Source organism: Cottoperca gobio, chromosome 24 (assembly GCF_900634415.1).
Source record: "Cottoperca gobio chromosome 24, fCotGob3.1, whole genome shotgun sequence".
Lineage (NCBI taxonomy): Eukaryota > Metazoa > Chordata > Actinopteri > Perciformes > Bovichtidae > Cottoperca > Cottoperca gobio.
In genome coordinates this window covers 4,615,409-4,759,587 of record NC_041378.1, presented here as the reverse complement: position 1 = coordinate 4,759,587, position 144,179 = coordinate 4,615,409, and the positions used below count along the sequence as shown (strand labels likewise).

Here is a 144,179-nt window from a genome sequence, read left to right as displayed (position 1 = left end):
CAAACAAAACTGATGAATTATTAAACTACTGTGCTCACCACCGTCACATTGACTTTACACAGTCACACGTGAGGTATCTGGTACGAGTGAGCTCTGATGAATCAGGTCCATACAAACAATTGCATTCGTGACAGGCTGATTTATTATTTATGGTAAGCAGAGAGGATTTTGGGAGGGTGGGGGTTGCTTGGTTAGTTGGTAGGTAGGTAGAGGGATTTTCCCTGCAGGCTGATGATAGTGACTATGTTAACTCGCAATTCAAACTGTCACGCTCCTGCTTATTTAAACATCTTTGAGCTTTTCATGTTTGAGATGTCGCTTTTTATTTTTTGCCATCAACACATTTACATGCATGTCCTCAAGGTGCCTCCTTCCACATGTGTGCTGCACTGGTTGAATAGAGCGTAAAGTGTTTTACTGACCGGATGTATGACAGACATGTTCCAACAGGTGACTCTCTCATCTAAATGACATTAATAGTTTTGGCATTGCTCAGCAGCCCTGATTTTATAGTACAAGGATTTTACAGGTGGCTGCTAAATGGACATAAGTTTAAATAATTCCTGTGGCACAAAAACAGTTCAGGCATGAAAAACGTCCTTTCCAAAAACATTTGTCCTCATTGAAATGTGAGGTTTACATCACTGGTTGGATTTTGTCAAAGACTGGATGGTGACACACTTTTATGTAATATTCTGGCCTACGTGATGCTATAATTGGCCTGACTGGAGTGGTATTAAGGTCAAACTGAACATTGAAAAGTCACCACTGCTGCTCAACTAGTCTAATTTAAAAGAAGCTCCCGGCGTGACGCGTGTCATTACTAACCGTGCCTGCTTCTTGGTGTCTGCCGCTTACTTTTCTGAGGACAAAATGTTTTATACGTTTTTTAGAAAATGTGGTGTTAAACTGAGGTTGCTGTTTGTTTGGATTATCTGTATGCGGTGCTCTTATTTTCTGCCTGTTAGGGCATGCTGGCCATCATTGCTCTGGCTACAGACCGTCTTTAAATGTACTGTTGCTTTAATGAACTGCCTACAATACAGATCACTACTGTTAACGATCAGTGATCAGGAGTGATGGCAGGACACAACACTAACTTTTTGAAAATATGGTTGCAATTTTTGATCACCTTATATTTTGAGTAATTAAGATACTATGCATATTATATGTTAAAATAATAAAACCTTTATGCAGCAAACAAACAAAACGCCACAGTCAATCTATTTTAATTTGCTTTGCCTTTATCTCTAAAACAGATGCACGTGCGCATGTCAGTAAACGTACCGGTACATGCATTGTCTGCTTTAGGTTCAGACTGCATCATATTTTCAAATATCACTAATGCAACCAATACTAAAATATTTGTTAAATGTTAAAAGGTGGCTGCCACTGATGGCAACCAAAGGCCAAGAATTGGCAACCAATTTCTAAAAAATGGTTGCCAATGGCCACCTGGCAATCGTTAATGTCGAGGCCTGGAAAGATATTTAAATATAAAGATATCACTGTTTATTACAATAGCTTGAACTGCGATACCTAAACCCAACCAACCCAACCCAATCCACCCAACAGGGACACAGTAGTAGTAGCCAAAGGCTGATAGCCTTACAATGCAGAGATTAAAATGACTTTTTCTAAGATTATTCTGACAAGCCAGCGTTCCTTATTCTGAAACACCTCAGCACTTTCTGACACTTACTGCCAAACGCATGCCGTCACACCTTGTTCACTCTTGGGTGACAATAAATAAGTAAACAGTGGAGAACACACACATGCACTCAGACTGAACAAAGGTCCTATCTGAGAGGTTCCAATCCATTTACCATAGCTCTTCTGGGCCTAAAAATAAGCAACTGAAACTAACCGAGCTGCAGGCACCATGTTGGAGGGATACTGTTTAGGCTCCTCAGACTTAGAGGGATTTGGCAGTAGCACCCCAGTGTGTGTGTGTGTGTGTGTGTGTGTGTGTGTGTGTGTGTGTGTGTGTGTGTGTGTGTGTGTGTGTGTGTGTGTTGCACGTTTACTCTGTGTTAGTATCAGTGTGATACTAGCTAAAAATATATCTGCCGTACAATTTAATAAAGATGTGTATTTTTGGCAGCATATACACTATACTTTTTATAAGTAGTTAATTCAACTAGTTTAAAAAGAAAATCAGCAAAATGGCTTATGCTTATTGAACTCACGTTCATCCAGTAAATCTTTTTCCACAAAGTATATAAAAGTAGCCGGTCAGACAGAAGAAAGAAGTCAACTTTTAAGATGGCAGCTGACATACCAAGAGCCTTGAAGAATACTCTGAATGCTGAACGGTTTAACAGATCGTTGCATTGCCCTGGTCAGGGCTGTTGTATCGGTCTGTAGGCTGGTCTGACCTCATCAATGTCTGCTGGCATTGGTAAAAATAAAACCATTAAATCAGGTTGGCTTCATATGAACGCTCAAACACATTAATCTGTCTTCATCCATTCAATTAGATTTAATAGAGCAAAATGTCATTGAAATAGTAAAAATGCATTCTAGGCAGATGGCAGCGGTGCTCAGACAGCAGCAATGAAGCCACTTGGTCCTCTGCAAGAGCCGCCTCCGCACAACCACCAAGAGCCCTCTAATCTGTGCCAATCAGATGACGCCAAACAGCCATTTGTTGTTGAATTGGCCACCAGCATACGCCCCCTCCTCAATCTAACAGCCAGTGCAGACCCTAGCAAAATGCTGGCGCCGTATCAAAAGCGGGCGAATCAGCGAGGGTGACAGAAATAGCAGAGTAGTGAATAATAGAGAAAAAGAACTGTGGTGTAATTAACATTGTGGCTCGAGGCTGGTGTACTGTAGAGAAATAGAGAAAGGTAGTGAATAGAGGGCGTTGAGAGAGAGGATGGAGAAAATATATGCAAGAATTGAAAGGAATTAAAGAGTGGGGAGTTTAAAAAAAGGAACATTTTGGGGGGGGAAAAGGGTAACAAAGAAGCAAACACAACTGAGAGGAACAAACTAAGTGAGGGAGAAAACCAAAGCACAGCTCTATCATTAAAATATCTAAAGAGTATATAAATTCATGGTAACAGGCAGCATCTCATTCGCTCGGTTTCAATTCTTTAATGTAAAGTTCACTTTTAAGTGGTGACAAGGTACATTTTCATTCTTATGAAACAAGTCCACAGAGTATATGAGGATGTCTTGTTATCCATAGCTATTCTAGCAGAGGTGACTTCTTTAGCCACAGAGACAAAGCCATGGATTACAGGCATCAGAAAAGAGCTGCAGATTTCCAAAATGGCGCTGCTCTGCGTGGGCAGGAACAGCACTGCAGTAAGGAGAGGAGTGAGTAGGAGAACTGAAAGCAGCTCACTCTTCTATACTTGTGTACGTGTGGCTTCTATGCAAGAAGACGGAGGATATATAGACGTACAGAAGCATGGCCAGCAGTGGAGAATAGACATGCATGAAAAATGAGGAGGGGAAATATGAATGAAGCCACAGGGGAATCTCAATCTTGCTTTATGTAACTTTTTGGAGTATATGTCGACCAACAAGATATTCTGTTATTTGGGGATTTGATGGCGGCTTATACGACATGCAAACCACGTGTCATTCACAAGCTGCTGTGTTGCAGTGCTGATAAAATCATTACTTTATGATTGCGGTGTTATGATCGGCTATATTGACATTTAAAATAAGTGATCACAGTGAAGGTTAGAGGCGAGAGAAAGATCCTCTTTACTTAGCTCTAACTCACTGGGGAGGCTTGCACCATTGTTAGTGCAAAAGCTCTGTTTCTCTGCTCATACACACCAAGCCAGTGTTTTAAGAAGGCTAAAATCAAGAGAAAACAATGCACTTCTTGATTTAATCTGCCTGATGTGATAAGCATATATATATATATGCACATTAAGCAGATTAAATCAAGAAGTGCATTGTTTCTATAATGGAAACTATATGGCTTTTGTATCAGTGGATCATAATCAGTCCTGTGCTGCACAATAGAAGCAAGTCGAGCCCTTTGTCTTGAGTTACAAGATGTGACGGCAAGTGGATGCTTTTCTGTTAGAGGTGAAAAGACAAGAAACTTGAGTTTGACTAAAAAATAAAGTGGCTTTTTATACCTTGCAATAAGGAGTGTATAAAGTAAAAGTGTAATACACGTGGCTGTAATGTGCAGTGAATACATAGTAAGGAAACCCTGTTCCTTCCCGTTTCTTTCCGACACAGGGCTGTGAAAGCCTCTGCTTTAGCCAAGGAAGCGGTCTCACATTCCAACAGGAAACACATCTCTGCCACTTCCTGCTTCCCGTGAGGAAGTGACAGGTCAGACAGGGAGTGGGTGAGCAAGGCAAACTCATGACCAAAGTCTGGGTGAGAGTGACTTTCAAGAAAAAATAAAGCCCACTTACAAACTGGTTCTACAATAGCTCAACAAACAGCAGATGATCAGCGCTACAGCGATAACACTACTCTCTGAGTTGCTACCGGAGTTTAGTTTAACTTTAAGATTTGAAAAGGAGGTTTCTTTACGTTGCCCAGTTGTCTCGGACGTCACACACCACGCTTTAACAAACGCTTTTCCTACTGTATCTATATTTTGTTGTAATGCTTCTGCCTTCTGTTGTGAAGCACTTAGTGACACCTGTCTGTGACATCTTTAGAAATAAACAAAAGGCCATTTCAGGATAAACCATACTTGCCACAAACGTTAAGCCTGGATTTTATGTGCTACGCAGGTTTTACTGCCACACAAACCAGTTATATTGTACAAACACAAGCTCTGCCAACAGCACGAAATGAAACCAAAACAACGTGTCTGTTGAGACGGTTATTTAGTCTCAACATTTCCTCAATTTCTTCTTTTTCTTCATTGATTACTAAAATAATGATGTCTTGCACCAAAGCAGGGTTTTATTGCACAAATGTGAAACCCAATTTGGCACAAAACATAGCACTTGTCTTAATTTACTAAAGAGGACATTTGAACAGGAGCAAATAATAGTATTAAGAGTCCTTTCCTTCAGAATTCTGTTTCAGAATGAATGAATCTGAAACAAATTAAAGGGATTTTTAAGAGTACTGGTAATGTTGTATTTATTGTATTTATTTGTCCATGTAAATGATTATCCGCATTGTGCCTATTAATTCATAACAGTCCCAAAATATTCTGGAGAAAGCCCTGCACAAGATCATCTGTTAAGCCACCCCAAACAAGCAACCCACGTCTTTAACATTAGTCATGATGGGAAAAAACATGGCAATAATGAGCCTCGAAATCTTCTAGTTCGACCTAGAAACCCTGGAAAGAAACAATGTACGTCATGTTTCTCTTTTTTGGTTTGCACTGCAGCTATTATTCATGATGTAGCAGAGGTGAATAATATCTGACTCCACAGGATATACCCATTTACTAAAATTGTCATTGGACAGCAGTGACCCACGGTTACTCTGAGGCCATTGTGAAAACCTACACACTGCTAATAAACCCTTGTGGCCGTTCGGAATAAAATGCAGTATTTGTATTGGTGCTCCTGCTGACAGTTAGGCAGAGGTTTTTTCACAATTATAGGGGGAAGGGGTAAAGCAAGATAAGGCGGGCCACTAAAATAGACCTAATGAGGACATGGTATGATTGCTGTGGGACTGGAGAGACACGCGCTCATTTGTAACCACAGCAAGCGTATTCGATTGGTAGAGAATGGCCAGAATGAAGTGGCAGAGAGGGGTAGAGATAGAGAGGGAGAGATAATGGAAGTGAGAAGGATTGATTCCTCACTCAATGTGAGAGCATGTGGGAGGAGATGAGATGCTGAGACTGAAAGTGGGAAAGAGAGAGATGGATACAGAAAGTAAGTGAGTAGTCAGTCCATCGAGTCAACTACCCTCTCACTCTCTTTCCATCCATCCAACTCATCAAAACACAGCTGGCAGAGGCAGCGCTGGGGGAACCACCCATAATGATATAAGTCCTCGAAGTACAGTCTCAATGCATGCAACACATTAAAGCCTGTAATACAACCACCGACACTTTGTCAAGGCCGTGCACTGAAGCATCAACTAGAAGCAGAACAAAACCTGAAAAACCACAGCAAACATACGACGGGAAGGGGAGCACTCTCCTCAAAGAGAGTCCATTTCCATTCAGACAACATTTAATGGGTCTGTGTGGACATAGCTGTCCAGTTTACCAAACTCAATAGAGATGTAGCTATTGTGCGTCCTTAACGTCCACATATAAGATTACATCCTTACAAAATCAGTGTTCCACTTTGGTGAGAGGTTGTTCAGAGAATCCCAGAGAGCCAACGCACAATCGATGCAATGGATACCACTGTACTCAAACTAAAAAATGTTATCCTAGCAAAGGTGTTACACTCTTTCTTGAACATGTTGAACATGGAAGTACAATTCAACCACTTTCCTTCCTGTTAGGCAAATGACTAAATGGTAATTCAACAATCACTGTCCAGTGCTGGTTTCTGAGTGAGAGTGATTGTAACTGCTTTAAAAGCACATCAAATATTTTAGTGGGCATGTTCAGCCTGAAGATACAGGGCACATTGTTGTGTCTTTCCACAGCTTGAAGGCTTCAAGATAAAAATTAATGAGCTTGACTCTGTTGACTTTGCATGTAGTGTCACGAATATGCTTTGGAAGCACCGAGGCTTAAAAACATATATTAAGATGTGTCATTATTATCACAATACATTTTCTCAAACGTACTCATTTGGAACTGGGTGACTTTATTGACCACTGGTGTTACTTTTGGACCCTGGTAGCTTTTAATAAAAAGCACTCAAGCACTTAGTTTCTTTTCTTCCCGTTTGATCTCTCATTATAGTCCTTTCTTACACTTTCTATTATCATTTCTGTTCTTCTTCCGTGGTGTGTGTTTCTTTCACTATCCTTGTCTTTCTCCCCCTCCCTCCTTCATACTCGTGTGAACATAGTAGTGTCTGTATCTATGCGTCTGTGTGTGTGTGTGTGTGTGTGTGAGGAGAGGGGAGCAGCATTGCTGGCTGGAGGAGGTGAGAGAGAAAGAAAAAGAAGCGAGAGAGAGAGAGACAGAGACAGAGACAGAGAGAGACAGAGAGACAGAGACAGAGACATAGAGAGAGACAGAGAGAGGTAGAGAGAGGTAGAGAGAGACAGAGGTAGAGAGAGACAGAGACAGAGAGAGGTAGAGAGAGACAGAGACAGAGAGAGGTAGAGAGAGACAGAGACAGAGAGAGACAGAGACAGAGTAGAGAGAGACAGAGACAGAGACATAGAGAGACAGAGAGAGACAGAGACAGAGAGAGACAGAGACAGAGGTAGAGAGAGAGACAGAGACAGAGACATAGAGAGAGACAGAGAGAGACAGAGAGAGACAGAGAGAGACAGAGACAGAGACATAGAGAGAGACAGAGACAGAGAGAGACAGAGAGAGACAGAGAGAGACAGAGAGAGACAGAGACAGAGACATAGACAGAGACATAGAGAGAGACAGAGACAGAGAGAGACAGAGAGAGACAGAGAACAGAGACATAGAGAAGACGAGAGAGACAGAGACAGAGACAGAGAACAGAGACAGAGAGAGAGAGAGCGAGAGAAGGAGACAGAGAGAGACCAGAGAGAGACAGAAGAGAGAGTAGGAGAGAGAGAGAGAGAGAGAGAGAGAGAGCTAGAGAGAGAGCAGAGATAGAGCGAGAGAGAGAGAGGAGAGAGAGAGAGATAGACAGAGAGGAGAGAGAGAGAGAGAGAGGAGAGAGAGAGAGGAGCGAGAGAGGAGAGAAGAGAAGATAGAGAGAAGAGAGAGAGAGAGAGAGAGAGAGAGAGAGAGAGAGGGAGACAGAGAGAGAGAGAGGGAGACAGAGAGAGGTAGAGAGAGACAGAGACAGAGACAGAGAGAGAGAGGGAGACAGAGAGAGAGAGAGGGAGACAGAGAGAGGTAGAGAGAGACAGAGACAGAGACAGAGAGAGAGAGAGAGAGCGAGAGAGAGAGCGAGAGAGAGAGAGAGAGAGAGAGAGAGAGGAGCACAGCATTTACTGGGAAAAAAAACATGGTGTTTCACTCTCATAGATAAGAGCCGCCTACTCACCATGTTTTATCTCAAAGCAGATTACTCCTCATTTTAACAATTTATTATATCATATTATAATTCCTAAGTCTATCACATTATTTATAACCTAGGACAACCAGAACATTATGCTTTGGCATTTTTTTTCCACCTAAAGGAACATTAGGATACATTAGAGCTGCTATACCTACCATCTGCCAAGTGTCTATATAGTTTAACTCCATATCTCAAGTAGTTGGCATTAACTTGTTCGTGCTGGGAAAGACCTATTAACTTGATTGTGGACAATAGGAATAATCGGTTTACAATAAATTAGTTGGTTGGCTTTTCCAACACAATCCCAGTGATAATGGGATATAACAAATCCACCATATGGGGGAGAGCAGCAGCATTTAATCCTTGGGGGGGGGTCACTTTTGAAATATACTATTACTTCATATGCCTAGCCACAGGTGGTTTGATGAAATAATTGTCATGTAAATCAAATTAAAGCCAAGAAATAAATGTTTAGAGAATAAAAATGGCATGGAAATAATAAAGAATGGCTTGTCATTTGTCCAAGAGAGGATGTAAAAGGGGAAGTCTGTCGCTAAATACAACAATGACACAGACTAACATCGGTGTTCTTTCTCCTGTAACAACCCTGTAATACAGGCTCATACACGTCAAGAGTGCAGTGGACTTTAGTGGAAAGAATAAGTGCAACAGAAGAAAAGTTACCTCGACAACACGTCTATAAAGTGCTACCTGATTCATTTAACCCAAACTGAACAAAACCAGCTGATGGACAGCAGACCCTCAAACCCAACTGAGAAAGTTGGATACTCACTGATGATCCCGGGATCTTGTCGAGGCCAGTGAGCTGCAGGTGACACAGTCTGAAGGATCTCAGGTGACCCTGAAAGAGATACAAGTAGTTTCAAAAATTTTAAAAAGAATGGTGTACATAGTAGAGATGTCACAAATGCTTGCACAAGGATCCTTATCTCGGCTGATCCAGTCATATTGCAGGATCATTATCAGCTCAAATAAAGCCAAACAAATTCCGATCCTTTCTTTGCTGAACTCGACACTCAGGAGTGACTGCGTTCTGACACAGAGAGTCTTTGTTATTTGCAAAACATTCAGTTAGTAGCGTCTCATTTTTTTGCCCGCACTGATCGTCACTTTCTCATATTAAAATGACTAATTTCTCCCCAGGTCATAGACGTAGACTGAGTGTTTTTGTAGTTCCCACAACTCCAACAGAGTGATCTCAAGCTGATCACGTCACTTCAACTTCAGGAGTCACTTTCTCCCAGGTTAATCTTTCATTCATATATCAAGAACTTACGTTTATAAATGTAACTGGATAGAATGATGTGTGAAAAATACGGTTGTGCCAAATTTAGCAGGCTTGCTAATGATTATTTTCTCTTGATTAACCGTAACTTGAGTAGTTGTTGAACCTTTGTTGTCAATTGACTTTCTGTTAATTGATTTGAGTAACAGTTTCAGCTCTACACGAAGCAGAAACCTGACAAGACACTTTATATCTGGACTAAGTGTGTTTCCTGAAGTACAAAATCCAGCTGAGATGTACTATAGTGCTACAGAACAGATTCTCATATTCATCAAGACTAAACCTTTCCTAAAATCACTGGAAAGTCAGGATTTGGTTTTGGTTTCAGTGATACGTCCTCCTTTAGAGACTGGTTTTATTTGATACCCTTATCTAAAAGGCTAAATCCCCCCGAGAACAAAGACCTGTTTCATAGCAGAGCCCTGATGGAAAAAAGAGAACGGAGACAGAGACAAGAACAAGAGCCTTGGCTTTCCCTTTTAGAATGCAAATTCTGAACTATGACCCAGGAGAAAGTGTGCATGACATAATGACTGGGTGCATTTTATTCCAGAAGGGGATATCCAAAAGATGGGCCACACTCCCAATCTTTTGCAGGATGACACAACATCTCTCAGCTTGTTAAAAATCAGCTTTAAAAGCCTCTGGGAAAACATATCAGCGCCGACTTTAATGGAGTATCCTAAAATAGTAGTGGTAATCCAAGTTCAATGACCATTAGAAGCCCACTAACAAGACTCTAAAAATCCTCATGACTATAATGATGCACAGACCTCAATTTACACAGTCTAATGAATGTCATCCATTAGAGAAGATACAGAAGTGATCTACATTTATGATGCTGATTGCCAGCTTGTGTGGACGGCACTCAAGAAGAGAGTGCAAAGTAAAAACCACAAAAGCTCCTTAAAACGTCAATGCTAACAAGTACAGTTGGTGACAAAGTTAACAAGAGTGCCGCGTCCAGTGTATTCACAGCAAACAAAGTCATAAATCAGTTATTTTTAAACACACACACACACACACACACACACACACACACACACACACACACACACACACACACACACACACACACACACACACACACACACACACACACACACACACACACACACACACACACACACACACACACACACACACACTTTTCATTTCCTCTCTGTGGAGGTTGGCTGGATTTCCTGGAGAACTCGGGCACTCGACTCTGCAGACTTGATATAAGTTCCATCTGTGTGGTCCAGTGAATCCATTTGATTTCACTTGCGATTTGTACTCATGACAACCAACTTTAACATTCTGCTTCCCACCAGATATCACCAATCCCGTAATTGTCTTGTTAGCCCCAATGCAGGGCAAACATGATTTGACAGATCCGACAAACACAATCTGTATGGCCTTGACTTGATGTGATTGAGAGCTTAATTGAACCAGCTCCATACTAACTGACCAATTGTAGTATTAGCATAAACTGGGCTGGCATAATATATAATTAAATAAATAAGGGATCGTTTCATGCAAGGTCAAGTCTCTTGTAAGACCAACCTGAAAGGTCTAAAATTCCAAGATGCCATCAGCCGTATTGTCTTCATTGTCTCATAACTGAGATTAGATCACACTTGAGTTACATATTTAGTTTCACGGATTTAATCTCACAAACCAACGGGTCTAACAGCTATTTTCAGTCGTAAATCAACACCTGGTAATGATTCTGAATATTGTTGAGCAGAGGTTGTGACATAAACATATGAACGATCCCTTACTATCATCTGCTCAAATTACTCAGACAGTGACTGACAAATCTCATCAGTTTAGTCACTGGAGGTGGCGTAAACAGTTTTCTCAATCATTAAATGCATTGCCTTTACTGTGTGATCTAGTGTATCTGCCCTATAACCCGGAAGGTTAATGTTATGTTTTATAAAAGTCTAATATTCTGACTATCGCGAGGACAGCACATCCCCAAATACAATAGGAAATAAGTCAAATGCTTATACTAATAAACTATTCTCCACTCAATAATAGTCAGATTTACTGTCCCGCTCCATTTGTATCTTCTGAGCCTAAACAGTCGGCTTCATTACTTTCTCTCCATATGCCAAGCTATTAGTACAGACTCCTAACCTGGACCTCGGACCTCTCCGTAGTCTGTTTCTGCAGGCTGGCATTCAGCCTAATGAGGCTTGCTAATGGTCCACCCATGTCAATCTGGGGAAAACATTGTACTATGCAAACTGGAACACATGTACACAGTTACTCCGTACACACACTCTCACTTTCTACCACTATCCACATTTGCTTAGTTGATGTAAGGACACACAAAACCCAAGTATGAGTCAATTGTACACCAAACCTCTTATCTTATCATACTGTATCTCACCCTCTCTATTCGTCTTTCCCACATTAATTTCTTACAACACTGGACCTTTTATTCTTGTATTACCTTGTTTTAGATGTCTATTCTATTGGCTCTTTAATGGCTGTTTTCTAGGTGTGTTTGAATGTCTTTTTGTGTTGTACTTTTGCACTTTGTCTCAATGCTTTTGATGTTAAATGCAAAGCACTTTGAATTGCCTTGTTGCTAAAAATGTGCTATATAAATAAACTTTCCTTGCCTTTCCCTGCTTGACAGATCAGCGGATGTTAACTCGGGCTTGAATATCCTGCTTTAGCCCCGTTACAGAACTTCCCTTTTTGGTTTTCTGGCTGAGAAATTTGGCGACTGATTAATGATCAGAAAGTGGCAGACAGTTTACACATTAATGACCCACATTTGTAGGAGATAATAGGAAAATGGTCATGATCATACAAACTGTGATGAGACTTGCAGTACAGTAACTAAGTAGACGGCCCTTTGTTCCACCCCACCACTTCTCCACTGGGACACTGGTGACACACTAGTGCTGCATGGCCTAACTTTGATTGGCTTTGCAAGGCCACATGCTCACAGGAACATGTCAATTAGTCATGCTCTGTTAATGTTACTAGTTAATGATTGTGAGCCCTGTTTCAACACATGTATTAAGTGTGACCTCAGTGTGGGTACACGTTGCACAGTTAAATACGAAACCAAAGAGTTCAGAAGAAAATGTGTATAAAAAGACTGTGTGTGATTCTGAAGAGCTCGGTTGCTCGGCTAGCTAGACCTTGAAAACAATTCAACATAATCACATTGTTTTATTAAAAAAAAAAAACTAGTAGTATGCAATCATATATTGTTAGGAATGCAATGAAATTAGAGCTTTAGAAAGTAACTGCATTATTCAATCAAGCTTGTCCAAGGAAGTACAGGGAGCTGCAGACCAATACTGTGACTGCCATGTAGGAGAAATCAAAAGAGTTTCAGAGAGAGGGCAGACAGATGACACAGAAATGAGAAGGAGATGTGGGTTTTGGAGAGCAGAGAGAAAAGGAGGAAGGCAGTAAAAGAGGAGGGCAAAACAGGTCAGAGCTGGTAAAGCCATCGTGTGGGCTGGCAGGATAGTTTGTTTTGGGCCTTTTACAGCAGCCCCTGGAGCTACGCATAGGGCAGTTTACTGTAACTTTGAAAGAAAAGAAAATCAAGAAAGATAGACAGACAGGTTTGAATTCTTTTGAAAGGCTCCTCGAGAAGTCAGTTGTAAGTTGCTTGTAAGATATTATCAAACACATTCTGGCCTCTCAGCTGCACATTACATTGGATTAAGAAATTATGTCCACTTGATAAAATAAAGTATCAAATGTCAAATTCAATCCGCAAAACATTCCATAAGTGTGAAGTTTACAAGAGCAACTGTTGACTTCCCCCCCTAAAATACATTCTTATTGTATATTTGAAGCATGTTTGTTCCATTAGCCATAAAACTAAATCCAATATGACCAAAGAAAACGCTGCGATTAAGAAGAATGTTTCTTTGGCGAGGTTTTTTAGGAGACAGCTTGACAATACAAATCATGCTGTGGTATACTGGATTCAGAGAGAGCATTAGCTCAAGTTGCAGGTCGTAAAAGAGACAACGTCCAGATGTCTGGCAGGATGCACAAGAATGCAGAAGGAGATTTAAGGAGCTAGTTCTATTCCAAGGCAGCTACTGATGGTCGTTGTTCCTCCTGGTTGAGGATCAAATCCTTTTTGGGAACCACAATGGAAACACCAAAGCATTCAAAAGGGATCTGATCCTATTTTCTTTCTAAATTTGTTTTTAAAGGATCAGTTGTTGAATATCTTTCTTGATGCCAACAAAACCCAAGTTATTTTCTAAACCCGCTGGGCATTGTAGTTTTTTGGTAAAGAATTATGCAAATAGGAGTAAGTAGTAAAAATGATGGGACTGCTCTTAACTGCCAATTAACAGTAGTATTTATGGAACCTGGACAATGTGCATTGGATGTGGGATTGACTCCAAATTCACAACAGAGAACATGAACATGCCACCCAGTGCAATGGTTTGGGTTATTTGTGTGTTTTTTAAATAGTTTCGGACAACAATGGCACAAAATGATAAGCTGTCTCAGGCTATTAGTATAAATTCATCATTTGTTGGCTTTAAAGCTCCCCACCAGACACGTTTTAAAGTATGTAAAATATTCTGCAATGATTAATATTTTTGGTTTTCCCACATAAAAAGTAAAAAGATAAAATTGCACATTTACTCTGTCTCCCAAAAACGGCACACTCTACCATGTCAAAACTTTCGCTACACTAATGCAAACTCTTGCCGTCTGTACCAACAAGTAACAAATGTTATGCGCTGAAGGTTTCAGGTTTCTTTGCCGGTGTTGTTGCAAAAACTGTTGATATGTGTCAGCATTTGCATATTAGACAGCGATTGGCTTTTAAATCTGTAACGTACAAACCGGTTTGAATCTCAGGTTTAATGAAAGTGCAGAGACATCGCCTCTTTCTCAGGGGGAGATGAAAACACCTCTCTAGTGGCAAACTTTGCACAGTTACATGTCAAGTATAGTCAAGGTCAGACATTTTAGAGGACATTAAAATGTAAGACACAATAGTTGGAGGGAAAGAATCCATGTTTATATGGCTGGAGTTGAATTCCTTCATCCAGACATCAAGATTTGACTGAATTCTTGCACTTTAGGATCCTTCTATATGGTTGCTATGCATGTCATAATTTCACGATAGTCTTTTCAAAAGCATGCTGTCAGGGGCTCCAAAGAACAAAAGATAGATGACATGAGAGACTAGAAATAACCTTCCCACAATGAGACATCTTTTCCTATTCTGGTCCAATCATGAACACTGATGAAAGTCTGTGCCTCTTGCAATACAGACATGGGAGAATTAATGATCCTGACTATTGGCTTTTGTATTCCTTCACAAAGAATTCCATTGATATGAATTAGGCTCCAACAAAAATTCTATTCTAACCCATTACTTGAGACACAAATTCAAGTGGTGCCACGTGTCCGATTAGGTTCTCACTTCCCTGTCTAGTTGACGAGAAGCATTTAACCTGAAAGAATAATTAGCACCTTTTAAGTACTTCTTTATGTAACCCACTCTACCTAAGCCCGAGCTCTAATCCTCAAATGGCAATTCTTTACAAATGTCAAGACAGGTGAAAAGAAAAACTGCATTGATATACAATCAACACTGTTTATCTAAATGGTACATAAAAATACCAACATCACACCGAATACTAAGAGAATGCCCTACATTATAGGAGTATGTCATCAAAGTATGGAGGGAGTGAAGTAGTGTACTCTCAAAAGCCCCATGAACGTGTATAGGGAAGATCAGAGAACTTGCAGAGACTCAAAATCTCTGTGGACTCCATTTCAAAGCTCTTTCAAAGCCACCACGAGCCAGCATAAGCAGCTTTGTTCCTCTGCCACCTATACTCACTTGCTGCTCATTCTAAACCTATCTACATTGGTTTGGCCACACCTCTCTATCAAAACTCAGCTGCCTACTTTTCACATTCCTCAGTCATGGAGACATAAGCTTTAGTGTTCCTCTCCCACACTCTTCAGCTCTTCAGAAAACAGGGATATAGGCTGGAGGAGCTGCTGTATCAAATCTATTTGTCAGTTAAACCTTCTTCAAACTGGAGCCTGGATTAGGCCTGCTGCTGCTGCTGAGCGAAATCTGCTATTTGTGAAATTCTTGATTTGCCAGGAGGAGTTCACCCAACAGCCACATAAGCCTCCGATGTACTATCATCATGGTTATAGTTCATGAGAAGTGTGTGCTTGTAAATGCTGCTTACATGTCAGTGGTTATGCAACTTTGTGTACATTTCAGTCAACATGAGAGCGTATTGAGAGAAATAATGTTAATCACAAGCGTATAGAAGAGATGACGTTTAAGGGCCGTGGCGGCGATGTGGTTGCTTTTTTAGCCAAGTACCAAGCCAGGAAGATGAGGAGAACTGAGGACATAGGAGAAAAAAGAAAAGGGAGTAATATAAAAGAAAAAGGAGAAAGTCTGTGTGTCTGAAGAAGCCTGGGAATCATCTGTGCACAGAAGGAAATTGACAAAATATGGCAAGGAAGCATGGCCAAAGTAGCAGAGGATCTGCTACAACTGTAAATCACACCAGAGCTGAAGTCCACAAGCATGATATAAGGAGAGTTTTTCTGGATTACACCGAGTAAAAAAGAGGGGTTGAGGATCAAACAAAGTGCTACAGATAAAAATATAAAAAGATAAAGTGAGACAGAAGAGAAGATGTTAAAGGAGAGAGAGAAGTATAGAGTCCCAACAAGAGTTCACAAGTTCAACTGGAAAAACCTTTCCGTTCTCTCCACTTCTCCCTCGTCTGCACTTCAGTGAGCACAGGAAAATCACAAATATCAAAGTTTCAGGTAGCCAAGGGGGGGTGGGGGTATGTGTGTGTGTGTGTGTGTGTGTGTGTGTGTGTGTGTGTGTGTGTGTGTTCTCTAAAAGCCACCTGCACCTCACCCCCTGATACAGACCTGGAGCAGCGTAAATATTTAATCCTTGTGGTCAAACCCTTGAGAACTCTAACTGTTCAGCACCTCTGTCTTACCGCAGTCTGGCAAGATACAAGCCACCACACACAGTTATCTCAAGTGTGTGTGTGTGTGTGTGTGTAGGTCTGTGTGGTGTCTATTGGGAACAAACAATGTGGTAAAACCTTGATAATGAAAGCTATAAATCACCACTACCACATCCCCCAGCCTCAAAGCTCATAAAACTGCAGCCCACAATAGCCTGACAACAAAAAACATGCCGTTTTCCTTTTTCTTTTTTTAAAGTTTCTTCTCTTTACTAGCATTCACACAATAAACAACAACAGTGGCAGGAGTAGCCATGGCACAGCTAAGTCCCCATAAAGACTCTAGCCTCTTGTTTCGCCCCACTACATTTCTCTTGACACTTTGAGGAGTATCTTGGTAAACTTGTTACCATCTACTGAGTGAGATGCAAAGGCAAGATTCAGAGGAAAAAGTCTAAATTTGCGACCGTGACCCGTACACGCTAAAGCCTGTCGGATTATATTGAGGATTTAGATTCATTACCGCCGATTGAATATCCGGATATTGTGAACTACCTTGTGCTACAAACGTCGTGGGCAACCAACGCACAAATGAAGGCATACAAGCGCTTAGATGCTTATAATGTCTTTGTTTCTGGCTGGGTTGGTAGTCTTCTTACCAAACCACTGAAAGATGACAGGGTGCTCGTCCATGCCCGTGTAAATCACTCTCAAAGAGCTGGAGATACATCGCTCAAGCCGTGGTTTGTGAGTGAGAAGAGCGGCGATGTTATCCTCGCACACTGTGATTGTATGGCTGGAGTAAGCAAAGCATATTCTCACATTGGTGCTTTGCTTTTCGCAAGTGAAGTAGTCTCAAGAATACGCAAAACAAAAACATACACAGAAGAAAAGAGCAAATGGCTGCCATCACATGTAAAGAAAGTGCCTTATTTACCAGTCAGCGATGTGGAGAAGTAAGGTCTTACAGTGTTCGGGTATATCATAAGCACAAATGTTTAACGTAAAGATTGAAAACATAGCTTTAACATGAGCTCTTACCGGATATAAAGTGGACGCCACACACGATTGGCATTTTCTTTCGATCTTAGACGTTTAAATACAAAGAAAATTACGAAGAGTTGCAGCAACTCACACGTGAACGGGCGCAGTCTTGGTTGTGTATATATTGATTTCTATCCTACAATTTTATGACTATTAACTTAATTTATGTTATTTCACAGAACAGATTTTTAATAATGCATTTAATCCTGTCATCTGAAGACACAAGCATAGTATTCACAGCAATTTATTGAGCTGACAGTGTAAACAATCTCAAAGCATCAGACATTAGTCGCAGGCATCATAATTAACAAGCAGAGACAAGAACAACAAAAATGTCTGAGTTCTGTGGGCAGACAGCTTAAGATAACCGATCAACATGGGAGATTGGTCAACTGTAAATAAAAGGCATAAAGAAACTTCATACATGACGAACAAAAAGATAGCTCTCTGATTGGCTGTGTAGTTCTTTGAAATCTTGGTAGTAAGTAGCTAAACATGATAACAGCAGCAGTCCACTTGATGTAGTTCAAGCCAAACCCATCATGTACAGCACAATACATAACTTATCGTGTTATGCGCTTAACTAAAGGTGTTTTGTTTAAGTGGCTCTTCACAACCATGGCTCACATCAGTTTTGAGTCTTTACATTCTTAACTATAGATACAGATGTAGAAACAAATAATAAATAATGTATCTAGCTATTTGCTGAACCATGCATGCACCATGAGACTAAATAGCAGTGATCCCAAACCTCTTAATGAGTATAGGGTTGGGCAATTTGTTAAAACATTTTCGACCTGTGATTGCTGATATATTCACATAGGTTTGTGAGAGTGTCTATGCGCCACAAATATTGACAATTAAAAAACAACCAGCTATGTACTGCCAATTGTTAATAGCCGATACATTCATCCAATCGCCCAACCCAATAAGAGAGCCATATGTAGCTGTTTACGTTTTAATTCCAAGCAAACTTAAAATGGCAACTGATTTAAAAGGACAATTAATCACTAATCAGTAGAAATACGTCTCTCAAAAGACACAGGGTTGGAGACCACTGAGGTAGAAAATCTGCGCTTATATCGATTAGGCCTAAACCAGCTGAGAGGCAAACGGCTGTGAGGCCATCGGTCACACGATGAGGGGAAGATTGACAAGTGCATGTTTAATTGCCGTGAGAAACAGTGTGCAGGGGTTCCTGGGTAATCGCTGTTACAAGGCGAAGGGAGTAGGATAGGGCTGCAGACAGCAAGCCCTGTGACACTTTGACCAATGTGAGGCTTTGCATCTCCCAAAGGGGGAAAACAGAGAAAGGTCTTTGAATAAAAGGCCTACTGCTAAGCTTTCTCTGCAGTGCCCTCAGCCCTGCAGCTCACAACTAAAGAAAGGGTCAAGCCGTTGCTTGACTACAGGCATCTGGGGCTTTTCCTGGCAAAACAAAACAATTAAATGCGGGGGCAGGATTCACTTGGAGGTCCATCTTCCCCTCACTTGCGCTCATCACTTTAAAAATCCTATTTATGTATACCCTCTGCCTTTTCCCCCAGTACAGATCAAATTCTTCATTTATTCTTCTCTACTTTTACCTAAACTCAACTTTTTGTTTTCCATTGCTCTTCCTTCCCCTGCTTATATCTACTCCTTTGCCTCATCTTTACCGTCTTGTAGCCATCTGTGTATCTCTATGTTATTTTTGTGTACAAGGACGTCTTTGGGTGCAGACATGCAGTGCCGCAGGCTTCACCGTGGTCCCTTCAGATGCTGTCAAAAGGGGCCAAAAATGGCTGAGGTCCGGAGAGGCTGTGCGGGGGACAGCCAGCAGAAGTTCCAGCCGAGTGTGTTCAGGCAGCACTTAACAGATTGTTGGTACACTGTTTTATCCATCCATCAATCACATGAGACATGTCTGTGTGGTCCAATTTCTTCTCTTACATGGAGTAAAATGATATATGGTGTGTTCATCTCAAATTCCAGTGTGTTGCATTGCCATAACAGAAATGTGACATGTTCATCAATACAACAGATACACCAGAAATAGACACATAAACTAAAGCATTTCCCTGAATGTCCACCAAACATAAAGAGGTAAACCGCATGTCCTTTTAGTTTGGACATTTCCTTTGGCTAGAACACAGCACAAGTTGCTAAACAACACAGATAGATCACCACCAACGGTGCTGCTGACATTTCTTTCAATTTGTTATAGTCCTAAATGGCTGACGTTTACGGAGGAGTTTGCGTTTTCATCTTGTGTTTTTAAACTTCTATTAAATGGAAAATGTGAGTTTTTCTGTTTGTCTAGCTGTAATAAAGTATCAAAGACACAAAGTTCAAGATAAAACACAGACGCCTCTTCCTTTAATTACAGAGGACTGGGAGGGCAACATGATGAGCTTTTAATGATAGTTACTCTGATATGGGCTTTTTAAATAGAGTAGGGTGATAGGCTCCTTCCTGGAAGACACCTGCAGTATATTATTCAGTCTATATTCAAGGTTTACGCTACTTGCACAGTCTGCCAAAAGAAACACACCAGCCAGCTGTGGGACTGAATAGTAACAGAGTCTTCACAGAAGTTCCTGTCCACAATCACCGCTTAACACATTGCCAACACGAGCGGAAAAGATAGTACTAACTAGTGTAAGCTGCCTTTTTCTACACTCATGATGAAAGGATATTTCTTCTTGGTGCATTGCTCCACGGAAGAGTGGCTGTACGTAGCTTGTTTTTTTTTTTCTTTTATAGAAAAAAATGGATTCTAATTACGGTTGTTAGAAGCCTGCGTTATCAAGGTTGTCTGACAACACAACAACGGTGCTGCCATGGCAACACAGTGCCGGAAGAGAGGAGGTTGGTCCCGGCGACATTTCACCCATTTCAATGTGCCTCTGATCCACACTGACTACATGTGATCAGTCTGTTTAGTATCCGTTTATTGAACCATACCCCAATTTCAGAGCGCAGGTGGACTCCTCAGTCAGCTTGGCTGGCACCACTTTAGCCATGGGCTAAACAACACAGCACAGCTGGGTTCATCTGATATTATGTAACGCAGCAGCACCACCCCCGCAGGCCCTGTTCACACTACACTACCCCTCTCCTCCTACTCCGCCTCCCACTGGTGCATCACTGGCCATTTGCAGGCAGCAGCGGTGCATTGTGAGACAAGAGTGCTCCAGCTCTGACACAACATGTGGGGCTATTTGTGGAAGATTCAGCTTAGAAAAACTACAAAGAATATTAAGATAAAGCCCATGCATAGAGGTGCATTGACTAGTAGCGTAGTGTTCTCATGTTTTATCCAAACAACCTTTGCTTTTCAAATTCATTCAACAAGAGGAGGTGTAGTGCCATTTGTTAAATAACCCAAGCACACCTACAGTTAAGTTGTGGGTCGCTTTGAAGATTATGTAACCACCATTAATTAACACTCTCCACCCAAAATTGGTTCAGAAAATAACATTCAGTGTGGTTGTAGCAGGAAAGTCAGTAAATTAGTCAGCATTGATCTATGAATGAATGTGGGTGGTTCGTACAGTATCTGCTGTACACAGTTGCATTATAGTATGAAAAGCTACTCCTTCAGTTCATGAAATCCCTGCAGCATCTGAAGGCAGCAGGACACATATGTTGATAAATCTGTACAGTACAGAAGTACAAGAGCGCAGTGTCGTTACGCACTGCCGTTCACTGCATTTAGATTCCTTAAAATCGGCTGAAAACGACACCAGACTGCTGCAGTATAACCATCTGGACCTCTACACATCAGACTGGTTGGTTATAACTAGACATTCTGCCTTTCTGTTAAGAAGAGGTCCGGTTACCAAGGGGCATCATGCTCTTATCCAACTTTCTTTCTAACTGCGATTGGCACAGCTTTTTGAGAGCTATGAGACCGATGATGTTACTAGTTGAGAGAGCATTATCCCTGCTGATCCATATTCAACTTCTATATATTGTCTCTTTTGCTACTTTCCTCACTTTTGAGAAAAGAAAAGTGGTGTAGCGTCGTTCCGGTGCACTGCAGCAGCACTAGACCTATGCATTCAACTGAATAGATCATATGGTAGTCTGTGTGGGGCATATTCTCTCTTCAGTTGTGGTTTTACAGTTAAATTCCTCAAATGGGTGATTAGATTGCAGGGTTTTTATTCATCATCGTTGTCATGATTCCCCCAGTGATTCTGCCTTTACTTCTTGGACACACATTTTGTTACTAAGCAATACTTGCCAGAAGTAGAACTGCACTCGTTGCCTGGCAACATTAGCTTATTGAATCTAGTATCAGGAAGCAAGGAGAACCCAGTGGTGCTTTGAGCTACTGTACAACCCTCTAGATACTCTATTCATCTCGGGTACAGGCTGTGATGTCCAACTACAATCATACCATTCAAGTCATCTGATAACCCATTAAATCTCTACACCTCACCTCACCTCTCACAATCATTGATATAATTCTACACACAGGCGCAAACCTGATGCATATAAATTCATCAAGCATTAGTATCCCCAGTCCACTGTTCGCTAACTCACTGACTGCACAGTATAATGGCACCAAAAAAATGCCATTTCTTTCTGACCAGTATGCAAGTTATGATATGAAATACAGAAAACAAGAGAAGCAGGCTAAAGTGAGCACCTTCATTTGAACCTCTCCTTAACCGTGACCATTTTCCCCAAGTGCTTTATGAGATGTTAAAGGCAGTCTCTTCATTAAAAACAACCCTGTGGGCCCATATTGAAGGCACTTTACTTATAAACGGGCCTGCTATCATTAGAAAAAAACGCTAGGCCAGTCAACTCTCTTTCCATGCGCCAGTAGCTTCTTAATGAAAAACAGCAGCTTCCTTAAGCTCATACGTCTCACATCCATAAACCACTGATCGAGTTTTCCTCCTCGCAGCTGGAGAGAACCAGCGGAGGCCTTAGCTGGAAGTTGTCAGAGCGCCACTGGAATGGATCAAAGCTCTGTGTGGTAAATCGCCTCCAATGACCATTCAAAGCACTCTAACGCCATAGAACGGCCTGATCAATTTGTGTAACAAGGCAGCAACAGTGTGTGCTATGGGAGAGATGCAGAGGAACAGGTGGGAGACGAGGAGAGCAGGGAGGTTTTCTGACAGACAAGGTCACCATAGCTTGTTCCATGAGTCAAGAGCTTTTCTCAGCAAGATTGAGGAATGACAGCAGGTTACTGGCAGGTGACAATTGGAACATTTGGAAATAAATAAAATAAAAAAGATCTTTAAAATAAAACAACACTTAAGGGCTGCAACTAACTATTATTTTCATTATCAATTACCAATTATTTTTTCGATTAAGCGCTTGGTCTATGAAATCACAATTTCTCCGAACCCAAGATGACATCTTCAAATAGCTTGTTTTGTCCAACAACAGTCCAAAACTCTAGGATATTCAGTTTACCATCATATTATAAAAGCAGCTAAATCTCACATTTAAGGAGACAGAGAATCTTTGACATTTTTATTTATCAGTCATCAAAATAGTTGTGAGTTATCTGTCGATCAACTAATAAACTAATCGTTTCAACTGACCATTTTCATCTACATCAATATAATATATCATATATCAATAAAAATTAAAAATAGTCTAAAATCCCAACACTAATACGGGTCATCTTCACTCAGTGACGCTTTTTGTTTGGAAATTAAAGCATAAATTAGATTTTCGCTCAGTTTACAGGCATCCGAGCAAAAGTTCATGAGGGTCGGCGAGGTTAGGACTGCATTCACTAAATGACACTGGGAACAAAGCCCAGTGGAGCCGGCTTCTCTGCAACAATACACCCCAGTGTGTGTAGCCCAACACTTCCAATCCTGCTTGTCCAAATAATCATTAACCAGTTCAGCCGAGAGTAAATATTTTAAGAACCTCTGTAAACTAGAAGGTAAATACGCACCTCAGAGACGGGGACGTAAACACACATAATGAAGGGGGGGGGTTTGGTAGTGTGAACGCAGATTTCATTGTTCTTCAGCGTGTAGAGTTTAGATAAAGTTGAAAAGAATGAGGTCATCCCTATTGTGTACACACAGCACTCTCACACAATCTGCTGCATGCCATTGTACATGCCGGGATGAACAAAGTGAAAGGCTGATGCACTTTCACCTAATATTTGGTCTTTGCATAACCATGAACCTGAAATCTATTAAAGCCGAGAGTGGAAACTCGTTTCTGGCTCTCAAGTTCATCACCTCAAATGCCAAAACACTCCCCTTCTTGGATGAGCACAGTGATCAGAGAGGTTGCAGTGAGCACTACAGATCATGACAGGCCATTTTCCTGTTTTGGTTTCTGCTTCCACCACCTGCCAGCCAGATGTTGTATGCCTGGGCATTGTGACCCCATTTTCTGGTTTAAAAGAAAATCGTCTGCAGGTTATGAGCCGGTCAGAACTTCTAGCCTAGTTTGTGTCAATGGAATAATCAGTGGAATAAATGTGTTGATTAACAGCAAATTTATGGCGATCTTCGATGATAAATGTATCTTTTAAATGATTCATCAAAAACAATGCCAACATTAGGCCTGGCCAAGTTTCTAAAACGTTATTATCTGCTTTTTGGTTTATATCATTGGGAATTACATGCCCTTGAGTGTTTAACTATTGGTCAGACAAACAAGCATCATGAAGCCTGAACTGTGAAGGGTAAGATATTTCATAGATTAAAATTATAAATCCAGTGAATCAATTGAAAATAAATAAAAAATATAGTCCAGTCCTAAACATAATTGCTTCTAAATGAGCATCATATCCAGCTCCTAACAAGTGTCAGTGAGGAATTCACTGCCATCAGCATTATGTCTGGCTTTGTGTCAGTACATGGATCTGCAAAGCAGGATGACTGTTGAGGGTTCAGCCAAAAGCTGCTGCTGCTGCATCAAGATGGATTTATGTGTTTAGCTCCCCTGGCACAATTCTAGGACCTCCTTGGAAACCATAAACCCAAGAAAATGACTTTCAGTACGAGGATCCACCAAAGCTCTTTTCACAGTGCAAGAATGCTGGAGTCTTATTCAATGCGTGTTAGTGAAAATATATAAATTAAAATGCACAGAAAATGACTGTTTACCAAATACAATTTCTATTACAGCACTCTTAAATGCAGATCCATGCTGTTTTGTACAAGACTTTTAAACCAGTGTGATCAGCTGAATGGTAGGCTCTCTCTCTCTCTCTCTCTCTCTTTCTCTGTGGTATTGAATATCAATATTTTTCAAGGTATTGTAACCAAGTTAGAAATTCCAGTATTGTGACAACACAAATGCTTATACTGAACTAGATTTACTACACAAACAGTACACACACATACATGAAACCACTGCCATTCCTCATATAGAAAAGCAGCTGGTAGACAACATGCACAAGTTAGCAAGCATACAGTATTTCCATTTTCTGCTTACTCTATTCGAGGCTGGAGTGTTTACTACGCACTCCACAAATATTCAGTGCATGCTGTGGTAAGTTAAGTCAAAAAAATCCTCTTTCATGACATTTTAAAAAGCATCGGGAGACGTAAACCTCATCTCTGCTTGAAATGTGCGTTCCAGTATCTTAAAATATCCCCTTCCAGGCAGCCGCATTACCAGAAACATCAACATGGCCACAAGATTATCTGTTTAGTTTGCTGTGGCTCAGTGGGGCATTATAGCCCCATGAACAGAACTCGAACAGAACTCAAACTGACAGTGAAATCACAGAGACTATCAATTATAGCTCACTTAATGAATCAATTCCAAGGACAGGAAACAACTTAAAAGCCTGTTAACTTTCAAGCCTTTTTTTCCTCGCTCCGAACAACTTCTTCACACTGTGGCGGATCTGTAATGTGTGGTATGACCCAGAAGAAGACAACCCTTATATCTTCTTTTGAATCACATAAAAGGGCAGCTGCTTCAAAACTTGCTAGCATTTGATCAAAAAATAAAACTTGTTGCCAATAGATGACAGCATTCCCAACTTCAAGAAGTAACTGTTTCCTTTACATCAGAGAAGCGACTCCATTCAGCGGTGATGAACAATATGTTTTCCTTTAATCCAGTGTCTACTTGTGTGACTGTCGTCAGAGGAGGTTTCCCTACAGCAGCATATGAGAAAAGCAGGATTCTGTTGACTCATATTTTCCAAACTACAGACACAGCCTTTTAAACCTCTAATAATTCAGAATTCAGGAACGTAACTATTAATTGACTGAAAGTAAAACCTCAAGACTGAATTGCAATTGCCTGATTATACTAATCCTGTATGAATGCATGTATATATTTCAAGTATTTCAAGTATTTCAAGAGGATGATCTTATTTTTGGAGCTCTCTCCTCCATTGTCATTGATATGAAGACAGTAGCGCAGACTATCTGGCCAGCTTGGACCCACGAAAAGAGAGATCACAGGTTACAACAGCATCATAAAGGTTCTGTGGTATTCATCAATCATAAACATAGTTAGAGTCTACAGTACATGCAGAAGACATGAACTGTGTGCATTATGTAATACAATTGACCATGCTCTTATTTTGCAGTTTTTTATTTTGCAGTTCATTCATGCATCAAATTAAGTGTCTAATGCCATTTGAATGCTTGGATGCCAGCACAGTCCCATGACGATGGGTCAAATGTTCCAGGGGCATATGGGTGATAACAATTATCTTTGCTCCTTGGTAACTGGATTGTTCTGGACAGTTAGTCAGTGCAAAAATGATAGTAAGTGTTTGAAACACCACTCTGCCAGGATATTCTGTGTAAGTGCATCACCAGTAGGCTTGTTGAATATAAGTAATTTACAGCCAAGACATAATGCTGAAAAGCAGCTGAAACTACAACAGTCTATTGGATGAGCCGACAGGGTGTGCCTCTCCAAATATTTTTTGTAAATAGGTTTCTATTCACTTTAACAAAATAATCACGAGAAGCTTTCATTGCACCCCACAGAACTCAGTTTACATACAGAGCTGATATAACATAATATATTGCAAAGAACAAGACGAGTTGGCCTCGACTTAAATTATCTTAGTTAAAGTTCAACTAATCATTTAAAAAACGCTGTTTCACAGAAGCCATTTAGGGCTCCACGTAACACAGAGATGGGTGGGAAGAAAAATCTTCTGTGCTTCGGACAGGAATAAAATCACAGTACATCTCTGTGAAAATAACTAATCCTGTGTGAACAGGGCTTTAATGGCTATAATTTCCAATTACAGAGCCTCCTCGGGTAAAACCTACCACATGATAAAAGTGCTTTAATCTCTTAATAGATTGTCCCTTGCAAATTGCAAAACATGCTTCATTATCTTTGATCGCTCACATTATTCTTCACTCAATATCTTACAAAGCAAAAATGTTTGCCCATCTGGCTGATTCTGGCTGGCCGAAGCTTCGCCCACGGGACGACACTGCTGTTAATTTTAGATTGTTTGGTTGCAGATTGTGCTCCTAGTTCCAATTCGGTTAAATGTTGAATTTTCTAAAACTAATATTAAACCTTTGCAAAGATATTGAAGTTAACACTGATGAGATCCTGGTTTGTTTTTTTATGCAGGGCAGTGGGTACACGCTTGCTTGTGTCAAAGCATGATGAGCAATCCAGAATGTTTGGTAATGGGTAAAGGATCCTTTGTGTATTAATATTGATGGTGCATTGTCACACTACATGCATGCCTTTCAGATTGGTGCTTCACTGTAAACATAAAAAGGGACAAAATGGTTTATGTCATGGAGATACTGTGTAAGATTTGCCCGTGCCCTCATATAGCGTACCACAATAACAAAGTATTGCAAAAATCTGAAACCAAACACAAAGGTCGTACAAATAAAAATATAAGTAACAATCCTGCTAAGCCCGTTTTAAGAATTTGCAAAAAATAATGTAATATATTACAATTAATTCTAGGATGGAGAATAAACTCAAGTTACAAAATATTAATTTATACGTGAGCCAATAACCCCAACTCAGGCTGACAACAATCAAATCATCACATCTCATTAAGCGTTGAAATAGCTATGTAATTTCCACAAATAGCTGGCATACATTTCATGCTGCCGCTCCACACTCACACTCACAATAATTTCCCCAAAATGGCACAGTAGAGGCAACAACCATTAACAAATCCAACAAGGTCAGAAAATCACTTTCATCAGTAATATCAGCCCAGGCAGCCAACAGTAGAAACATCCTTTTAAATCATCCAGCAAGACAGAAATGTGAGAGCTCTATCTGCTTGGAAACAGATGGCAAGGCAGTTGGTGGGAATTTCGGCAATGCTCCCATACATGTTTGGGGATAAGATTTATAGTTTTCGAAGCACAGTCGCATTTTTGCAATGTCATCACTGTGTCGAAGAGAGGAAAATATCCTCAGACAATCATCCATCACACACAAATGCATTGTTGATGCAGCTTAATGAACATAGGTTCCACCTGCACTTGGCTTTTCAAACCAGACAGTTGTCACGTTGTGCAAACAATTTAAACAGATCACAACTAAATCACAAAAATGCCACTCAACATTGTATGAAAATATATGACAGTTGTCATTTTTACTTGATATTCACTGCAGTGATGGTGCAGGCATTTAGTTTTTCATTTGTGTACACTTTACAAGTATGTTTGAGTATCTCAGTGATTAAGAGAAGCAGCATTTATGGCGTAGAGGGCTGGAAGAACTAGGTAACAAAATATTTTATTTTTTATATTCCAATATTTATTATATGCATTTACCCTGGCCACAAGCAGAATTACTATGCCAGATGGAATATGTGTTAAACCATTGACATCTGGATCAATGCATTATCCTTAAAGGAGTTAACATTAAATATGTAATAGGTAATGCAACTTCAAAGGTTCAGCTTTATCAACCTGCTGTGTTTGAGCAAAGGGTTGGCAATGTTGTTATGTCCTTAATGAACTAGAGGGAGTATTTATGTATTTAATACAAGCCAAAATCTACTTGCATCACCAGTATCTGTATTCAGAGTTACGTGTGGGAATAGGCATCAGAAAGAGTTGGGCCGTTGCATCCCTAATAGGCTAATAATTTGGCTTGTCCAAAATAGAGTAGTGTGCATAGTCTTTCCATCTTTGTGTAAAGGTTTAGGTTTTAACTGGTGTTAACTGCCCATCCTGGCTTGTGCTGTTGTAAAAAGTATGACTCCTGTTAATGTTGACAGTATTTAAGCATGGTTCTCATAATATCCAGGCTGTTCTCTTTCTCTCTCAGGGCTCTCCATCTGTACAGTATGTTCCTTCTGTTTACTTCTGCATGGATTAGCCTGCCTAGTCATTGTTTCATGATGTGTTTATAGATTTTTTTTGCTCATCTGTCATAACTGAAATCTAGGCTTTTTTTTAATACATAATCTACACTGCTTTCATGCGCTATAATCCACTCTTACAGTCCTAATTAAGAAGTTATTTCACCAGACAGAGAGGAGAAAATGGAGAAGGAGAAAGGATCTGATTCAGGGAGAATTTAGCTTTTAAGTCCCTTCACCTGAGGTGGAACTGCTAAAATTAACTGCTTCTTCTTGTGCCCTCTCTTTCCTTTTCTGGTTGCTATTAAAGGCCCTGACACAGCCGACTGAAAGCCTCAACCGGGTTCCCAAATTATCCTCTGCAAAAGAGCATGGATCAAAAGAGATATGCAATTTCAAATATCAGAGAATACACCGCAAGGGCTGTTAGTTAAGTGAAAACAATATGCTGGCTTGCACTTCAAATGTGTCAGAGCACACAGACCTAGGCTTTTTAACAACGCTGTAATCAAGTCTTCAGGGATTTAATATTTTTAAATATTCTGGATTTCGCAAAAGTTTGCCAGACATGCCCAACTATCTGTTGAATTAATAGAATAGTTCAAGTTCATCTGGCTGTATTATCATTCAAGAGTCAAGAAAGGGGGCTGTATGAAATCTATACGCACTGCCAAATGAGAATCTGTTTAGTATTGAAATAGACTTTGTTAGTAGCTTTAACTATTTTGTATGATGGTCTGAAGTTGCATTTGCTGGCTTTGTTTGCACATTCATAGTGCAACTTAATATTTTCACTCAAGTGAAAGACTCCAAAAAAGGTATATATTAAATGTTAATGAGGAAAGTTGGAAGTCCTTATAGATGGACCTTAAAAGTTGAATTCATGCATCACAGTTGAGTGTGCAGCTTTCCATTCTTTCTTTTACGAAAGTCGGCCTGCGAGCAAGAACTTTACTAGAGAAGGTTTGCATTTCTATCTACCGGTTTCCAACATCAGCATTCATTTGTGTACAGGAAAGTCACCACTTGAGAGGGACACCAGTTGATCCATAACAGCAGTACTCTGACTCTCCCTGCATTAGACCCTTTCTTCCTGTTTTGTGTCTACTGTCAGACTAGAAAGAAATACCATGTATGTATGTTTGTAATGTGAATTATGCTAACACTGGTCAGTGCTAATTAGCTGGCATAGCATCCTAGAGTGATTTTGCTGTTGCAATTGCAGTTGGCAGTGATGTATTTAACATAACACTCTTGAAATAGATGTTATTAAGTTCAGGTTATAGGCTAAAAATCTGCACAGTATTTAGGCGAGAAGACCACCTCTAAATTCTCTATGCGGGAAAAACCCTGATTTACCGGGGCCGAGCAGTTTTATTAAATCTTTCTGCCCTGCAGTGTGATCTATTCACTGTTAACGAGTATTTCTTGCTCTGCTATTTCTCAAGAGACAGCCCACCCCAAGACCTTAAACAGAGGGAACTCACATTCCAATCTCCAGCATGCAGAGAGACAGAAAAGAAGGGGAGGGAGACAGAAACCCAAAGAAAAGGGGAAGAAGAAATGTAAACCAGAGAGAAGGAGGGGGAATGTGAAGAAGAAAAAAAGGGAAGGATAGATAAGGTGAGGGATGTAGACAGAAATTATGAAAATGTCAGTCCTGACATGCTTTCCACAACAGGAAGGAAGCAAGACGAGAGGAAAAGGCACTGTTGGTGATGGAAGAAGGGAGGAGGGAATCGTGGGAGGTGTAGAGTAAAGAAGTAGCGACAGAAGTGAGACAGAAGGGGAGGACAAGGCAGAGATGATAGAAGTAGACGGGCAAGGGAGGGGGGCATAGTGAGGCAAGTTTGGGACATTGTAAACAGCTAAGACCCCATTTTCAGCTTCTGCAATGCATTGCATGCAGACGAAAGTGCACGCTGGCCAGCTATGAGATTGAAATGTCCTCTTTTTCCTGACTTTGCATTTGCCAGATTTCTCTCTGTGCGCGCTGCCAAAAGCCTTGCCTGTTCCAGATAGGCCTAGGCTACACATTAGAGGATTTTTGAATGAGTATCCACATCCAGATCACAGTGCATCTGATACAAATTTAAAGCAAAATATTTTGCGTGCAAGCATTAACTAAGGCGGTGGAAAAAATATTAATTTGAAACTCCCAATAAGAGCCCCTACTGTGCCAACTCCAGCAACACCTAGAAAGATGTTTCAGCTGCTCTACATCCCAAAAGCCCTTTGATAATCTTTTAGCTGCCCAACAGCAACCCGGACATTTATCTTTTCCCTATGCGTTTTTCTTTTCTCCCACCTCCCCTTTAATTCACCAGCTACATGTGTTACAGAACGTGTGCGCCTCCACCTACACACTCAATTTCAATAGCCTACTTAATATTTCAAATGCAACACAGCCTCCAGATCTGCTCAGCCTTAGCATTCACACACGGTGACAAGGAAGGGCTGATGGCATGGGATGTTCGACTGCTAACACATGAGAGTTTTTGGGGGGTTTCGACACCGCGGCAGCAGTGGCCAAAGCAAAGAGGACAAAGCAGTTGAAATGCTGTCTCGTAGAGAATATATCTCTAATGCCGCTGTTGTGTTTCAAGTTGAGAATCTGACCCACCCCGGCCACCCGATGAATAGAGATGAGATCTCTTTGACATGGCCATTTAGGACTTGTCAAAGGGGGAAGCAGAGTGTGTGTGTGTGTGTGTGTGTGAGTGTGAGTGTGTGTGTGCCCCCTAGGAGGCTGAAGCTGGTAGCCTGAGGACAGACTCCACAGGTTGAGATGGCAGCAATAACAGGAGACAGAGCTGCTTCAGGGGGGGGGGGGGGGACACTTACATTAAGAATCCCTCTCAGGGTGTCATTAGAACAGCGGAGAGCTAAGGCACATGGTCGAACAAACTTGCATATAAGAAAACTTAAGTGAGTGTTAGGACTTGTTTTAATTAGCCTAAAGCATTATTGGATTTTACTCAAATAATGTAGGTTGTTCATTCTGTGGTCAAAGTCTTTGTGGCACCTTCTTCACTTAAATGAAGCACTGTTACATCACTATTAAAATCTGACTAGACTACACAGACGGCCATTTTGATTAATGAGACTGGTTTTGACAGAGCACTGGGTAGAAGTAATGCTTAAAATTTATATTCCCTTCGCTACAAGTTCCTAGACAAATGCATTGTTTTCTTCTATAACAGATTATGCATAATTAATAACAATTGAATAACCTAGAAGTCTGGTTTGCAGAGAAACAGTTCATAAACTTTCCCTGCAAAAAAAAACCAACACTCGGTCGCACCTCACTGAAGGATTTCTATGTGCATCAACACTTTGGTAAAACACTGCAAATGTCCAAACACACTCATGCAAACGACAGCAATGCATGACAACATATTGCACTATTCATGCCTTTGCACGAAGAACTTCGGAGAAAAGAGCTGCAAGACAACATGTCTCTGGTGGCTACGGTTGTGTCGTCGTTCACAAGTAAATAGATGGACAGCAAGGTTGATATGGACTGGAAACCCACAAGAGCGACTGCAGCTAGCCATCCCAATTACACAGCAGTCACGCAGGGACTTAAATAAACAACAGTTACCTTTATCTGATGGTCATCTTGCTGGGTTTCCTGTTTCTTTGAGAGACACGGTGTCTCAATGTTAAACTGTGGTTTTGTCTCATGGCATTGATAACTGAACGATGGCTGAAAATCTAAATGGTTCGCTAACGACATGATGAAAGAGCTAGTTAAAATAGAGATATTAGCTAGAAAATAAGCGTTGCATGAGCCGTTACAACCCACACAGTAACGTTAGTAACATTTCCTAGTCAGGTAGTGTTACGAACATTACTGCTAGCTAACTTTTTTGCGTTACCTGACATCCTTGTATGGATCACATGAACGTTTTACTCAAATACTTGAATGGACAGATATCGAATTAAGCATTAAAAACTTGACTGTTAACCCAAAAATAACGGTGTTTTGATATCGCTCGTGTGTCAGTGGGAAGACAAACGGAGGAAAGAGCGCACTCACCTTTATAAATTTCCACCTTGTCGGCGTTTTCGAGAGGAAAAATAACGCTCTCGCGGGTCAGTCATCGGCATACACCAACCGCCACGGCCGGTAAAGATAAAACGAACCGGCTGTAAAGACTTCGTAGCAGAAAACCTCTAAATCTCTTCACCTTTTTGTGTCTGTTGTTGTCCGTACACTCTGCCGACCGCCTCTCGGTTTGTTCAAATTAGAAGTTCATCCAAAAGTTGCAGCGATTCGCTCCGCCTCGCGACGACGATGAGGTAACCGCCTCTCTCTCAAACTCCTCCGGGCTCTACTCTCGCGATACGAATCAAAGCGGTGGGATGAGTGGACTCTGAAAATCTCGCGAGAGTTTGGACAAAATAAACGGACGAGCAGATTGCTGGTAAAGAAAAAAAGGATGGGAGGGAGAGAGAGCGTTGCTCTGGCAACAGAATCGGATGGACTTTTCAGCGACAGCTTTTCTCCTCAAGCAACTGGTGTTTGTGTGTCGGGTGTTGATGAACACGGCACATGATGAAACATCGGAAGGTGGTATTGCATCATCTATTGCAGTTTGCTTCCAGGTATAACAAAATATGATGACATCTGTCAGAAGTTATGTTATTAGGAATTCTGGGTCCCCTTGACAAGATGACTGATTTATGACACTATAATAAGCCACAGTTATAGTGTTGCACCCTATGGAACAGTAAGCTGCAGAGTATTAAAGAACAGTCCAAGGTTGAGCTTAAAGGCTCAATCTGCATCCAACAAAATGTTGTTTGTGTTATGATAGTAGAGCTAATCTAGCCTCGAGACGCTAACAGAGATGAGGAGTAACAGAGTCTGATAAGATTTTTTTTTTTTCAAACTCCACACCTCCAGATTTTTCTTGTATTTTCAAACTTGTTCGTCGGACCCAACTAGTGAAATCCCTTGAGGTAATGTGTCAGACTTCACACAGCTCCCTCTAGAGCCACAAAAGGCTTTATACAACTGTTTTCACATCTGAAATGTAGTAGGCTAATCCTCAAGAACTGAAAATAGATGTATACAGTACTTGCATAAATGTACTTACTTTTTCCCCTCTTATTATTATTTAGTGACTTATGGAAAATGTGATCTATGAGCATCCCTGAGATCACCATACTCCTGTAAAGATGAACCTATGTTGTAATATTGCCGTCGTTGTTTATGCCACCCAACAAACAGCTTTTGCATCGTGGCCTAAATAATAAAACACATCCCATCCTCCTCTATGTGCAAGGTAATTTTGAAAGACCCACAAGACAATAACTGTCACAAACAGCTCATTTAAAAGTCTTAATGAAATGAATATTGGTTAGGGATAAACAACGATGACACATTTAGTGCATGTATATGAACAAACTGTTATTAACTGCAGTGCTGTAAGCCCAGCTTTGCAAATTCCACCTGCTTGCTTTCCTCACATACATTAATTATTTCAGCATAAAATTTTAATTAGATAAGAGAAAGAACTCTGCCCTAATTAAAGCAGCTCTGCAGGTACCAACATAAGGGGGGGTGAATAGTATAGGAGTACCAGGAATTATTCTCTTTCTCCTACATAATTAGCTGTGAACAGTTACAAGCTTGTTGTCTATATTCTCTGTCCACCAAGTCTGTCCATCTTCTCTTCTCTGTAATTATTAAGTCTGGTCAGAGCGGCTTCATACTCTCATCTTATTCACATTTACATCTATGTGTCCGTTATTCTAAAATGTCATCCAGGATTACATATAAATCTAATAAAGACAACGGAAAATAGATTACTGTCATTAAAAACCTTTTCTATTCGTGTAGCTCTGTGGGTCCTAACACTACCCACCCCATTCTGTCATTGGGCGGATATTTGTGTGGGCGGTTTGAATTGTTCTCTGGTGAAAAACTGCCCCCCCCCCCCCAGGATTAGCTCAAGTAGTCTAATTGGGTTAGCCACAAATGAAATTCAGTATGGATTAAAGCATAGAGAAGACACATCACCAACGAATTTACTGTTTGTTATGCCAATAAAATAATGAGGCATCAGTAACTTGGGAACAAGAAAATAATGAAAACTTGAGAACACTTTATGTGAGTTTTATGGGAAATTATTATTACTACTATTATTTATGAGAACTATGTAATAGGATCTTTCTAAAGACACTAAACTCTAACTTCATTATTAGATTAAAAGATGAATGGCACATTTACCGACCATTCATAAGAAAAGAGGCTCTCAAAATACTGACTTCTGATGCAATGGAACGTCTGTGTGTGTGTGTGTGTGTGTGTGTGTGTGTGTGTGTGTGCGTGTGTGTGTGTGTGTGTGTGTGTGTGTGTGTGTGTGTGTGTGTGTGTGTGTGTGCCAATGATGCAACAAACACTTTACCAGCTGCTGACATTTCTTTCGCTCAAAACTCAGTTTCAAGCTCATTTTCTCTGAGAGTGAAACTGAAATTCACTGTGAAGGGAAGAAACCTTAACCATCTCCCTATTTTATTCAACCATCTAATGTATGTAGTATATTAGTACATACATTATTATAGATATTATATGTACTGATCTTTAGGAATGCATCAATCTATCTTATTGTTTCCCAATATCAATTCTGATTCCTCAACCTAAGGTATTTGCTGATGATGAGAACGGATCCAATACAGATCTGATAATGGAAACTTTGAATTTTATAATAATATTGACAAAAAGAAACTTGTATTTAATGTGCATCAGTCATGTCATGGCCGATACTCCATCAGCTTAATGTCAGTATAAGTGCAGATAATCTTCATAGTATACTTTTATACTTTTTTGGCAATTTATGCACAACAAAGCAACGTGCTGTTTTCTACTACCGGGTAATGATAAGAGATACAACTATGTGAATCAATTCCTCAATTCATACTTGAAAATATAACAATAGAAAATAAAATAGCGTACATTTCCATTTTGCATTGCATTGTGGGACAATAGTGTCCATTCAAACGTCACTTATTCAGTGTGAATGTACAATACTGCACAAACAAAATGCTGTTAGAATTTGAGTTTATCAAGCCCAGAACTGTGTCCCAGTTCCATATTATATATTCATTTTGCACAGTAATAATTATACTCAATCATGTTTGTTCCATGCTACACACTAATTGAATACACTGTTTACTATCACTTACTGTCCTATTACTGTTTTTGCAGTTAGTACACACAAGAAAGCAGAGTACTTCTGTGTGTTGTGCAGGAAATGATGCAGTGTTCTGATACGCATCAATAACACCACAGCTAATCAAACATTAACAAAGAGAAATGAAAATGTTTCCCCAACGGTGTGATATATATTTCTTCTTTATTTCTTTGTTTTGTTTTCCAAAATCTTCCTGGAGCTGTTTAAAAAAAACATGTTTTGGAATGTTGCAACTGTGAACAACTCCTCCATTTCCTTGCATTGCAACACTTGCATGTCCACACTAAACTCAAACATTGTGTTATTTCTACTGATCTTGAATGTACTCTTCCAATATGGACTCGTGCCCAACACTTAGATTTAGTTTTAGTATGAAATGTGTACAAAATAAAAGATAATGTTGCAGTAGAGGCCATTAACTTCACGAGTAATAGGGCCTGTCTTTGCACTTGCGGCATCTTGGCCTATACCTCCACCGTTATCTTTCATGTTCTCTGTTGGTGGTATGACAGACCTGATCTGTTGGGAAAGAAGAAACCTTAATGAGGGACGCTGTTTTTGAAGCTCAGTCTTTGACCCTTACTCTTTTCCAGCATGCCCTTTACATCACAGCATTAAACGTGACGCTATCATATCTAATGGTGACCGTCTGAGAGATATATTAAGATGTCAAGTAGTGAAGTCGGACACGGGGCCACCACCTACGGGATACATGACCGCAGTAACCCAGAGAGGGAGAGTGGTGCATTCCTGCCTCTGTTGCCCCTGGAAGCAGAGGAATGAAAAGAATGAGCCCCATTCACAAAGTTCCACTCAAGCGGCGCTCCTACACTAATAGAGATTGACGTGAAGAAAGGCGACAAGTTGTTTTCACATACACTGGCTCTTTTGTCCCCTTTAAGGGGCATTATGCAGACAGTGGGCTCTTAAAATAGACAGAATTTGATGCGCTTGTTTTTCATAAGTGGAGACCACTGTGTTTTGATTGGAGTGTGTTCGCAATTAGAGCTTTGTTGAACATTGTTATTGTGAGAGTAAACTGGTGGGGTTTATTCACAGGGCTGAATGATTGGCAGAGAAGAGAGGAGGAGCAACTGATGATGTTCACTCCAATCGCTTCTTCAAAAGAAATGTTCAGAGATGAACTTTCTTCTCCGCCCTTACATCTCGTCAAAGACTTGTGGGACACTTTGAGTGGATAGTTTATGCCCCACGCACGCCGGAACAATATGATCATCAAATGCAACGACTGCACAAGAAAAATGATTGATGATGATGATGTCTTTATTTCTCATTCAGATTACCATCAAATTGACATTTGTATCTTTATTACATGAATATAAAGTAATACAACAGCTTTGTTATTTACTAAACTGCATTTTTATTAAGGCTTTTCAAATACAGTAGATACAGTACTGTAGAACATATTAAATATGGATTACTGTAGTTCAAACAGTGTATTGCTGTTTACAAATACAGTAATGTCAGTAGTTCAAATGTGGATAAAGGTCACAGCTTGGCGGTGGTTTCAATGCTACATGTTTTAACAGGCCTGAAAATGAACGGTCAATGACTAATATAGTAAAGAAATACATATACATGGTGTCGTCTTGAGAGGTCGGGAGCTTTCCTCTGGGAGCTCTGGAGGTGTGGGTGCAGGAAATGAAGACAGCCAACACATAGTTGTCAAACTTAAATCCAGTGTATTTAGTTTTCAGGTTAACTTATTTCTCTACAGACAAACAAAACAAAACAAAACAAAATAAAACAGGTATTCAACTCAAAACCTCTAGTTGTCTCCCCACGCTCCACTGTCTCCTCCCCCCTTTTAGCTGCCGTACTAGGGCAATCAGCTGATATGGTACAGCTGGGCAGCCAACCTTGTCCTGACTGCCCTGCTGACTATTAGTTTTGCAGTCTGGTGGCTTGTAATCCCTGCTGCATCCACCAGGAGGGAATGTATCTCCCTCTCATGACATCACAACATATACATGTGATGTATAAAAAAGACCCATAATGAACACTGCAGATGAACATTACTATAAGTGAGTTATTTAAACAGCATGTATATAGGAATGATTCTGTCCCACGTGACCACTATAAGCAGCTAAACATGATACTGCAACAACGCTAACAGCTCTGTGAGGCTCTACATATGTACTGCTGTTCTTTCAGCTAAATGCTAACTTCAGCCTGCTACCTTACGCACATTGACAATGTTAATATGCTAATGTTTAACAGGTAATATGTACCATGTTTACCATCTTAGTTGAGAGCAGTAGCATGCTAACGTCTGCTAACACACACTGAGGCGGATGGAAATGTCGTTACTTTGTCATAAATCAAAGTATTGGACCTGAATTGATCAAGTTAATCGGGGTGAAGACCTTGAACAGGATAAGCACTTTAGAAAATGGATAGATGATTGCTTGATCATGAAAACTATAGGATGTTTTAGTCAAACCCGTGCACATGTCTGAGGCCCCTGGCGTACGGATCAGACGTACTTGGTTTGAAGCAGTTAGAGCTAGACAAATAAACCACTCCATCACAAGCCCTACGCAATCAGCTTTATTTGAACACGCCTTAAAGTCTTGTCCACCCAAGTTGAATGCCAGTTGCTTAAACAAACACAAGACAAGACAAAGGAACGGTAAAGCATCAATTATTTACCATTTGTATATTTTATGGGTGCAGCTTCTACGGCAACGCCAGAAGCATATTGAATTCTATTGAATGGAAGTTAGAAATAAGAGCAAAGAGAGGCAGGCTTTCCTCTCCTCTTGTACCTTTATCCCCTTCTCTCTCAGTCTGGCAGTGGGTAAATAAAAATGAGCAAGGCATGCACATAACATTCTTGGCGTTTGTTTTCTTGGTCATGAAATGTAGCTGGATTATGTTCCATGCAGCTAAAGCAACTCTTTCGCCTGCAGTTCTCCACATGTTCAGATTTTGCTGCAGAGACATGCAGATCTGTCTTATGGGAATTTGAGTTATCATTGTGCATGCTTCATGCAAACTCTATTACCATATATGTATTTCTTAGAGACTTATATATTAAAGAAAGTGCACCGCTAGAGACGAATACAGTATATATATTTTTCTCCATCTCGGCATGTGTTAAAGAGGCAGGTGGCTTCTCAGACAATTGACATCCGAGCTGCCTGTCAAAAGCTGCGCTGCACTATGATCCTCGCAATCACAGCCTTCCTTTGTAGAGTGCAGGAACTTTTAAGATATGTTTGAAAAGGCAGAGGCATAGACAGAATTCAAGTTCAAAATACCCCCCATTTGGCAATGTATGCACACACATACACACACACACACACACACACACACACACACACACACACACACACACACACACACACCTCCCCACGAAGAGAGCTGGAGCTGTGTGACTCACATTGGTGTGAAAACACAGTGGAGAGGTGGGAGGATGACATCACAGCACCCTGCAGAAAAACAAGTGCATTGGCTATGGACCCCGTTCAAGCACGCACATAAGGGCACACACACACACACACACAGACATATCTGTATACTGTACGTATATGTATACACACTCCTCCTCTGCCGCCTCTCAATTGCACCTAGCCGCCCCCGTGCCACGTGCACGCAAACGCTGAACATTTCCTCACCAGAAATAACGTTGGTTGTCCTGAGAAGACATTGGAGTTGTTATGTTTTTGATTTCCAACTTCATATGGGGGGGAAGCGTGGGAAGAGGAGAGCCAATGGTTGGCCAGGATACGGTCACGCTCTGAGTGGATTTGAGGGCCGAGGTAAAAAAAAAGAAAGAAGGTTTTAGAAAGGAGAAGGAAGCATCTAACTCAGATGCTGTGAATCTCCCCCCAATCTGTTGCATGTCTCTGTATATGTGTATGCATTCAGTCTATGTTCACCCTCTGTTGCTTTGGCCCGGCTCCAGTTTCTGTGACGATAGCACAAGTAGAGCGGAAGGGTGTTTAATTGTCAAACCGAAATCCCCCACCATACATAGAGCATTCAAATGCAAGCACACGCACATGCTCAGTGTTTCTAAGGCCATTGAAAGGAAGGAGGCAGGATTAAAGCTTGATCTGTGAGACAAGTTGCTGATGCAGTGATTCACCAACAAAAACACATTTCACCATGCTTCCTACAAGTGCCGTGTCTTCCTTGTCTGATTAAAAATAGATGAATACACGCTCGAGTCATGCAACCGTGGTTGCTTCCGACAATTTTGTAGCTCTTCTGGAACCTTTAATCTTAGGACATCTTCATTAGCTGAGAGAAATTGCTCAGTTATCATGGACATAAAAACAAAACAGTGATTTAGAGGATGCTCAAAAGCTGAGCCGGTGCATCGCTACGAGTGACACATTCAGTTGATCCCTTTAAGACATCGAGCAGAGCAGCTGTGAGGACTTGTTGTTTGTGTCGGAACTTCTTTTAAAGCGTAAAATCCACACGCTCGGAGCTCCGCGTGTTACCTGGGATGTGATGCAATCAGTGCAATCAGGTGTGTCCCTAGAAAGGGACGCTGTTTACTACTTGTTTTGCTATAAACATCAAGCAGCAACAGTTTATTTTGGTGCGGCAGTGGAAGAATCTAAGGGAATGTTTAAAGCAATATTAATTATTGATTTGGTGCCTTTGTGCTCTGGCATATTATCATCTTATAAAGTCGATGTGCCATAAATGTAAACAAACAGTTACAGTATTTACTCAATGAGGAGACGGAGCGTCATTGGCATTATATGGAGTTGTGTTTCTATAGTGCAAGATCTCCTCTTTTATCTTCCCTTTTGGTCTCCACCATCTCCTGAGAAGATGCTTCACTTTGTTCATTAGCTTAGCTTGTTGCTAACTTTGTCTGTGCACTATTTGCGTATAATCATTACGCACAGAACATTTTTTGTCTGCTGCATCTGAAAACAAAGAGGACAAAGTAAAGAGAACAAAAACAATAAAGCTAACGTAAAGCTGAGATAAACTGCAGAATCTGGTGATGACTACGTGTGGGTTTGTTACTATGCCCGACACCTTTAACACAGTCATTTGCTCGAGTGTTAATCTAAAACAAAGAGAAGTGTAGCTTTAAATGACTCAATTTGCAACAACAACAAAAAATAGCTGTATGTGTTAAATCGTGAAAATAGAATATGCAACATTTATTATTCTCAGAGTAACGTCATGAAACATCATTTATACCATCAATGCACTTCTCTAATAAAAGGAATACATATGAGCTGCGTGGATTAGAACAACAAGAGCGTCAGTCAGATCGTTGCTGTCGTCTTTCGGAGGGAGATGTTTCTGCAGCAGACTACCCCTTCCCACTCGGTTTGTTTTTTAGATAGTGTTAGGGGATAGATGGAGGTGGTTCTTGAGAACACAGGTAGCTTTAAAAAGCACAGTGCAACCACAGGTGGCATGAGAAGATGGAGGCCAAAGTGATTCAATGTTAGATCTGGCTGTACAAGAAACCTTCCACCTACACTGCTACATCTGAATGTGTGATTGAGAGTCTATTTTCTCCAGTGTTTTTCTGGCTCGCTGTGAACATGAAGCTACAACGCCATTAAGATCGAAGGCATTGGCGAGGATCCTTGGACGTGCAGAGCGGAGGGAGGGAGGGAGGGAAGTTGTCTGGGTCTGGCTTGGCAGGGTGCTACCGTTCTCTTTATACATCCATGGGAGCTTTAGCAGTTAGTTAAAGATGCCAAGCAGGTATTTCAGGATTAGGAGTGGGTGTGTAGAGAGGGCCTCTGGTGGCCTTCGCGTGAAGTCGTGTCATGTTGTGAGTAATTGTGCCTGTGAACACTTTATTGTCCTGATTGTGACTCTAAATGTACAATGTTGTCATCTCAATAGAATTTATTTGATGATTCTTTTACAACTGGGCACTGAGTATTTTTGCCTTTATAGTAGTGTGTGTGTGTGTGTGTGTGTGTGTGTGTGTGTGTGTGTGTGTGTGTGTGTGTGTGTGTGTGTGTGTGTGTGTGTGTATTTCTCATGTTTCGATTACCCTATGGTCAAAGATAATGTTGTTGTTTTGACACGGGAGGATTATTCGTAAACGATTGCGATGGCAGAATGACACGATGATGAGAAAACAGCCATAAAGACAAGAAAACAAGTCTAAGAAGAAACTGATTTCTCAAGCTCTTTGAAGCAACACTGCATGTGTAATGTGACAGAGTGTTATCTCTGCAGTCCTGCGCAGGTCTACGGAGCCTTTTTAGTCTCTTTTAGCTAATTGTTTTGGCCTGCAAACTCCACTAACCTCAATCCCGTGTCGAGTAGCAGGCAGCAGTTCTCAGCAAAGGAACCCACAGGTAAACTGACTGCACACTGCTGTCCACCAGACAACATTAGCAACTTGCTAATGAAGAAAGTCACATCTCCCCAGATGAACAGTGTATAGAGACCAAAAGCTAAAAAGGAATACAGGAACCGGACGTACCTTCAGGTGGCCCGAAACACAACTCCTGCTAATGTTGCTCCATGTCTGCCTGGTGTGTAAATGAGTGATAACTAACACATTTAGGTAGCTAGTAGAAGTTAGCATCAGTGTAGGATATCGAAAGCTATTCTGTCAAAGGTAAAACTGTCATTTCTGGTGTCAGAAAACCTCTTTTTTTTTTTTAATGGATGGCATTTCCACAATCCTAAAACCATCAAAGGCTAAACGTAACCAGGTTGACAGAAGGGGCCAAGACTAGACCAGATGTGGCTGTAACAAGGACGGCGAGGGACAAAGTTAGTCAACAGAGACGCAAAAAAGCTGGAGAGATGATATAAATAGCATGCAGGGTTCAAATTCTGATAGCAGGTGCTGTTAAGAATATGGACAGTAAACCCAAACACTTCATTGAGTTGCAGAAGCGTGTGGAACAGCCTGGAGTCTACTTTATCACAATGGATTTACAGTCACATTAAATCAGCCTTTCAAAGGTATTTATCATGTTGTATTCTGGGTGCTGCTTGCTAGTGGACCTCCATGTGGACAGAACTGTACACATCAAAGCCTGTATGTTGTTCAGGTCAAGGGAGTTCTGCTCGCTCTCTTGTGTGAACATGAATGAACTCTCCTCTCTCTATTCTGTACCTGTCTTTGTCAGAGAGATTGTCTGTCTTTCTCCTTCTCTCTCACTTTCTCAAGCACAGATACAGTTTTATCATCCCAACTCCCAGTCACACACACACACACACACACACACACACACACACACACACACACACCATATGGCCGAATGTCAGACAGCTGCAAGACCTGGAGTAATGTGGTGGGGGACTGTGTTTGCAGAAAATGAAGATGCTTGATGGTTATGATGATTATGATGATGGACTTTCTGTTCGCAACAGCACTGAGTTCCTTCCTTGTGTACATATATGTGTGTGTGTACATGTGTGTGCGTGGGTGCTACGTGTGAGTGTGCAAGTTGACTTGTTATTCTGTACGTGTGTCCGTGTGTCACTCATCCGCGTGATAGATACTGAGCTGTCGTATCTGTCAACCAGACAACAGTACCGCATGCATATTCATCGTTATGCTAATTCCACCCAAAGAGCTTTTAATGAGTTCACAACATTAACAACTCAGATGAGGTGATGAACAAAAGCTTTGCAGATTTCTTTTCCTGTAATTCTCACTGAGAAAACCCCCGTCACTGACGACTAACGACACATTGTAAGGATTGTAGGATACTAAAACTGAGAGGCTTTAAAGGGTTTACGAGACTATTTCAAGTATTCAAGTTATTTTAATAAAAGCGACCACCAGAAGGCAATTACATGACTCTGTGGTGACTAGTGGCTCTGTTTATTGTTGTAAATATGTCCTATTTAACACCAAAGTATAAGTAACTCTCTCACCACGACACATTTTAAGTGCCTTACACACTCAAAGTGGACTCGAACAAACACAAATGATGGGTAAATCTGTCATCTAGTGGTCAAATTAGGAAGTAACGTACACACCTTTGAAAAGCCCCTTTCTGTTAGTACAGCCATTGTGGCATACGTCTGCCATCATATGACATTTATCCATAGGTTAGGTGATTTTTATTATCTTCATTTTGGAGGTGAGTCTGTCACAGTTGAATAATTGAACTGTATATAGCACTAAATTGTACATAGTACTCTTTCCTTCAAAACATTTTATTCTTGACAGCTGAGCTGACACGCTGTCTCTCTCAGACACATTTCATTGTACCGTTGACCCTGTGCTAACCTACATATGACTACATCATATCTTCACTATTTAGTTTCCTTCCGGCTTGCAACCAAATTGTATCTGTGCTCCTACATGTTACCTGTTGCCTTTACATGCACGGGTCAATGTGCTGTACTTTCCTCAACAGCTGATGGTGCACAAACACGTAACTTTAGGAAGACGTTACTCTTTGAATGTGAAGGATATGGTGTTTGTATTGTATGTAAGATCATGTTCTGCTGAGATATTCAGCTCTCATTACTCCAACACGTTGCTACAGTATCATATCAAGTGATTACCGAGTCTCAATATAACCAAGAAGACAGTCGTATATCTGCAAGTATTTACTCATAAACATCTGACATCTTTTCTCCAAGAATAACATGTTGCATTTTACATGTTGCATGTAATATAGTTCCACAAATACAAGTTGAAGTAGTTTTAAAGAAAGAAAAATAGTTCTTGAAAAAACAACACAGATACATTGTGTATCTAGAGCTTAGTCCAGAACATCATCCAGTACAACATACTGCCATTTCACACAGTGCACAGATTAACATTTTTTTTTTTTTCCATATAGTAGCATTTAGTTATTACTAAGTTGCAAAAAAATGTTTTAGCCAAGTTTTGTCCGATGATGGTCATTCTGTTTAAGTCTCAAACAGGCAACTCTGGTCAAATGCTATACTTGTATTACGGTCAGATGATTATTAACTTCATTGAAGTTGCATTTAAAGACAGGAAGGAAGAGTGGATCGCATGCAAAACTCTCACTTGTCCCTTCATAAGTCATAAGGGGGGGGGGGAGGAAATCTCCACTGGACTCTGTACAAAACAGTGAGGAAAGGACAGAATGACCAAGACATTATTATCTTCACAGAGGGAATATTTCAGACCACCTAGAATATCACTGTCAACTTGTTTATACAGCCCTCTAATGGGAACACATTAAATTAATGGCGTATCCTCATGATTCTACCAATCTACGATGAAAAAACTGTTATGTACAATGCAATAGGCAGTTATCAAACCTTATCTGTACTATAGTACATTATGTTTTCTCTTATAAACAAAGAAAAATATCTTCAATTTTGCTACAATGTTTCCCTAAGTTAATGAATTCTACTGGAGTACTTGATCGCAAATGATCAGAAAGTATGTGTGGATGATATTACAAGCTGCAAAACCTCCTCTGTTGCCAATATTTGCACGAAGAAAAGAAAAGAAAAACAATAAAATGGCTGCATATATTTCAAATCCTTTCATCGCATTTAAAGGCAGTCATTGCACGTGCAATTACGACCCAAACCAACACGTGAGAAAATACAGTGAAGTAGCATAATTTAACACTGAACGCCTCTCCAGTGTGTGTGTGTGTGTGTGTGTGTGTGTGTGTGTGTGTGTGCTGTTTTCACAATGCATGTAGCGCCCTCTTGTGGTCAACTACTCACTTTACATCTAATGCAATCAACGATAGAAAGGCTATGTGTGCAGGAGTGCTAATACCCACACATAAAGGAAAACACTGAAGGGGTGGATGAAGGTCTAATGTAATCAATCCCCATGTTGATTTTCAAGGCACCCAGCCCTATGATCGATATCTGAGACAGCGCTTGGACAATAATGTGAAATACAACATTGTGAAAAGCTTCAAGTCAGTTGTGGACAATTCCATGTCATTGGACAGCCTCTACATCAGGACTCTGTACAAAGTCTGTAAGAAAAGATGATCAAATCTTCGTTTTCAGCTCCGCTGGAAGTTTTGTGTTTAGTCTTTTCAACTGTATGTCAATCGCAGAATTCGTAGTGGACAGGGGTTTGCATTTGGTTACATCAAAGACACACTGAACTGAGCAGGGATTTGGTGCTTTTTAGACAATGAACATTCTGTCCCACTGAGGGAAATCTTGACATTTGGACCTGTTGGTTAACCCACCGCACACTTGGCACCGTGTGGCAAAATATTTCCACCTTTGTCCTTGAAACGGCTCTCATTTCTGGCATTGGAACACGGTTGGACTTCAGCTGGATGTTCCTCTTTATTTCAACTAACGACAAAAGCAGACACATTTTGCCAAGAGTGTGCAAAGTGTCTGGGGATTGCAGAGTATCTGACTTCAATTGTTTTCTTTAACACCAGCAGCCTTTGCCTTGGTCGCCCGCCGCGCTGTCACAGATTCCTTCCTCTTCCTCCAGAGCAGCAAGATTAATCTCGTCATTAACAGACATCCGGAGAAGATCCAGGTCCTTTTTATTGGCTGCCAGCACCTGTTCAGCCAATCGTGTGAAAGTCTTGGAAGCAAAGAGAGATACATAATATGATGAGTCAACAAAAGGGAGAGGCTTCATAGCTCAGTGGTTAGAGCACTGGTCTTGTAAACCAGGGGTCGTGAGTTCAATTCTCACTGAGGCCTGAAATGTAATCTTTAATTACTGAATGTGATGAAGTCATATCCTCCCATATTATATATATAACCATATTACTATTCTGTACAACGTCATGAACTCACCTCTGTTATGTTTTGGTTGGTGAAGGCACTTGTCTCAAAGAAGTCCATTCCATAAACCTTGGCCAGCTGCAAGACAGAAGAAGAAAAAGTCTCGCTTTGGTCTTTTTGATTTAGGAGACGAAGACAAATGACTCATTATTTCCTTTCAAACAGGTGCAGTTTGATCTGTTGGCTGTCAGCTTTTAAAGGACCATGTGTGGAGTAATGTGAAGCGACAGGAGACGAAGCATTAGTTAGTCTGGTGCGTCGCAGACACAAACGCCTGACTGGAATTACGCCCTATGTTTTCTATACCAAGAAGGAATATGAACCTTTGCTGAACTCAATATTTCTTTAGAGGACTGGAAATTAATCAAAGGATTACAAGCTTTTGAGGAACCGGGGTAAGTACTTCTGTAAAGAGACGGCTCAACGTTTTGGGAAGCAAGCTTATTAACATTCCCGCCAAGGGCAGATCGATACCACTCTCATGTGCAATAATTATGGAGTAAGAGCCGGGAGGTAATTAGCCTAACTTAGCATAAAGACTTGAAGCAGGGGGGGAAAAAAAGCCTAACAACAATTATAAAGCTCAGTCGTTAACTCGTTGTATCTTGAACACCCCGCTTCAGTGATTTGCTAGAGTTTCGCAGTTGCATTTTTACATTTATATGGCAATAAGTGAGCTTTACAGGTGATGGAAGGTATAATTTATACTTTGGATGGAGCTAGGGAAGCGGTTTCCTCCTGCTTATGTGGTATCCATCTTTCTTTATCTAAAAACCCAGAACTTACAGAACCCAAACTGAGCCTATCGGCTACAAACCGAGCCTTCAGGTTTAATAATCTGTTCCGACACGGAGCCAGTGTTTGACCCACCTTGACACCCTGCTCTGTGGCCACCTGCCTCTTGTCCACCTCATCTGCTTTGTTCCCCACGAGGATCTTCCGGACCTTCTCGGGAGCGTACTGACGTGGTTTGTGAACATGAAAAGGAACAAGGTATATTTTACAGATAAGGAGAAAGAGAGAGACTTCAAATGTAAAGAGAAAACAGAGCGGAGAGAAAACACAGCGCTCAGGAAATGAGACCTAGATTAAAAGTAAATGGAAAGCGTGATAAAATAAACAGAGTGTATATTCGGTCAGGCCCAAGGAGGAAATTAGGTCCATCATGACTAAATTAATCAAATAAAATCATCTGGGAAATGACAAGGGGAAGCAGGGCGGACGAGGAGATTGCTTTATGAAGACTCAAAGTCGATGACGCAGCAAAAATGAAAATATTTATGACTTCACATTTAAAAAATAAGATCACAGGTATCTGAAAATGAAGATGGAACATAATAAAAGCAGCCATTTGTTTTTTTTACTAAATCATGTCAGACATCTGTTTTTTGTCAACCTGAGGCCTCTGTGGGGGGGGGGGGGAAGATAAATCCCATTTCTCTTGTGACTCACCTCGTCCACATCACTGGCCCACTTCACGATGTGTTGGAAAGATCGCTCACTCGTGATATCATACACCAGGTAGATTCCCTGAACAGACACGCTCAAGGATTAAAAATACAAAGCAGTGCATTGTAAAGCTTCTTGACGCTTAACAGCAGCATTGTTTTTTAAATCAATACATTTGGAAACACTAATAAGATTCCTGTAAAGAATCCAGAGCACCACTTAGAAAGACTGCAGCCTCTACCAATTCATTTTACATGGTAAACATCTGGCTGGAGGAGAAAGAAAACAGGAACAGAACACAATTTCATTGCCAGTTTCTGGTAAACGGACAATAAGATTTCGGCCTGTTTAACCCGGTTTGACCTCTCTAACAATCAAAAGCAAAGGCCAGTTTCACACACAACAATGTCAGAGCGCTGGTGGTTGTGTTTGGCCAACATCCTCCGCACTCACAGCACCACCGCTGCAAGATAACTCAATGGTTCGTCAAAGCACCGGAGGGGTGCCAAGTACGAGGAATGATTATTCGTGTAGCTGTAACAAATTAAATCCGGCGATGAATTTGATTTAAATTCGTTATGCTACCGTGTCTGTAGTAATAATATCACATTAATGTGTGTAAGTCACGCACAGCAGCAGAGTCGATGGAGAGTTAAAGGTCAACTACCTGTGCTCGTCTGTAGTACTGCTTCGTGATGGTCTGGTATCTTTCTTGGCCTGCAGTGTCCCTGCAAAGACAACAAATATATATGAGAACATGAACACACACGGATGCATCTGTGAGATTACATATGACGACATGTCCCGGGGCAGGAGCCACGATCTTGTCGAAAATACTAAAGTCCCATCCCCCAAACCTAAACCCTAAAATGTTTAATTATTTAGATTTTCCTTGTCACTTTCCATGTAAAGACAACTATTGGATGGATTGCTGTGATATGAGCTCCATGTATTCCAGCACCACCATCAGGTCGTCTCCAAAACATTGGTTCATACTTGAGAGAAAAGAAATATTTGCCTTGTTTTTCAGAATTAACAAGATCGTTATCTTGGATTTCTGGGGAAAGTTTTCTTGGGAAAGAAAGTTCTGCTGTGTTTTTCTGAATTAACGAGGCCTCAAAATCCTGCGAGAAGCTCTCCGCTGCACCGAGTAAGTGTTCTGCTGCTAATCAGCATGCCCCTCCAACAGTGCTGTATGAGTTCAAGTATCAAAACAATATTAATAGAAACACCGTCTTACTTAAAGGCACGAGTATCTCCCAATGTCTCAAACCCAAAACTGGACTAAACTAAACAAGCGGGACTTGATAACGTCCATGAGAGTAAATGAGAGCTTTTCTTGGGATTCAGAGCAGATATAGTTGAGTGTGAATGTGTTACGCTTCCGTAGGTTCATGATCGAATACCAAAACTAATGATATTCCTATCGGCCTCTGCTCTACTTTGTGTTTGAGTTGAACCACATTTCAGCATGCTAACATGCTAACATGCTAACTAAGATGGTGAAGCATTAGCATGTTAGCTCCTCCCTGTACTGCGCAGCCTCACAGAGGATCTACACACCAACGCTATCGCCAGACAGAATTGATTGTTACATTGTTACAACTACATTATAATGAAGTTTAGGAAAACATCATGGCTCCAGTTTAAATTACAGGTCTGTGACGAGACACAAACTCCAGCTTCCTGTCCTAAATGTAGTTACGTGTTAACATATGGAGTCTAAAACTACTGGAGTCAGTTTACAAAGTACTAATATAAATAATCACTGTGCAGGTTTGTCATTGTAGATCCTCCAGGTTGCAAAACCTACATATCACATGACCTCAGTGTTGGTAGTCGTAGGTGAACATGACGATGATGGTGCATATTTTCATATATTTTCAGAACTATTGTAGTGTGTTTATTAATCTTGTGCACGAGACCTTCCAGCCACTATCTTACCATATCTGTATCCGCACTTTGATGCCATCTATTTCTAGTGTCTTCATTTTGAAGTCGACTCCTGTAGGAGAGAAAGGACGTGGTTAGTAAATATTCCCTCCACAGAGGAGCTCTGAATGTATGTGCTGTGCTCAGACTAAATCTTCTGAATCTTCTCAGAGGCGTTTTTGCACTCTTCACTCAATAATTGACTGAATCCAACGATCCCAGTGTCTTCTACTGATGGAGGTTCGCCAGTACGTACTGCAGCTTTGTAACATCACAGAGAGCATTAATGCAACGAGAGGCCACGCGTCATCCCCGTGTAATCTGCCTGTTAGAAGATTGGGCTAATGATCCAGCAAGCTCAGTGCTCGTTTAGTTTAGTCCTCTGCATCGATCACACGGGAGGTGAAATGAGGGAGAAGGTAAAAAAAAAAACGATAGCTGAGCGCTGCTTAACACCACAGAGGAAGAGATGAGAGAAAGGAAGCAGGAGGAGCGGAGATGTGGAGGGTACGGGCTCGCTTCAGTGAGCTCTGATCTGTTTCAGTCGGCTAAGTGTGATATTGTTTATAGACAGAGAATCACAGGCGGGGCCAATTCTTTATTTCTAAACGGTCAAAAACCAAGATGGGTGACGTGACGGTGACTACGTCCACTTCTTATATACAGTTTAGGGCCTGAACAGTATAGAGTTAACCATTTAAATACATCAGTTAATCCATTAACTCTGCCTCTACTCAATGATTTATATCTTGTCTCTTTTTCTGCACGACTGTAGCCTCAGACTAATGCATCCAAGTCGATAGAAGGCAAAACCACAGGCTTCCATAGACCACAGTAATCCCTGAGAAATCAATTAACAGTTCATCCCAATTAACCTGACAATCAGCACCCATGTGTCACAGACGGCATCACGCTCCCAGACGGTTAACGTGGCAGGAAGAACTACTGTTTGGGGGTTTTTACAGCTGTATTTCTGCAGGGTTTGTATTCCAAGAGATTGGCAGGAATAAACAGCTGACAGAGCTGGTCTGGCGGATTTTAGTCCGTGTGTGTTTTCTTTTCTAAAAAACAAGCTTGAGTCAAGCGAAAAGACTCCGCGGAGCTCACTGACTTGACAGCATGAGGCCTCATTTAAGTCGTGAGGCGGTCTTTGCCTTTGACTAGAGAGCGTTCAGACTAAGTGAAAGGTCAGCGTAACAATCAGTGGCTTGCCTCGCCTGAGGCTTGAGAGGAGAGAGGAGACTGTGAAAAAGAGGTTTTCTTCCTTCGTTATTGCCCGGCAGTATCAGCTCGAGTCAGAAAGTCGTCCATGCAAAGTGCAAAGATTTAAATATGAAGTGCAGATGTGGACTCGTGGATTCTCCAGCTGTCTCCAGTCTGTCAGCAGAAAGATGTTGGACCAAGAGAAGAACAGATACTTCAGCCCACACTGTCTGCTTCCTGCTGTTAAACCAATGAATCGTATAGGCTCCCTTCTGCGTTGTTTACAGCAGCCGAGCCAAACCAGGCCACTTTACAGAAGCAGGTGCACTCCTAACTATTATAATGCAAATGATAAACGACCCAATGGCCGTCGTGAAGGTATAACTGCCTCTCTTTATTAGACGTTCGATATTCATATTGTTCTGGGAGTTTCCATCTCTACAGCAGAACTCCAAGTTGCTGCACGATTTCTCAATCTGCGTCGGAGGTTGTGCAGAAAGTCCTGAATGTTGAGAGAGATTAGATTAGAGGTGCGTTCGCTCTGCAGCCAAACATGTCGCATTCAAGAGCAGCCTTCAGTATGATTGTGCCAATATCTGGAATCAGTTAGACGGGTCTGGAAGGGAACAAATTGTTTGCAGGTTTTCAAATGTAAACTAAAACTATACTGTGAACTATGTAACTACACACTTATCCTGTCTGAAGGCCCAAACTGTGAAATATGTCCATCCCCGGTCAAAGTAAATGTCTTGTTTTGTTAGTTCAAAACCCATATATATATATATATGATATAAAACAGAGAATACAGGAAATCTCCATATTTGAGTTTCTGAAAATAGCATTTTCTTCCATTTCTGCATGAAAGATTAGTTGAATTAATCGATAATAAATAATAGTCGGCTATTATTCTTCTGTCATCTGTTTTGTAAATGTATTTGTCATTATCTCTGAATGTTTTCCGAGTGTACTTCTTTAAACTTTGGAGGTGTTGTTATTTATAGGTTGTTATGCAATGGTTATACTGGTGGCGGCCCGCTTGAGATCAGATTGGGCAGTATGTGGCCCATGAACTAAAATGAGTTAGACCTGGAGGTTTTATTATAAATTACCAGCTTGAAAAAAACAAAAGTAATTCTACAGATTTCCCTTTGACAATGGAGCACAATGTGTGAGCAGAGACAGCAGTTAATTTAACATGGCAGCCTTCCACAATCAGCAGTGTGAAAGCCTTGTAAGAACCAATGAGTACACACCCAAACATGACTTGACAAATGACCAGGGCGACCGTGTTCGACTAGGCAAGACGGATGAGGCGATGACACGTGTCAGTGTGCTGTAGGTAATGGCGACAGGCTCACTGATGGATGGATGCTGTGGCACTGACACACATCCACTGGGGAATGAGTCTGTCATCCATGACTATCGTTACTAGCAGAGGACAGCCAACAACTGTCAACAGCTGCTGTCTTTAGGGCACAGCCATTGTTTTTCAATTATAAACAATTAGGCTTTGTATTGACCTCCTGTATGAAATGTAAATGTATAATAACTCTCTTCCAAAAGGGTACCAAGTGAAAAAAACAAGACGTTCAAGGAAGACAATTGAGGCTATACTACCTGACTGATAAATCTACCAGAATATAAATCCACAGAGAGCACTGAAAAGTGATTTATCAGCTGTAAAATGTCTCGCTCAGTACATCCTTATGAGGGGAGTATAACTGCATATGTGAAATAAGTTGTATAAAGCCTTTGTGGCTCCCGAGCACACACTGTATATAAGTCTGTCACAGTGACTCGAGCCTCGAGTTTGAAAAATATTTCTTTTAGGCGACCAAAAATGTTACATTTCACTTTCATGAACTGAACACACGCAGTGAACGGGTTAAATTTGTAAGAGGAAAACACGGAGCGCACCCAAACCGGACTGCACCATGGTAGCGACCTGTCAATCACAAGGTAGCATACTAATGTCTATTTTACTCATAATAGGACCATAACTTACTAAATAAACATCAAGATGTATTAAAGAACACTTGAAACTAGTGATTGGGACCATAAACTTATTAGGAAAATGTTTAATGAGGTGAGAAGTGAGGAAATTTTCTCATTGACTTCTATACAATCTGACTTCTTTTTGCAACCAGTGGAGTCGCCCCCTGCAGGCCATTAGGAAGAAGGCAGGAGAAACCCGGAGATTGCCACTTGGTGTTGACATAAAATGTTCACTTTTCAAAGCTGGCTATCAAACACAAAGGACCACATGTTTTATGTTCCTAGAAAGCCAAGTCAAGGCTGTAACAGCGGCCCGGATTTCCTTGGTAACTCTTTATGACACCGGTGGTGGCTGTGACCCCATTCGACTAATGAGCTCGTCAAGCAGAGGCGGGCTGAGTGTTTGACCAGGCCGTGACCGTAACACCACTGGGATCACCACCATGAAGTGAGCTGCTTATTGAGCTGTGATATAGGGCAGGGCCGGGCTCATACTTCATAGGTGTTGTGACAGCCAGGAGCTCTGAGGACGAGTGACGAGACTGGCGAGGTAACGAGGAGGAAGATTAAACTCAACAGTGTGACTGAATGGCATTAATAAATCAAATCTACAGCTGCTCCTTGCCAGAGAAATGTTCACACTTGGGCCCAGACGGAACAGAGACCTGTTAAAAATAAAATACCTGGATGAGGGAAGGTTTATTATCCTTCAAGTAAGATCAGAAATCCTGCCGCAAATGATTCTGGTCTCGTTGAATTTTACTGATATTGAAGGGGAATTAAAGATGGAAGCTTTTATTTTATAGCGAGCTGTAACCAGTGATATCCTTTGTTAAGCCAGGTGTGCTATTTATTGTTATCTATACTTCTGAGTGTGCCATGTAATGTGAAAAAGACTTGAATGAGCAATGACGGATTTTAAGGAAGGTCTCGCTCGGCGGTTTCTACTCCGCCTCGTGTGGGAAGTTCTTTGACAGTCTGAATACGAGCCCACACTGTCCTTCATATTCTTGGAGGATTACATAAAAGATGTACAAGACCACAAGGTTAAACTGCACAATAAACATTAGAGACTGTTTACTGCATCGATGTAAAGCTTTCCCGTTGACCCGTCAGAAAGAAGGCCAAAACAACAACATGACAATGCCCTCATGCTCAACACAAGGGCCATAAATAAAAGGCACAGAAGCCCTGAACGCAACACGGTCCAACGTCTTCGGGATGAACTGAACTTCTGTCCATGTGGCTGAAAGCAGAGAAGAGTGAAGACTGTTATAGTAGCACACTCATGTCCATATTTTGGAAGGAGATGCACATCAATCACATAGGAGTAACATTTGAGTGTCCAAAATGTATCTCCATCTATTCATCGTCACACTGTTTGCTCAGAGAATTCATTAATGGGCTTTAGTGTTACGCACAACTGCAGGAGATGCTTAAATAAGACTCATGAGCTTTTCATCCTCTAATATTTGTGGAAAAACTTTGTTGAACGCAACCCTCTATGGGTGCGGAGTCCCAGCTGATTTTGAGATAATTAAGAGCAAAACCTGAGCGAGTGGACTGTAACGGAAACGGATGAATTATTGAGCTGCCCATGAGGGGGACATGGGAGAGGATTTATATCCCTCCGTCACCATGAAGGTTGGGGAATGATGTATTGATCCCCGAAGGAGAGCACTGATGGTGGCCAATCCTAATCCCTCTGTCTCTTTGTACTTTGTTGGGCTTGTTTAATCTGAGGAGAGGAGTTTGAATTATCACATGCCCACGAAAAGACCTCCCAGCTCGACTTATCGACACAGTCTGCTGCCCGCAACTATTCAGTCCAATGTTAATGTCTAGACTCCACCAGCGAGACTCAAGAGCCGGACATCTGAGCGTCCAGCTGTGGTTGTGAACACTTGGTAGACTGCAATGAAAGCACAGACAGATCACCATGCAGACAGTGTCTTGTGAGAGACATCAGAAGAGCTTTTATATGAATGTGACTACAGGGAGGAAGTTTCCTGTAGTGCGCTATAGGTGCATGACTTAAAATAGCATACTGCAGTGTTTGTGAGTCTTATGAGCATATATCATTACTGGTTGGAGCAAAGGAAACCACAAGATCCTTTAAAGTGCAGTGTGATGAACATAAAACTGAGGTTGAGCGTCATGCTGTGGCTGTCACTGAGCCCTCAAAACCCATAAAGGCTTTGAATTCACCGTACAAGCGTCCGTGCAAACACAACAGTGGTCCAAAAATGTTAATAACTTGTGTTAAAGATGAACTATTAATTGTATTCTCTGCGTCTTCTCTGTTAGATCTTGTCTGGAGCCATGCGTCAGCTTCATGATTCATTGTCTTGACCTTATTCAGACAACACATTCTCTATCTTATCAAAGAAAAAGTCAGCAATCAATCACAACCAGGAGGAACATTTACTGACTTTAACTTCAGACTCGAGCCTGTCTGTATTTCTTATTCTCCACATTACTGCACACCACGTACACACACACACACACACACACACACACACACACACACGGCTGCCCAGTTGCCACAGAAGAAGAAGAAGAAGAAGAGATAAGAGACACAAGAGAAGAAAAACACTGCTTACTGTACATCATTATTTCCCTCACTTCAAAGTGAAGCATGGTAATGCGTCTGTCATGCTCTGCACTCTGAATCCTAACTATGGAGGTAGATATACTGCACAGCCCATATTATTGTACCAGTCATCTTCAGGTATGTGGCAAATCCATGACAAAAGGTAAGAAGAGACACTGTTAGTTTGCTCTATAAACTGGATTAGTTTTCCTTGTTTATTGATTAATAATTTGGTCTATGCAATATCAGAAAATGGTCAAAAATGCCCACAATAATGTACCAGATCTCAAGCTGATGCCTTTGTATTGATACTTGTGTACGAAATCCAAAGATATTCAGTTTACTGCATGGATGAAAAAGCTGAAACCATCAGATGTTTTCTTGAAAACAAATGTAATCAATTAATCAGAAATATTTCTATCTACCAATTCCAGTCGTATTTATTTAATAATTATTCTGCAGGAAGGAATTAAATCTGGGTCAGGGACTCTTTAACAAACATCACACCATTTTATCATTTTATAAGATGCTCTCCTTTGAACAATGCCTATGTACTAATTCTGCTAACATACTGAAATTATAAAAATATAAAAGTACGCCTTTGTTTTTGTTTTGCATGGCAATTTCTTGCACCATCAGTGCCAAGTGCTGATAGTTGGTAAACTCATCTGCATGGCTGCCAAGTGTTGGATCTTCCCCCTCAGGGCTTCCCCTGCCAATGCAATTATGCTGATTTTATAGTTAACACTCTCTTTAATTCACTTGATCACACTACTCTAATTAAATCTAAACGACGCCTATTAAAATTCCTTAACAAATCTAATTTGTGGGATTTAAATTGAAAATGCAATGGCCACAAGGAGAGGGTGATGCGCAAAGGACATCAACAGAAAACGCTGAAAAACCATGCAAATGAATGGGATTGTTAATTAATGCAAGTGGTAAATAAGAATCCTGGAATAACTCCTGGTGGCAGTGCAGAATCTTACCGATGGTGGAGATGTGAGACGGGTGAAATTCGTTGTCCGTGAATCTGCATAATAAACATGTTTTCCCAACCCCAGAATCTCCGAGGAGCAGGAGTCGGAAGAGCACATCGTACTGCTTAGCCATAGTGTAGATGTAGTGTTGAATTAAAAAAGCCCCAGGCAGCTAACTCAGCGATGGATGGCGGATCCCTCCCCACCTGCATCCCATGTCTGCTCAAATAGTCAACATGAGGCTGTGGCTTCTTTTTGTTCACTGGGTCGGTGGGTGACAAAACAGGGATGCTCCAGCTTCCCAGGCAACCTCCAGCTTCCAGTGGGTGCGGTGGACCCTTGTCAAGACAGATCCCATAAAATAAAATAAAAGACTTCCGGTGGTGCTTTCCAACATAAAAGCCTTGGGTATTTGAGAACCATGTTGATTGCTGTGGTACAAAGAGGATTGGGTAGATGTTTTGGTAGCAAACACATATTCTTGACATCATGTTTGTTATGATAAAAATGAAACATGTGAATGTTTTATTGCATTTGAGGTTTTGATGGTGGGAGAAAATCCTGCACATATCTTCTGTGTACATATGCTATCTGCATCTGGTATTTAACTGCATGCCTAACTAACAGGGGTGTGATACAAGTAGAAATACTCTGTTACAACTAAAAGTCTTGCATTCAAAATGTTACTTTAGTAAAAGTATAAAAGTATTAACATCCAAAGCCTAACTAAAGTACAAAAAGTAAAAGTACTCATTATGCAGAATGGCATTTCAGAATACTATATATTATATTTTTTAATTATAATTGATGCATTATTGATTTATTAATTTGTTCATCACTTTAATGTTGCAGCTGGTAAAGAAGGGGCTTATACACACACACACACACACACACACACACACACACACACACACACACACACACACACACACACACACACACACACACACACACTGCCGGAGAGCTAGTGAATTTCACCAAGGGATCAATAAAGCCTATAATAATACATGATAAACTATTTGTTGATTATATTTTGGAAAATTATTCTGAATCTGAATCTTCAAAGTAACTGAAGCTGTCAGATAATAGTAGTGGAGTAAATAGTATAATATTTGCCTGGAATAGAAGTATAAAGTAGCAGGAAATGAAAATACTCAAGTAAAAGTGCCTAAGTAATTCACATGTATATAAGCTACTGGTACTTTCATTCATGAAAATGATGTTGACTATGTATGATTGTTTAAAAAGCTCCCAACATATTCTTTTTTTTTAGGCTATCATCCACTTTGTATGCCGTTTCTGTTCTTTGGATTCAAATTGTTCTCCTAACATCAAACTGGTAAATATGTTTAGTAAAATACAAGCACAATATACATGTATGGTAGCATAACAACAATATATATGAAAAAAATAAAAAATGTTTTGCTGTGAAAGGTAGTTGTTTTTTCAGAACGACGTTTGAGTGTTTATTTTGAAGGCCAAGTCACACTACTTCCGGTACTGTTTTGTTGTAACTGACGAAGATCAACGGCAGAAATAACGCGCGTGGAGGCTTTGCTTCTTTCGACGTCAAGAAAACACAACATCAATGAGAATAAGAATTAAATATAACTAGGACACAGACATTTACTCACTCGTATTTCATAGTTTTATAATCAACTTTACGTCAAACACTTACAAGAGGTTGTGTGTGTGTGTGTGTGTGTATGTGTGTGTATGTGTGTGTGCCGTTTTCCAGACTACAGTGAAAGAGAGACGTTTGTTCCCTTGGAGACGCCGTAGCGGGCGTGCGCGCAGTTTCCGCCCACTCCAACCTCAGCCGGAAGTGAGCGGAGTCCAACTGAAACTAAACTACCAAAACAAACCAACAGTATCGCTTCTCCACTTCAGCATCCCTGCAGCTAACGGGTCATTTCATCATCATGGACGGTGTCCCGACGCCTTTGCGGTGCTTCAACGAGTGCCATGCCTCAGAAATGCTCGTTGATGACGGCGTGGAGACGGTGACTTCAGTAGAGCAGGTGAGCGGAGGCACAGATTAGCTCCAATAGGTAATGTGGCTAAAAGCTAAAGCTGCTGCTAATTGAGTGGAAACTTTTCAGCCTAAGGTGACATAAACTCAACTCTCACACACTTCATTTCTAAACCCATGAGTCGACTCAGAGATTAGAAAAATAAGCGAGAATTGATATACGTGCAGTAGCTAGCCAGTTATACAACTTGAGCTTTAAGGTAGCTAGCATTGTAACTTAATAAGATTAAGTATTAATTCAGTTAGCTGTTAACTAAGTAACTTAAATAGTTAAGCCTAAATACTCCACCGCCTATGTACATTTAGTGTAAGACCATGTGAATTAACGTCCCTGATATATGGTCTTCACTTACAGTTAGTGTGGTTATATTCATTCAGGGCTGTAGCAATGAGCAAAGAGACCCCTTTCTTATTTATGTTGACCTTCTCCAGCTATGAGTTATCCAATTAACCAATTACATTTTTTAATGCTTTTATCGGATTATATTTGCTAATAAAATCCACAGACACATTTGATTCGGAAGATATCATAACAGCTAGGAACAGGGACAATAAAAGTTGTTGTTTACATTTATTTTATATATATATATATACTAAATATACGATGTTGTTGTTAACTTTATTTTGTGATCATGGGGGTGAGGTTAGCTCAAAAGCTAATGTGCATCCATCAGCTGATAAGTGCCAAGAATAAGTTTGAGGTCATTTAGAAACAGTGTCACCATTGTATAGTTTGTCCAACAGAGAGCATGTTTATCTTCTTACTGCACAATGTTGTGGTCAGTATATAGGTCACAGTTCTTTTAATAGTAAGCCATTGCATATTTCTATTATATATTGTATTTATTCCGTTACTAATAGACTCTTAAATCATACTACACCTTCACTCTTTTGTTCATATATCTTTTTTTAAAATTAAAATTGTAACTATTATGTTTTACATGTGTGATGTTTGTATTTTAAATTGTTTTGCTCCATAAACAAAGAACACCTCTGCTCTGCGTTTGGCTAATGATAATGAGCTGTTGGCATTATTTCTCTCACGATGACCTTTTTTATAATGACTGTTTACACTTTCCTCCCCTTTCTTTTTAACTAGAAAAAAGTGGAACGCAGCATTAAAGAAGTCATCAGTGTTTACAAGCAAATACACAGTTTACCACAGTAAGTATCCAGAGAGAAAATGATGTGTGCCTCTCCAGCTCCAACAAGTTCCAACAAATTGAAGCGCAGACAGTGGTTGGTTTTTCTCTGACTCATATTTTCCCATTGTTCCCCTTGACCTACACATAACTTTTCTAAAAAGAAATATATATATATATATTGTTCTTTCTGTAATACAGACTTGAAAGGTTCCTCAAGCTACATGATCATAGTGAATCATTTCCATCAGGTCTAAGTTCATCTGACAAGAAAAACTCTTCCAGCTTTAAAATCTGATTAAATATATGCATTATAAAATAATCATAGGGATGATCTAAACCATTGTTATTCTTTAAAGGACTGGAAGTATTTGATATCCTATATATGAACCATAAATTAATCAAATATTGCATGGCTTAAACGCAGTCCGCTGCATTGATTCTAATACTTTTTGACATGAGTCAGAATGCAATGCTAAATCCGTGGACTACTCCTTTAAAAAGAGGTGAACTGCCTTGTCTGTGTGTATAAAAGGGTGAATACAAGTAGCATTCTCAAACAAATTGGTGATGTACTTTGTAGCTGTAGTAACAATAATGATCGTCTATTCATAGGCGTGTTGCATATATTTACTGCCATGAGGGCGCTGCTCATTGGCTGCGTCTGATCACAAACGCCTGCTGTTCGCCCGTAGAGATGGCTGCACGGCGATGTATGATGTTATCTAAATGCTGTGGTGTTCGGCCCACATACTTTGCTGCTGCTATCAGCTGTCATCAGTCTGCTCTTCATGGGGTGACTCATTTCATTTCTATGACAACTGCGTGGACCCGCATTGCAGCCAATGGGAATATGTACTACAAGATAACAAAAAGCGGTATTCATCAGCAGAGGTCACGCATTTAGTAGAGATCATTTGTTTTCTGTTTGGCCCGGACTCGGTATAAAGGTTCTATGAGAGGGGGTTCGGGGGGTTAATTGCAGTCGTCTCTCATGAAAGGAAGGCGTCCAGGCTTTGGTTAGTTCCTGGCCTGCTTACCATCATTTTAGCAGTTTAATCAGAAATTTACTGATGTTTTTTATTTTTTATTATTGATGCCAGATCAAATATGGATTTTTGTTTGAATCTCACAAAAATAAAAACGGTTGCAAAACAGGTTAAGCTTCGCTGACAGCGTGTAGGAATTATTATAGTGGAGAAACAAAGCAAGTGTAGTCCACTTAAACACAGGACATTAAAGTGAAGTCACTGCCATTAATGAAAGAATAATCTACTTATTTGTGAATTTGCAATCAGGGGCGTAGACAAGAATTTAAGTAAAACATTCAGGAATTCAACTTCCTCCAGCGCAACTCCACCTCCATAAGAAATGTTTGACTCTTTTCTCACATTATATTATTATTAACTTCAGACTTCTTCACACTGCAACCTAAAAGCATCCCCTGTTAAAGATGCACACTTTGACAAACTGTGGTAAAGTGTGTGTTATTGTGGAATAATAAAGGTTGTTAAATGACCAGCCACTGAGGACACACACTGTCCGCTGCGTCTCGTGTATTACACACACAAAAGTCACAAAATTGGTGGTTTTTTTTTGAAGATTGCTGCTGAAATTATCGGTTGAATTTACTTGCACACTCGTGCGTAGCAGCTCTGCCCTCGACTTTTAAACAGCCGAGCGAAGCCTTGTTGTCTGACGAGCATAACTGTGGCGGACGGACTGTTTTCAGCTGCTTAGCACTGCTCCGGTCCTCCCGTCTGATTGTTGTGGCGTTGCAGATTTACTGCTCTGAACCCTCAGGCAGAGATCTGTGACGAACCCTGTGCAGGTAGAGCGTAGCGGACACTGAGAGAACAGGGCAGGCAGTGATTAGGACTGGGTGGGTGGTGAGGAGGGAGGGAGGATCAGCTGTCTTTGACACACATGCTGTCACACTTGTGTGTGTGTGTGTGTGTGTGTGTGTGTGTGTGTGTGTGTGTGTGGAGCTGCAGATGAAAGTTCCCGTAGAGCACACTGACATTAAAATGATTAAAGGGAACAGTGTGGGACTTTTGTATCTTTATCTTTTGCTGCTCTAACACCTAACTCCTCCCCCAAGGATCAATAAAGTGTTCTGTTATGTTTGATTTCATCTTTATTTTTATAGGGACAAGTATATATCATGGAGTAATGACACGTACGACAGCGTTCGTAACCCAGGCTAGTTTGCAGTTCTCGTCCTCAGGTGGGCCTTTTAGGCAACTGCACAAAACTCCCCCAAAGATAGCCACAAAACAATGATAACGTAATATATCTTGTCCTATCTTTCAAAGTGATGTTTGCACAAGAGGATTTTATTTATTTATTAATGAGAACAGAATGCTCTCTTCCTTTTTATAGAATAAAAAAGATTGGGAGACAAATGCAGTAGAGACAGGGCTACAAATAAATTAATTGTGCCTTATGTGATGAAAATAATTGTATTAAATACATTTTATTACAAACATTTTCTTTCTTTTTCCGAAAATATTTACAAATAAAATCCTGTTTTTTATATATATATATTTTTTTTAATCAAACATTTAAATAAAATGTCTTATATGTGAGTGTGAAGCGTTTGAGAGATAACCTGGTAGAATACTGTTTTGTGTTATGATTTTGGGCTACACATGATGATGAAAGTAATTGTGAGTGAAGCTGTTTCTCAGATGTCTGTTTTGACATTTTCTGTTACTTTTTAAGCTGCTACCTATTTGTAATTGATCCTTCTGTCCTGTGTTTGGTCTTCAGGCCAACGTTGTTGCGGGAACAACACTACCAATATCTCAAGAAGGGCTTACGTCACTTATCAGATGCTTATGAGGTACAGTATCACACGTGTTGAAACATGTTTTATGGCCATTTAAGTGTATGTTAAACACAAAAGTACGACCAGTCCTCCCCTGATGTTCACTCAGAGCTTTGCATTAGTCCTGTGTGTCAGTAATGCAGGACCGTGACACTCTCTGCCTCTGGATGATCGGCTCTCTCTGCTTTAAATAGAAATACCATTGTATTCATTTTGCAAAGAAATATACTTGTCTGCTCTCGGGGAGGTCACCTTCCCTCTCGCTCTCTTTGTGTGTGTTATTCTTTACTCTCGCCAGAAAAGAGAGAGAAACTCATTTCTTTGTCAGTATCATACTGATTTTATCTTACCCTCTTTATTTATATGCACAATTACACAGTGCAAACTGAGTCATGATATCATATAATAAAACAAAAGACATCAAATCACTATTGTTTTTATCATAAACACCTTCATATATTTACCAACCACTGAGAATAAGTGGTGTGATATTGTTCCGCTCTTATTGTCTGACTGATCTCTTGTTTATCTGATGGCCGTCTGATCATGTGACGCGTGTTGCTGTCTCTGTCCGTGTGCGGGTAGTGTCTGGATGCTAGCAGACCGTGGCTTTGCTTCTGGATTCTTCACAGTCTGGAGTTACTAGAGGAGCCCATTCCTGCTGCTGTCGCCTCAGAGTGAGTCACGCACACAAACACAGACTCACGCTCTACAACTACACTGCTCCCGAGGAGCACTGCCAAAGACTTTTTATTATTTATTCCCATTGCATTACAGTAGTTATTCATAGCTACTATAGTGGAGCAAACATGTTGATAATGAACTGTCATTACAACACTAGTAGCATCTGTCACACAATAATGCACGTTTAGTTTTAAAGGCATCGAGACAAAAACCTGATGCACTGGTGTTATATCCAAACATATCATTGCAGTAGTAAACCAGCGTATGCCACCAAAGAACATATATACATATAATATTCTAATAATAATAATGTGATATGCCTCATAAACCCCAACAGAACAAATCATCAGAGATGCAAAGGACAGTTTTACAAAAAGAAAGAACCTTAAATGATCATATAATGATTAGTAATCCATGTTCTAGTTCATTGTTTCTAGTACAGCGTTAATATCAGTCAGGGTTGTGCCGGTAAATCATGTCTTGCCTTCTTAGTTTCCATAAATAACTGCAACAAATTCATATTACTTCCCGCGTGTAATTGAACGCCCACGTCATTTAGAAGTCATGTTGTTGATGTAAGAAGGAATTCATGTTTGTCCTGCGTTTGGTCCAATGGTGGTATTGAGCAGAACACGCAGGTGTATCATTTCATACACATTTATACGTTCATGCAGCCGTGATTTCAAAGGGTTTTGTTTTTATCTCATTCGATGAACTTTTACTGCCAGTCGAAAGTAACACTCAAACCCCGTAGCGACCAGCGATGCCAGGCTGCCAGCCCACACTCTCATTATTACTGCGAGGCGTGCCAACACACCGGCTGGCACTGCCCAGCGCCAATGTGACGCCCTCGTTCTCTCACACACACACACACACACACACAGAAACACACACACAGGCCCTGTTTGAGGATTCATAACAATGCATCCTACAACAGATTGCTTTCTCTGTCCCATGAAATGTACACTGTTCTCAGGTCAGTGTTGGCCAAAGTTAATGTAGGTTGCCCTTCCAACTCAGTTGGCTCACGTGGCGCTCGCAGCTTTGTCATTTCTCTCCATGGCGGAGGACAAGGAGGACATTTACGAGAGAAGCAGCTCCGTTGCACAGAGGTGAAACTGCGGTCTGCTCCCCAAATGATGCACTTATAATATGTAGCAGTTGTCTTTCCGCATCAGTAGGGGAAGTCCTTTTTTTAAATTCATTTATTCAATATTTCTTTACACAAGCTTTGTATTTATTATCTGTGTTCAGGCTCTTTTGTATAAACTACACGGACAAGACTTGTGCATCAAAACAAATAATAAATGGATGCACTCATGTTTTTAATGCGTCCATCTTCAACCCATAAATCGCCCTTTGCCCCGGTTACATAATCAGTGCAGATGCCGTAATCACATATGCAAGACGCACTTTAACATCCTCTTTTTGTTGTCTGGTATTTCAGTATTAGTGCAGTGATATTCAGCTGTTACGGTGTCTGTCTATTTGTATAAGAACTTTTTGATCTTCTCCTCTTCAGTGTGTGTCAGTTTCTGGCACACTGTCAGAGCCCAACAGGCGGTTTCGCCGGGGGACCGGGACAACACGCCCACCTCGCACCGACCTACGCTGCCGTCAACGCTCTCTGTATCATTGGAACAGAAGAGGCCTATAATATTGTAGACAGGTACAGTGATGGTCACACACCCACAGTCACCCCGCTGTCTAAATACTGCACCAAGGTAAAAAAAAATAAAACACTAAAAAAAAAGAGATAAATAACACAGAAAAATTTCTATTAAAGCAGACTTCAAACAGACTTACTGGTTCATAGTTGGTTGAATGTTTTGTTAAATTTATATATTTATATTATATATATATTTTATATATATATATATATATATATATATATATATATATATATATATATAATATTTTTTTATGTATATTATATTTTTATATATATATATATATATATATATATATATATATATATATATATATATATATATATATATATATATATATATATATATAGCTTTGACGTACAGCAGACACTGTTGCTGTCAGCAATACTTTGTAATTACATCCTAAGACTCCTAAGAGAAAAACTATAACTCTGAGTAACACCATGTACTTTAGATACACAGCGCTGTGTATATGAATTCACCTCAAGGGTATCATGTGTTTTTATACTGAAGTCACATACAGGACTTAATATTTTAAATAAAATAATAAAACCAGGGCTTTTCTCATGTATTTTCTATCAGTTCGATGTCATAAGAAGTACAGTAATAACCTTATTGTTGTGTTTGTACAATGATAAGTTGTAGGAGAATGTTACAGACTTGTTGATGTTATTTAACATGAGTGTTCACTTGACTTCTTACGCCTCATTTTCTGCATTTTATCCTCTTCCTCCTCCTCCTTCTCCTTCTTCTTCCTCTCCCCCGTCCTCCTCCTTCTCCCCCGTCTCTCCTCCTCTGCTGACTCTCTCCAGGGAGAAGCTGTTAGATTTCCTAATGTCAGTGAAGCAGCCAGATGGCTCCTTTGTGATGCACGTTGGAGGGGAAGTGGATGTCAGGTGAGAAGATAACGCTTCCTCCTCCACCCTCTGTTCTCTTTCCTCTTTATATTTATTTATTTTTTCATTCAGGCACCACACAGAAATATCCATAAATGTGTGTGTGTGTGTGTGTGTGTCAGTTTGTTTTTTAATAAGCAGCTTTGAGGTATTGTTTTCTGTTTCAACAAATAATCGTCAAAGTTACTTTCTCACTCTCAGAGGAGACTGTTCTCCGTCTCTGTCTCCAACTAATTATTGTTCTGCGGCCATTATGTATTATTCAAATGCTTGTCCTCGAGCAGAACTGTTCAACAACTGAGTAAAAAGCTTTGTCTCAATTTCCGACGGGTTTAAAAAGGGTTTTATTAGACTAAGGTTCCAAACCCACTTTTCATTAAGTCCAGTGATGTTCAATATTTCTTAACGAATCTCATGAAAGGATTGTGTATCCGAACCTTACATATGTTATTCCTCTGTGCCGCAGACATCCATTGTCCCAAAACACGTTTGCTAAAAACTACAGCGCCCAGCTCTCTTGGGAAATTACTTATCTTCTGCTTTCTTTTTTTTTTTTGAAACGCACTTTATTTGTGACCGAAATACTGTCCAACAAACTAAGTCTGACATTCAGCTGAAACTGCCATTTATTTTGGAACGACTCCACGACTCCATGTCACGTAGACGTCACTGAGCATGCTCAGAGTGTTTCCATGTCAACACTGCTGAGAAGAATAATCAACACTTGTCATGCGTGCAGGAATAAGCCAACAATCAGGTTTTAGCTGCACAAACACGATTTGTTCGTAGGATAAATTGTCTGTTGACAATAAAATAAATTCCTGAAGCAGAGGAAAACACGTAAAAGCCCAAAGTACTTCACAGCATGACAGAGGAACACGAAAACCAACATGGATGTTTGTATTTGCCCTGCTGGCAGTCTAAATATACAACGCTTTGGATGATAATGTGTAAGTGTAGGAAGAGCTGACTTCTTGCTCACCCACGTCTCTCTTTGTTGATCCGTATCCGCCTGTGCTTTTTCCCTTTTTGTTTTTCTAGGAGTGCATATTGTGCAGCTTCTGTAGCCACGCTCACAAACATCCTCACGCCTAAACTGTTTGAGGACACGGCCAACTGGATCCTCAGGTGCAACCCCCGGCGGCCTAATGTCGTATTATTAAAAAAAGCATGTTGAGCCTCCATAAAGCAGGGACTGTTTCTTTATCGTGTGTTTTAATGTCCTCTGTCTCCAGTTGTCAGAACTGGGAGGGGGGTCTGAGCGGAGTGCCGGGATTGGAGGCCCACGGTGGCTACACTTTCTGCGGCACGGCTGCCCTCGTCATCCTGGGCAAAGAACATATGCTGGACCTCAAAGCGCTGCTGGTGAGACGTCGACATTTTCTTGGTTAGCCAACAAAAACAAATAAGTATTCAAATGACGTAAAAACAGGATCACATGAAAAACAGATGCTATCGGTCTCAACAGAGCCTTTGTGCTGAAGCAATATCCCTTTGATAGGCCGCTCTCCGCTCTCCGCTCTCCGCTCTCCGCTCTCCGCTGCGAGATGCCAAGCAGAAACACACAGCTGTGATAAAATAATAAAATGTTATAACTCAGAGCGAGATTTCAATAAGTGAAGCGACTGATAACGCCTGCTGGAGGCCCATTTATGTATGAAAATGACACCGCTATTCTGTCTCGTGGAACCATTTAGAAACGCAGCTGTAAGCGGCGCCGTGACATTTTTTCATTGTAGTTGTTTATTCGACATCCTGCAGGACAAAAGCTTCCCTCAGTTTTCTTACAGTGACTTGTGTTGTCATTGGATACTGTGTTGAAATTCTCTTGTCATTTGCCAGCTTCCAGAGAGGTCAGGGGTCAGCAGGCCTGCTGGAGGCTGGAGCTTTAGTTTGGGTAGAGTTGTGTTCAGGGACTCTGCAGCAGCGCAGATGCTTAATGACACGGAGCTTAAGGTCACACACAAAAGAAAAGGAGATGGTGTGTCCCCAGTAGGCCAACCTGCAGCATTTCACATCTCTTATTGAAAGGAGAAGTTCAGTGCTTTAGTTTCTTTGGATGTGAAATGCTCCCCCAGCATCATAGTGTTCAACATGTATTCAAATTGGCACGGTTTCTGTCTCAGTGGTGTGCCCTACCTGTGCACTACCTGTGCCCTACCTGTGCACTACCTGTGCCCTACCTACCTGTGCCCTACCTGTGCCCTACCTGTGCCCTACCTGTGCCCTACCTGTGCCCTACCTGTGCCTACCTGTGCCCTACCTGTGCCCTACCTGTGCCCTACCTGTGCCCTACCTGTGCACTACCTGTGCACTACCTGTGCACTACCTGTGCTCTACCTGTGCACTACCTGTACTCTACCTGTGCACTACCTGTGCCCTACCTGTGCTCTACCTGTGCTCTACCTGTGCACTACCTGTACCCTACCTGTTCTCTACCTGTGCACTACCTGCTGTGCACTACCTGCTGTGCACTACCTGCTGTGCACTACCTGCTGTGCACTACCTGCTGTGCACTACCTGCTGTGCACTACCTGTGAGGATAGAGAAGGGGAAGCAGCGTAACTCCCGCAGCGCTGCTTCTTCTATTGATTATCAGTCTTGTCTATTCCAATCAAATGAAGACGGCACTGAACTCAGCTGCAGCGTGCATGACGCAGTTATGGTGTAGATTACGGGTCAAAGGTCACCGTGGATGTCAGCTGACTGTTAGTATAGTTGCATGTTTCTCTCTAGCGTTGTTTCAGGTTTTACGCTGTGCATGAAATGTGTGAAGGCCAGGGTGAACTTCCTTTCACTTTGGAGTGTGTGGCTCTCTGCAGAAGCTGGAGTCTGGTGTGTGAGAAGGCGTAGCTTGAGCATCATCGACCTCGTCCTCTGCGTTAAACTCTTCTTTCTTTCCTCACTAAAGACACTGCGGCTGACACGAATCCCTGAACTAGAGTTAATAAGCTAAACATTGTCCTCCCCCTTCCTCAGACAGATTCAAACCCCAGCTGGTATTAAACCCCATATTTCATAGTTACTCAATCCAAGCTGAGCAAGGCTGGATGTGCACCAATTAGTGGTTTCCATGGCAACAATATTGCAGATTCCTTCCCGTTTTTGAAAAAAATATTAAGACACCGTTTCGTCTCCTCCCGTGTGACCTTGTGGGGTTTCAGCTCTGGCAGTGTTCATGTGTTTAGGAATATGCTGTTTAAAAAAAAGCTTAATTTTCAACATAATCTGGTTTTTTTTATTTACACAATCTTTCATGTAAACCAAACACCTTTTGTAATATTTTAAATCCCGCAGTTATTTTAGTTTGTCGTCTCCTGGCGTTTCAACAGACGCCATCGTCTAATATGAACAGCTGGTAGAATAAATAACGAGACAATAAACACTGACTGCTGGGAGTATAAAGGAAATCTGTTTCAGCATTTATAGTAAGGATTTCGATGTGATGATAGAGGCTTCGAGAGTCTGGAAATGTTTGGTTTAAGCACCTGAAGGTGTGTTAACTGTGTGTGTGTGTGTGTGTGTGTGTGTGTGTGTGTGTGTGTGTGTGTGTGTGTGTGTTCCTCAGCGGTGGGTGGTCAGCAGACAGATGCGATTCGAAGGAGGCTTCCAAGGCCGCTGTAATAAACTGGTGGACGGCTGCTACTCTTTCTGGCAGGCTGGACTCCTGCCTCTGCTCCACAGAGCCTTATTCAAAGAAGGTACTGAGGCTGTAAGGCCACTTTCTTTTATTTTTTTGGCCACAAAACATTGCACTTTTTAAAAAAACCTAATCAAAACTCTAGAAATTGAGTGTGTCACGACAAAACGCTGTTGCATTTTGTCCCACTGACATGTAGAGGAAGTTGCCTCACCTGGATGAGAAGTTCCCCTTTTTTTTTAGCCAACACAAAAAGAGATTTTGCTCAAAATAAACCAAGGAAAACTCTGCAGGTGCAGTAATTAATAAGGTTTTCAGAGCTGCGGTACAGATGCCTGAAAACTAATTAGAATTTAATTTCCACGCTGTTTTTTTTTTTGTTTGTTGTGGAATTCAAATAGCTTTTTCCTGTGCCAACTTGTGTTTCCTCTGCTACACTGAATAACCGTCAGTGTGGTAACTGGAGGTTCATCATCACCTGTGCATTTCAAAGACACTGATCATCACAATTTACTGTAAATAAGAGTTCTTGTAACAGCCTCATGCAATGGAAAGTAAAGAGGCAACTCAGACGGGCACATTATCAGCAGTTTATTTGCAAAGTAACTCAATAAATAGTTTAAATGCAGAATGTTTGCAGTGGAAAAGGTATTTTTTATAATCATATCATATTATTTATTATTAATTTAGTTATTTTTAATACAAAAAGTGGAACTAATGAGAGTTTTGTGTTTGTGCAGGAGAGTCGGAGCTGAGTCGGCAGCGGTGGATGTTCGAGCAGCAGGCCTTGCAGGAGTACATCCTCTTGTGCTGTCAGAACCCAACAGGGGGCCTTGTGGATAAGCCTGGCAAGTCAGTACCACACCATCTGGACACACACACACACACACACACACACACACACACACACATTAATGGTGGTGGCAGCACATACTACACAGTCAAATGTGATTCACCTGGTTTTCCCTCATGCACATCATTTACACCGCCCTGTATTTTGTCTTCACGTGTCCAGATCCAGAGACTTTTACCACACGTGTTACTGCCTGAGCGGCCTCTCCATAGCACAGCACTTTGGAAACATGGACCTCCATCATGAGATGATCCTGGGCAAGGAGGAGAACAGATTGGTGAGGCTGCAGCAGGACTGGGGGGGGCAGAAACGCCTGAGGATTTATTCAGAAATGGATCATTTACCTCCAGGAATGAATACCTGGTGACAGCTGAAGATATCTCCAGTGCATTAATCGCAACCCATTCCTTAAGAAAATAAAAGCACAGGGGGGCGGGGGGGGGGGGGGGGGTAGTCGTCACACTCTCCTGCGGGGGCCGTCTTCAGAATAATGTTTTTAGATGTGTTGTGCATCCACATCTTTGTGTCTGAGTGGTGTACGCTCATGAGGAATCATTCAAACTTTTATTTATCCTCACATTTCTGTTAAGTGACCCACAAAACATCAGCATTACGTCAGGCTGCTCATAGTTGTTTCATTTAATAGCAGCATGATGTCATCAGCTTTGATGAGTCTAATCTGCTGCTCCTTGAAAATGAAGTGAAATTCAAAATTCAAATTAACTAAACGTTTTTTACAAAGCGTCATCAGCATGTGGTAAATTATTAAGCCGTTAGCTTCTTCCGTCTGAGATGTTGTGCAGCCTGCAGATGCATTTCAAAACACATTTAGTGAAGAGAGCGCGACACTGTTCCTCGTTTTTGCACCTTTTTTAAATGTACGCCTTTTCAATGTGATGGTTTTACTTCCTCATCGTGTGACATGTCCATGCAAATATAAAGTGAGAAGCACGGACGTGGGTGGTGTTAAGATGGCATGTGGTTTTACTTAAAGATGTCAGCGCTGTTGGTTTGATTTCCCCGTTTCCTGTTGTATTACTGGCACTAACGGTACGTCTGCCCCCCCCCCCCCCTATACATGCACATCTCTCCTCCTCTCTGAGCGTTATTATCTTCTCTGTTTGAAACTTAAAGGTTTAAAATTAAACATTAATAAAGCAAAAGTTATATTTTCCTCCTTTGTTCTCTCGTAGGCTCCAACTCATCCAGTTTACAACATCTGTCCAGAGAAGGTGGCTAAAGCTCTGCTGTTCTTCCACCGGCTGCCGGTCCCCGGTGACCGCAGACAGTCGGACCCCGCCGCCGCCTCCGCATCAGACGACCATCAGTCCTAGTTAGTCATCGGTGCTGACGTCACTGTGTGTGAACCTACTCTGGGGAACGGACTCGAACCGGCAGTCCGGTCTGATGTAGACGAGCCCCAAATACCGGTCGGACGGTCGACCGTCGGTAGAAATGAGCGCCGGAGTTTAGGAGGAGTTGGCCTGAAGTAAAGGTCAACAGTTGTGTGTTGTGTGGGCAGCTTAGCATTCAGCTGATGTCTTTGCTTGCAATGCCTAATGTTTTCATTCTGAAATAAAACACTTGCTAAGAGTTCAGTATGACCGAAGTTAATAAAACTTTATATAGCACTTTTTATATTCTGTGTTAGAAAATGTTTTACACTTTCAGACAAATCATTAATTAATTAAAGTACGTGCACAACTAATATAAAGCGAGAAGGAAAGCTGGGCTGTAACTGAGGACATTCAGGTTTTAGCCACCTTTACATTATACCAGTTAAAAGATGCACATGGTGCAGGTTGATTAGACAACTTTAAGGATTCAGTGTATAAAAGGAATCTTTTATTTTGTAATTTCCTACAAATAAAAGGATCTTTATTTGTAATTCCTACAAAGAACAAATTCCAGCGACAAAGTTCTGAGGCAGTTTCTGGATTAGTTGCTTTAGGGTTGCAACTAACCACTTGATTCATAGATCTGTTCCGTATTAAACTAACACTTAATTTGCAATATAAAATGAAACACTGCTCACATTTTAGAAGCTGAAACTTGGGAATATTCTGCACTTTTTCTTAAATTGTTACACATTACAATGAGCACCCGATGGGTTAAATAAATAAAAACAGCTCAATTTAAAATCAAGCCTGCAGAACATAAAACATTTTTAACTTCTCAGCATTCTTTCTAAAGGATGTGTTCGTGGCTGAAAGCAGGACATACCAACAAGAATCCCTAAACAAACAGATACTAATCAGCAGGCTCAGTGTTTTCCCTCCCGACAGTTCAACGAGACATAACGAGACATAAAAGGACATTATGCCCTCAGTCAGCTGAAGAACCACAGGGAGCGAGATAAAGGATAAAATAGTTTATTTTATAGTCTCATAGTAAAGGTAGGCCTCAACTTGCAAGACAATTGTTGGCAGTATGTACAACATACTTGTAATTTCCATGGAATGGAATCGGACAAACAAAGACCTATTACACTAATTATATCCTCCTAAATGGAAATAAAATGGAAACCATATACACACACACGTTTCCTAGACACGCAAAATGCTTTCTTTTTTTCCTTGGGGGGGGGGAATTCAGCAACATTGATTTTTACTGTGTAAAGCATCACATCGAACACATCGACAGGGAAATGTTTTCGCTTCCTTGTACTGCAAAAGACGGGAGCTACCTTTTGACATTCAATACCTATTTCATACCCTTAAGGAAAACTACATGTGACAAATTGGCATTTTCCCCCATGACTCGTGAGATTACTACAAAATGCATAACATACTTTAGAACTTGAAAACATCCAGTCAATGCTTTTTATAATATATAAAACGAGATGCCTAACGTATTCAGCCACCTAAAGTCATTCACTACTTCAAGCTAAAGGACAAAATACGATACAAGTTTAGGAATATACTCCTTCAAAACATCGATTTTAACAAAGGAGTCATGATTTTTCTTTCTTTTTTGTTTTTTAATCTTGTGTTTTTACGTGTCGGGCAGAAAACATCTGCGATCCAGTGGGCCTGAGGTGGGTATCACTTTTACGTTCGATTCAAAGCGTCGTCACATTCTTTAGTGGAAAACAAAATAAGCTACAAATGTTTTGTTTTTTGTCTTTTTAAAAAGGGAAACTTCTCCGGGACGATTTATCTAGGTGTGTGTTTGTCAACTCTACGCAGGTTTTTTTTTTGTACTTTTATTTTTATTTATTTTTTTAAATCAAGAACAAAATAAAAACGAAAAAATATAATATAGCAGTGCTTGGAGTACGCCAGGTGCGCCCTTCAACCACCCCCAAAAAAACAACCCGGGGAGGAGAGGAGCTTTATTAAGGGTACAAAAAAGCATCATGTCCTTAAGTAGCCAAGCTGCCTCTTTTTGGGTTTTGGATTGTAGATGTTGCTGGGGGGGGGGGGAAATAGCAATGAGGGAGAACCAAAGAAAACAGAGGGATGGGGAGGGGAGGGGAAAAAACCTGATGCTCTCTACATGGATTGAAGCGGTCATCTTCCACCCTGCTGACTTCCTCACTCCTGTTCTTAGAGATTGGGTGGAAAGCGAGATAATTGCGGCGGCGGCGAGAGAAGGTTAGCGGGGTCACGAGTCTCCAGTGCGAGCCCACCCACAGGAGGAGAGAAAACGAGAAGGACGGTGAGGGGGGGCTTCTTGTTGGCAAGAAGGGGGGGGGGGGGGAGGGGTCAACGAGCCTCAAGAGCTTTGAAGGCTGCATTTCCTCTTGCCCTCCTCTGGTGCCCCGCCACCTCCACCGCGGCCAGGTTTGAGCCGCTCCGCTCTCTAGCTGGCCTCCACGCGCAGCTTCTTCCTGTTGGGCGGCTCCTCGGCCTCCGACTCGGAGCTGGAGTCAGAGCCTCCGTCGAACGCCGACACGGCGCTGCCTTTGGGGTTGGTGTACAGGCTGCTGTCAGACGACGAGTAGCTGGCCTGGAGCTGTGCGGAGCCCTTCACCTTCTCCAGAGCACGCACTGCACGCACACACACACACACACACACACACACACACACACACACACACACACACGAAGATAAACAGCAGGATTTCAAAATGATATTCAGTGAAGAACAAAAGAAATCATGCTGGGTACACAGTAAGATAGAATAAAATCCAATTATTTATTATAAATATAACATCATTAATACGTTGTCCTGCAGGGATGGGACGATATGAATATTTCATGTCAGGATCACCCCGGCCCCGAGTCACAATATCCCGATAATCGAAATATACTTAAAACCTTTAAAATGGCACAAAAACAAACTGTCATCACTTGGACACAAGAAAGTAATATGTGGATTGCATCACAGGGCGGACACCCATCTTTCTTTAGTGAAAAACAAACTAAGTGGACATTCGATGAACTGCAGACTTTAGCACTTCCTCATAGGCTTCACTGCTCCGCCAGAGATTGTAGTTCAATACTAACAAAATAACCATGTGTTTAAACAACAAGGCTCAGAGTTAGGTTATGGACAACAAGCAAGTTTCTAACTATGCAGATACTAAAATATGGCGTTCAGCAGGGAAGACTTGTTTAACGTATTTTGCTACTGAAGCAGCTGTTGATCCCTCGCGGCCCGTTAAGAGGAGTCAGCAGTCAATTATGTGTTTCTTAAATGTTCTATTATTATGACTCGTCACAACAATGAGGCCCTTGAGCATACAGTCATAAGCACTACAAATATGAGGCTATTGAGACTCACCATTGAAAGATGACACACACACACACACGGTCCATGAAAGACAACATGTAAGAGAAACTCCACCCAGGAGGGGGGGGGGGGGGCTGAACCTTTTGATCGTCTGATGTTTTGGTGGCACAAACACTTTGATGTTGAGATTGAGACGTTTTCTCAAACTATTCGCTCACATTCTTTCATCACTGCGTCGCCCAAAACAAACATGGCAGTAAAGCGTCACCCGAACCCTTCTTGCTCTGCACTCACTGCTGAAACTCAATGAACTTTGTGAGGAGTTCATGGGCGCCCCAGCTGGTACTACATCCTCACACCTATCCCAAACTAGCATCGATGTTCTCCCTCTCCAAGTTAAGTTCTGAAAACTTGTGCCGTCATGTCGAGTATCTGCGGCCTGAAGATCAAAGTGACAGGAAGGGGAGCTTTGTTACCTTGCTGCTCCAGCAGTGCGTTCTGCCTCTTCAGGTCGTCGATGTCCTGCTGGTGCGTGTGATTTTTTCGCCTCATGTACTGGATGTACTCTGTCGCTTTGTCTAGGATTTGAGCACGGGACGCCTGTTTGGTAGACTACTGTTAGTGACACATGCAGAAATTGAAGCAATGACTCAATACAGACGGTTGATTCTGACACAAACACATGCTCCTATCATAATACTGCAGAAGAAATCTAGGACGCGCTGTGTTTTTGTACAGCGTGCCTCCTCGTGACCTCTCAAAAGCCTCCAGCACGTCCGTCTGACATCCCCAGGCGAGGTCACAACGCCGACACATTACCGTCACGGTGTTTAAACGTTCTGCTGCAGTCCGTTTCAGCAAATCAGCTTTAAGTTTTTTTTAAGCAAAAGATATTTAACAAACATTTGCTCCATCTCGAATGAATGCTGCTTTGCTACAGAGCTCCCGTTGTGTCAGTGGGCATCATTTACACTCATTACATTTCAATAGTAATGTGAATACAATGTAGAAACTTCAGTTACATCGGTGAACCACCGCAGCGGAAACAAAAACTTTTCCTGAAAGAAAAATGGTGTTAAATTGGATTTAAACCAGGAGCCGCCTTAAAAGAAAGGAGACACGATTAGAAGTCTGACCAGATATTCAAATCCAGCTCCAGTCCTGCAGACATTTATCATCTGTAAAGTAAAGTGTTGAGGTTTTGTACCCAGCCCTAATAACCTCTTCATATCCGGTTGCCTCTGCATGCTGGCCCTGAAACAGAGTTTTAATAGCAGAAGGGTCGAGGGAGAGAGGTGGGGGTCGAGTGTGGAGGCAGCTGTAACTTAACACTTCTTACAAATGATCAGCAAACATCCCTCCCATCATCTCATAAGCCCCCCCCCCCCCCGCCGCCTTTCACGCTGTGTGATTTATGAACTGGTCTTTTAGGGGGAAATTACACTCTGTGCCCAAAGTTACTGAACCAGCTCTCAATGTCAGAGTCAAAACAGGAAGAGAGCAACAAAATGTCCTCATAATAACTTCCTGACGCTGGGCCAAGTATTTAGACTGCATCACTGCCAATCTGCACTCGTCCACCATCTGCCCTGCTCGCAGACCCTTCAACCATCTTCTCCACACACACACACACACACACACACACTAACAAAGTTAAGACTTCTGCATCCCCTGTACATAAAGGAAACATGCACATTAAATCATGACAGAAATGCATTCCTTACTATCACAGCAAGGTGCACACAACATTCTCCTTTCAAAAAGTAAAAAGTAGAAATATATCTTACATGGGAGCCTGAACATCGTGTGCCTGGAGGACTTGCAGGCTGAGCTTTACCAACCTTTTCTCCCTGCAGGGCGGGTACAGAGTCCCGGAGGCTGTGAAAGCTGTCTTTGATGTGGTCCCTACGTTTGCGCTCCAGCGCATTGTGGTGTGCACGTTTGTCTGCCTGCAATGAGAAGAGTCACAAGGCCTTTAGCTTGGCAGCAGAGCAGTTTGGGCGGAGGACAGCGGGAGTCCCTGGTCGACCTACACAAACGGCTCTGCTGCCTTTACAACAACAACTCCATTGTTTTTATGCAGTGGAGCAATTATCATTTAAACCACAACAGTATACATATTTAAATGTCCTTTCTATGTATCGTACAAGATGTGAACAACAATGAAAGAACCCAACATCAACGAGATGACATCAGGACTCCAACTAACAATCGTTTTCATTAATCTGCCGATTATTTTCTCAATGAATTGCTTCATCTGTAGCAAAACACGGGGAAATGTTTGACATTTTCAGAATTGCTGGTTTTGTCAGAGCAAAACCCAAAATTATTCAGTTTACCATCACATAAGACGATTGGCATTTCTATCCATCAATTAATGGAATAATTTCACCCTGATTTTTGGCAATTCATCACTTAAAAAAGCTCATTCTTGGTTGCAGAATATATTTTACTTAAACAAACATTAACATGCGTTCTTGTGTTTGTATCTGATCGTGATGATTTTACTTGGTGAAGATCGTGGGAGCTACACAACAAAAAGGATATCTTGCAGTAAATATTTGTATATTCTGGTTAAAATGTTGAACTAATATACAAACTGGATTGTTTGCAGCAGCAGAATTCACAAAGACGAGCTGGCAAACGAATGTTTTATTCCCATAAGACCGCAAGTTTGAATAATGAATGAATAACGGCTCCGACACCGATGACCAGCCGTAGCCTCGTTGTAAAAAGGCCGCCAAAAACATTAAGGAAACATTTCCATCAATTTCCTGCATTCTGTGACCTTTTTGTCTTCTGACCCCCTCCTGAGCCTCCATCCCCCCCCCCCTCCCTCCAGTGTAACCCAAGCCCCCCCCCCCCCCCCTCTCTCACAGCATTGCTGTCCCTCCCTCTCTGCAGGAGCACAGAGGAGTGGCCGTTCAAATTCATGACGGGGCCCAAAGTGAAGAAAGTCATTGAGATGGGGCGAGAGGTGGGCGGACATCAGATCCTGGATGAGGATTAAACCGCTCGAGTTAAACGGCACAAAGGCCGCGTGGAACGGAAACCCGTGGAGGTACTTTTGGAGTACGGCTGAAACGATTCCGCGAGAAATGCAAATTCTTTGCGTCAAAGTCTCATTTAATCCCAGCACCTTTTACAGGAGTAGCTCATAAAACATACAATTATTATTATTATTATTATTATGTTTGTTTTGGCATTTCACAAATGGTTTTCTTTAAAACCCAGAATGCACTCAACGGGTTTAGTTTTGACCGTTTATATTATTCTAAGCAATAAAATTGCTTTTTCTAAAAAAGGAATTTCATAGCAGATCATTTCATGAGGTTGAACCGCATCTCTCGTGTCTTTTGCAAAGTTAAATGAGAGGACTAATCCTCAATTAACACGCAGTGGTTAATACAACAGCATCTAACAGGCTACACATTTGTATTCTAATGAGGCTGTAAAGGCACAAGATGGCTGCCATAATCACATGGCCAGAGGCAGGCAGGAGATCAGTTTGCTGCCTGTAGTTCGACCTGTTTTTAGGCCAAACCATCACAGCATCCAATCACATCTGATTCTGTCCTAATCCACGCTGTCACCAGGCTGAGACATTAAGTCCAACACCCAATCAGAAGTGATCATCTCGCTTCATACACTTCCAACATAGCGAGGCCCGATTTAAATACTAGCAATGAAACAGCACGACGCTGTGGTCACGACGCTGCCTCGGGCAGACGAGGTAGAAGTCACGTGACCCGTCCTGTAAATCGTCTGACTCCCTTTGTCTGATGATCACAACAAAAACCAAAGTGGCCACAAGTGAGACAAACACACGCAGGTTAAGACAAGCCTTCAGGGTGTCTCGTGTTGTTTGGGAGGGACGACGTGTGACTCATTTACCAACAGCTGCTAGAAAACAAGAAGCCCTAAAAGGTTAACAATCAGACTAAACGCCACGCAAACTAAACTATAACCGTAATAAAAACCAGTTCATCAAAATTCACTGCATGGTGACAGCTGCTCCTGCGGCCTGTTGCACAAGAGCAGCAAACGCATCCAGAGAGACAAATCCACAAGGGCCCCACACACACACACACACACACACACACACAGACAGACACAGACAGAGGCGGGACTCCACTCCCTCCACTAACCGTGCCACAAACAAACACATGACTGGTATCGATGGCAATTACAAGTCTGGCAGCCATTGTGTTACGCACGGTTTAAGTGAATCGAAAGTACACGTGGCTGAGTTCCTGCGTTTAAGCACATTATAATATAACACAGAATACACTTCAGACTTTGCTCCGATTGTAAAGATAAGTCGCGCTTTCATTTTATACGCCAACTTCAGATCCAAATCTTCATTCATTTTTGTATATTTTGCATTAAATGTTAAAAGAAATGAAGTGGCGGTGAGCGCATTTGGTAACAATTCCCACTAAAGACTTTAGAGGCAAGTGAGAAACTAAGACTTAAGGTACCATATATATCATTAATCCTTGAAGGTACTTAAGATCCAGAAATGTATTTAAGCACTTCTCTCTGGAGCTGCTCCATATACAATTACTTGGTAATTATGGACATCAAGTGCCCCGGCTGATTTAATGTGAACCCTCTGGTAATGGACTACTTTTAAGCTTCTCTGGGAGAAATCCCCGAAATAATCTTGAATGAAATGATCCAACGAAGATGAAGCGACATTTTTACTGAATTCAACTTTTCTCGCCACCTCTGGAGACATTTAACAATAAGGTTTAGGTAAGAGCGCAGAGCTTCTGTTTAACTCAGTCAATGACACTTATTAAATAGGTGCGACTGTTGTTTGGGCCGTCATCAATGACTAAAGAGATCACAAGACGAGATGCATCAGGATCATCTGGGCGGACTTCCACCTCCGCGAAAACAAATCGGGTGATACGATCCAAACCTTTGATCCTGGTGTTTGTATATATTCTGTTGGGTTAGGGTTGTCTGAGCATGTGAAATACTTGATGAATAACAACAGGTACGTCGTCACATTGATAAAACATATCATGTGTAGCCATAAATAATATTGTGGACGACGGTCTAACGCACCCCGAGAAGTTAGAGAGGCGGCGACCGTGTCTCCTGGTGCATATTGTTATTTCGCCAAACCTAACTTCCTGAAATTCGGTACAATTTGACTGCCTTTGACTGGTGTAGCATTGTATTGCATGAGATCATTACGAGCATCTCATTTGGTGATGAAAACACAAACTGAGCTACACGTCATATAAATCACAGGAACTAATATCCTGTTGAAAAGCTTCGCCGATATCAAACGACCGTTATAAATACAGCTAACTGTACTCACATGTTGGTGCCTGCTCGGCTACACGATGGGATCATAAGCTATCTGAGATGTTAAAACACATCAGGCACCATGAAAAACAGGTGTCAAATGACCTAAGTGCAACCATTATCAGTTCATCATGAAGCTGATACCTTTCGCTGGCGGCTGAAGGGAACACGCCAGCTGAGCGGCTCCCTCCAGTCTATTCATACCTGACCATGACACGTTACATAAAGGCTCCAGGTGCCGAGGAGGAGAGCGGATTGCGTGACGCTTTCCGGCTACGGATGGCCATCTCACGTTCTCGGCATGAAAGCCTACACTTCTGTCGGGGTGGTGGAGAACGTAGAAAACCTCCTTCCACTAATAAGGGTGGAAACTCCAATAGAGCTGCATCGATTAGTCGACAAGTCGATATAATAAAGCGATTATTTTTGATAAACGGTTAACAGTTAAAGTTATTATTCATGCAAACATTGCAGAAAGTGCTGTTTTTAGCCTCAAGTATGTAGACTTCCTGCTTTTCCTCTGTCGTATCATATTAAACTGAATATCTTGAAGTTATGGTACTGACTTAAAGACATCAGCTTGGAGTTTGAGAGTCTGGAATTAACATTTTACACTATTTTCTGTCCATAATAAGTTCTCAGATTTCTTACAATAATACCAAACCTCACATTTGAGAATCTAAACGTGGGAGTTTTTATCGTTCTCTCCAATATCATGTGACTTATATCGCTATCAGCTATAAATAAATCACACGTAAATATGTTTTCCAAATCGTTTGGCCCTCGTTTTGTTTAAAAATCACTTAATCGCCTGACTAAATTGTTGCCGTTTTCAGTCAGTCAATCAACTTACGGTTTTGGCTTTATATCCCAGTCTAACATTTCACATAAATCAATGATGCTCACTACCCATTTCACTTTGTGACTAGACTTTGGAAACATTCAGTGCCTGCTACACTGTCCCAACCATTTGAGCTTATAGATTTTATTTCTATGCTTGAACGCAGGGCTGAATGATGCGTGTTGTTATATCTAAACCCAACCAATTTCATTTATAACTTATATATTTGACAGTGTCTCAACACGCTTCATTCTCATGCATTCAAGACAACACATGCAGAGATGAAAGCAAATGTCTGACTATGAGGGACACAAACAGCCATCGGGACATACATATTTTATGCTTATAGCTTTGGTAATCAAATTAAATAACACTAAGTGAGCTGAAATCAGGTTTGACTTTCTCGGGAAAGTAAACATGATAAAAGAGAAGACGGCCTGAGGTCTTTTGGAGGGCACCAGAAGAAGAAGAAAAAGATTACTTTCGTCTTAAAAATAACAAATGCATATTCTAAAATGTTATGTTTCCTTTCGACATTTACATTCTGGTTATCTGCCGTCGTGTTGTGCAGCCTGTGCATCAACAGAGTCGTGCAGAGGGTGTTTTTCTCGCCGTATCCGATGCAGCTATACGTCATTAATTTAGGCTGCCAGCCCTTTAGTGGCCTGTAGAGAGAAGATGGCTCTAATCACTGGCTGCAACACAGGACAACATCCCGCAGCACCCCCTTCCTGACATCAAGGCTTGTCCGAGATGCAGCAGGCGCGGCTCGTGCAGACACATGCAACAAGCCCCCTTTCTAACACCTTCTCTTCTGCATCATTGTAGATGCAGCACAAATGCAAACTAGTCTCTCTTTACTGAGATGACCTAGATGTGCGGTTTGCAAAAACCTGATCACGAGCGGAACCCCCGTGGTGTGAGGTAAACCGCCGGGGAAAACGACTCGGGCCGACTAACCGGCTGCCATCGAGCAGAAATCTTTGTATTAACCGGGGGGGGGGGGGACAACATACAACAAATAAGCCTTTGTAGCGGGATAAAGATTTGGTCTATATATAGATGTCGTGTCACCGTCTCCCTATGGCCGCGCACACACATGATGGGGGATACCCTGCAATGCACTGATGCCTAGGAACAATCGCTGCACTAATATAAATCCACTATAGTTCAATGCTACAGTACACATGACGGTAAATGGCCGTACATACATTTTTATTTAAAAGCCTTAAAAGCAGTGCTTTCTCATTATCTTTCGAGCTATATCAACCTCCACCGTATTGCCTTACCAATCGATATAAATACAAAAAAAAAAATAGGCAGAGTGTGATGGATAAATCAACTTTGCAACAGCAGTGAAACATTTCTCGACATTGGACACAATCCCCCCCCAGCATTACGCACCACACAGTGATATCTCGGTGAGTCTTCCTGCAAGGAAACAGAACAAAAAGTACAATTGTAGCCATAATTGTTGAGCAAATCCTACTGTTGCGCTGAAGTCACTACAACGTAAAAATTAGCAGGTTTATAATGCTCTGAAGCAAGAAAGGCTAGTGTTTGCGTATCACTTAACAAGAATCCCGACAAATAAAACATACTTATCAAGACAAGCTAGCAGGCTAACGCTAGCTGAGGTGCTAGTTTAGCTAAATCGTCAAAATAACATCCGTAAAAAGCTAAAAAGTGGTCATACTCACATCACTATCGACTTCGATATCATCGTTATCACTCATTCTTCGATAAAATAGTCTAGTTTAAAGGGACGGGTGGCTAAAAAAACAACATGAATCAGTTTAGCACCGAGCGGCGCTCAGACAGACAGACTGCTAAACGCTCACGTTCTGTTTGGACAGAGCCGAGGTTAGACTCTACTTTCTCCACGTGACTACACACTGCTACCACTGAGCAGCGCGCATGCGCAACATCCCGGGGGCGTGTGGGAAATGTAGTTGCTCTGGCAGTTTTTCCGTGTATCATAAAAAACTAACATTATTACAGGATTTTTAAATATAGACTAATTTAAAAAGAGATATTCGTTTCAGCGATGAGCTGTGGAAATATTTGATAGTTCCTTAAATATTCTTAAAATAGAAAGTAATGTTTATTGTTAAACTACAATATCCAGGAGTCATTTAGCTGGTTTGTGACGTCACAGCGTCTTTTCCCTTCTGAAAGATTATGGGAGTTGTAGTTTTAGTCATATTTGAATGAGGAGCTAAATAAGGCCATGGCTGAGACACGTGGATTGTAGAATATACTCAAGAAACACAAACCCGCACACACACTGCAGCTCTATTTACTGATACTTTTTCTTTTTTTTGCTCACAGTCTAAATCCATATAACTTTATTGGTATAAAAAAATGTTCTTTAAGTGAAACAATTTGTCAATTAACTGATACATTCAGCGACATAAATTAATATGCAAATCTTTTCATAATTGATTCATCGTTTTATTATTCGATTTATTCTTCAAGCAAAATGTCAAAATGGTTCCAGTTTCACAAAAATGAATATTTTGTAGAGGCTTCTTTGTCTTTTATGACAGTACAATTAATATCTTTGGGTTTTGTTGACTGTTGGTCAGACAAAACAAGCAATCTGGGATATTTGTATTGTTTTACTATTTACTGATGTTTCATTGACCAAACAATGAACCAATGAAAGTTCACTAATTGACATATAGCAATTATAATGCAGAATTTTCCCACAACATATACCTTTAAGATTATTGTATACACATGTAACACTGGAGGGGGGGAAAAATGTGTTATGTAGTGCAAATTGCAAATAATCTGCTCTGGTGCTTCCTTTTTCACAAAATTGTGCTGTAGATAAGGAGCTTACACTGTGGATTATTTTGCGCTGCAACAGTGGATCAGTAAATGTGTAAAAAAACAAACAAGCTGGGAGCAGCCTCATCCATTCCCCCCAGCAGGTCAAGAGGCCACAGCAGCTGCGGGCGACACCCTGCCCTCCATGCAGAGACAAGGCTTTAGACCTGCACTGACCGTGATCTCTTCCGCCACCTACTAGCCTGGATCAACCCCCTTTCTGTCTCACCTCCAATATCTAGTCCTCCTGCCAATGTTACACCCCATCACCCATTTTATACAATTACACAGTATGTCCTGCAGCAGCAGAGCCAAACGGGGTCACCCAGAAACACGGTGCGTAACAGTATAGTCTATGTAAAGGATGACAACACAATAAGGCCAGGCTTTAATAATGCATCCGCTGCAGTGAGGCCTCTCCTTCTTCATGGGTGACAGTGAAAAAGCACGTAGCTATATTTGTGCTCTATAATCACATTTCAATTTCCTCTAGGGATGGGTAATGTAACAGAAAAATATGATAAAGATGCAGAGCTCACAGAAACCGGGAGTTCTTCTCACCCGCCTGCTACTTGCCACACCCTTAATGCTATTCCCCCCCCAGGCCTGAGCCGAGTTATGAAGTGTTTTAGCACCATTTCAGTTCATAATATTCAGGCTGCGGGGAGCTCAGACATTGATTAGCTGTGGCTCGGGCTGGAGGAGGAAAGAAAGTAGTAAAATCCAGGTATGTGAAGCACTGGGATCTCATTATATCTAGAGAGGCTGATCAGTCCAGGCAGAGCCTCCCTCCCCTCCCCCCCATGTCTTTATAGGACCTGCCTGTTAAACCATTAAATTGCCCTCCTTTTGTCCCCTTCCAGCATCTTGCAGACTACACTGGAAGGGCCCCAGTACGCAGTCACCATTAGAGATGTTTTTTGTTCTTTCCATTGTTGTCGGTGCATGACTTATGAAAGGGAGGGGAAGGGTAGGGGGGGTGCACCGTCACATATACCATCAGATTAAGGGTAGAACAGTTTCTCCCTTGGGTGAACACAATGTACTTTCAGATGCTGTTGTGTACATTAATTGTGCCCTTGAAAACACATGCAGTCTGACGTAGACACGGACATTTACAGTAATGTAACTGGCGAGTGATTCAAATATCTGATGTTGTCTTGTCATGAATAAAAAATACAAACTGATGCAACTAAGTGCAGTCACAAAGATCCTTCTGGATTGTATGACTATAGTGACCAAGTGTATTTACAGTAATACAGTATTCTAAGAAAATATACTTACTTGTGTACGTTGCAGCTTTTTTCTTATTGATATTTTTATGATATTTGAGGAAATGTCTGTTTGATGTTGCATTACAACATTTACAATGTGTGATTACTATGATATAGTTTTAAAGGTGTGAAGCGCTACTTGTTTAGTAGAGCGCTACTGGTGATGTTTTATTGGAACAGGGAGTTTACTCCAATTAATCTTTATTGCATTGTTGCATCGGAGGATGACAAACCTTTATTGTATCACTGCGGTACAGACCTATTTGCATATTTAACTCTTTACCTCTCGATGACTCATCCTGGTTGCACATCAACAGAATGCAGTTGGAGCAGTTGTTCCACTATACAGTAGATCCCTTTGAGAGATTTACTGCATGTGGTGGGGACTCTTTAGTAGACGATAATCTCTGTCTCCCTCACAACGCTCCCCTCCTACATCCTGTCAATCTCACATGAAGGCGCATTCTTTTCCAAACTGCCATTTTCATGTGTCGTCTCATGCACCCCTAGGAGCTCAAGTTATCCGATAGAATCAAACTTTAAACATTAGACTTAAAGATCCTGGAGTCGTCAAAGTTTAGGTTTAGTTTTGGAAGGTTTGGTCAAGTTTGCTTTACGATTACTTGCAGGGGCAGAAGCTTGTTTTTGAACTACAATCTTAAAGGGATAGTCCGGATTGTTAGAAGTGCCGTTACAGTACAGTAGATGGCGGTCGGCGCGCCCCCAGTTTTGGGGAAGTACCGACCTCCATCTACTGAAGGTAGACTGACTATGGATAAGTACCTCATACAGCCCCACTTCAAACAATCCGGACTATCCTTTTAATGGCCGAACGTTAAAGGGATGGTCCCCTCCTGTGGCGCCCGTGTTTTCTCCTCCCCTTGCAGGTCGGGATCTGGCGGTGCAGGCTGCTTCCCCCCCATGCTCTCCTGCTTTGGTTGCTTTGCTTTCTCTTTTCTTTTAGCATGCAACATCTTCCCACACTATGTTCCACTCACACGCATCACTGATGTTACTGATTGAGTAAACATATGATAAGTTCATGAACTGGAGATTAAACTACCCAACAGGAGTTCAAATGAGCTCAACCATAAACATCTACAGCAGTAAAATGCATCGTACACATTAATGCAGCAGTAACATTAATCCAGAAACATCATATATAATAGTACAACACTGACTTAAGTGTCATAAAAAGTACTTCTGTTTGGGAATCTCCGATCTAGTGGATTTATTTTAATCATAAATACGTCCCATAGCTACATACACGAGGAGTTTTCTCTCATTCTCTACTGCACGAGGGTTGTTTTTTTTTGAAGCCTTGTCAGCAATAACAGAATTGCCCAGCAAATGATTCAAAGCTATCAGGAACCTTGGCAAGAGCTTTCGAGCAACAATCTGTGAACTGAACGTCATTTGCGATCATGTGCAGAGTTTGTACTTGGCGAATGGTAATATGATGGCTGGCCAGAACGCTGTCGCCAAAAAGCCTGACGATAATCATCCATTTGTGTCATTAATGTGCTCCTCTGGACACATTCTGAGGCCATTGTTGGCAGTAAATTGCCACATTAAGTGCATCATTACTAAACTAAAAGCAGAGGATCTATCTGTAAATAGTAGCATTTAAGCCTCTCTTTTGGTTCGGCACCAATAATAGCAAAATTGTTGCGTGTTGGTTTCATGATAACATATTCTATTGTGCCGTGTATTGAAAATTGCATCCTCTTCGGGCCGCTAGCAGCAAAGCTTCCCCGAGAGGTGAATTATTCAAAGTCAACATTTGAAACAAAATATCTCAAATGTAACTGGTGAATTCTCAGAAGCACGCTGAAATAAATCATACATTTGGCGAAAAGCTAAACAATATATATTCAACAGACACAAACAATAAGCTCCAACATCGTGTCCTGCAACACAAGGACACCTTTTGATCTCCTAAAAACGTAAAGACGTAATTGACAAGTTCTATTTGTTATATGTGTTCAGCTCTCTCATGTGTCGCTCAAGCTGCACAAGTCTTGTGTTGCACTAGATGGCACCTCTGTGCAACCATTCATGTGTCGATGGTGACGGCCATAAAGAGAGAGAGCTGACACACAAGGGGTAGATTCAGTTCCAGAGAGACGAGGAGAGAAGAGTAAAGGAACCTCTGGCCCATCAGGTAACAACACAATATATGAAATATAGCTGCAAACAAATGTGTCAGTTTCACACCTCCTGCAGGGAATCCACTTGGGGGGGGAGGGGGGGGGGATTTCTTCGATTTTGAACAAACTGACCTCCATGAATAGGTGTGAAATTGTCACCTTCAGAGCAGGCGAGGACTCAGTTTGTAGTCGAGTGACACATTGTGAAGCTCTGTGGTTTCATACGTGTGTTTCTTCTTATGGGTGCAACATAGATATGAGAAATCCTGTGAAGTTAATGTGTCTGCACACAACATGCGAGCATGCCAGCAGGGAGGATGTGGTTGTAAGGTGTAAGGAGTGAGGTTTAAAGAAAGCAAAATCTGTCGGTAACAGATTAGCCGGATTTGAGCGATTTGTTGCAGAAACATGTATTTTTGGGGAAAACTTTTTTTTTAAACGTATGAATATTAAACAAGAATAGATATAATTGAATTGGAAAGATTTTTGACTTTTGGAAGCAGATTATCCGGATCCTAATTGCTGACAAATATTGTCCTCATACAAACACGTATATCTGTGTGCAACAACAATATAGTGTGTGATACTGCGTGTAGATGCTTAATTAAAGTGCTGCTAACAAAGCTTTGCATGCTGGGACTCTGGTGAGTGAAGTCAGCATCTTACACAGTATCTGCTGAAAACACAGAGACTGTGCAAGAATCTGCTGAATAAACAAACAGTCTGCTGCAGGTGCTTCATTAAAGTGAAGAAAATATTATTATTATTATATATATATAATAATATATTAATAATTCATAATAATTCATATATTATTATTCATAATAATTTATTATTATGAATAATAATATTATTAGTATGATTAATAATAATAATAATAAGATATTATTAATATCTTATTATTATTATTATGATTAATAATAATAAGATATTATTATTAATAATAACAATAATACAATTATATTATTAATATATTATTATTATGATTAATAATAATAATATATTATTATTATTAATATATTAATATTATTATTATGATTAATAATAATAATATATTATTATTAATATATTATTATTATTATGATTAATAATAATATATTTCTAATATCTACAGTTATATTTATTTCCCATTTTTAGGGTATTATTTTCTTATTCTTCTTAATATTTAACCAACTATGCTCAAATGTGAACATACAGGGTCAGTGTAAAATACATGAATAACTACTGCAGGTGTGTTTCTCGCTACACGCTACACTACTTGGGTTAAAGGTGCTCAGGATCATATAATGTGTACTATGAACTGAAAGATTAAACTCATTGTTCACTCACTGATTAGTGTCCTGGAACCACCACACAGAACGCACAGGATCCGTATTTCTTTAGACGGTAGTGTGAATGTTGCTCGCTTCTTATCTATGATTAGTTTTATATTTATTATTATTATAATTATTATTATTAGTTTAATAATAGTAGTGGAAGAAATGTCTTCTCACACGCATCTCTCTCTCCTGCTGTCAGGTGCAGGATGAAACAATATCTGCACATTATCACTAAAGTAGATGTTCCTACCTGCTTAAAGGGACAGTTCACCACAAAATCAAAGATGCATATGTAGTGCTCGTTATCAATCGAGATTGTTTTGATGTGTGTTGGACAAACTCGTGTTGGAGTTTAGATTTAGATGCACGCTTTCTTCTGCGCGGTGATAAGGTTAGCGGGTGTAGTAAAATAGTTCCTGCGTGAAACTGCTCACAACAAAGTCTGTGGATTATCTGGAGTACCCGGGTCATGATTTCTGCAAAGACACATTGTGCCGAGTGCCGTCTAGTTTATTATATTCAGGACAAGGTAGACATGTATACAGCTGATGTCTCCAAATGATAAACAGTACTACAGGTGGTTTGATTATGGGTTAAACAGTTCCTTTAACTCTTGTCACGCTCGCATTATTTGATCGTATAGTCACAAAGAGCAGCAGGTGTTGTGCTGACTGATGGACGAGGAAATGAGAGGACTGTCATTGTGTTTTAAAATCACGTGGTCACCTGAGGATCCATGCTTTCTGTGTTTTAAGATCACGACTCACGTTCTGCTCCGACATGGAAGACACCCTGGACTACACAGATCTGTGGCTAAATGAAAGCCTGCTGTTCAACGTGACGGCTGCTAACACCAGCTCCGTTCTCACGTCGCTCATCTCGCCGGTGATGGACAAAACCATCAACATACTTTTGATAGTCGTCATGTTCATCACCATGGTGTCACTGGGATGCACCATGGAGGTGTCCAAGATCAAGGTGACTTCAGGATTCCTTACACGTCCATGTGTTTAAGGACACAGACGGTCTGTGCGATCATTTTTAGATTTCTGTACTGAAAACATCTTTTTCCTTCTTTCCAGATCCACATAATGAAACCTAAGGGCTTGGCGATAGCTGTGCTGGCGCAGTATGGTGTGATGCCTCTCACAGCCTTCTGCTTGGCTAAGGTTGGTATTCCTGTTTCTAACATTATAAACACTTTAAGTCTAATAGAGCGTACCCCATATTTATGCTTTTGAATATATTTCTACGGATATAACCATATTGTTATATATAAAGGTTATGATTTGTGTATTTTTTATTTGTTTTAATTGGTTTTCTTAACAGGAACAACAGCAAAGGATTAGTCGATTCATTGATTAGTTGAGAATTATTTATATTATTTAATATATCTTTACATTGAGTGATTTATTGAGGAAAGATTACAAACAGTCTCTGTTTCCGGCTTCTCAAATACAAGAATGTGCCAGTTTTTCCTGTTTTGATATTATCGTAAATTGAATATATTTAGGTTTTCTACAAAAGATGACATTTGAAAATGTCTCTATAGGCTCTTAGAAATTATGATTATTTATTTGGACATTTAGACTTTTCTAGATTAGTCTATTAATTAAATAAAACACTATTGATGGATTAACCGACTATGAAAATAAAGGTTAGTTGTAGCCCTAATGTTTAGAAAACATCGCTTACCAACGGCCTGAATAATAAATAATATAATAATAATAATAAATAATGATAATAAATAATAATAATAATAATAATAATGATAATAATAATAATAATAATAATATAATAATATAATAATAATAATAATAAATAATAAATAATAAATAATAAATAATAAATAATAAATAATACATAATACATAATAAATAATAAATAATAAATAACTAATAATAAATCATAATAATAAAATAACATAATAGCTGTAAAACAAGTCAAAAAGAAAACAGTAACATTAACAGCATGGAAGCTTTTTGCAGATCAAAAAGTCTGAGAAATCAGAAACCATACAACATATATAATTTACTGTACATAATATATTTATTATAAAATCATTTGCATTCTAAAGTCTGAAATAATGATTATGGTTGTGATTTATTATTCATCTGTTTTATTTATTTATTGAAATCTTACACCTCAAACGAAACCCTCTCTGGCGTCGATGTTTCCTTTATTTCTGTGTATTTTAATTCAGTTCAGCATCACTATAAGACATTATCAGTAAGATCTCAAGTATTGTCCACTCTGTGCAGGCGTTCCAGCTGCCCGACATGACGGCTGTGGTGATTCTGATCTGCGGCTGCTGCCCGGGAGGAAGCCTCTCTAACATCCTGGCGCTGGCTCTGCAGGGAGACATGAACCTCAGGTACACACACAACCAACAAATATCCTCCAGAAATGTAAACAACACTAAGCAACACTGTTGTTACAGGAAACAATATTTCCTGTAAGTTTCCTGAAAGTTCTCACTTATCTTCTCCATATATCAAATAAATAGTCATAATAAGATAAAAGTTCAACAACCTCTGACTTTTCTTTTTCATGTTGCTGCAACAGATGATGCTGAACTAATCAACGTCCTGTGATTTAATACCAAGTGGCACTTTTTCTGTTACTATTAGAGTTGAACGACCTGCAGGACATCAGCTGATCATAAAACGATGATATTATTAGCATATTAAGGTGATAGCAAACCCCTTCACTTTCAGCCTTTAGGTCATTCACCCCACCAGGCTCCTTGTTCGTCAAGGACCCGTGGAGGCGTGTTGTTCCTGACCTGTAATTGTTCAGGACACTCTATCTGATGTGTGAGGATCTTATCTGGCGCACAGCTGTTTGACAGGACGGCTTGAAGCATTAATGATAAAAACAACATTAAAAACAGATTATTTCAGTGATTTGACGAATATTTAGAGCAGGGGTCTTTTCTAACAAGATACAAGCGCGCTCTCATTAAAACTATTCAGTATAAAATACAAAGGAACGTTCAAGAACCGTTAGTTGTCAATGGACTAATGGCAAAAACCTTGACCATTATCAAAGGTTTCTAAAGTGAATGTTTAATTAAACAAATATACGATTAATAAAGTTTGATTAGTACACATAAATAATCACTTTTGGACTTCAAAATAATGACTTTCTTTCTTAGATCTACTATACCTTCATATTTACAGTCACACACACTCACTATCAAATAAAGGACCTGTGACTGTGTTAATGGATCTGCTGACAGTGAATGAGGACAACAAATACTTACAAACAAATCAGAATCTAAATATTATTCTACAATATTTCTCAGTAACAGTATGAGGACAATAAGTCGTGTAACAACTGGCTCTAATATCTAACCAGCCTGAAGCGCCATCTGCGCCCCCTGGAGGCTACACTGCGCATTACACCCCACACATACACCAACACACACCGTCAAGTTTGCTCTAAAATGTTGCCAAAAATGTGAAAGTATGACCTATAAATGCTTACTGAGCTTTTACAATTAAACTAATTAATACTCCAAGCAGCATGTTTGAATTTGACATTTCTTGAGTACAAGGGAAAAGTTCAAGGTTTTCATGTAACCGAAAACAAAATTAAGAAACATGAATAATCCACATGCAAGTTCCATAAATATCTAACGAGTAGCTGAAATTCAAAGGTCATTCTCAACCTTAGCACAGCCACTGAGAAAACGATCTCACTTCAAGCTCACTAGAGCTGTTGTACTGAATTACAGATGTTTAAATTGCCATTTTTAAGGATTTTTCTTCCATGTTGGATTAAAATCTGAGGTTTTAGGTTTATTCATCCACTTAGTAGCTGTTATTGTACCTGGTGTTTCCCCCTCAGCATTGTGATGACGTCCTGCTCCACGCTGCTGGCTCTGGGCATGATGCCTCTGCTGCTCTACATCTACTGTCAGGGCTTCAACCTGCAGAACTCTGTGCCTTATGTGGACATCATCATATCGCTGGTCATGATCCTCATTCCCTGCGCTGCCGGCATCCTCATCAACTACTACAGGCCGCAGTACGCCAAGACCATCTCAAAGGTGAGTGCATACAGGAGGTCAGATTAGTAGTTAAACAATTAATGATTGAGAGTTCTTTGAGGACAAGTGGTGGTGTGGTGCCAAGATTTGGTGTGTGTGAGGAGTCGGGCGGCGGAGTTCTGGACCATCGTTCTCTTCATAAAACAGTTTGGACCGGACTTCTTTCTCTCACTTGCCTCTCGGGGCTTCCACAGAACCAAATAAAAGCAAATGAATCCTTTTCTCCCGTCCTGATGTTCTCAGGTGGGCCTCACTATTCTGATGATTGCTGCGGTGGGGATCGGCATCCTTTCCAGCATTGCAATCGGAGGCTCCATCCTCACAGTGCTGTCTCCTCCCCTCATGGCCATCGCTGCTCTCATGCCCTTCGTAGGCTTCTCCTTCGGTTACATCATCTCCTGGCTCTTCGGACTCAACCAATCGTGAGTCGTTTGGTTTCAAAATTCCAGCTCTGGTGGATATTGTGACGGGTGGTGTTAGTCAGGGGGATTAAAGATCCTCCCTTCATGTATGCATGGCTTGCGAATAAGGGAGCGGAGGACCGTTGCCGTGGAAACAGGCTGTCAGAACATCCAGCTGTGCACCACCATCCTGAAGCTGGCCTTCACCCCGGCGGCGATCGGCCCTCTGTTCCTGTTCCCCATGGTGTACGTGTCCTTCCAGCTGATGGAGGCGGCGCTGCTCATCGTGCTGTTCAGGTGCCACCAGAGGTTCACGCTCAAAGAGAAAGGTGAGGCTGACCACTTCCTAAAAGGTCAATTCGTGGAGATGATACACGGACATCCGCACGTACAGCTTTTAAGAGTAAAATGTAAATGTATAGCGTCACTTTACCAGCCGTTTGTATGAGCTGTGTGTGTTTTGATCATTTAGCTCTGGTGTGAAACGCCAGGTGACAACAAATGACGGGATTGTTTAATTTAAAATATTAAAGGATTTGTTCTCCTTCAACCTACAGAGACATACGAGGCAGCAAACACTAAAGAAAAGTTGAAAGAGGCCTCCGAGGGGACTGTATGACGACGGAGCCCAGTTTTATATCCATGAATGTGACACTTGCAGACCAGAACCTTTGTAGAGGTTTCATTACAAGTACAAATGAACACAACATGAAAGATTTATTTAAAATCGTTTTATTGTTTTAAGTCCAACGTCCATCTTCCTACACCATACAAACGTCAATCATATTTTTCACTGAAAATAAAATCCTTACGTACAAAAATGTTGCTTTTTTTTTCAAACTGTTGTCTACACGTTCATTAAACCACAGTTACATCAGTCACAGTACCAACCAGCATTCTTGGAATTACATTATACACTTATGTAAAACAAAAGTCTGCAATGCTGTACACAAAAAAAACCTAAACCCCCCCCCCCGCCAAAAATTAAACGAAGAAAAAAAAAAAAAACTTTAATTACAATGCTAGAATAAACTGCATTATTTATGCAACACCATTCTTCAGGTGTTGAAATTAAAGTGTTGACATTATCCTCAAAAAGGACAAAGTAGAAGTTTAACTGTGACCTACATGTAAATGTAAGCTCCATGACATTAACAGCTGATTGACGGGGACAATGTGCTTAATTGTACAGTGTTGTTGATACTGATAACGCCAGATATGATGGTGGTTTGTATTTGAGCTCTAAGCACAAAAGAAAAATATTTAACAATAATAATTCTAAACTTCGACATGCAAGCATCCTCAGGTATAGAGATCACACACACACACACACACACACCAGCTGTGGGTACAGTAGGGCAAAAAAACACAAGTGGAAAAAAGGAGGCGAAAAGGACTTTGAAAACATTGATGACAAAAAAATATGGAAACAGATTAAAAATTCTCCCGACGAGCAAAAGTATCGCAAAAAAAAAAAAAAAAAAAAAAAAAAAAAAAGTGGTCACGACTTAACAAAAGCACCGAAAAATACAGATTCCCCCCCCCCCTCTTCAAAAGTGTTTCAAAGTGTAGAGATTACTAACTTTACAGACCCAATAACAATTAAACCTGATGCTGGTTCACTTGGGCATTTTGAGAGCAGAATTGATGGCGCAGCCGTCGACCTGCAGCCGAGCAGGATGAATAAATTCGGATGCAACGAGTCACGAGTGTAAACGTACATATGGGTAATGAGGGGGCCGACAAACAGCATCACTGTACATCAAGTGTCTTCTGTTTAAGTAATATTATTTAAACGCCCTCTAATGATTATGACAATGAAATATGACTGAATATCATCGTCCTGTGTTTTAAACGCGAGGATAGTTATGGCGATCCAGACAGGAAAAACTAACTTTACTCGAAGGAAGCTCTCTTTTCTTCTCGGCTTTCAGAAAAGGGTCGCGGGAGCTCCAGTGTGCCAACTCCTCCAAGCTGATTCCACCGCCGAATCAAGTCGTTTCTACTGTCGATTCCCATTCACACTTAAACGCGGGGTTTAGCGCTGGCTGTCAGTAGAATGAGAGCGAGAGCGGGAACGGGAGCGGGAACGAGAGCGGGAACGGGAGATGGAGGCTCTCTGAGCGGGCATTGGGGAGGGCGGGGTGGCAGACTTGCTCGTCTTGGAGGACCTCTTCGGGGGATCCTTTGATTTGTGGGTTGGAGAGGAGGCGCCGCCGGCAGGGGAGCCGCTGGGGGAGCGGGAACGGTTGTGGGCCTTGTGGGGGGGGCTGCGGGAGCGTCTGGGGGAGCGAGATGGAGAGCGACCACGAGAACGGGACCGTGAGCGAGATGAGCTCTCAGAACGGGAACGACTTCTCGACCTGGAAGGAGAAAAAAAGAGGAACATTAGGATAACTATACATTTCTATTTATAGAAACGCATCACGGTGCACTGCTGAACTGTATTTGTACATTTAATTTATAGTCCGATTGTGTAGAAAAGTATCAAATCTTATTATAATCTCCCTTTATGTCATACATTTTCTATTTGTATTGAATCATCTCATGTGCTGCGGTAACGTGAATCATCCCAGAATCAATAGTCTTCATCTTATCTCTTATAAAAGTACATTTAATGCTCAAACTATTTAAATTTAAATTAGAAAAAAAGAGCAAGATTAGCCGTGTGTTGGTGACGGACACTTCTTTTAATAATGTCTGTTCATTTCACCCAACAGGGTGCTGTAAAGGAGCATGTACGCATAAATAAAAGGTTAAATACATGAAGTCATGCCTGACTCTAAAACATGATCAGTAGAGGACTTCCTGTCTGTGCTGACTTTTAAGGCATTAATAAAACAATAAAATGCATCTATTTAACGTGATGAAGCAGGTTTGGACCCATGTTCTTATTGAGAGCAGAAATGAAACATGAAAGTGGAAAGCATCATCTGTGTGCAGCAGCTCACCTCTTCCTGGCTGCCTCAATGAGCTTGATTTTCCTGCCATTGATTTCCTTTCCAGACAGTTTGTCCATGGCGTTTTTAAGATCGCTGGAAGAGGCAAACTCAACGACCCTGTAAAAACAAAAGGACACCATTTTAATTAAAGTCTTCGATTGTATGCTTTGTCATAAATTGGATTGTGTAAACATGATATGGTGCAGGACACACGCCGTGATATTTATTAGCCACTAACAGATGACGGTCTTACCCTTCGTTGAGCTTGGGGCGATGTGCGTCTGCAAATGTCACCTCTCCAGCTTGTCTCATGAAATCTTTCAGGTCCTACACACGTAAACATCAGTCAACTCACGGAGAGGCTCAGGACACAAACACAGCCTGAGACATTAAACAGCACTGATTTACCCATAAGGAGAGATGGTTAGATTGTCTGAGAGGACTACAAAGGTACTGCAGATAAGGATGATGAGTCCAAGAACCTCAGAGGCGTTTTAATCAGCCAGTCCTTCAATAAAAGTGTTACATAAAATACAGTAAGTAAAAGATATAAAATGTGCTAATTTAGACATCACCCAATTTAAAAAGTCCCTTTAGTGGACAGACAAAAAGTATTTGCAAAAGCTTTGAGATTCTTGGACTCATTACAACTACAGAGACATGAACACCATCTGCATGAACTGAACTGCAGTGGCGCCACTTGGGCAGCCTTTGGCACCAAGAGCCCCATTTTCCCTGACAAGGAGGGCACAGGGCTCCACGCCGGGACCGCCCCTGTCTCGGCACCCTGCCTCAGTAAAGAGAGTGAACAGGGTGGAAGAGAGGAAACTACTACCTGAGAGCGAAACCCTTTGGAGTGGGCCGCAGGCTCTCCGAGCCCACCATAACTGCAGATTATATCCATGGGCACCTGGGAGGATTTCACACACTCTCTCGCTCACGATGTGCGGGAACACCAGAGGGGGGAAGGGAGGGGGGATATCGATCGACTGAAGCCCCTCAAATTAACGAACCATCGATCAATACGCCACCACCATCACCATCGACTCTCGCTCTTTCCTCTCCTTTCTCTCTGCCAACTCTCTGTTTCCTCTCTCTCGCTCTCAGCCACACATCAGGCGCCCGCGAGCGAGCGAGCGAACGAAGGGGCCACCAGCGCCTCTAGTGTGAAGCGAGCGCTCACATGACCAGCAGGCGTCAACTAGGAGTAGGACAGACTGGCTGACACCACAGGCTCAACCCAGACAGAAGGACCCAGAAGGGGTTAACTCCACCATAATCGAGCTCTTCCATATGACACAACAGTCAGGCTGGCAAATAAAGGGGTGAAGAATTGGTTAAAATTTGAAAAAAATAGACAAATTAAGTGTTTTCTTGTTGTTTTCATTACTTAACTGCATGAGATGCAGATTTAATAGATCAGCCATTTTTAAAAGTACAATTTGGGCCTAATCACAATAAAATAAAAATCAAATTATTTACTTAGCTTGCTAATATGTTTAGATCCAAGAGATTCTATGTTTTTAGCAGCATGGCAAATCTACAATTGTATGTGTGTATTGTTGGAGGCAGATTGTTGGAGGAGATAACATTTGTTGCAGCTTGTAGAGACTTGCTGTGCATAAAAATCATGTGTCAACACTAACCTGCCAGCTGACACGAGAGGACAAGTTCTCCACGATGAGGCGGTTCTCAGTGCGCATGGGAGGAGGGTTTCGGCTGAAACAAGGAAAATGTAGAAAAAGACTCAATCACTAATAATACAATAACATCATGCGGTTGAAATATAGTTAAGCAAAGAGCCTCAGAGCTCTCATTAGCTACTCGTCAATAGCAAGGATAATTCATGTCATGGATCTTTACAATGGAGTAAGCACAGGGCTCGTGTTGCAGGTTATCCTAAGAAAACTGGTTCACGTGGACAGAAGGCATTATAAACATGGACTGCATTAATTCAACCATCGATTTCCCACCAAATACTCGTTTAAACGACTTACTTATTCAGTCACATGCATTTCTTTCCTCATTTGAATAAGTGCAAGTAAGATGCATCTTGCATCATAAAGCTGTTGTTCCCTAAACTGTGCGTGGTGCGAGAACTTTACCTCCGACTGTTCTGGGAGCCTCGGCCATAGCGATCAGAGAAACGTCCTCCTGCACTGCCGCCTCCTCGGCCACGACCGCCTCGCAGACGTACACGAGCATGCTCAATGGTCACCCTGAATTAACGGAAAGGTTCATTTTTATTTTTGGAAAAAAACAACTACCATGGAAACAGGCAGAGCTAGAAGAGACGGAAAACTCACCTCAGATTATTCACAAAAAAAAAAAAAAAAAAAATCACATTCATTACAAATTCTTACCTTTCATTGCACAACTCTTTGCCATCAAGCTCATAAACTGCATCTTCAGCGTCTCGGGGGTCGTCAAACTCCTACAACAAAACAGAACACAACATTTACAACACCACGTCTTAACATTTGCTCCTTTTCAACCCCCGTTATGCATCATTCCTAACTGTGTTGTTAGGAGAACAGCCCCACGTTCTTTAAAATACTGCAGTACAGCTTTTCTCCCCTTAGCTACATTCAAAACGTACATACCAAGCAGAAAAATTGCTGTGAGCCAATCTCATAATCTTCCTGGGAGGTGCTTACCCATCATTATTTTATACAGCTGCGAGTGCCTACTCCAGTTCCTGTGTGCGTCACATTGCGGCACAATAGCAGCCATCAAATACACGCATCAATAGTTAGGATATCGCACGGAAACAGATACAAAACGAATGCGTTTCAGCTCATATATATATATATATATATATATATATATATATATATATATATATATATATATATATATATATATATATATATATATATATATATAAATGAGAACTGCTGGAGGGAGCCTGAGATTGCTTCTCTGTTGTGCAAATGACAATAAAGAACTTGCCCACAGACATTACACAGGTTTATTCAATATGACGGTCTGTTATTCAACAAAATATGGCACAAAATACACATGAATTTATCTATACATGCCAAAATCAGTGGAGCTGGACTGAGATAAAGAAAAGATTCTGTTGCCGTTAAGCAGTATTCATCAACACCAAGAAAGTGTCGCACATTACACCGGTCCTTGAATCACTGCACCGGTTTACTGCGTGAAAAAGGATAGAAAATCCCATCACTTGCAGTAAATGGTCTGGGGGGGTTTAATACTTTACGAGGTATCCAGACCCTCCCCCCGCTCAGGTTGTGTGGGAGAGGATTACTCAATGTTTCCAGGTCAAAACAAAGCTGTGTGAAGCTTTTCATTCCTATGCTCCCACCTGTAGAACAAGTTTCATGGATACCTGAGGTCTGCTGAAACTGTCAACTCATTTAGGGCCTAAAACAGTGTTTACTGCGACTTTCCAATAAATTACAACTTATTTTTAAATTAGTACCTCTTTATATGCGTGGGGCTTTTAAATGCCATTTCTTTCTGACTTTTAAAATATGCATTTGCTTTTATAGTCTTTAAATTGCGATATTAATGGTTTCTTAACATCTTATATTAAATGTTTTTCTATGCCCCTGTAAAGCACTTGAATTGACAATTATATAACGACGTTTACATCTATTTTTTTTTTAATTTACATATATTTATTGTTGTTAGGCACAGCAGCTAAAGGAACACATTTAACATAAGCATTTCTATTCATCTAAAAATGTTCATACACACATATCTATCTAGCAACTGTAAGGTAACCCCGTTTTTATAATCAATGAAGTATTTTTTTATTCCGATTGGGGGAATGCTCTGCATATAAAGCGGTCCTGCTGTATGTTTATGTACGTGACTCACCACAAACCCAAAGCCTCTCTTGAGGTCGATGTCTCGGATGCGGCCGTATCCCTTGAAGAACCTCTCGACATCCTTCTCTCTGGCCGATGGGCTCAAACGGCCGATGAAAATACGACATCCACTCATAGTTGATGTTGTTAACGGTTACCTACAAAACAAACATACATTACTCTCACGAATAAAAACTAAACACATGGGATGATAAATAATTACAACGTAAATCACAAATGTGGCCATTTAGTAACGTTATTTGACATGTTGTCGGTTGTGTTAGCAAGCTAGCCTAGACAACTGTGGGGCCTAGCGACCACTGTTTTAGCTAGCCGTGTTTCGTGCTAATTTAAGCTAACAATGCGACGCGACGGACGTTTATTTAAATACAACGAGAACTGAATTGTGATGTGAAGATGCATTTTAATCGCTGTACTCTTACCTTTTAAGTGGTCCTGGCGGTGTTTTCCTTGCTAGCTGTCGAATTTGACCGCAAAAATCAAACAAAATGGAGCCTCTGCTGTTCAGGGAGGGGGCAGGAAAACGATCCGCTGCTTCTTCTTCTTCTTCTTCTTCTTCTTCTTCTTCTTTTGATTCTTCTTCTTCTTCTTCTTCTTCTTCGTCTTTGAGGTTTAACCGTAGACGTTACTGCCCCTTCTGGAGAGAAATAACTACTACAGTGTAAGGGACTAACTTTTTTTTTTAATGTATTTTTTATTATGTGAATTGGTGGAATGCAACTAAATACACTTTTGACATACTTGGTCTTAACTTTGGACAAACACTAAGTACCATTATTTAATTAAATATAGCACCAGTCACTGTTAACATAGACTTGCTGACTCTGCTGCTATTAATCACTAATGTCATTTAACCCCACCACTGTCAATTTTTGTCTCCATATGTTCTTTTCGCTATTTAAAAAAAATAATTTTCTTATTATTTATTTTGGTATATTTATTATTTTAGAAATGTAAAGTAGCATAGCATGGACATTTAAAATAGCATAGAATGGAAATGCTTAAGTAAAGTACAAGTATGACAAAATTGTACATAAAACAGTACTTTAAGAAATGTACTTTCCAAGGAAAATTGTAGCCTACCTTTTACACCACTACATTTATTTCTATACATACATAGGACTATGTTATATGATATGATACAGTACTATATAACTAACCTACCAAATTGTACTAAAAGTATCTAAAATTGGCTCCACATTGACAAAATACAACATTAAAATATAGAACAATATTATTTTAATATATATAATAAGGAGTATAATTTACTTTTGATACTTTAAACACATTTTGCTGATAATAGTTAGTGTACTGTACTTTTACGACTTTTAATGGAGTATTTTTAAAATATGGTATTTCTACTTTTACTTAAGTGAAGAATCTGAGTGCATCCATTGTGTCCTTTCTCTCTGATACACATTTCATTGCCATGTTCTACAGTTTTCTGGTACCTGACAAAGGGTGACGTTGCAGCACACGAAGATTGCCGAAGTGCTACGGAAGGGTTTCCGAACATGACGTCACTCACACACCGAATACTATTAGTGCAGTTTCTAATTCTGGCCGCCAGGTGTCACTCAGACACAGTAATACTGTCCAGACAGGAAGTACGGATCACATAATGTAGAGTAGCTTTAGTTTAATAAGACTCAGCGGCAAAATGTAAATAACAGTAAGGCAAAATAAATAATCATAAAGTTGCTCAAATAAATAACACATTGTTCTTGATTGCAAGCATAAAAATTGGTTTAAAGAAGACACTATGGCTTTTAAACTCCTCAGGCAGGTCATTCTGCAGTCCAATCAAACACAGCATCATAATCCAGGAAGCAGTTATGAATACAAATATAATAAATAATAAAAATAGACCTTTGACCAAGATACATGTACATTTCATTTGACCTGGTAAATGATTGATTTTGAATTGATGAAGTATTGCCTTATGCAGAGGTTTTATAGTGATCTCATAGCTGGTATTAGAGTATCACGAGGTACTATAATGTGACTGATGTACTACCATATGTACTTAAGGCCCACTAGGAATAGCTTTAGAAATATTACACTGATTATGGGTTGCACAGGGCCAGGAAGTAGCTAGCGCATTCATTCAAATGGATGTTGAACAGGAGCAGGATTTCCATTTAAAAAGGTTCAGATGTTCCAGGCTCTTATCCAAGGGAAAATTAATCATATTATTGTGACTAATACAAGGAGATACACATAACCACGGTTGATAAGTACTGTAAATGCCATGACATATGACAAAGACCCAACTTTCAGTCTGAAAGTATGTACGTTGTCAGGTTGTGTATATGCATGTGTATAAATGTAGATGTATGTGTATTTTATGGTTGTATTGCAGTACATAATGTATTTATGTATCTATGTATTTATGTAATGCTTTGTATAGACTATGGCCACAAACTTCCTTAGAAGAAGGACAATAAAGAATCTACATTTTCCAAGATTTAGACAGTAACATATGTCTGACTTAAATAATGACACATCATCTTCCACATTCAAAAGAAAGCTTTAATTAGAAAGTTATATACACACTGTAAAATTAAATTAAACTTTATACAAATATTAAATTACTATCTTCACACCCACTGCCATGTACAGAGGAAAAACCAAAGCTGAAAGCATTTGAAACTAAGAATCAGAAGTGTACTTTTTTAACCTGTTATTTTCAGGGACGCAACACCGTACAACAGTGCTTCTGAACGCAAACGTTAATTTCTTTTTTTTTTCTCTTTTCAATCCCATAAAATGTATTGCCTTGTAGCAAAGGAGAAGCAAAGGAATAGTGAAATATAGGTGCTTATAGGTTCATCATTATCATCATCACAGTAGCTGTAAAAGCTAGGGGAGGACAGAGAAGAATGGACATTCGTTTAGTCGTGTCCACAACAAAAGTAAACTCATTGATAAATACACAAAGACAGTTTTATGCATAGAATAGAAAAAGAACAGAGTAAGGCCATTGGGAAAACAGAATACGTTGCAATATTGTAAAGCAACCAACGCGGAGGTTTAAGATTATACAAAAAAAAAAAAAAGAAAAGAAAATGTACAAGTCTAAGGCAACATTCTGTTTGCATTAATAATGTAGCCGTTGACATTGACAGACAGCCACGGATGCCAAATAAAATGAGAATCAAAATTCAGATGTGTTGTCCTGTTTTTTGTTTTTCTTCTGCGCAGTTAATCTTGAAAAGATCTTCTCAGGATCCTCCGGAGTCATGCCGTTTCCAGGGTGACCAGCTCAACCACCAAAGCCTTTCAATGAAAACAGATTTCTAACAAAATAAAATGATTCTCTCTTAAATTTGCACTTGGCATGAGGAGGGTGAGTGAGTGTATTTGGTGGGGGTTGGGTGCCATATCACAAAACTTAAGCATTTCACTGCAACCAGTTGCAGTTGTGTCAATAATGCACACAATTGGAGAGTCTTCGGTTCAGTGGGAAGGAGGGCGGGAGCCAGTTCCTCAGAGGAAACTTGTGTTTTCCAGCAATTCAGCAGAAAATGATAAATATTCTAGCTTGAGAGTTGATACACAGTTAATACACACTTCGTGTAGTGGACTCGTTGCCTGAAGTGACGCTGGTTTGTTCATGTGACTTATTCAATGCTGGGAGGGATATTTTCCTATTGTGAAATACATGGACAGTGAGAAGCAAGTCTCTGATCTGAAGAGAGGCAAATCAGGAAATGGCTGTATCGAGGCCGACCATATGGGGACATGTCCTGTCTTGCCTAACTGCACACACGGACACACACACGCACGCACGCCAAGTCAAAGCAAAGTGAGCCACACACCAATAAATACAGTGGAAAGAAAACAACCTCAAAGTTTAGCCATGTGACCCAATCACGCTCAGACAACCCTCTCCTTAGCTTTCAGACAAAATGTGACATTATGGGTGCTTTTCTTTATGCTAACTTATGCGCACTCTCTCCTGTGAAGCAGAAGTCCATGCCATGCACCTCGGGGATGCTTAAGACTGACACTATGGAACCAAGGATTGCTCCTTCGGCAGCTTCGGCTCCTCCTTCCTCGCATCTCTCACTCACATCCTCGTTGGGAGGAGCTAAGACGCGAAGGAGAGACACGTTCGCATAATGAAAAGCACGCCATGTCTCCCTCTCCTTATACAAGTAAGATGTAAATCACAGTCCTGGAACCAAAACACCAATTAATCCCACTCATGCAACAGTAGGAGCACCTTGCAGCTGGTGACGGAAAAGAAAGGAGCGGGTCTTTTTGTAGTTGTGTTGTGCTGCTTCGTAAAAAACGCTGCACCCTGTTTTTAATTCTTGTAAAGAGGTTCTCAATCCCACTGATCCATATGCTTGACGCCACCCGGAGAGACAGAGAGAGAGAGAGACAGAGAGAGACAGAGAGAGGTAGAGAGAGACAGAGACAGAGAGAGAGAGAGAGAGAGAGAGAGAGAGAGAGAGAGAGAGAGAGAGAGAGAGAGAGAGAGAGAGAGAGAGAGAGAGAGAGAGAGAAGAGAGAGATAGATGAAGAGAGAGAGAAGAGAAGAGAGAGATCTAGCCGGAGAGATAGAGCATAGAGAAGAGATCGATGATAAGAGAAGAGAGAGAGAGACAGAGAGACAGAGAACAAGAGAGATAGAGTCAGAGAGAGAAGAAGAGAAGAAAGATAAAGAGAGAGAGACAGAGAGAAGAGAGAGAAAAGAGAGAGAGACAGACAGAGAGAAAGACAGAGAGAGCAGAGAGAAGAAGCAGAGAGAGACATAGAGAGAGACAGGAGAGAGACAGAGGGAGACAGAGACAGAGACAGAGACAGAGAGAACAGAGAGAGAGACAAGAGAGAGACAGAGAGGAAGACAGACGGACGACAGACAGACAGACAGACAGACGAGAGAGACAGACAGACAGACAGACAGACAGAGGAGGCTTCATGCTTCATTCAGAGTGGGCCACCGTGCTCTGACAGCAACAACTAAAAACAACATGCAGCATTCACAAAACCCAGCAGTCACTCGCAACGTTTCAAGTACAGCGGGAAGACGATTTTGATTCTGAGCGCCACAGCGTCAGGAGCGAACATCACAAGTTATTTGTTGTTGGTTTTTTTACACGCAGTAATCCCAGACAGAGTCGACGTGTCTCGATTGCTATAGCCTTCTCCGCTGAAGCATCTGTGAGCAATGTTTTTATAGAGGATTACACCTGGGAGGAGGCGAGTGTGTGTGGTAAAGCAAAGCCTATAGTACACAACCAGTATGTATATTTTACATATACATAGGATCGACAGGATTTATGTTGAGCTGGCACCGCTTTGCTCGTCTGGCTCGTCTTTAGTTTGATCCAGCAGCTGGGTCCAGTGGTGCTCCACCATTGCGAGTATTGGTTGTTGGCTTTGCTCTGCATGGGTAGCGATGGCAGAAGAGGTTGCATCGGGGAATGGGGGCATAGTTCTAGTCTCTTCTCTGCTGGCTGCTGAGGGGAGTTGGGGGAAAGTAGGTTGACAGCCACAGTCAGTCCTGGTCAGCAGTGAGAGAAGGGAAATAAGGGCTCTGCTGCTGCTGATAGCAGGCTGGGAGGCTTCATGCTTCCTTCAGCAGGGGGATATCTGCAGGGGAACAGAACAGATATCTTAGAATAGAGTCATGCAATACATTACATCACTAAAAGCATTTCAGCGTAACTGGATTTTATGTGTGTTTACGTCATTAGAAGTCACTGTTTTGGCATAATCTCTTCACTGTCGCTACTGTACACATTCTCTAGTTGAGCTCTGGACCAATAAAACAACAGGTTGTATTAAACAGGCTCCTAATAGCTATTCTCCACATTTCCCACCATTGTACCACTGCATGCTTGAATGTTTAGGTGAAATCATTTAATGTGTCAAGTTACTTCATTGTTAATTATGAACTTAAAGGCACAACGAGTAGGAGAAATGTGGCGACCAGAGCTGGAGAGCCAGCAAGTTCACAAACCACAAGTGACGAATCCTACTCATGATGCCTTGAATCTAATGCAGAAAGTGCAAGCTTTTAATTGAAGCTACTTTTGGAGCAGTACCTGAGTCCATAGAATAAATAGCATTGACATTGGGGTGACATTTCTATTCAAAAGTATTGACTATGTCGCCCAATGAATTTACTCTCGACAGGTTTCTTCACTCGTCCTTAATTTTCAGTTGTTCACTGAAGAGAAATGAATAACGTACTTGTGCTTCTTAGTATATGCCATGGTTATAATTCCTCTAAGGGATTCTTAATAAAAATGGTGTATGTTATGTATTTATGCAAAAAGAATTAAAAAAAAGAAACGCAGATCATTATCTACCGGTCTCGGTCGGGCTCCTCGTTATAAAGTGTGTGTGTGTGGAATAACAGAGTTTCCTCTTACCATCAGAAAAGTCGTCCGTAGAGGTGACAGAAAGCAGACTGTGCTGGTCGCTACTCTCAGAGTCTCTACGGAGAGGTAGGGGGCCTGCGCATGCACCCCCAGGGTGCTCTCTAGCCCATGATGATGAGGAACAGGAGGAGGAAGAGGGAGCCTGATGAACCAACGCCGTCTCTGCATGACGCCGGGAGGAGAAGGACGATGAGGAGGACGTGGATGGGAGACAGAAGTCTAAGTCTCTGTGGTGGCGGCTTCTGCTGGGGCCTTGGCCTCCGGTGGCTCCCTGAGGAAGCCCCTCAGAGAGCACGATTGGGACTCGAGTCTCTGGAGGAGCCGGAGGAGGTGGTGGAGAAGAAGGAGGACCGGGAGCATCACAGGGTCCACCGCTTCCATATACAGCCTCTTCATAGGAGGGCAGCGTCACCTGGACGCCCTCAACCATGATGGAGCTGGACTGTCCTGAGACTCCCTGCTCCCTCCTGATGAACAGACAGACAGACAGACATGGAAAGAGTAAGTGTGTGCATCACGACAGCAGGCTCAGGTTGATAGACATGATGCAGTCATGTGTGTTGCGTGCCGCAGCAATACCTCTGTGAGGACGTGATTAGCATTGACTGTACAATCCCTTTATAGCAGGCTGCACTAAGCCTTCAGGCCCACAACACAATCAACAAGAATGCCAATGAGCATTAGATCAAAATCATTCTGGCCTTTTATATCACACAGGTGGCGAGTGACTGATTGGATTCACTCTATAACTACTTTTACTTTCATTTCTCAAGTATTTAAGAACTTGATAAAACTACTTGCCAGGTCTTGTGCATCTTATGTGTAAAACTAGTTTATGTAACTGGTTTGAACCAAAACTGAATAATAGGTGTGTCCACAGAAAGAATGAATGAAACAATCTGCTGTGTCACTTTGTGCCACAATGGGAGGTGGTTTTACAGCACCAGATAGAAAATGGCAGTGTTTTTCCACAGCACTAAAGCTCTCAGGGGGAGGTTCTAGCAACAACAGGTTGAGTAAGAAGTAAAGGGCTGATCAAAATAAAAAAATAAAAAAATAAAATAGCATATTAAGCAAATAGCAAATATATATATATATATATATATATATATATATATATATATATATATATATATATATATATATAAAAATATAACATGCTAACCCGCTTCAGATTCAAGAAAACAAACTGCACATAAAGCAGCTGGCTCTCGGTCAAGTGAGGCACAAACATTCTCTTCATGACAAAAACCAGGGGGGGAAATGTGCTCTTAAAGAATATGACGATGTTTTACTGAGCTATTTATGTGACGTGGGGAAGTGTCAACTTCCCTCGTAAACAACGTAACAATGGAGTCTGTTTTTAGTCCAGCAACACAAACTCAGAGATGTTTCGCAGGCAGGATATTTACACCATTTCTATCGTCCGTCTGACGGGAAGAAAAACCTTCTAAGAGAAAATTCAAGCATTTCCAAGGTACCTAAACCAAAATTAATTAAATTAATTATAGCATATTCCTAACCTTTTAAACATAACGGTTCAAATTAAGCATTTTCCGAACTTTTAAGTCTTTGTATGAACCCGATAACAAACGTGAGAAGCCAAAGCAACCAAAGCAAGATGTGCGAGCGCTGTTCTCACTGTTAGGGTTGTGAATGCAGCAATACGTGTGTATATTACCTGCTGTGATGGAAGGACTTGAGTTTGGGCTGTACGAGAACAAACAGCACCACTAACAGCAGGATGAGAGCCACAGAACTGGCCGTGGACGCCACAATAGACAGAGCAGGTATACCCAGCGGAGAGCTCGGCTCCTTGTCTGAGGGGCACAAGAAGACACGGAGAGGAAGTGAAAACAGGGTTCACAGATTGTCATTTACATTGTGGGTTGCGTGTGCTCACAAAGAAATAACACACGGCGGTACTCGTTAGCTTAGGTGACAGACCTTGTGTGAGTCGGCAGCTGATCTGCATGGGGCCGTCCCACTCGCCGTTCTGGCAGGTGAGGAACTTGTAGTCTCCCTTCAGAGCGTAGCCCTCGTCACAGAAGTACTCGATGACCGTCTTCTGGGTGAGGCGGGGGCAGGGAGACGGGTGACAGCGGTAGCCCCCGTTCTCTGGTTCAGTGGGGGGCGAACACACTGGGAAGAGGCAGAGGCAGTAGAGATTTTAACAATGGTGGCTGTTGTTGTGTTTCTACCTGTGGTATCAGGTTTGATTATTGTGGTTTAAATGCTGAAGATTTTTGGGTGAAATTTCCCAGAGTTCCCTGCTGGATCTCAAGGACAATCCTCACTGTTGCCATTATGATACGACGTGATACTTCATTGATACTTCATGAACTCGACCATGGAATGTTTTTAGCAGCGAACAACCATGAAAATTAATCACTCCAGTTATAATAAGGTTTTTCTATTGACAGACAAGTTAGGAGTGCATGAGAGTTTACTAAGCCGAGAATTACCTTTCTTTTTTAAACTGCAAAACAGGCCATACGCTACTTTATATTGTATTAAATTGGATTCCTCCTGCTGGAGGGAGTGTGGATCAGATTCTAGGGACCACACATTTGTTTGGTCTTTTCTATATGTTAAGACTTTTTGGAAATGATGGCGATTTTGCACCATGGAAATGTTCCTAAAAAGGTCTCGCTAAAAACGATGCATACCTTTTGAAGGTATTTATGGCCTCAAGTTAACATAATTTAGTGTCTTTGTTTTATACGCCTTATGAAATGTTTATCTTTTTTCCCCTCGCACTGATTGTGCTGCGTGCTTTGTCTCGTGTATGCATGTTTCGGAGTCTTGCTCACCACTGCTTCTGATGCAGCGTGGCGGTTGATGGGACCAGGCTCCAGAGCTGGTACAAAAGATGTTGGTGGTTCCATCTGCAGTGTAACCGGGCTCGCAGCCATAAGTTAGCAGGGTGCCCGGGGGAAAAGAGCCCCGGTTTGCTTCGGTCTGGTTCAGCAAATCTCCGTGCTGCACGCCGGGTGGCCGCGCACAACCTAAAAAAAAAGGACACAGAAACAAGTGAAGAGAATAAGAATTAGTGGGCTGCTTGAAGGCGTACATAATAGAATCCCTTCAGGTTTCTCTTTCTGAAAAAGGACAAAAGTAAGATATGAAGCTCCTTCCTCCTCTGTGAGGAACAACCTGCTGCAGGCAAGCAGCCAAACTGGGAAGCTGAACCATATTTTAATAATGTAAGGTAACAAGGTAATCATTAAGTATGCACGCAAACTTCGTATAGTTAGACACTGCCTGTAGACAGAATATGTAACATCTACATTTTCAATTTATGCAGGGATTTAAATGCATTACAGGCCTGCTGGGGGAACAAGGACAATTTGTCTCACATGTGGCCTTGGTTCTTTGATGAATAATGTACCAATATTATGTCAAAGAAACAGTATTTACGATCACTAATGCTGCTCGTTATCGCTGGCTCCATCACAGTCTCAACAGAGAGACTTGATCATTTTAGTATTACATGAATGTGCTGCTGCTGGAATATTGTGCTGTTCCGTCATTAGGCTGACATAAACTATGTGCTTGCCTCCTCTGCAAGCAGCTGCCACTGGGTCAAACTGCTTTTCACTGGGAAACTCTGTCAAGTTGACAGGTTGAGCTGATGATTAAAACTCAGAGGTATTGTTACTTGAAACTAGGCTGCACTCGGGAAGCACTGTATCAACATGACAAGTTAGCTGGAGACAGCCAAGCTGTGCAGTACAGAGAATACCTGAAGGGCTCACTGTGGATTAAACTGTCACAGGGTGCTTCACATAGATCTAATTTCCCTCCATTATTTCTTTCTTATTAAACTGTCTTCATCCCAGGCCAGCGTTGCGTCTATCTGTCCGGCGGTGAGACAGGATCTTCGGCGAGGCTCGTTTGCTTGGCTCTAATGACAGACTCGAAGGTCTAAGCCAGCCAATAAAGACAGGATGAGGCAGAAGACCTGAAGTTAATTTAGCTTTGATCCACCTTCCCACGCTCCATCCAAGATGTTGCAGTGTCACGCCAGCTCCTTGTGTCTGAGAGTGTGTTTCATCGCAGCATGAGAGTAAATTATCTGAATGTGTGCTGCACTCCCACAGCTCCAAACACACACACACACACACACACACACACACACAGAGCTGCAATCTGGTGAGAGCAGAGCATCTAAATCCAGCAGGTCTGACATAACATTGCAGCACCTGTGTAAACTGAGACACGACAGCAGGAGGCTGACTTTACTTTCAGTATTACTGATCTTCCAGAATGGCCAACAGCCATACTGATTTTATTACTGCTGACCTGGATCATCTGCCACCAACCTGCATTCTCCTCCGTCTGCAAAAACAAGTCTATGACAAAACTTCATACTCCTCTAATTACCTCAGTAAACATGTTTCCTCGTGAGTTTGTGGTCTCAATCGCTAGTTCCAAAGTCTTCTTCAATACAGCGTGATTTTCATTTGGTAAATTGTTCCAATTTAAAGCGAGGTTCACTTTAGGGTTAGGGTTAGGGTGGCCACCTTGTGATCGCTACCACAACCGGTTCTGTGTGCTCGCCGTGTATTTGTCCTTTCAGAGTGCGTTTTCAGTTCATTGTAACGTTGTTTAGCATTCAGTTGCACCCTCGTGTGTCTCTTCTGGTTCCAGAAAAACCAAGATGCCGATCTAGGCATCTAGGCTTCGAAACGTTTGTCCACAAACCAAAGGGTGACATCACGCTGACTACGTCCACTTAACACCCATCAGGGCCTTTATACATAAATGAAGTCTATCACAATAAGTCAAAGATTGTTTAGTGTTTTATCTGTACATGTTATCGGATTCATTTTTTATTTTTTAATGGTATTTTCTCAGTAACAAGGCCCAGACATAAGTACATTTAAAAACACCCCCACAATAAAGAACATTAGTAACACCATCAACACTAATGACCATATGGCTCATTATTTAATCCTTGGTCTGAGTATTAATAAAGTCATATTAGCCATGGTCTATTGCAGGGTCTTATCGCTTGCTTGACATAAACAAACAACACCACCATTGCAAACAGCCACTTTGTTTTGCCTCGGTGTGTGTTTAGAGATGGAAAGAGAGACTATTTCCACAGCAGCGCCTCTAACATCCTCTAATCTCCGAGAAGAAACGTCGCTTTAAGCTGGCAGCACAAGATTAAAAGCAAACACTCAAATGTGCGAGCGCCTATTCACTAACACACACACACACACACACACACACACACACACGGACACATTCAACACCCACAAACAGAGACACTCCCAGGACTAAATTGTGCGATACCGAAGGGTGTGTTATTTAATTTAACTGGGGACAGATTTGTTGTTTGTGCTCAGGAGATGCCAACACTGTTTACCACGAGTAAACTATAAAACTCCAAAGTCTATTCGTATCTTTTACAAGATATTGTTATATAGGACGACAACTAATTATTATTTTTATTATCAAATAATCTTCTTGATACATTTATTTTATTTTTGAGTCTATAAAATTTCAGAAAATAATGACGGTCAAAACCAAAAGATGTTTAATTAACTTTTATATGGAGACAAAGAAAAGGAGAGAATCATCACATTTGATAAGCTGGGACCAAATAATTATTTGCCATTTAAATGACTTTAATTAATTAATTAACAGATTAATTTTCTGACGGTGGACAAAAATAATCGACACTGTTTGTCCTTCATCTTTCTCACTCAAACACTTCCACGCAGAAACATTATCGGCACAGCCTCCTTTCAAGACGCCATTTGACACCGGAGCCTGAGCAGTTTGTTCTCGGAGCTGCTTCAGGGCGACTGAAGGCTCTCTGAGGAGGAGATGGTGTTAATGGAGGTGGTAAAGGTGATGAATTGATGACCCCGGGATGGAAGGCAGCAGGGGACAAAAAGGCCTCAGGGGGCAGTTTAGGACAATAGCCTCTAGCCAACAGCCACAGTTCTGATCTTTTGTGGTGCGCAGGAGGCAGTCAATACAACTGCTGAAGACAGATGAGTGCTAACGGCATGCATTATATGACTTTAAATTGCTTTTTTTAGCCGTAGGATTGTCTCAGAAGTCAGGCATGTGAAGTACTTTTATTCATTATCATGTGAAAAGGGTAAACGGTAGTATTTTAACATGCATGTATTGAAAACATTGGACCTTTAAAACAAAGGCTTGTTACCACACAGAAGTCTTCAGTGATCAGAGTACACACTGTATGTTCTTGTGCTGATACAAAACTAATGATAACGGATTGAAGATACCAGACTGAGCTCCAGTACGAAAAACATACAACATAATCTGGCTTTAACTCAAAGAGAGACACGATCCTCATCAGTTGCATAAACACAGAAAGGGACCGTTTTTCTAGTAGCTTCAAGCAAATCCACTGTTTATTGTAAAGAAATTTGCAAGGAACGTCGGTGTATTAGCGCTGAGAAAATGCTTACAGAGTGAGGCATAACGCACTCAAGGTTTAGGTCAGTCTAAACGAAGCATGAAGCCAGTAAAATGTCCATGTTCAGCAACAAACCAGGCTCTCCCTCTCATGCCAGGAAAACCTTGAGCTGCCTGCACACCATCCGTTTTAAAAATGTCCTTTTCATTTTTACTGCACTTACATACGTATCAGTGGATAGATGTAACCAAGAAATTCCACTACATGCCTTTACTTGCCATGAAACACACACACACAGCCCGTCTTTTATTACAGTATGTGGAAGAGGGTGATGTTCCAGTATGATCTTTACCAATATCTGATAGTTTTCCTCCCTCATTGGACAATGCAACTTAAAGTGTTCAGACACTGTGTCTTTACTGTTTTTAAATCAATATAGCTGCTAATTGGACTGTATTAACTGAAAAAAATAAATAATTAAATAACCATTCATTTATTTATCCTATTAATAATACATGTGTTTAGTAAACTGAATATGTTTTTGTCATACACCACCTTGGGCTTTTTCAAACTATTGTATAGACAAAACAACTAACCCTATGCCAAGAAACACTGACAGATGAACTGATGATGTTAGTTGCAGTCCTACACTGTATATTGCATATTATTAGAAACTAAAAGAGCCCAAATATAAACTAGATATGCATTAAAGCACATACAGACTTCCCTTGCACACCACACCCACTGAGAATAGCACAACTTGTACCTATGTCAGCTTAGAGAGGGAAATTAAATGAAGACAAAATATGGAAAGATAAAGAAATGAAAGAAAAGAAAAAAAGAGGTTCTTAAACTTAACTAAAGCATTGAAGAATGTTGACTTAAAACCACTCTCCCGTGGGATTATACCTGTCAAAAGAAGCCAGAGCCTGCCTTAGAACAGGAATGTGGGACACATTTGACACACCTTTTGAAAATTACCAGGAAAGAGGAAGTTGAGTTGCGAGGGGAGTTATCAAGAAACATAAAAATTCTGACAGGAAAAGATAATCATCATCACATGGGCAGAAAGAGAAGGGGGGTGGGGGGAGGGGAGAGCAAAGACAAACCAGCAGCATCATGTAGCACTGTGGCTAATTACAAACTAAAAGGAGACATGTCATGGCAGGTCCACCAATAGTTCTGTGTGTTAGGGAGAGGCTCTGTACAACAACAATGGGAAGGAGAGGCGGTCGTCAGCTACAGTGCATACCACACTGTGGGTTGGGCTTGCACACACTGAGACACTCTGTTAAAAGGAAGCATGAATGCTGGTTCTGTATCCAGAGATGGTAGAGTGGTTAAGATAAAAAAAAACCTTGCTGTCTCTCTCTTTTCCATCGCCCTCATATTGGCTTTGAAAACACACAGGGGGGAAAAACTGATTAAAGCACTAAGCAATGCCAGTGCTAGAGTGGATTTCAGCACGCCATGTTTCGTGCTTATGAGGAAGGGAATGAGTCACAGTTAAACACAAGCTGTTCTCCCACTGGTCTGATGTTAAGGGTTTGCTCAAAAGAACAGATTTTCGAGAAACGTCAAAAACAATAATGTCTAAAACAGAGTCACAAGTGCCTTGTGAAAGCTAGTGGAGAAGGCAAGTAAGACAAACACTGAATGAATTCAACAATGACAGAAATGGCAAGTACATTTCTGTTAAAATAGGCTATGTGTCACAGATCATCTCATGTTAGCTTTCAACATCCACTGAAGACTCGTGCGTAAAGTAACATAATGTAAGATTTGGTATTTTTACGAGCTAGCGTCCCTATAGTTTCAGAGTGCTATTAACTTTTACACCGCTGTCGTAAATATGGAAAGCTGTAATGTAGCATGTGTATTTGTAATGATTACATTACAATGTCAACAACTGTGCTAACACAGCCAAACATCAAGCAAGTGCAACACCACAAGACATAGTAAGCCATGCATAGAGGCTGCTGAACCCGCTCCATTCCCCGCACGCCCGGCACACCAGCATCCCCGCGGTCCAAAGCTCTTGTGCCAGTGGTGTTAAACCCAACACTCCCTTGGTACTCCAAGCTGCTATTCCTGGCAGCATGGCAAACTAAGCCAACAGGTAACCGCAGCTTCTGTTAGAGTGGCAGCGGTTAGCATTTCTTTAGCAAAAAGTAAAGCTTTCTGTCCTTCAGGAAACTACGTAAATCATAGAGAATTGAGGCAAAGCAGTCGGAGGACATCAGAGGGAAATCCAAACAACATTTTCTCCACAAACTATGATCCAATTTCATCATAATCAACTTAGAGGCGTGAAGCCTTACACACCTCTCCCGGGAGAGTACGACCGCTCACCAAAGTTAAATAGCGCAATAACAGGCGAGTGGGAGTGACCATTCTTCCTATCACAAGTCAGTCATCAAAATGATTTTAAAGCTGTTATTTTATGGCAAAATAGTTACATAATGTTGCTTTAAGATCTGGCATTGGTCATATTGAGTTAAATAAAGTGGACATATAAAAAGGTTAAACTATTGGAAGTCTTCTGGGCACACAACTGTAAGCTCATCAAAGAGCTTAATTGCTTAAAGGTTGGAGAAACACTTCATGTAGTGGGAGGACTGGGCAAGGACAGAGCGCCCATGAGGCTGATTGCTAATCCCAACATCCAGCGTCTTAAAGCTGTTCCGGAGGAGACTCAGGCCATGGGGGGCGTTAAAATCCCCTGCCTTGCTATAAAGTGCCTGCCTGGCTGTGAATATCTCCCTTTCCCCATCTGTTACCGATGGCACTCACCCGCTATGAGCTGCAAGGGGGGTGGATTGAGGAAATCGCTGGTGGGTGGGTGAGGGACATGGGTTTTAGCCCTCTTTGCTCAGGCAAATTAAAATTCTAATTATCCTCTATTACAAGTTGGGAGCGCTCTAAAGCAGATCAGATACTGATGACTTCTGCAGCCAGCTGTTTGGCTGCTCTATAGAACAATAGGCTATAAAAGAGGGTGTGTGTACAAGTGTGTCAAGAAGCAGGGGAATTTGTGAACGTGAAGGCCGTGACACACCAAGCCGGTACACCGTCGGTCAATGTCTGGCTGTCGGTTGAGCGTCTGTCTGCCTTTGTTTTTGTGGCGTTCTGTCGGCAAAAGGAATCACTCCGATTGGCTGTTCAGCTTCAGCGAATCAGTGCACGAGAAGAGAAACGGACGTGAGGAAAACCAACAAACGACTAAAGTCGAGAGGGCACACACACGGGCTCTTTTCATTTGTCATCGTCATTTCATCTGATCGTTCATACACACAGATATTTTCACAATGACATGTCCATCTGGAATGAAGCTAACGCCGCTTTGTTTTAACGCGTGTATCATAACAACGGCTTGTATGTTTGCAGTCATAGGTCTTCCGGTTTACGTTTTCTAATGACGAATACAGACTACCGCCGCCCGCTGTCATGAAGAGTTCTTTTCTCGGCGCGGATCATAAGTTCTAGTTTGCTGTTGGCTGTAGTCTTTGCGGTGTGTTCAAATGCGACTTTTTTTTGCCAAGATGCAGACAGCATGAGGCGGCCACTTGTTCTTTAATGTCTGTTTGGTGTGTCACGCTTTAAGCTAAAAGGGGGAGGGGTGGGGAGGGGTTGGATTAAGCTAAAGACCAAGAGGATGATGATGCTCTCTTTGGCCTGGTAAATATGTTTTTGTTTCTTTTTGTTGGCCTCTCGCCAAATCCTCTGTTGTTTTTGATGATGTTGCTGTAATTTTTGGGCTATGGGGGTTTTTGTTTTTTTGCCACGTTCCCCCGTCTCTCCTGCTAATCCATGGGAGTTTTAGCCAAGCTGTTGTTATTAGAGTGCAGTACAGTGCGGCAGAGCCCATGGTGGGGTAGTGATGGAATGAATTGGAGGGCTCGCAACTCATTTGTGACATTAGCGGAGAGGAGTTGCACAAAACTTGTTGTTTTTCTTGGATTATTATTAATTTTTTTCCCGCCTTTATTGGACAGCTGACAGTGTAGTTGAGGACAGGAAATGGGGATATGAGGAGAGAGGGGAATGGGGGAATGTCATGCAACAAAGGAAGTACAGTACAAATTAATCTGCAACAGTTTTACATTTTTCAAGCAAAAATGTAAAAGATTTATTGATTCAAGACTGATTTAATATAATAGTTTCCGTTATATGATACTAAACTGAATATATTTGGATTTTGGACTGTTGGGCAGACCAAACAAGACATTGGAAGACATCACCATGGGCTCTGGAAACTTGACATTTTATAATCAAGTAAAAATATATAGCGTTAGTAAAGAAAAAGACTGACTAAGTGACGAGATTGACGAATAGTCTAATAGAAGATACACGATTAGAAAGGTAAAGTTTGGTAAATGTCAGATATCATACGTTAATCTGTCGTAAATTCCAGTGACTATAAACAAAACAACATTACACGAGTCATAGTGCAACTGAAAAACGTGATATGGTATGTATAAGAGCAAGCTTCTTGCTCTCACTTTTGTTCCTTCACACACAAATACCACAGATGAGGTTTCAGTAAGAGACACTTCACACCGTATGAAGTGAAACAACTCGCTGTGCGGTGACCTGGGTGGGAGACACGGGGCCGTAACATAGGATACTTAAAGTCTGGCTAAACGATACTAGCAGTGTCATATTCTACAGTGAGCGAGTGAGAAGTCGCCATGCTGTAACACTGACACACGCAGACTAACTCATTTCTGCTTTCATATTCGCCCTCTCATAACAGCTGGAAACTGAATCAAAGAGCGAAGCAGATTTTGTTGAACAGGGGGAAAGGTTACGGAAAAGAAAATGTAAAAAAAAGAAAACGTCTAATAAAAAAGGCAGACTTGTATTACTGTAGGGCAGAAAGAAAGCAGAACAAAGCTGAAACCTCAAAGCCTTAAACCATTTTCTTTTTTTCAAAAAGCGCCGTTGTTCCATCTCCAGGGCCTCTGGGGGAAGGTGGAGGGACCTAACTGAGGAGGAGGGACGGGGGAGGAGGCGGAGGAGGATGAAGAACAGGGAGGACAGTATGAGGGAGGTGCTGGCACATTTATACAAAAGTCTGAGTACACACAGATACAGGCGGTGAGTTTACTCACTATGCAAGTGTAGGTTGCAAGTGTCCCATGACGCCTTTTTAAACAGCAGCTCACTGTCGTCCCAACTGTTTTGTGAATGTGTGCGTGTGCGTGTGTGAATGAATAGGGCTATGAGTGTAAGCAATGGGCACTCATTTTATCACCACACACTCCTAAAAAGGCCAACCAATGTCCGTATGCTACACTAGTGCCAAAGCCAACCGTGTCATTTCTACAGTAAACAGGAAGATTGCCAGAAAACAGTCAAACAGCTGTGGGCTTCCAAAGAACTTAGCTCGCCACATCTCTTCCTGCAGCTGCAACACACAGAAACAAACACACACATTGCATACACCCAGGGTGAAGGAAGTTTCCAAACAGACAGAAACATCCTCCCTCACCCCACCCATTCCTCCCCTGCTGTTGCAATGCATTTAGCAAGCCACGTGTGCTGCCATTACACTGCATTGTCCCCGCTCGCTGAGGGATGGGGCACAGTAACAGATTTAAGCAGCGTGCCTCCAGAACAGGACAAGAGACAACTTTGCATTTGAAGGGTTAAATATGCATGAGAGGCCAGAGTGGGTGGAGGGCAGGGTGGGGGTATCACCATTGTGTGACCCTCTTTTCAACCCCAAAGATACAAGCATACACACACACACACACACACACTCTGCCCTCGAGTAACAGATGGGAGGATGTTAGCAAAGGCGAACTGTGAGCTCCCCCTTCTCGCTTCTATCACCCTCACTGTGGAGGACAGCTGGGAGGCAGACATTCCTTCTTCTCAGCTTTCAGAGGAAAACAAAAGAGTGTGTGGGACCCCTCCTACACACACGTGCATGTGTTCAAAATCCCCCCCTAAAAAAGTGTCAATGCAACTGTGGGCTGATCATATTTCAGCAGCCAGCAGAGGTATGAGTGCTGAGCCTGGGACATTTGTTGAAGGTGAAAGTCAGGGAGATAATCCCAACCCTGCTTATCAGGGCTGGCATGCTGATATGTTGGTAGTACAGGTGAGGGGAGGGCATTTTAAGTCTGTTGAGAGCTGTGATAGTATGCACATTTTTAACTGTCGCAAGACTAAACTTATTCTGCAGCTGGTGTTTCTATTCTGGCAAATGTACCTTTACCTGCATGCATTGATGGTTGTTTGGCGAACAGGTTCACTGCAATAGCACAGTACATAATGTACTATACACAACATACCAGCTGGGAGGAAAGCACCTTCAAATGGAGCAGTCATATTACAGAGAGCAGGAATACTTTAACAGGATTTAGGGTACATAATTGTAGTGACTTATCACTGTAAGAAACAAAGACGCAGGGGAAAAAGGTTAAACCGAGACCGTGTCCCACGCTTTGCATTACATCTCCAATGATTCAACAATAGAGTCACTGTTGCAGCCATCATCCCGCTAATGCAACTGAACTTTGATAGAGCAACTCACCAAAAGGGTGAACAAATGGTAGCAAGTACATAACCTCTTAACACATGTAGACTGCTCCGCTGAGAGAAGTGGTAAGCTATAAAAACAGAGAAAAGCGGGATATCTCCATATTTGAGAGGAATCAACGTGCATTCTCAGATGCCACATATTTAAAAAAGACTTGGATCTGGATCAGAGGCAACATCCCCACTCACTGGTATCACTACGTCAGTTCTACACAAAGGAGTAGAAACACTAGGATTCACAACAGCCTCTACCTGTATTTGGCAGAGAAAACAAAACCAAAATAAAAATCAAGTTCCGAGGAAACTATCCGTTAGCTTCAAGTAAAAGCCAAGCAAGCCACATCAAGACAAGTTAGGAACTTCAAGTCTCTTCAACTGCAATTCTAAACTATAAGAACATTTTCTGTGAGACAAGAATCACTGCTGGAGAACAATGAATTCAAGAAATAAAATACTGAAACCCAACATTTTACAAAAAAAGGATATAAAGTTGAGGAAGTACAGAAATCCTGGAAGACAAATTCAACTCAAGACACAAATATTTGATGACAGGGATGTTGTGATCAGTGAGAGAGTTACCAACAAACCACTGCTTATCCTCATGAGGAAGATTCAAAGTACTGTTTATACCGCAAGCTAGACATCCAACACAGCAAACAGTTAGTGGACGGAAAAACAGATATGAAACTTCATCATCATCATCATCATCATCATCACCCAAAGCCTGAATGGGACTGCTGCCAGAGTAAAAGAGCAAAGTAACATCCCCTACACTCCTCAGTTACTTGTAGCTGTGTGAGCAACTGAGAGTGTGAAAGGAAGCACAGAACAATAAACAACAGACAAATATAGTCGTTTACTTACACATACTGAAATAAACATACAAATACATCAGAAGTTATTTCCAAATGTGCAAAGTAAGCTACAAATAATCAAATTTGACTCAACTGCCCACACACAAACACAAGTTACTTACTAAGCTGAAAATAATGAGCCTATTAACAGTAATGTAATCAAATACAGTTTTGATATATTTCTTTAGATATGTATCAATTAAAAACACCACACATTTGCAGATTGCAGCCTCACAAATGCTAAAGCTTTCTCCATTCCTCATTGTAAATGGATTATTTTGGCTCTTGGTCAGACTAAGCTGGAAATGTAAAGAGCTTGTGATGTCTACTTGTTAATATCTGAATAATAATTGAATATACATTCAAAGATTAACTTTTAAATCTACAGACCTATACAAACAGATATGCAAATAAATATAAATATGACGCACAAGCTCGCTTCTCATTAATCCTGACACAATTATCCAAATGGACTCCGGTGTAGCCGGTATAAAGACCTTCGCCATTTGGCTGCTGCTTGTTACAGAGAGCTGTTCACAGATGATGTAATAAGGACAGAGGGTATTAGAGTGGAGCTCAGCCAACTGGCCACTAAACATCTCAACACGCCATCTAATGCACTTGTTACAGTTTGAGCGATGGGAATAGACAGAGCAAAACAAAAACAGGAACTAATGAGAGGTAAACAGGAAATATTGAATGGTAATTAAGACATCCTGCTGGCAAAAGTGAGATCGAAGCATGTAGGATGTAGTCACAGTAGAAACTGAATTCCGGCTGTGTCAAAAGGTTGCTGCAGAAAATAGGGAGGCCATGCTGGAAGTGGGGACCCAGACTACAAGTCAGCAACTATGCACAGTACTGAAGTGGTTTAAGGAAGTCATTTTATCCCTAATAGCGCCGGAGGTGCTGTGCTGATCGAAACTACATGCTCCCACTTCCCCTCAGCTAAGAATCATGGGTTGTGAAGTGTCAACCCCTCTCTTACCCTTATTTACAATCTCTATTAAACGTCTAATGGAGCAGAACTGGACAGACAGCAATGATGAAGCAGTTTCTGCTGAAATGCAGTCAGTTAAAGAAAAACAGCTGTACAACACCTCCACCCACGAAAACAAGCGATGCGAATGCAGCAGGATAGCACATGTAAAGGCAACTTCTTCCCCTCAAAATCAGCAAGTCTGTCAGGTCATGTGCTTAACTTTATTTTGCAGCCCGGGGACTGACCGTGTTTGAGTAGCCTACATGCTCTTTGGATAAGTTATTTAGCAAGTAAAGTAGTAGAGGTTTTGACGAGAGCTTCTCACAAAGCTAAAGTTGCACTGAAGCTAAAAGCTGAGTCAACAGATTAAGGGTGTGTGCGTGATGCAGCACAGCATTGCCCCATTTACAATGTCTCGCTACAGCTGTGGCATGTCGAGGCATGACCGTGTGCATTTTCACCCTGTACTTCAATGTGCATTCCCAGCAGGACACAACCACACTGACAGTTGCCTCCTTCGACTGCGCTGTTGTTGTGCCTAACTGCAGGCTGCTAAAGAAATAAAGCAGTTTTAAGTGGCTGCCGTTTAACTTAACAATTTACTGTAGTTTGCAGTTGTAATTGCTGTTTTAAAGATATCTCTGCTGCTGTTTCCATTTAAATATAAAAACCACTAGAAAGCTTTATTTTGAAGCAGCTACAGTAAGTGCAGCTTTATTTGTCATCAAGGATGACGAATAACTGCTATATCCTGGGTCTATACAAGCAAGATATGGATGTTTTTCTGCGCTTTTTGTCAGTTTACATCTTTAGTAATATAAAAGGGAAACTGGTAAAAGCCCCAGAAAACTGGTTAGATTGATAAACCTCAAGCCTTCAACTCGTCATCAAGATATCACAGTTTGCCCTGCCGTACAATTGTATAGAAACCCATTCATGCTGTCGCCACGTCAAGACATAGTTGCTCACAGTCTGACACAGCGTGGGTGTCTAAACCATTGGCAAAATGAGCATGTGTGTAGGATGCTCAGGGCCGTATGTGTAAGCTGATGAACTTGTTTGAACAGGAGGCTGATGTTGACTAACGGTGTAACGAATAATCAGCCCACACTGTTTCAGTGGGACTAAAAAACACACTTCACAGAGCAGGGGGGGGGGGGGGGGGGGGAGACAAGAAAGGTGAAGAAAATGGGAGACCGGACAGAGAAAAAGAGAGAGATTAACATGAATATGTATAATATGAATAAGGAGACGGCGCAATGCAAATACAAAAAATGCAAAACACAAAAAGAAAAAGAAAAAGTACAAAGATGGTTGAAAACACTAAAGAACAAGAATGACTAAAAAAGACTTAATGGAGGAACAGAAGCAACAGAAGACAGGAGAGGCTGGGGGATATATTTAGCAGCTCATTAGTCAGAGATGTCCTCTACTCAGCAGGCTGGTCCCTCAGATGAGGCCCTTTGGAAATCATTATGACTGCCTGCTGCTTCAGACAACCACACACATTTCACTGGAAAACAATTTACAAACTGCCTCTTCTCTCCCCAGCCTTAATGTCGCTTCAAAATAATCAACTTCTGGAGAGAGGCCCGAGAACAAAGCTTTGAAGAGCACAAAGTAACATGGTGTTTTAATAATAACGGCATAGCTTTTAACATTACATCCGCTGCATTAGTATGACAAAAACACAGATGCTCCATATATATCTCAACTGATTTTGTAGGTTATAAAATGTGGCATATGGTGCTGCCAGTGCCACCACTTCCTACTTCAACATTCATCACCGGAGAAATAACAAGATTGAGGTCAGCACACTGCGCATACAAAACTGCACCCAAACATGTGTGTACCAGGAACGACATGTGAAACACAGAAACCCAAAATACTAAAAACGGGAGTCAGAAATGGAAAGCCTAATGTTAGCGGGATCTTCACCAAATAACCGAACTGTCCGGTCAACTGTTTAAAGTGAATGATATGGTCTTGCGTCGCAGTGCAGTATCTTTTTCCATGAAGTATTTCTTTGTCTGGTGAGGCGTTTAAAGATTCCCTTTAGGGCTTGATTGGGTTGAAGCGCTGTTAAATGGCACAGGGTGAGAGCAGAGAGTGATGGCTCAAGAGATTAACACACAGGTAATGAAAGAAAAAGGCTGATGGATTCGACCAGATGGGTTGCCACCGCCGCTAATGGGTTCTGGTCTCACCTGGTTAATGGCTGGAGCCTTTAAGAGAGAGAGCGAGACAGAAGAACAGACGCATCATAGAAAAGTGTCTGCGCAGTGCTCAATATATACTGACTCACACACACACACACAGAGTGAGTTAGCAGTCCTAATTGCAAACTGGTGATCTAGTGGAGCGGCATCTTGCTGTGGTTTGGCCTGTTGCTTCCAACACCCCCCTAAAAACCCTCTTTGTTCTCACATTTCAGAAAGGAGCCAGTAGCCAGCATATTGCTTTACCCCTGCCTGCCTGCAAACTGCCTTGCTAACAGGACTTCAGGGAACTATTCTGAACAGTTAATTGCACAGGACTCCTTGTTCCCCCCCCCCCCTCGGGCTGCATTGTTTGTGTACCTAGCCTACCTAGCTAACTTTATGCAGGCAGACTCACAAACTGTGGCTCTTTCGTACACACCATTTTGTTTGGCGTACAGAAAGCAACACGTTTCAAAGTCTACAGCTGTTTGAAGATTAGGACACGGCTCATTCAGATATTTTCCTCTGTGGTCAGAGCGATGACGCTATGCTAGCCACTGGAGTCTACTCTGTTATTAAAAAGAAAAAGGGAGTAGTCGAGTCTTTTCCCCCCGAGCTCCACTTTTGAGAAAACATTCTCATATCCTTGGGTTTGTCCGACGGTGATGCAAGACCTGCCAAAATAAAAAAGGGATCCATCTGTGCAATAGAGGCCTTGATCAGGTGGAGAAGAATGTATTGAATTCAAGCCAACAATCAACAATCGATTGTCAAAAACAAACACAACTCCCAGAGGAAATTAGAAAAGCAGCTCTCTGTTCCTTCTCTTGCCCTCCTCCCTCTGCTCTTGACTTTACCCTATGACTCCACTTTTCTTCTAGGCCAGGCAGGGGAAAGCCATTTCCCGTTCTCACACATGGACATAGATAAACGTCACAACCACACAGAGCACTCAGCAGGCTTGTTTGTGGGAGACTTCTGGTGCTCGCTGGCACTTTCCTGTACAGCTTTAACTCAACTACAGAACACAATGGGGTTGTGGAGGGCATCGTTTATCTATTTAAGTGGACCCACAAGGATGGTCCAAGTCTTTTTGCCTCCTGACATATAACACTGTTAGAGCCGAAAACACGGCATGTGATCCATGTGAATAGACCCTTTGGCGCTCCGAGTTCCCATCTTAACTCTGTCAGTTGTGACTAACTGTCTAGGTCCACCTCTTGGGAAACAAACCACAAAGGCTCACTGTAAGGAATTGACACCATATTAGGAACTGAGCTCCGTGCAGCCAACATTAGTGGGACGTCAGATAGACTCAGAAAAGACAGAAAAAAGCAATATTTTCTCTGTGTCCGGAAAAATCCTCCATACTTATGCCATTTATCTTGTGCACACACAAAGACCCGGAGTGCCGCTTTGTTTGCTTACTGGCACCCAGCTTGAATGGAGGGGATGTTTTGTTAAGCATGTTGCTACTTTTGGAAGAATATCCTAAATCATTTACACAAATGTAATCATACACAGTAATCACAAACACACATTTGCAGCAGCTATTTACATTAGCTCAGCTGATATCCCACGGGTAATCTTGTTTAGAATGAACAGCTGAACAACAGATCAAAAAGACATGGCTTGGACTGCGATTGGTTCTAAAAATACCTCGGCCCCAAAAGGCTTTGTGACTACTTCCTTACGCATTAACAGGTACAAGAAATTGTTTTGGCCTTTCTACAGAGAACATGAAGCCAATGATGAGGAAGCTCACAGCTCTTCCTTTCTTTGTTAAAGAAACCAAAAATGGGAGCAAAGAGTTCCTGAACATCCACCTCATTTCCACTCACTTAAAGGGCAAATATCCACAAAAAGACCAAACGTGACCACCATAGACTAAAAATAGAAGTTTGATGCCACTCTGTGGTGTTTCAAGCTTATGCAAATGCTGTACAATATATTTTTTTAGTATCCATTTCTATTCATACTGCACACTGCTATTTGTACGAGTCTGGAATAAGCCTGTCAGCAGTGATGAAATTTCATATTCATGGAAAATTCAAGAGCAATCTCCATCCCTAGAACACGTCAAGGGATTACCTATGTGAATTATGTATGCTGAGCAGGAGAGAGAGGGAGGCCAGCGAACAGAAGAATTAATAACATGATGACTCTAAAGCTTTAAAATGAGTGCCTCACCTTTATGGTAATATTTATAATTATAAATTTGATGTCATACTTCCATGCTGTAAATGCTGCAATGCATTTTCCTGGTTTGTTTTAGGATTGAAATTGACGTTTTGTCTTTTTATGTTTTACATCCCATTTATGCTGTTGGGATTTATATTCACTGTGAATGTTTTCTGCTTTGTACTGCAATGAAGAGAACCTATTTATAATCTTAAACATAACAGTGTCATCTTCTCGTGTGTGATCAGGACTGTGATCAGAAGAACGCGGCAGCCTTTTTCTGTTACTTCTGCTACAACTCTAAATCTTTCATTCCTCAATATAAGTAGCTTGTGATGAAATATTGACGTTCATACTACGGTGCCTGAATTTAAAATGCTCTCATTCTGCACTCAATCATCATTAACAGGTTAGAGAAGAGGTTCATTTTATTGCGGTTTGTCTAGAAATCTCTGCATAAGTCGTTCCCTGGTGTTATTAATATATTTGAACTTGTATTCATTTAAGGCAGGAGAGCAAATATCAAGTGCTAAACGCCATTTTGAAGAGCTAGAACGCTTGAACTGACTCACAGCATGAATATTGCTGTGTGCACTATAAGGAAGTAATTATGCTGAAAATACACAGCTATGACAACAGCTAAAAATAACCTTTGTTTTGTTGTCAGCTCACACAAAGCACTGTCTGTTCCATTACATGCTTGAATACTAGGGTAATAACACAAAATAAAGACAAAGGTACAACATTTAACTCAAGTTTCATTCGGTGATATAGTCCAGGAAGATTCCTTTAAACAGCTAAAGTCCAATAATAATAATAATAATAATAATAATAATAGGTTATTAAACAAGCCAGTTGAAAAAACTGGTAACGATTATTTTCATTATCAATTAATGTGCCGATTATTTTATCCTAGTGGAAGAGTCTAGAGAACTATCTGTCCTTTTCCATTAGTTAACTGGCAGTCTTAAAGGCGCAGGTGCATCATGGGTATAGGAAAGAAATTCTCGAGCAAGCATTTGTCCCTATGTAATGCACCAACTCTCATGAACACGGTCAATACAGGGTCTGTCCACACTTACTCACAGGATTTTTAATATACAACCTTATACTGTAATAACATCCACAAATAAATAATAGTATGTGGAGCACACACACACAGACAGATTTGCACACATGCACACACATAGAATACAGTACATAGAGCACGTGGGCTGGGGATTTGAGGACACATATCCTTTGGTAAGCTGTGCATGCGAGTGTGTGTGTTAGATGCAGAACGTGAGCGTGGTACCAGCCCCTCTGGGCTCTACATGAATCATGTGTATTACATAAGACATGGAGAGAGACTATACACTTGGGATCAGCAGAGCCCTCCCCATCGGCCCATCTCTCTCTCTCTCTCTATCCCTCTCTCTCTCTCCCTCTCTATTCCTGTTACAGTTTCTCACACACATTCATTTATTTAATGCCGTTAAAGAAAGTGAATCAATTAAAGCTTTAAAAACATCCCAGAGCCTTAAACCACCCCTCACACACATTTACTTATTCACACATACACAGTCTACCTCCTCTCTGTGGCAAGGACATCTGGCACATTTCACAAGCCGTCTATGTGAGGGGAGTGTGTGCGTGGGTAGGCATGTGTGTGTTTGTGTGGGGGGGAGGGGGACTGGAACATTGGACGTCTAAAGTAAAAGGAAAGCTGGCACAAGTGACGGGGTTCAGTGAGTACATGCCGTTAACATTGTATTCCTTTAGAAGAAACAAATAGGACACAAGCTCTGTAGATGTGCTTACTTTAACTTTAACATTTCTCTCCACTTGACAACAGTGAAGTCAATTTGGAAAACCTGATACCTCACAATCAAAGATAATAATCAAAGATCAAAACCTGACCCAAAGCTCTCTAGCCGTGCAAAAAGCTCTCAGAGGACGCTAAATGTCATGGATGATTAAAACCTTATGACAGCAATGTGACCACAGACAACATCATCTCTCCATTTCACTCAATAGCAGAGGAAAACAGTTTTGACTCATTAGGGCAGTGAGTGAATCCACAGAGTGTGCAGGATTGAGCGCTCAGCTGCGGCTCGCAGGCAGAGCATCCTGACCGACCCAAGGGTAAAAGGAAGCCAATTTAATCTAACTGACCTGCAAGACGCAGGGAAAATAACCTCAATCAATTCACAAGAGAGGGGAGAAGATGGCGGTTTAGTCGATGTGTATCATGTGGGAGTGGAGACGGAGAGAAAAAAAATTGTGTGTGTCTTACCTGATGCGTGACCATGAGGGAGCAGGGTGAAGAGGAGTAGAAGCGCGGAGGCAGCCAGCCTGTGGGCTCGAGAGGAGGAGGTGGAGGAAGAAGAGGAGGACAGGGCTCTCGTCTGAAACGCTACCATTCCATCGCACATCTTTTCCTCCGGCGACCAGCGAGAGTCCTCTACGGCTTAACCTGTCCAGGCCACATAGAGAGGAAGGGATAGATAGGGAGGGGGAGGGTGGAAGCAGATTACTATCAACATTCAGCGAGGATTATGTAACCAAAAGCAACACCGAGAGACACGAGGGAATAGAGTTAGAGAGCTGTAAGGGAAAGGGAGAGCAACAGAGAAAAAAGGCCTTCTCTGCACGTCATGTAGTAGCTGTTGCTTTACTGATAATAAGTATGAATGACTCTACGTGTATTTATTCTTGTTCCTTAAACAGGATCCTGCTATTTAAACCACCCCCCAGGCAGACAGTCAGCAGGAGAGTTCCTCTGATCTCCCCTCAATCCCCACTCTTGGCTCCGTCACAAGATCTAACTAAATAAACCAGCCATTACACTCTGCTGTAGATGATGTAACAGGGAAACAGATCCCTGCTGCTGATGAGGTGGGAGCATGATGGGGAGAGAGGCTGAAAGTGTGTGTGTGAGTGAGAGTGAGAGTGAGAGTGAGAGTGAGAGTGAGAGTGAGAGAGAGAGAGAGAGCACTAAACAAAACAGTGATTACAACTGCAACTTTTGCAAAAGGAAATCCTGATGGTCAGGAGAGGAACTAAACCAAGGAGCTGCATTTACCTTTGCTTCATAATCAAGTAACATTTCAGTACGTTTATGACTCGCTGGTGTTGGTGCAGCATTGATATTTGGTCATATTTGGTTTGTTCTTGAAAAAGACTTTGTAGCAGGGATTCCTTAAATGTGGTTATTAAAGAGTTGTGGAAAGAAGAGAGTTGAGTACTTTACAATTGAATGATAAACAGATGCCAAACCAACATCTGCTCAGCTGTGATGCTACTCTGCCATATGTTGCACATTTTTAAAAGCAATAGAGTTTGATGGATCATTATGTAAAGATCACTTCCTCCAGGGCTGCTTCTTGAAATGTCCTGTATTCTTTAGCTGCTCATATGGCAAACATATAGTATAATCCGATGATAGACATAAAGTATCTTTTATAAGCCAACAAAATCAACCCAATAAGCTTCCTAGTGTGTAGCTTTCCCCAAATACTATTAACCACAAAAAATATTGTTGTTCCATTTGTCTGTTCTTATCTACTAAAATTAGTATCTGTTGTAAATGTCTGCAGAGATATCTCAAAAGTAAATGTTAAATCAAACGCTGGCTTCCCAGAACAGCTGAACGACAGCAGAGAAAAGCAGAGAGTCACTGTGAGACACCTTTAAATCTGCGGGAAGAAAAACACAGACGACAACACACCCGTCCTCTTTTCACAAATCTCTCTATGATACCAACTTCAAAAACTTCCTAAAAGCCTTTTTTGGTTGATTTTGGGGATATATCAAAACACACACTATCATTACATAAATGAGATGCAGGTGCACTCAGTCTGGTTGCTACAGAGAGATTGGAATGAAGCAGCAGTAGTTGTAGTTTGTGGGGGAACTAGCTTGCTGGCAGGCAGAACATCCTCAAGAGAGGGCAGAGGGCCCATTACAGTTACACAAGTCTGCTGAGCTAATGGCTACAGTAATGGCATGGCTGCACTTAGAGAGCCGCGAATTTGATTGCAGACCTGCTGCGTGGTAACTGGCACTGCCATAGACGACCCGGAACTACAGTGATAAGGGAAGTAACAGTAAACACACTTTCATGCCTTTTTTTTTTGTAACTGTGCCTGTGCGCATTCACATTTGAGCGTCCTGCATTAGGCTACACTTTAAATTGGGAGAAATTTTCCAACAAACACACAAACAGCAGGACCCCTACTGCCTGCCACCTTTCTGTACCCAAAGAGTAGGAAGTAGAGGCATACCTGCATGTGGTGCATGCAAGGAGAGAGTGACGTAAGCCCAATTTGGCAGGACAGCTTGGGTACTGCATTGAGCCAAAGGGCAGCCAGTCAAAATCACATGCGCCATGTGCCAGCCATTTGATCCATAGACACTTACTCATTTGTCTATGTTGGGATCAGAGCACTGCTGCAAAGGCCTGGGTTACAGAGAGGCCCTACGTTAACTCAGATGATGTTCTTGCCAGATGAACGTCTTAGAAATATCAAGGCCAAACTAAAGACAAAAGCAGGGCGAAGAAAATATCCCATGTTTTGTTTAAAGGCACTTGTTGGGATGTAAATAACCACTTGGGATGGCATTTATAATGCCGGTCTGACCTCCTGAGAGAGCTGAGGGCAGAGTATTGACCGACCAGTACGTTTGCAAAGTGAAAACTTAAGCAGAATTAGCTTAATTGCTTTCACACAAGAGCGTCTGAGAAAGGACAAAGTCATTAACTCTGTGCTAAGGTATCCTACAAAATACAGCATTCCAATTAGCTGGAACAAGGTAGCTCGGAGCATGAAAGGAATGTCTTGCAGATATTTAAATGAATGCACTGACTGTATGCTCATGCATTTAATTGATTAATAACACAGCAGGCAGTTTGACAGTGAAAGCACAAAAATACTTCAGGTTTAGATGTCAACCTTCTAACTTGCAACTGTGTGGGTTTCCTGACAGACACAGATGTTGAGCTTGACAGATCACATTAAAGAATGTGCTGCTATTTTAAACTTCAAGAGTTTCCTGGAACAACATTTTGTGTCAAACCACGTAAACAACACTTCCTGCCGGCAGCTGCATGTAAGCCAGGTAAAACCAGCTTACCCAAATCACAATTTAGTGCCTGTACTGCCATTGCTGTATGTAAAGTCAAACTGTGTGTGTTTAAATAGCTATCAGTGTCATTGCAAAGTCATTCTAAATGGCTGACATTCAAGCCATCATTGCAGTCTGACTACTCGCAGTTATATAAATGTCACTGGAACGGATATATCTTTAAAAAATTGAAGCACCAACAGAAAAGAAACTGAAAGGAATACAAATACAAGCAGAAAGCAAAAAGCAAAAGGTCATCTAATCTGACTTAAGCATGCAATGACTATGGGCTGACGAAATACGTCAGCCCATACGCACATATGTTGTAAGGAAGGCAAACACGTACATGGCGTCATAAAAAAAAAAGAACACTTCCTTGTTTCATACAAATTAACAGCACATAACAAAACAGTACGGTTTCTTTTGTTCTCCGTTTTATATAATTGTAAACTGAATATCTTTCAGATTTTAACTCAAACAAACAAGCAAATTTAAGATGTTACATACTCGAAAAAATAACCAATACTGTAAATAATCGTTTGTTGCAGGCCTAAATGACATTGCAAAAATAGCAATGCTATTTGTCAGTTGTGTGGAGGCCATGTTTCGGCCCATTTCATTAGGAATTGAAAGGTTTTTACAGAATAAATACGTGGTCTCTTTAGTGTTCGACTTGGGGGAAGAAACTATGCAACTCTCCACTTCAGACACCAGTGAGAGAACCAGCCTGCCAGCAGGCTGCTACTGCAGTTTTTCAGCTGCCCGAGGCTCCTGGAATGCAAGCGGAGCCAAGGAGAGCAGCAGCGCAGGCATGTGTCCGGGAACAGAGAGCACTCAGTGTGCCAAAGAAACAGCCGGGAGGAGATTTTCACCCGATAGGCCCCAATGCTACTGCTGCTGGTAGAGCCCGTCTGGGCCTGCGGAGGGAGCCCAGAGATGGGGCTCTGCATGGCTGCACAGAAAGGACCCTTTGTTATGAAGAATTATGTAGTGTTAAGCCCCACAGTGCCTGAGCATCCCTCTGTACTGCCGCAAGGAAGGGGACAAAAACGGACAGAAAGAGAGTGGAAAGAAAGAACTTAAGGAGAGAAAAGTAAGATGAAACAAGAGAAACACTGTCATGTGTTATGTTGACAGTGGGGAAAGGTGGGGACATCTGAGAATGGGATTGAAGCCAAACGCAGTGCTCTTATCTTTACTCACAAGATGTTTTCTCTAAGCTGTTGTCAAACAGAAAAAGCATCTGAATGCTGGACTGGGAGAAAAATCTTACTGCAGTCACACAGCGCGTTTTGAATTGAGAAACATTAAAGCTGCCCATTGTACATCTGCTGTCGTTCCTCTGTGAAAACCAGGGTGTGTACAATGTGCAAGAACAAAACAAGTCAATCTGGACAATAGGAGTCAAATGAGTGACTGTGACACAAGAGGTAACTAATCAGTTCTACAGCGAAAAACATCTTGAGGTTTAAATCAAGCCATAAAAAAAGTAGAATTCACACTGTCCAGCAATATAAGCTGCCACTAAATATATACAAAAACCGTGGGTACTGTTGATCACTAGGATTTAAAAACATGATGAAATATCGGGAAATAATGAAAGCCGGCACATTAGTACACAGAACTTATTACAATGTCACCACATGAAATAATATTTACCATCAAAAACATCTTATTGACTAAATTTCTCTGGACAAAGTGGAGCAGTGACTCAGTGCAAGCAACATAGATTTGGTCTATCATTGACCATGGTAAATATACTTTAATAGATATACAGAGCATCTTATAATACAGTTAATGCATGATAATCTATTGTGGAAGTGTTCATGGCTAACATATCCTGACTGGAAAGTCTTTTTGTTGGCTTATATCAAAGTAGTTCATCACATTAATGCATAAACTAAAATCCAATTTTACCGTAAAGTATGTACCACAGTTTAAACATTGTGGCAAATACATTATCATATCATTCACCCCAAACTCACAAAACAACATGTGGTGCATCAAAACAGTGGTTGGCTCTATAGACACAGCACACCAAACTGTTTGCCTTGAGGGAACATTAGTCTCAGATTCCTCTTCCTGACTTCATATTTCTCTCAAAATGTGTTTTTCATCTTTGTCCTCCATTCTGATGATAAACAACAGCTCACCTTTGGACTCCCCTGCCCTTTGCTGTGGTAGGTGTCATATCTTAAGCCTGCCCAGCTGACAGGAAACGACTCAAACTCTTGTTGGAACATAAGAGAGCAAGTGGGAAATGTCAATGTAAGGAATATATGAGCAAGCCAGACCCTCAAAACTCATTAATACATTCCCTGCAACTGTATGAAACGTGGTCAACTGCCTTCATGGCAGCTCTAAAGCAGAGTCACACGCTTCGACACGTGCAACTGTACTGCGAGCTATTTAAACAAAGAGTGTGGTGGGGTGCCAGGACTACACGCACACACACACACACACACACACACGCACACACACACGACAAAAACAAAGACAAAACCAGAGAAAACCCATTCTAACAAAGTAGCTACGCATACAATTGTCAGATCTTTGTCTCGGTTAGTCTCACGTTAATACACCATAAATAATTAGGATATCGTACGACAACGTTCATAACTGTATCCTGTATTATATGTTTAACAATACCGTAACACTACAGCTGTTTACTGTTAGAGACTGGACTAACTAGCTACCGGTTTTCTGTTTTATTGTATTTCTCAGCACTTTGTCAAGCAAGAGTATGTCATCTGATAACAACTTAAAACCAACTAGGTACCTGTCAGAAACTAAATCTACACTAACGTTAACAGAAAACGTTAGCTTTTTAACGTGTGTCACTGATCACGGCTAGCTTAATTAACAACACAATTAAGCTAGTTAACGTTAGTTGACAAACACAAAATTGACAACTCGTCATTGTCCTTGACATATTATTAAACGTCGCACTAGCGGTAGACATGTTTCCGGGTTTTAATGATACAATCAACGAAAACAAACGGTAGGAATGAGAAAGAGAAGAGATCTCGTAGTGGCCTATGTGTGCTTAGCTTGCGAAAAACAGACAAAACGGACTTACCAACGTAAAGGTTACCAGCGGCGAGCCCTCCTCTCACGGCTTCACATTCGAGGCATTAAAAGGTTTTAAAAATCGATACACCCAGGACCAGAATGTGGCAAAATAATACAAAAAAATATAATGTTTTCGTCGTGTCGCTCCGTCAGTACTGTTCCGTTGTTCCTTGTCCTCGCCAGCTCTTTATTTTAAGTGAGCGGAAACACTCGCTCTACCAGCTGCCTCGCTCTCGCGCGGTCTCCATGGCTACCTCGTTAAAAGGGCGGATCCTAATCTGACAAGCCATCCACAGGACTCGACTTCAAAATAAAAGCACAGACTTTGTTGGGGAGACAAAAGAAATCGACACAAAAAGGAAAATACAACGTAATTCCGAACAAGAAGAAGAATTAGACACCATGTTCATATATTTATCTTCAATTTGTATTTCGTATTTTATATTATTCATAGTAATCAAATGTTATTCTTGTTCTGTTTTTACTGTTTATTTAAATTAACTTACATTTGCAACACTTGCACCATTAATCACCTTACATAGTATTGTACCATAGTATCAACCATAGTATTTATGGTTAAGAATTTGTATTTTTGCAGTTCTATCCATTTTTTCGTTCTAATTTTAAGTATGCTTTTATATTGTTCTTCAAATGATGGTCTAAATATCTGCAGCTGTACTTGGTATGATGTTATTGCACTTATCAAATAGTGCAAGGGTCCACTCCAGTCATATGAATCATTTCATGCTACTTTTGTCGTGGGAAGGAAATTCATATGCCAGCAATGACTAAAGACTGCTACTCTAAATGTAAATATGCACACTTGGGTAGAAAGGTACTACACAGTCTTAGCCAGATACTAAATATTGCATGCATTTTGTGTCATTATGGAGAATTTTCCTATTGAAATGTGCAGTCATATTGTGTGATTATCTGCAGAATGGATGAGATGCCAAGACTAATGGGATATAAAAGATGTGGGTAAACGACCTCCTCTCTGTGATCCTTATGAGACAAACAAGCGTTTTTATAAACCAACTATTTGCTGAGAATCATAAAATGAAATTAACATCCATTACTTTTTTTAGAGTAACTATCTTTATCCAAACACCTTATAAAAAGGGACTGTATAAAATGCTACAACACAAAAATAATAGTACATAATGGACTTTGGATATGGTGTGTTATACCTTTTTGATGTTTGCATCCTGAATTTTCTTTCTTTGTGGCTTTTATCATCACAGCAAACATATGCATTAGATCTACTCTTAGATGAGTAGTTGTTAAAAAGAGTTGAATAAATATACATGTGATCTTTATTGTGCTTGAACAGTATGAGCATATTCCATTACATGACATACAGTACTACACTGTATTCACATAATGTGCTTGCAGATAGAAGATAGAAGAGAATGAGTGGGTGGAAATTTTACTTTCATTCACTCAGAGGGGAAAGAAAGTGAGATCTCACATCGTACCTAACCGCAGTTCACTCTGAACTGTAACCTTGCAAAATGTAATGCGTCACTGCAAGCAAACATCAAAAGAGACAGTCAGTTCATTTTGAAATCATCATCTCAGTACTATACCCTGAGAGAGTTCATAAAGCATGTGCAAACATCTCTGTCCTACAGCCAGAGATCTAAAAACATTGAATCAATCATGTCTTCCACAAAGTTTCCCTATAGAATATTAATGGGTTATTGGTTTTCTGGACCCGTGAAATATATAGTGCAGCTCTGGCATCCAATGTTTATTGCAGAGAAATGTTGACTGGAAAAATATAAACCAGATTTGGTTTTAATGTGAGGATAAATTCATCCGTATTATACAATAATCTATCCTTTATCCTCGTCATTTTCATTTCACACATAAAGTAATAGATGCCTTTTTAAAAATACACTTATATAACTATATAATACAGGTAAGATAATCCTTTTATATGAATATATTCTACAGACAAGGATTTATTTTAATGGCTCATAGTATTTTTTAAGGTATTCCTTATGTGTGTATGGTTATATAATTTGTATTTTGCATGTGTATCACTCTTTTCCTTCTATTTTTAAATATTTTTTGTCGTGTTCTTCAAAAGAGGGTCTAAAATAATGTGTCTCTGTCTTGTTATGATGTTATTGCACTTAGCAAAGGGTGCAAAGTTCCACTCCATTCATGAATCAACACTTGCTGGTAGTAATAAAATCCGTACCTCTGCGATGACTAAAGAGGTGCTACTGTAAATATAAAAAATTAACTATAAGGTTGAAAGGCGCCTCAAAGTCCAAACAATAAAATCAATATTGGAACCATAACATTTTTATTTCATTGGCACAAACATGATTGACAGATGTTTTCAACTGATTCTGCATAGCTGTTATTGAATCCACTTTCACTTTCTCCAATTCCAGTTAATGTTGGCTCCCTCCCCAGTCTCTTATATCCCCCTATCTTAATTTCCTCTCTTTGTCCATAAAAGATTCCTATCCCTTCATGATCCCAGAGGTTAATTGGATGGAACTCCTGAAAAGTAGCATGACATGTCATTGAGTCCTCTAAATAACCTCTGACAAGACCCTCACAGCTTTACCCTAGAGATAAACAAGAGGCAGCTGAGCCCAGTGTTCTGCCATTTTGCTCATTAATATGAAAATATATGCAGCAGGGTGGTCCAACATCTAATCAGAAAATCTATTCCATAGGGGGAACATGTGGTGTAAATGAGTTTCCTATCATGTACTGTCCTTGTCTTACTGGAGGCCTATTCATTGTGATAGCACTAAGGCATACTCCAAATGCCATATACTGTGTTAAGAGATCAAAATTTAATGTTACTTGTACAGGAAGGGCGTCTTAACCTTTCACAAGTGTTAATACTCTGTGCTAATGCTACATCTAGTGGTTGCTTCACCTTCCTACAAACATGCATATGTTCCTGAAGTCAATATTTCTTTGGCAAATAATTATTTTTTATGAAAATTAAATTGTTATTTAATTTCATATCGTGTTTGAAGAAATCTAACTTTAAGTCTCCCGCTGGTTTAAAGGACTATAGCTGCCAATATAATAAATAAATGACTCAATAAATAAATGTAATAATAAAAAGAAATGTAGAAATACAAGCCTTAATTATTAAATACATGTGCAGTTTAAATTGAAAATAATTAAATATGCACAGAAATAGAAAAATATAATACATAAAATGTAAATATAAATAAATAAAATGTATTCATTTATTTGAGAAATTAATTATTCTTTGTATTTATTTATTTGTATTGTTTATATTTATTTCATAGGTTGCTCAGTATCAACTGTCACATATATGGACGGTTACATTCCACAAGGGAGATTAACCTCTGCTTTTCTTGTCGTACTGCCACACATCTGAATACATATATTAAATATCAATACATATATTAAATATCAATGAATATATCAATATGAAATGAGTTCTCAAAGCAGTGCACTGACTCAAACAAACCCCAGAGACATTGATCCAAAAACCGGTCTCCCCCTTCTTTGGCAAAGTGGTTGCGCCCATTTCGTGTTTCCATGGTTGTCACACTTTCCTCTGTTGACATCGATGCTTCGTAGCTGTGCAGGTATGCAATTTCATTCATTCATATGTCATTTTCTAGCTGTGACCCAAACTAGTCTACGGAGAATCAGTTTTTACGAAGCAAAAGGTGGTGAACTAAACAAACCACAATCAAGCGCAAACCTGAAAAGTTACTTTCCTGCTAATGTTAGCTAACTTAGATTGTTAAGCTAGCTAGCGTTATACACACAAGGAATTCATCCATAATGTAAAGTTAGCTTTATTGTTTTAGTTGCTAACTACTTGTCGCTGGTTCTATTTACATTTGGAGAACAGTGAGGCCCACGGCTCTCCTTCATGGTGTTATAAGGACTTTCTCAAAGCAGACATTTTGAATCGTCACAGTAGGAACAGGTGTTAATAATAATAACAATGGCTCTGGTCTATTAAAGTGTTCTCGTGAGTGACACCACACGCGCACAACACCATGACCCTGAAATCGAAGCAGCTAAAGGGAAGTCAGTCATCAATAATTTAATTATTTACACCTGTTTGCTTTTACAATTGTGTCAAAATGTCTTAAGGTGATACGTGTGTCCATGCTGTTTACTTTTGGTCTTGTAAACACAGGAATATTATTTACCTGCTCCTAAATGTAAGTGCATTAATCTATACAGAATATATCATGGCTTTACACAGTCTATGATCATGACTTGGCTTCTGGTTAAGTTTAGAGATGGCACTGTAAACACAATATAGAAAATTAATCCATAGAGAAGTACACATTAAACTGAACAGTTGGATCAGTGCCTCCATCTTTCAGTTGAATATTTTGTTCCCAGAACATTGTGAGTGTAAAATGTCATACATGTAAAACCAGATTGATGGCATGTGAGACGATCTACGGAAGTTTCATACATTTCAGTATTTTAATTAATGTTTCTGCCTTTGTTGTTAACAGGTTAATGTAGATAGTATGATGAATAATCAAACATTCATGAGCTTAAGAGCCTGGGACAAATATAATTATACACTTTTGGTCCCAAGAAAAAACATTAAAAGAACCTGGTATCATTGTGCAACATCAAATACATGTTCAAATATAGAACTATTTTTGATAGAGCGGAGGCACACAGAGGTGATTCTTTTGTGTGAAAGCTATGACCTTCATGTCATTCTTGATTGCCTTGACAGGTGGCAGTGACAACATCGCTGCACCGACGAGAGTCAAGTAAAGGCCCGAGTAAAGAGAAAGAACATTCAGGCCATTACAGTGAGTCCAGTGTTCCCATGTTGAAGAGCTGAAATGGCTTACTCGCAGATCCGCCTGAAAATTCTCCCCAGTGTTCGTTGTCTCTTTGATAAGCTGGTGCAGGTAAAAGTAGAGGGACTCTCGCCTCACAAACAAGTTGAACTGAGGTCCAAACTAGTTGATGACAGAGGGGTAATTTTCAAGGCTTCTGCCCTCTACAAAGCAGATGAAAGTGGCACGGTGGATGTCTGCCGTGCACCCTCTCTGGGAGGAAGTTACACCGGAGTGGAGCCCATGGGTTTGTTTTGGGCCATGGCACCGGAGACTCCACACAGTAAACTCCTGAAGAAGGAGGTGCTCAGCCCAACGCTGGTGGAGATAGAGGCCCTGAGTAGAGAGACCGGTGAGCTCTTAGCCTCTGAAACCAACGAGAGAGGATACATGACAGAGGGGATGAAGAGAATACCCGTGCAAGAGGGACGAATACGAGGAGTCCTCTTCGTACCACCAGGTTAGTTGTGTACTGTTGATAACAGCTGAGCGATCGGAGAGACGTGCTTAACTTTCCCCCTCTTTCTTTTCACTTTCTCCAGGAAAGGGTCCATTCCCCGGGATAGTGGATTTGTACACATTTGGTGGACGTCTTACTGAGCCCAGAGCCAGTCTCTTGGCAAATAAAGGTTTCGTTGTTCTGGCACTGGCCTATATGGGCTACCAGGGTTTACCAAAAAAACCTAATAAGTTGGATTTGGAGTACTTTGAAGAGGCTGCAACATATCTGAGGAGACAGTCAGAGGTTAGTGTTGAAGATTAAAACAGTAAGAATAATCACATTTCTAATATTAGAATCTCTATTTTATCTTCCCCTTGTGATGTAAATGTTTTTGTACTTATTGTGACAAATGTTTCCAATGAATTAATAACACTGAAAGTGAGAATGTATTAGATATATAGGCCCATCTTTGTATTTACTAGGTAATGTTGCCACCTACTGGCTACTTTCTGTTGGCACAAGCCTGTGGCTGTGACAGAAAATAGAGATGGATTTAAAATATATTTAAAATCAGTCGGTGGACAGAAAATTGATCCAAACCATTTTTATAACTGATTATTTTAGTTCCAGCTTCTTATTACGAGAATTTGTTTATCTTGTGTGATAACAAACAGAATATTTTTAAGTTTTGGACCTTGGGATTTTCATTTCTCAGTTTTTTTACCTTTTTTAGATTTAAAACGACTAATTGTTTAGTTGTAAAGTAATAAGAAGATTAATAAGCAATAAAGATAATCGTTAGCTGCAATCGTAGTTTGTTTAAGATCTGTTTTCAGATTGAGTCATGGTTATTATTTAGTGATCTTATGAAACGGGACATATTAGCAGCGGTACAATATTGTAAACATGATTATTAACTCAAAACCTCTCTGTGCAGGTTAAAGGTCCGGGGATCGGCATCATATCGATCTCTCACGGCGGCACTTTGGCTTTGTCCATGTCCTCTTTCCTCTCTGGGATCTCAGCGACTGTCTGTATTAATGGCTGCAATGCAAACATTGCGATTCCGATACACTACAAAGACATTGTTATACCTCCGCTTTTCCCCATCATCAAAAACATTAAAATCACAGACTCTGGACTTCTAGATATACGGAATGCCATACCTGACCCTTCCTTGGAAAAGAACAGGGCGTCATTGATTCCAATTGAACGTGCCAGCTGCGAGTTCCTGTTTGCTGTTTCTGAAGATGACCACAACTGGAACAGTGTTCTCTTTGCCAACCAGGCAGCTGCAACGCTGAGAAGTCATGGCAAAGAGTCATTCAAGGTGGTCACATACCCTAAAGCCGGACACTTTTTGGAAGTCCCCCACATGCCTTATTGTCCGTCTGGATTTCACGGAGTAGTAGGAAGTGATGTGGTGTTTGGTGGAGAGCCGAAAGCCCACTGTGAGGCTCAGCTCGACCTGTGGGAAAGAGTCCAGGAGTTCTTCAAGAGCCACTTGGACAACAAGAGTACTTGTTAGCAAGCAATGCTGCGTCAAGTGTGTCAAGCATCCCAGAGTGGCCGTCATTAGTATTGCTTAACCTTGCCTTTAGTTTCTAATGAAGGACACGCTCAAAGAGGTATTAAATTATACTGTATGAGTATTCTTAGGTTGAAGCTTTGTGTTTCAAGGGATGGTTTGAATTGGGATTGTATGAGGTACTTATCCACCTTCAGTGGATGGCAGCTGGTACGACCCCCAGTTTGGAGCAACAGACAGCAAAAGAAAAGAAGGTGCAATTTCAACAATAATATGCACGGCGTCTTTCTGAACCACACGATGGAGGATAAGACTTAATTTGTTGAATCGATGTCAGACATTTCTGCACTGTGCTGATTTAACAAATGTGAATGCTTGAATTTGGAATGAAGTGAATGTATCTAGCACTGCAATAAGCATTATTAGCATAGAATGAGTTAAGATTTTATATTATATGCTTCAAGGAATTTATTAATTCTAGTTCTGCTCCATACAGAATGATTTTACTGTGTTTCTACTTAAGTCAGGTTTTCTTTATCATATTAAATATGTTCAAGTTTAAAATCATATTAGACGTCCACCTGATATCCAATAGACAATATTCTCATTTTAAGTCAAGTAGGAACACAGAATGTATAAAGAATTCATGATTTACAATAAATAAATTAACTATAAAGACATTTCTGCCAGCAAAGAGGTTTGTTACCCTTGAGAAAATAAAATATCCACACTGCTTTAAATACAGATACAAATTAATTGCTCCACAATCCAAAATTAAATTGATATAAGATGCAGGTTATAAAATCTGTTTTCCCATCTGCACAATATCAGGCTACATTCTTCATTTGTCACGGTGGGGAAAAGGTGAGGACTCAAATGAAAGACGGCAGACGAGGAAGTTAACAAAAAGAGGGCTTTATTCAAAAAAAGCTTACAAAAATACAAAAGGTAAAAAGTAAACTGAAAAGACAAACCAGGGGAGCACGAGGAACCATCAACAAACAAGGGTGACACATGGATGACGAACTGACAAGAACACTGGGACAGACAGGGATATTATACACAGACACTAAACGAGGGGAACGAGACACAGCTGGGGAGAGAAGCTAAAACACAAGGGCAAGGTGAACGGACACAGGAGGAACAAATCAACAATCACAGGGAGGAAACACACAGACAGGAAGACATGACATAAGGGGGAGTGAACACTTCAAAATAAGACAGGATATACATCACGATCATGACATCATTAAAGACATCATGACATCATTAAAGACATCATGACATCATCAAAGACATCATCAAAGACATCATGACATCATCAAAGACATCATGACATCATTAAAGACATCATGACATCATTAAAGACTTCATGACATCATTAAAGACATCATGACATCATTAAAGACATCATGACATCATCAAAGAACAGGAGACTGAATTCCTGCCACTCCGAATTGTAAAAGCTTTTGGCTTTGATCTTTGATGTTTTGGCTATTGGCTTTGATCTGGAAATCTTATAAAGTAAATCAAAATTTCTAAAACTTTATCAGTTCACAGTTAAGTTCGATCTTAAGAGACGCACTTATACTCGGAACTACACACAAATACAGTGATCAGACAAATCAAGTCCAGTACGGACAAGAAATGTCTTTTCCAAACAATCACAGGATGGTCAACCCATCAACAGGAGTTCCTTCTCGGGACTCAGTACTTCATAGAAGAAACCCCCCCAGAAACATGGCCCCCCGCCCAGCCGTCAGCCAACTGCAAAATGATCTTGCTTTTGCTTACCAGGAAATCCGTCGCCTGAAGGTGCAGGTAAGCGGACTGACGAAGCAGAAGTATAAAATACTGTCAGAAAAGGAGGCGTTAGTAAAGAAAGGCCAGGAAGATCAACTGGAAATTAAAGGTCTCAATGAGCTTCTAGAGACCCAGCTGAAGGACACAAACACAAAGAGCCAGCAGATCATTGCCAAGCACAAGACAGACATCTCGGAGCTTGATATTAGCCTCAACTTACAGAAGGAGCGGGTCAGCTTCATGTGTCAGCTGACAAAAAGTCTGTTGAGCAAAGAGAAGGTCTACATCCAGAACGAGAAGGCTTACATCCAGAACGAGAAGGCTTACATCCAGAACGAGAAGGCTTCACAAGAGAAATACACCGACCTGGTGGAGAAGTTCAGGAAAGAGTTGGATGAGAAAGAACAGGTCTGGGAGACGAAAGTGAGAAAGATTGAGACAGAGAAGAAAGACCTGGAGGAGGAGTTCACCAAGAACCTTGCTGAGACACACCACAGCTGGGAGACCAAAACCACGCTGTTGGAGGTCGAGTTTTTCAAAAACCTGGCTGTAAAACAAAACAGCTGGGAAATAGAAATGAAATTCTTGGAGGCAGAATTAAAAGAGGTGAAGGACGAGAAGAAGGTCCGTGTTGTCAATCACCACAGCTTGGAGACATCAACACATCTGATGGAGAACAAAGCTAGACAGACGGAACACGATCTCGCCATCCTGGTCAATGAAAAACAGAGCTGGGAGGCGAAAGCCAAACAGGTGGAGAAGGAGAAGAAAAAGATGATGGATAGCTTCTACAATGACATGACTGAGAGAAACCGCGTCTTCGAGATAACCATGGCTCTGATGGAGGACGGGAAGAGAGAACTTGAGGACGTCTGCCTGATGATGAACAAGAAGAGGAGAGGTATCTTTAGCAGGAGGAGGTCCGAACAAAGAGATGTAGTCTTGGATAGAATGAAGGCCAAGCTGCGTGAGGAGAGAAGTAAGTAAAAAATAGGAGGAAACTGAGGATGAAGAGGATGGACTTCACTTCTCTCACCACCATGATCCCAAAACCATCTACCTATTCCATCCATCTCCATCTACCTCCCCTCTCCCATCTACCTCCCCTCTACCATCTACCTTACCCCCCCCCCCCCCCCCCCCACACACACACAAACACTTTAGGGTTTCCACATTCCAACGGAAACTTTAGACTTGACAATTGACATGACCATCAACGACAGAAATGTGATCTCCTATCACATGGGGTTTGCTCCTGGTAAACAGGTTCTCCCACATTCCAGACACAGAAACTTAAGACTTGACAATTGACATGACCATCAACGACAGAAATGTGATCTCCTATCACATGGGGTTTGCTCCTGGTAAACAGGTTCGCCCACATTCCAGACACAGAAACTTTAGACTTGACAATTGACATGACCATCAACGACAGAAATGTGATCTCCTATCACATGGGGTTTGCTCCTGGTAAACAGGTTCGCCCACATTCCAGACACAGAAACTTTAGACTTGACAATTGACATGACCATCAACGACAGAAATGTGATCTCCTATCACATGGGGTTTGCTCCTGGTAAACAGGTTCGCCCACATTCCAGACACAGAAACTTTAGACTTGACAATTGACATGACCATCAACGACAGAAATGTGATCTCCTATCACATGGGGTTTGCTCCTGG

General features: G+C 41.0%; 7 protein-coding genes and 1 non-coding gene across 14 annotated transcripts; 4 read left to right on the top strand and 4 right to left on the bottom strand.

Annotated features, from left to right (window-relative positions):
• Positions 1-44,398: 44,398 nt before the first annotated feature.
• On the bottom strand, positions 44,399-57,048 carry rab15 (RAB15, member RAS oncogene family). The gene is made up of 7 exons (XM_029462579.1): positions 56,727-57,048; positions 49,959-50,019; positions 48,682-48,742; positions 48,018-48,095; positions 47,436-47,525; positions 46,578-46,643; positions 44,399-46,359 (listed from the first exon to the last, which is right to left on the bottom strand). The coding sequence occupies exons 1-7, from the start codon at positions 56,848-56,850 to the stop codon at positions 46,198-46,200; spliced, it is 642 nt and encodes a 213-aa protein (XP_029318439.1). The 5' UTR covers positions 56,851-57,048; the 3' UTR covers positions 44,399-46,197.
• Positions 46,409-46,481, top strand: trnat-ugu (transfer RNA threonine (anticodon UGU)). Its single transcript has one exon. It is a non-coding gene; the product is annotated as a tRNA-Thr (tRNA).
• A 1,210-nt stretch (positions 57,049-58,258) lies between the features above and the next one.
• fntb (farnesyltransferase, CAAX box, subunit beta) lies at positions 58,259-72,102 on the top strand. The gene is made up of 12 exons (XM_029462578.1): positions 58,259-58,738; positions 59,849-59,913; positions 62,664-62,736; positions 63,307-63,398; positions 64,928-65,074; positions 65,888-65,971; positions 67,013-67,099; positions 67,207-67,336; positions 69,540-69,672; positions 70,352-70,463; positions 70,627-70,741; positions 71,658-72,102. The coding sequence occupies exons 1-12, from the start codon at positions 58,640-58,642 to the stop codon at positions 71,796-71,798; spliced, it is 1,278 nt and encodes a 425-aa protein (XP_029318438.1). The 5' UTR covers positions 58,259-58,639; the 3' UTR covers positions 71,799-72,102.
• A 718-nt stretch (positions 72,103-72,820) lies between these two features.
• On the bottom strand, positions 72,821-83,200 carry max (myc associated factor X). Of its 2 annotated transcripts, XM_029462581.1 has the most exons (5): positions 83,005-83,200; positions 82,709-82,735; positions 76,929-77,090; positions 75,618-75,741; positions 72,821-74,456 (listed from the first exon to the last, which is right to left on the bottom strand). In XM_029462581.1, exons 1-5 carry the CDS (start codon positions 83,038-83,040, stop codon positions 74,269-74,271), a joined length of 537 nt encoding a protein of 178 aa, XP_029318441.1. In that variant the 5' UTR covers positions 83,041-83,200; the 3' UTR covers positions 72,821-74,268. The 2 variants fall into 2 exon arrangements, with proteins under 2 accessions (XP_029318441.1, XP_029318442.1); XM_029462582.1 differs by lacking the exon at positions 82,709-82,735.
• A 6,555-nt stretch (positions 83,201-89,755) lies between these two features.
• Positions 89,756-94,345, top strand: slc10a1 (solute carrier family 10 member 1). The gene is made up of 7 exons (XM_029425321.1): positions 89,756-89,860; positions 89,965-90,051; positions 91,144-91,256; positions 92,735-92,936; positions 93,180-93,358; positions 93,467-93,666; positions 93,895-94,345. The coding sequence occupies exons 1-7, from the start codon at positions 89,771-89,773 to the stop codon at positions 93,954-93,956; spliced, it is 933 nt and encodes a 310-aa protein (XP_029281181.1). The 5' UTR covers positions 89,756-89,770; the 3' UTR covers positions 93,957-94,345.
• Positions 94,054-100,727, bottom strand: srsf5b (serine and arginine rich splicing factor 5b). The gene is made up of 8 exons (XM_029425319.1): positions 100,562-100,727; positions 100,129-100,276; positions 98,643-98,713; positions 98,385-98,498; positions 97,926-97,998; positions 96,533-96,606; positions 96,289-96,396; positions 94,054-95,700 (listed from the first exon to the last, which is right to left on the bottom strand). Exons 2-8 carry the CDS (start codon positions 100,252-100,254, stop codon positions 95,376-95,378), a joined length of 891 nt encoding a protein of 296 aa, XP_029281179.1. The 5' UTR covers positions 100,255-100,276; positions 100,562-100,727; the 3' UTR covers positions 94,054-95,375.
• Positions 100,728-104,980: 4,253 nt separating this feature from the next.
• On the bottom strand, positions 104,981-134,117 carry susd6 (sushi domain containing 6). Of its 2 annotated transcripts, XM_029425252.1 has the most exons (8): positions 133,893-134,117; positions 132,967-133,043; positions 127,983-128,162; positions 109,351-109,545; positions 108,485-108,679; positions 108,219-108,357; positions 106,529-107,004; positions 104,981-105,743 (listed from the first exon to the last, which is right to left on the bottom strand). In XM_029425252.1, exons 3-8 carry the CDS (start codon positions 128,119-128,121, stop codon positions 105,718-105,720), a joined length of 1,170 nt encoding a protein of 389 aa, XP_029281112.1. In that variant the 5' UTR covers positions 128,122-128,162; positions 132,967-133,043; positions 133,893-134,117; the 3' UTR covers positions 104,981-105,717. The 2 variants fall into 2 exon arrangements, with proteins under 2 accessions (XP_029281112.1, XP_029281111.1); XM_029425251.1 differs by lacking the exon at positions 132,967-133,043.
• A 3,250-nt stretch (positions 134,118-137,367) lies between these two features.
• Positions 137,368-141,340, top strand: acot20 (acyl-CoA thioesterase 20). Of its 5 annotated transcripts, none has more exons than XM_029426057.1 (4): positions 137,368-137,484; positions 138,615-139,183; positions 139,266-139,468; positions 140,103-141,340. In XM_029426057.1, the coding sequence occupies exons 2-4, from the start codon at positions 138,727-138,729 to the stop codon at positions 140,691-140,693; spliced, it is 1,251 nt and encodes a 416-aa protein (XP_029281917.1). In that variant the 5' UTR covers positions 137,368-137,484; positions 138,615-138,726; the 3' UTR covers positions 140,694-141,340. The 5 variants fall into 5 exon arrangements, with proteins under 5 accessions (XP_029281917.1, XP_029281916.1, XP_029281919.1 ...); XM_029426056.1 differs by lacking the exon at positions 137,368-137,484 and adding an exon at positions 137,829-137,938; XM_029426059.1 differs by lacking the exon at positions 137,368-137,484 and adding an exon at positions 137,902-137,934.
• The last annotated feature ends 2,839 nt before the right edge of the window (positions 141,341-144,179 follow it).

What these genes read in the sequence shown, in the direction of transcription:
- acot20 (XM_029426057.1), top strand. Translation starts at nt 138,727, where the DNA reads ATGGCTTACTCGCAGATCCGCCTGAAAATTCTCCCCAGTGTTCGTTGT. An exon ending in AGTCCTCTTCGTACCACCAG is followed by an intron (nt 139,184 to 139,265) that starts GTTAGTTGTGTA and finishes CACTTTCTCCAG; the next exon opens with GAAAGGGTCCATTCCCCGGG. An exon ending in ATCTGAGGAGACAGTCAGAG is followed by an intron (nt 139,469 to 140,102) that starts GTTAGTGTTGAA and finishes CTCTCTGTGCAG; the next exon opens with GTTAAAGGTCCGGGGATCGG.
- srsf5b (XM_029425319.1), bottom strand. Translation starts at nt 100,254, where the DNA reads ATGAGTGGATGTCGTATTTTCATCGGCCGTTTGAGCCCATCGGCCAGA. An exon ending in AAAGAGTTGTGCAATGAAAG is followed by an intron (nt 98,499 to 98,642) that starts GTAAGAATTTGT and finishes CCGTTAATTCAG; the next exon opens with GGTGACCATTGAGCATGCTC. An exon ending in GGCTCCCAGAACAGTCGGAG is followed by an intron (nt 97,999 to 98,384) that starts GTAAAGTTCTCG and finishes TCCTTGTTTCAG; the next exon opens with CCGAAACCCTCCTCCCATGC.
- max (XM_029462581.1), bottom strand. Translation starts at nt 83,040, where the DNA reads ATGAGTGATAACGATGATATCGAAGTCGATAGTGAT. An exon ending in ATATCGAAGTCGATAGTGAT is followed by an intron (nt 82,736 to 83,004) that starts GTGAGTATGACC and finishes GTTTCCTTGCAG; the next exon opens with GAAGACTCACCGAGATATCA. An exon ending in CACGATGTTCAGGCTCCCAT is followed by an intron (nt 75,742 to 76,928) that starts GTAAGATATATT and finishes TCTACCAAACAG; the next exon opens with GCGTCCCGTGCTCAAATCCT.
- fntb (XM_029462578.1), top strand. Translation starts at nt 58,640, where the DNA reads ATGGACGGTGTCCCGACGCCTTTGCGGTGCTTCAACGAGTGCCATGCC. An exon ending in CCTGCTGCTGTCGCCTCAGA is followed by an intron (nt 63,399 to 64,927) that starts GTGAGTCACGCA and finishes TCTCCTCTTCAG; the next exon opens with TGTGTGTCAGTTTCTGGCAC. An exon ending in ACGGCCAACTGGATCCTCAG is followed by an intron (nt 67,100 to 67,206) that starts GTGCAACCCCCG and finishes CTCTGTCTCCAG; the next exon opens with TTGTCAGAACTGGGAGGGGG.
- susd6 (XM_029425252.1), bottom strand. Translation starts at nt 128,121, where the DNA reads ATGTGCGATGGAATGGTAGCGTTTCAGACGAGAGCCCTGTCCTCCTCT. An exon ending in ACGCTGCATCAGAAGCAGTG is followed by an intron (nt 108,680 to 109,350) that starts GTGAGCAAGACT and finishes GCCTCTTCCCAG; the next exon opens with TGTGTTCGCCCCCCACTGAA. An exon ending in AAGTCCTTCCATCACAGCAG is followed by an intron (nt 107,005 to 108,218) that starts GTAATATACACA and finishes TCTGTTCATCAG; the next exon opens with GAGGGAGCAGGGAGTCTCAG.
- rab15 (XM_029462579.1), bottom strand. Translation starts at nt 56,850, where the DNA reads ATGGCTAAGCAGTACGATGTGCTCTTCCGACTCCTGCTCCTCGGAGAT. An exon ending in CCACAGAGCAGGGTGTCAAG is followed by an intron (nt 46,644 to 47,435) that starts GTGGGTCAAACA and finishes TCTGTCTTGCAG; the next exon opens with CTGGCCAAGGTTTATGGAAT. An exon ending in CCAACCAAAACATAACAGAG is followed by an intron (nt 46,360 to 46,577) that starts GTGAGTTCATGA and finishes TTTGCTTCCAAG; the next exon opens with ACTTTCACACGATTGGCTGA.
- slc10a1 (XM_029425321.1), top strand. Translation starts at nt 89,771, where the DNA reads ATGGACAAAACCATCAACATACTTTTGATAGTCGTCATGTTCATCACC. An exon ending in CTCTTCGGACTCAACCAATC is followed by an intron (nt 93,359 to 93,466) that starts GTGAGTCGTTTG and finishes CTTGCGAATAAG; the next exon opens with GGAGCGGAGGACCGTTGCCG. An exon ending in GTTCACGCTCAAAGAGAAAG is followed by an intron (nt 93,667 to 93,894) that starts GTGAGGCTGACC and finishes TTCAACCTACAG; the next exon opens with AGACATACGAGGCAGCAAAC.